This window comes from Pseudorca crassidens, chromosome 5, assembly GCF_039906515.1.
Source record: "Pseudorca crassidens isolate mPseCra1 chromosome 5, mPseCra1.hap1, whole genome shotgun sequence".
NCBI lineage: Eukaryota > Metazoa > Chordata > Mammalia > Artiodactyla > Delphinidae > Pseudorca > Pseudorca crassidens.
Window position 1 is genome coordinate 110,333,557 of NC_090300.1, and position 144,179 is coordinate 110,477,735.

A 144,179-nucleotide genomic window follows, 5' to 3' on the forward strand; every position below is an offset into this window, starting at 1 on the left:
TTTCCCATTAAAAATAATACTTTTTAATCTAAAATTGCATAATGAGTTGAAAATTAGAACTTCGTCTTGGATGTTACTTGTATGCCTACCCCAAACTATAAATTGTCACTGTGTCTGTGTGATTGACTTTCAAGCTAAATAAACTCAGTGAGATTTGTTCTGTTATCATTATTCAGTCTCTTATTGAAATTGTAGTCTATTCATTCTTGCCTAAAGTGACTTTAGATCTTGCTGATTCTTCCATAATCTTCCAAAAATACAATTAAAATTATTATTTATGAATGGTCATTATTTATTGAAAAGTTCTATGTATTTTGTAATTTCTATCTGTGAGTTTGACTGTGAAAATGTAAATAAGTGCAGCAATTCCTAATCCATTCTGCTTTGAATAAAATGCATCAATGTCAATTTTTTAGGTACAGGAACATAATAAAATGAAGTATTTTTATATGAACAAAGTCTGCATTTCTTTACCAGTGTTATAGGAGAAATTAAAGAGGTTTCAAAAGTCATTTATTATTTGACTTTAAGGTTACTGCTAGTCTTATTTTTTTCAAGTAATTATAATCCTCCTCTTCTAGTTAGTTAAATAATGCATTTTTGCTAATATATGAAAAAATAAACAATTGAAGCTTAAAATGTCTCCCACATTGCATCACTTACATTTTATTCTTCAGTATATTACAAAATATGAGCAAACCATTGTTCACTTATCAATTATGAAAGTGAAAATTTGCTTTATTATTATATGATGAAACTAAAATTTCTTCAGATGAATATTTCCTTTCTTTAAATTCTTACAAAGAATGTGAAACATAAACTAACCTGTGTCACAAAGGATTCTGCTACTTAAATATTTTATTAAAGGGATTCTTTCTACTATATAAACAACAATTTGCTTTCTTGTTTCTAATGAGTTTCACCTTGATATAAATGTGAACCCCAAATCTATTTCCTTCCTGATTCTGCCTTCTGGAAGATCTTATTCAGGCATAAGTCTTCATAACTCTGTGCTTGGGTCATTTCTGTGGAAATAAAGTAAAATGAGATAGTTAATCAATTTAAGGTACTCTATAACTTGTGCAATGTGTGCAATATTTACAGAGATGAAGAGAGTTAAAGAAAAGATATTGGTTTCAAATGGTCTTTAGGGAGAAGAAATAGCAATGACATACTTGGCCTTGAGTGTGATTCTGAAAGTTTTATGATAATGTGCTGTCTACCAACTTGCCACACATGTCAGTTAATCAACTAGAAGAATAAAGATGCCAGGGTAGACAGTTCCCATCAAGATGAATTCTTATATGCAGCGACCCACTAGCATCATATTTCATATTTTGAAGCTTCCCTTATTATCATTTCATCTTTTATTTAATATTTGAACTCTATGGTTTCTGCCATGCCCTTGTTTTTACTACACATATTAATAAAAATTCATGCAGCATCACATTTTAAAAAGTATCTTGTCATAAAGAAAATCAAGAAAATATTGTGACTTCTCTGAACTCTGGGCAAGAAAAGAATTTTAAGCATAAGTCTAAAAAGAAAAAAGGATTGAATGATAAATAAGAGAAGTCAGTTTTAGGCAAAATATTAATTTTTATTATGCAAAAAGTTATAATCAAAGCTTGAAAGTCCAATAGAAAAATGCTAACACATATAAACATATAATCTGCCATAAATGACAAAAAATTAGTAATCAATAAGATGCAAAGAAAAATAATTCAAGACTGTCATTTGGCTTCTCAAATTAACAGAGATTCAAATACAGTTAGAGGTCTGGAATGAAGATGGAAGAGAGAGATATAGATATATTCTGGGTTGGAGAGGTACAGAGAAAAATTCAGATTACTAGCCCACATTTAGAAATTTATCAGGAAGTATTCAGCATCAGGAAGGAAGTATTCAGTGATGTACACAGATATTAATCTTCATTATAGCCTTGCTTTTAAAAGCAAACTAAATATTAAAAAAATAAAGGTCCAAGAAACAAATTATTTTGCATATACCTGGAGAAATATTTCATTTAACCTTTTTTTCCTGTGCCTAATATTCTAGGAATTGTGCTCATTATATATTATTAATGAAATAAAAAGCAACTTTTACTTTTTCTATCTCTGTATATGCTATATGATCCTAATGGTTAATTTGGTTAATTCCTGCAAAATAAAATTATTAATGCTTTTTACATTATTTATATATTTCTATATTTTCTAGTCTCCAGAATTTATGTATTACTTTCCTAATGAGAAAGGATTTTAAAGTAATACTATAACTTTATTGACATACCATTAACTGATTATTTTCTTCAGCTACTATGTGAATTTATCCTTTCTATAACTACGTGTACTTTTTAAGAAATGAATTATTTGTCTCTGGAAAGGTATTTTGTGTGAAAGTCCATAAAGATTATCTCATTATTAAGTAATTTGGAAATACTCTCTTATAATTCATAAGCTAATATGCAGGAAATTTATTGAGACTTAACTGGACTGTATCAGCTTTATAAAACTGTTGGCTCATCTACAGAATATGGAGACCAATTAAAATTTTAGATATCTGTTTTTTTAATTCAGTCAAATAAACACTTCTGTTCACCCTACCAAATAGTTAAAGGATAATTTGAATATTTATTTCATTCAAATATAATTATTTATTTATAATTTATTTCATTCAGTTTTCAGATTCATCCCTGTAAGCTATATGCAGCCCCTAGGCAAGACTAATTCTATGTAGTCAGACCCTAGCCATCCTGCCAGCTAGCTGACCAAGATGCTTGAGCAGGCCCAGCTTAAATCAACAGAGGATGTCCTGGATCAATAGAGTTGCCCAGATAACTTGTAGACTCATGAGAAATAATAAAGGATTTTTTTTGTTTTAAGCTATTAAAGTTTTAAGTGAGTTTTTATAGAGCAGTAGCTATCTGATAGCTGTATTAAATAAAGCACATGTTTCTAAATTCTTTAAATTATCATATTTAATTATCTTTCTGATTTTAATTCACTACAGTTATAAGATTTCCTACAAACTTTTGAGAATCTGTTCTCAGATCCAGCCTTTAATAAGCTATTTTAAATATCTTAGTATTAGGTTCTGAGAGTATGATTTGGACCTATATAACACAGTCATTTTTAGTTATAATAACTACATAATCACAAATATAGGAAAAGTAAAAATAAAGAATATTTGCCTTTGAGGAATGTAATAAACTATAGGCAATATTTCATTATTCAGAAACGAGTCAAATAAGGTTTAACCCTGGATTTGTCCATCTCCCTACTAATGTCAACTGGTTATTGGCTAGGTGAGTGTAGGAAAAGCACAGACATTATCTTTCATTTCCCCTTTCCTTCCCTACCCTTAGTGCCTACTCTCACTCTTCCCAGATCAACAGGGTCTTTCAACAAACTCTGAGTCCCCAGTTAATGATTTCAATCTAGGAGATGAATATGTTCCATGTCTTAACTATGATTTTACTCATTTTTCTGACCCTGAAAAACTAGGCTGACATTATAAATATAACAAGTAGAATATTTGGAGAATAAAAGTTTTCTTTTGTTGAGAATAACAACTACAATGAAAAAGCTTAATTTTGTATCCTCAGCACTTTATCCATTGATATTTTAGAACATCCTAATACTATGTTATCTACTTAATCATTAGATAGAAGCCTATTGACTTTATTCATTAAGTGAAAGCAGATGGCCCCAAATTAACTAGTGAATAAGTTCACAAATATTAAAAATTATCAATATATCGAGAAATGCTTCTAATGAACATATGTGGGAACTTCTTATTTCCCAAGGCTGCCTTCTGAAAATGTGAATGTAGAAGCAGTAAACTTTAGAAAGGAGATGAGGTAGGCTACTGCACTAGACAGCAGTGAGACCTATATTGGGTGAGGTACCTGTATTTTTCAGCATGATGATTGCCTACCATAGCATTCAACTCTTGCAGTCTGTCATGTGGCTGATATGGTGAGTATTAGAGCAGTTTATCTGGGTCAGAGTGTTTACTGAAACTCATTAAAATGTAAATATATTACTTGAGAAAGGTAACACTGTAAGTCACAGAATGTATTAATAGTTTAACATGTATTATAGTATTCTAAAGTTCTAATAATTGATCTGTTGACAAAGAACTTAGAAGATACATTCACTTGCATTTTTAATAATAGGCTTCTCAAACTAAAGATTATTTGAAGTCAATTCTTGATCTCCACCATCTGTATAGTCCCCCCACCTGTTATTGACTGAATGTGCCCCCTATCATCATATACTGAAGACTTTATTCCCAATGTGATTGTATTAGGAAGTGAGAGCTCAGGAGGTAATTAGGTTTAGATGAGGTCATGAGGGTGGATCCCCCACCCCACCCCCATGATGGAATTAGTGCCCTTATAAGAAGAAGAAGAGACACCAAATCATCCTCTTTCTACCATGTGAGGACAGAGCCCTCACAGCTATGTGTATACAGAAGGAAGATTCTGTTGGAATTCAGGCAAAGGACACCCACTAGAACCAACCCATGCTGGTACCCTGATCTCAGACTTTCAGCCTCTAGAACCCTGAGAAAATACATTTCTGTTGTTTAAGCCATCCAATCTATGCCATTTCATTATAGCAGTCTGAGCTGATTAGACACCACCCACTCAACCAGCTTCTCAATCTGAGAACCTGAGAATCAACTTTTGTTCATTTATGGTCTCCATATCTCATATCTAAACCAGTAGCAAGTTCTTTGGACTATTTTATTATGTTTTCCTGATGAAAATCTTCCAATGGCTGGTCCTGCAATAATAATGCAATCTAAACTACTCATTTTAACCCATATTTACCTCTCCAACCCTTCCCTTACCACTCTCCTCTTGATTTACACACTTCAGTCACATTAACATTTCTGTTACATGCATCACAAAGTCCATTCCCAACTAAGACTCCGTACTCCCTCTTGCTTTGCCTGGAAGCCTCTTCTTTAATACCTTCTTGTGGCTATCTCATCTTGTCATTCATTTCTCAGTGTATGGTCCTGCTGCCCAAAGAGCCCTTTTCTGACCATGCTTGCTAAAGTAGCTCCCAATACCACACTTGTCATGTTCTATTTCCTTCTGGGAATTTTTCACTGTTTGAGTGATTATTACTTTTTTGTTTCTTTGCATGTCTTATTTCTGTCTCACTTTATAAAATAAATCCAATAAGATATGAATGTTATTTATCTTATGACTTGCTATATCCTCAATGTGTACAACACCACCTAAATATATCAAAAATGACTCAGGAAGGTACTTTAAGCAGCATGTTAAGGTATGTTAATACATTTAATTATATAACACAATCTAAAGAAATTTTGTTTACCAAATATATATATGATATGCAGTACAAAATCATAATTCCAGTCAAATGTTTGAATCAGAAAAGAAACTTTTAAATAAAGCATAACAAGATCGTAGCAGGTTTGCCCTTAAAATATATTTATAACTTGTTCAGTCTCTTTGGTATTTTCTGAACAGAAGCAAAGTAGTAATATTTATAAAATATACCATAAAATAATTTTTCAGTTTGCTATATTTTTCAGTAAAACATGTTTACTAATATAACTGTGACAAATTTAAAAATAGAGGAAATTATATTCATTAATAACTCCTCCTCCCACACACACAGATTAGGAAAATACAATTACCATTCAATATCAGTTAAGTTATCCAATCATGCATTCCTTTCATAAGCATATATAAGTTAATGACTATGTATGAGGGTAAGATTGGCTTTCATATTAGAAAGCAAAGATATTTGTAAATGATACAGTCCTGTCCTCAAGGAAATTCATTTAGGTAAAGAGACAGACATGAAAATAAATGGCTAAAATGTAATGGAGTTATACAGTCAAAAATAGACATGTACCTAGGCTAACATGGAATCATAGTGGAGGAGTTTTGCAATAGTTGAAACACTGTGGAGAGAGGGAGGAGGTGGTTCTGAGCTGAATCTTAAAAGGTGACTAGATGTTATGAAGACAAAGGAAGAGGGAGTGAGTCTATGTAGGGGGCTATGTGAGAGGCAAAAAATAAAAGTATAAGAGATGAAAAAAAAGCAGGTAGGACTCATTAGACAGTGCTTTGTCTTCTCACTTCTTTGTTCATCGATATTCCATTTATTCCCTAAACAAATATTTGAGTAGCTTGTATTAGGTGCCATGCATGTACCATGCAGGACACTTCATAGTAAAGGTTTGAAATTTGTACTATAAGTGAGAACAATAGATTTTATGATGGCTTATATTTTAGGATACATTACTCTGGCATTTCAGTGGAGAGATAAGTTGAAGGGTTTAGGACTGCAGACAGGAAGGCTGTTGTAATAATCCATGCAAAAGTTGATAATAGTCTACATTAGGGCAGTGGTAATAGAGTAGAGAGAATGAGACAGATCGAAGAAATATTTAAGAGAATACATTAGCAGATTTTACAAGTGAGAGAGAGAATTGTCAGCCACATGAAGTGAGCAAGGAGAGTTGATTAACCTTTGTCTTTTATCAGTTCCTTAATAGCTTGAAAGGCAAAGGTTTTGTAAAATGGCATGATCTGTCTAGTCTAGGTGCTCCAGCTAAACTCTCTTAACAAGGAGAAAAGAAGTCGTACCTTTTCCTTCTTTCCATGTTGCCCTTGCACTGGTGTCAGAGCCTTACAGGCTTCTCTCCCTGAAGGAAGAAGTCTGTAAGACACTGCAGGTCAGAGGAGAGACAAGAACTCCCACTCCAATCCTGTCATTGTTCTTTAGTCTGTTCCTCTCTTAGTAGATATACCATGAAACTAAATGAGAAAAGAAGAGATATCTGAGTATTTTGCATGTGCACAGCTTGGATTTCTACATACTGCCCTTACTAAATAAGAACCAGGAAGGGGCTATTTAATTGACCCTCTGCCCTTGCGTTGAATTCCAACTAAAGATTTCAATACAGCCTAGGCTTTTCATTTACAATAACCAAGACAGAAAACAGTATAATCATTGTTTTACAGTATGATTTTTAATTATCAGCCTATTTTTAATATTTATGTAAGCAAACTTGCTTTCTTTATAAAGATGGATACAAATTTCCAAAACACTGAACTTAAAAAAAAACTAGTTCAATTCTTAAACAGAAAATTTCAATAAAATTTTTCTAACAAAAAGTATCTCACCAGACTATTATAAAAATTGGATTAATTTCTGATTAATGAATTATTCTAATTTATCTATAAGTCCAGATAAGATTGTATTTGCAAGTTCAAAAATATCTTGTCTCCTTTATTTATAAATATACTACTACTCATATGTAAAAATATATTTCAATTCTTAATGAATATTTCTAACTATAATTTAAAGAAATGAACAGGTAAAAAATGTAAAATAGATAGCTAGTGGGAAGCAGCTGCATAGCACAGGGAGAGCAGCTCAGTGCTTTGTGACTACCTAGAGGGGTGGGATAGGGAGGGTGGGAGGGAGATGCAAGAGGGAGGGGATATGGGGATATATGTATACGTATAGCTGATTCACTTTGTTACACAGCAAAAACTAATACAACATTGTAAAACAATTATACTCCAATAAAGATATTAAAAAAAGAAAAAGAAATAGACAGGTAGAAAAATGTAAGTTGTGCACAGTGGGTAAATTAAGTATTTTTTCTGTTCTACTCTAATAACATTGAGTGTTACTCATTATTTCGTTTTCATTTAACAACATTCTGGAAAAACTCTTACTTAATCTAATTTAAGTATTTCCTTTCTAAAGGACATTACATTATGCAGTTAGACAATCTTGAGTGTGTCTTTAATAAAAATCTGTGGAGATCTTAAATAATTCCAAAGGTTTTCTGTTGGCTAAAATGAAACTGGAAAACTTTAATATCTGTATATTATACCAAAATCTATGTTTGATATTCCCATCAATTATAAATTAAAGTATTTTATTCTTAAAGTGCATTTAATCACATGATTGAGAGTACAACTTAGGCATTGAAACAACAGAGTGATTGCAATAACTTTTGGTACTTTTTTAACTAGTATATTAAAATTAATTACATTTATTTTATCCTTAAAATGATAAGAAATTGACTAGAATAGCTAGTACAAAAGTGAACTAAAATAGTAATGGCAAAGATTGAGTGAACTCTAGGTCATAAGTGGGCTGCAGGCTCTTTCATTATACTTAAAAATTAAGCAGCATTAAGAATTTTTAGACTACAGTCCAGCAGGATTTAAAATATAGAAATATGTCATTTTACTTTAGGTGCCTCCAGATAGATAGGTAGATAAGTATAGATATAAACCTTTATATCTATATATAGGTATAGATATCCTATCTGTACAGTTTGAGTTTTAATTGATATTTAGTATGCAGAAGTGGATAGGCATCTATGCTTATATGATGCCTCAATTTTTCAACAACGTTCAGTCAACTTGTGTACTTTGCTTTGTGTAAAGGTCATATTTGGGTGCCTGACCTCCTCCGTAGCATGGAGTAGGAAGCTTGGGAATAACAGACCTGCCTGCTTTTACATATACCCACCACCACCAGCAGCCTGACAGAATGTCTGAAATTCCCTGAATGTCTGAAATTATGTAGGATATTATGTGACTATATTAACTGTGATGGATAATGCAAAAAGTTAAGTGTTTTGTAAAGTATACAGAGCTATAAAATGTGTAAGCTATTATCAGCACACAAGTCATACTTTGTCATTATTGTTTTTATCGTGTCCACTAAAAAAAAGAATCTATCATTTATCTAAAAAGGCATTAAAAAAAGGTCTATTTGAACACATAAAAGCCATCTCTAATAATGAAATGTTACAAATATCAAAAAGAATCTATTTAAATAAATATCTTGTTAATAAATATTAATCTATTTAAATATCTTATCAGTAAAGATTGTTACATATATTTTTGTTAGTTTTCCAATAAAATTTCAATATGTCATAATTTAGTAAATTTCAGTGAGTTTGGATACTAAATTATACTAAATTATATTCTTAATTTTCTCTGTGTTTTAAATGTAAATGTAATACCAGTATGCTAAAACTTATTTTACTTAGGCATATTCTTAATAATTAAAGGCATTCAACAACCATAAGCTTGAAGTATTTAACAGATTACTATTCTATGAAGAACAGTATGATCTCTTGGGCAGTCTTTCTGTGTGGAGTTTTATCGATAATACATTTCAGGACACTGTAATACAAAAATTAACAAAGAAAAAATATTTCATCATCTCTTGGGTATTGTTCAATGCAAATTTTACCAGTTCTTTTCTAAGGCAAAACACAAACCTCTCACCTATTAAACATGATAAATTAACATAAAAGATACACTGGAGTCCAAAGACAAAATGAAAGAGATAGTTTTACTCACTGGGAAGTCCAAACACAATGGAAGAACTTGAATTATTTTTACTTTGCGCAACTAAAGAGCCACGAAAGGCATTGTGAATTCACCAAGCATTGTCTTCTTATTTGTACTTTCTATCTGAGAAAAAATATTCTTTAGTAATTAAATAACTATATTCCACCCCAAATAGTAAAATTCTATTTATTGAGCCCATTTTCTATTAACATTTAATACACATTTGAAAGTTATTTCATTCAGAAAAATGTTCCAAAATAACAAACTTGGAAATATAATATCTAAATTAAAAAAGAAGGCAAGAGTGACAATTAGAAGATAAATGGCTTTTTACAATGTCAAGGAAGGGAAAATTAGTTCGGTTTTGGTCCAAAGGGAAGAAAATTGTTTCATTAAGAAGAAATGTATTCCAATAGAGGTCTCAAATTTCTGTAATTGAAAATTTCAACTAAGTTTATGCTCTAATTCAATCATCCATCTCAAAAGATCTCTATACTTGAGACAATCATGTTTCTACTTTAAACAGACTATGCATCATGATAAAACTTTCCAATGTGGGATACAAATTCTGCTGGATAAAATTCAAAAATTTATCCCTAAAAAATGTGCTGCTAAAGAAATAAGCAAATTGTAAGAATCTCTAAAAAGACAAGAAATGCAACCCAAGAGATTAAAAAACAAAAACAATAAAAACACTAAATTGCCTTAGGAACATCTGTTGAACCTTGGTCTAAGGTAGCCTGAAGATTTTGTTTTAACAGGCTGAGCACCATAAATGGGGCAAAGCCTGAATAGTAGGTTAAATCAGAAAACTCTTCATAAAGATGGAACTCTGGAAAAAGTATTATTTTCAGTGGGGTAAAACTCAAAAAATACTAAAATTCAGAAGATGTTTGGGGCACTTTTATTTTGCCTAAAGAATCCAAATCTCTCCTGAGATTTTCTAAACATAGTCTGTTGTCAAATATACTTGACATCAAAATTGACTATCATGTAGTGCTCAAACTATAAGCTGAAGATTTAAAGTTGTCCTAGGCAGGTCCTTGCCCCTACTTACCTAAGAGAAGCAACACAAATAGTCTCAGAAAACAAGAACTTTAAGTAAAGACTTCAAAAAATCTCCAAGATTTATTTTTAAGAATAGAAGATTATCAAAAATGATAAGTAGATAATTGTTATCCTGAGTGAAAGTTAACTGAAACAAAAATTTTATAATCAGGATTTAAAAGTCTATAATTATTGAAATTATCAGAAACATAATATAAAAATTATATATTTAATATGCTTAGAGAAACAAAACATAGAATTCAAAATATGAGAAAACAAAGAGATTATCAAAAAGATCAAGGTAGGGTTGAAAAATAAGCTAACATATAAATAAACATGTTTATATATATATTAAATGCAATGTAAATATATACATATGAATAAAAATTCAATGCAAGATTTCTTGTGTCTGATATTTATAAGCCAAATTAGCACAACCAACTCAAAACTATGACTCATAAGTATAACATTAACAAAATATTTCTTTAAAATAATTGAAGATTTGACAAGATCACAAGATGAAGTCAAACTCAAAACCCAGAGAAATAAATATGTAAGAAAATTTCTTTCTTTAAGAATAACTGCTGAGATTGGCAAATTTGAATATGGTGTTGGGGTAATAAAATAAAACCACACTGCTTACAGAATATGGGAATTCTTTAACGATAACCATCTCCTTCATAGGGTTAGGATCAACTGAGGTTGACCAACATTAATTTGGAACTGACAGCCCAAATGTAACTCAACTGGATCTTCTGAGAAACCTCAAGCCTTAAATTTAGTTTAAGGTTGTCTTACACTAGTAGCAACCACAGTCAACTGGCAAACAAAGACATCTTTTTCTTTAGGCTTCAATTATGCTTTCATGTACTTTTTTTTTTTTTTGTATAATGGCATGCACACAGTCAAAGCAATCAAAGCACTCAAGAAAACAATTCAGTGTAAGTTTAACTACAGAAACAGACAAGGAACAGACACAAAATGATTTTGATATTAAACGGACTCCAAATATAAAATAACTAATATATATATATAGTGCATATACATATAAAGTTTATATATAAAACTATTTTAAAATATATAAGCCAGAGGAAGCTCTAAAAAATGATAGTGAATAAAAAAATCAAATCAAAATAAATCTAGAAGTAAAAAACACATTAACTAAAATTAAAATACTATATATAAATAGTATTTATAGTACCATAAATACTATATGGTTTTATAACTATTTAGACTAAACTAAAAACATAATTGGTAGACTGGAAGAGAGGTCAGAAAAATTACCCAGACTTGAAAACACAGATTTATATCTATGAAAAATACAATGGGAATAGAAGATGAACCCTTAAGGTCTAATATTCATTTAAATATAAACTCAGAAGAAAGGATAGGAAAGACACAAAATGTGAACAGTAATCACTAAGAATTTTTAAAACTGATTAAAATCATCAAGGTATAGAATCAAAGAGCCCAATTTATTTTAAAAAGAATAAATAAAAAGAAATTCACACACAGATACATGATAATAATACTGTAGAAAAATATACAACAAATTCTTGAAAGAGCAGAGGAGGAGGGAAGACAGATCATCAGTAATGAACAGTGAGTGGACCAGCCTCAGACCAGAGAGCACATTTCGAATGGTAGTAGAACTCTATATAAAACACACCACACACACACACAGCCACACACACACACTACAATTTAATTTTCTAAAATTTTGTTTAATAAGATGTTTAGCAAGGTTTCTAGTTGTAAGATCAATGAGCAGAGGTCAACTGCATTTTTTTAAATAAAAAGTTGAACATTTAAAATAATACATTATTTGTAATATTTAAAAAATAAACACTGTCTAGAAATAAATCTAACAAAAGTTACAGAAGAGCTATATTATAATACATTAAATATATAAACCATTGAAAAACTCAGTATTATGAAGATATCTGTATTCCACATATTGACTTGGGGATTCAGTTCAGTGTCAATGAAATCATAACCAGCTATTTTGTGGAAATTTATAGGCTGATTCTAAATTTTAATATTAGAACAAAGAGCCAAGTGTAAGCAAAATTTTCCTATAAAAGAAGTCCATGGAGGGAGAGGATGTATTATATAGTTTTATTAAATAAAGCATTATGGTATTAGTGCTCAAGTATAAATAAATGGGCCAATATATTTATGAAAATATAACAGAAATGGCATTACAGATCATAAAGAAGAAGATGGGCTATTCTAGTATTTCTTGTTCCAATATAAGATTCAGCTGTCAGACTTAGTTTTGCTTTTGTGTTCTGTGGTGGGTTTTAACATTTTCCATCCCTTTACTCTGGTTTTCAACAAAATTACTATGCTTCATCTAGGTGTGGTTTGTTTTGCATTCATCTAAATTTGAGTTCATTGTGATTGGTATCACTCAACAAAATTTTGATAATTCTCAGCCATTATTTTTTATTATTTTGAATTTTTTTCAATGCAGCACATTCTTATTAGTTATCTATTTTATATATATTTTTGTATATGTGTCAATACCAATCTCCCAAATCATCCCACCACCACCACACCCGCCCCCGCTCCACTTCCCCCCTTGGTGTCCATATGTTTGTTATCTACATCTTTGTCTCTATTTCTGCCTTGCAAACCAGTTAATCTGTACCATTTTTCTAGATTCCACATATATGCATTAATATACGACATTTGTTTTTCTCTTTCTGACTTACTTCACTCTGTATGACAGTCTCTAGGTCCATCCACATCTCTACAAATAACCCAGTTTCATTCCTTTTAATGGCTGAGTAATATTCCATTGTATATATGTACCACATCTTCTTTATCCATTCATCTTTTGATGGACATTTAGGTCACTTCCATGATCTGTAAACAGTGCTGCAATGAACATTGGGGTGCATGGGTCTTTTTGAATTATGGTTTTCTCTGGGTATATGCCCAGTAGTGGGGTTGCTGGTCCTATGATAATTCTATTTTTAGTTTTTTAAGAAACCTCCATACTGTTCTCCATAATGACTGTATCAATTTACATTCCCACCAAGAGGGCAAGAGGGTTCCCTTTACTCCATACCCTCTCCAGCATTTGTTGTTTGTAGATTTCCTGATAATGGCCATTCTGACTGGTGTGAGGTTATGCCTCATTGTAGTTTTGATATGCATTTCTCTAGTAATTATTGATGTTGAGAAGCTTTTCACGTGCCTCTTGGCCATCTGTATGTCTTCTTTGGAGAAATGTCTATTTAGGTCTTCTGCCCATTTTTGGATTGGATTGTTTGTTTTTTTTAATATTGACCTGCATGAGCTGTTTATGTTTTTGAAAATTAATCCTTTGTCCAATGATTCATTTGCAAATATTTTCTCCCATTCTGAGGGTTGTCTTTTCATCTTCTTTATAGTTTCCTTTGTTGTGCAAAAGCTTTTAAGTTTCATTAGGTCCCATTTGTTTATTCTTGTTTTTATTTCCATTACTCTAGGAGGTGAGTCAAAAAAGATCTTGCTGTGATTTATGTCAAAGAGTGTTCTTCCTACATTTTCCTCTAAGAGTTTTATAGTGTCCAGTCTTACATTTAGGTCTTTAATCCATTTTGAGCTTATTTTTGTGTATGGTGTTAGGGAGCGTTCATTCTTTTACATGTAGCTATCCAGTTTTCCCAGCACCACTTATTGAAGAGGCTGTCTTTTCTCCATTGTATATCCTTGCCTCCTTTGCCATAGATTAGTTGACCATATGTGTGTGGGTTTATTTCTGGGCTTCCTATCCTGTTCCATTGACCTACATTTCTGTTTTTTGTACCATTACCAGACTCTCTTGATTGCTGCAGCTTTGTAGTATAGGCTGAGGTCAGGGAGTCTGATTCCTCCAGATCCGTATTATTCCCTCAAGATTGATTTGACTATTGGGAGTCTTTTTTGTCTCCATACAAATTTTAAGATTTTTTGTTCAGGTTCTGTAAAAAAATGCATTGGTAATTTGATAGGGATTACATTGAATCTGTAGGTTGCTTTGGGTAGTATGGTCATTTTCACAATATTGATTCTTCCAATCAAAGAACATGGTATATCTCTCTATCTGTTTGTGTCATCTTTGATTTCTTCATCAGTGTCTTATAGTTTTCTGATATATATATATGCACGTAGCCGCATATATTACAACATATATATTTTAATATATATTTTCTAGATTTTCTGTTTGTTCTCATTATATGGATTTGTTCATTACCTAATTCATTGTTACAGGGAAAAGAACTCTGGTAACTTTTTTTTTTTTTGAACCTGAAAACTAGACACTGCTCCTAACATTTCACTACAGTTGAACTCTGTTTTACGTAACTATATTTTAAGACTATAAATGTCTGTAGGCTAAAATTTTCCATATTTTTACTCTAAGTTTATTTTTATTGTTACATGGGCATCCAAACAATATTGTCACTAATATAAATTGATGACTCAGTTGAAACAGGGACAAGTTCTATTAACTTTAACCATTAACATTGCTGCCCAGGTCTACTGAATTGTTTCAACAGAAAAATGTGTGCTCCAACATCTTCTGCTGACTTTTCCATTTTCTTAAAAACCAATTTACTTGCAGATTGGGACAGAAAAGCAGGGTATGCATACTGGTGAGAATTATGAAACAAAGATTAATGAATGGTGCTTGTCAAAGATTTGCTGAAGTTATGTATTTTGCACAGGTTTCCTGATACAGCAGTCATGCATTCATTCAGTCTATAGAGTTTAGGACATAAAAATGGAATCATGTCAGATGAGTGAGCTAAGGAAATGTGAGCACTTGAATGGTAGCAATGCATTCCACATACTTCACCTTAATAAAGCCTGGCAAGTCACCCTTCCTAGACCTCATTTTTCCCTCTGTTATCTGAATATGGGTAACAGTTCTGAGAGATAAAGGATAGGAATGGTATGCAAAATACTTCAATTCTTAATATACTCTCAAAGCTCTGTTTGACTTTTCATCATGCCTGCTATGGTACCAACAGGTAATTTAAGAGAAATTAATCTGCATTTAAAAAACTAACTATAGATACATTTAAAATGATCATATAAGCTGTAGTTATAATTCATAGTACCAGTATAATAGACTTTTAGTGTTTGTTGATATCAGATGAATAATTTTGAAAATATTGGAAGCAAGATTTAAGTTTTCATTGTAGCACGCTGTTCTCTTTACTTACATTTAGTGAACTGTATCATAATTAGCTTCTAACTAAACTATTAGTAGCTTACTTTGGATGTCAAGCCAACTATACATCAATGACAAATTATTACTCCAATATTCAAACCTTGAAAGATTCATAATACATCCTGTAATATCATTTCCTTTCCTTGGTCAAAAGGACTAACAAGAATATTGGGCAGTGACAAAAATCTTTCTTTATAGAGCAAGACACTTGTTTATCTAGAATGGAAATCACAGTTTCAAGATAAATCCAGATCTCCATCTAAATTTTACCTCTATTTTAGGGTTATTTCATTTCAAAATATTTATTCACCATTTGGTTACAGGGGAGGGGAGTTGGAAAGTGGGTAAAATGAGTAAAGGTGGTCAAGAGGTACAAACATCCAGTTATAAAATAAATAAGTCATGGGATGTAATGTACAGCATGGTGACTATAGTCAACAATATTGTATTTCATATTTGAAAGTAGCTAAGAGAGTAAATCTTAAAAGTTCTCATCACACACACAAAAATTGTAACTTTATATGGTGATGGATGGTAACTAGACTTATTGGGGTGATCATTTCACAGGATATACAAATATAGAATTATTATAATGTATACATGAAACTACTCTAATGTTATTGTCAATTATACCTCAGTATAAGAAATAATACTAAAATAAAGAACAAGCAGCAATCTACTAACCAAAAAGAAACAAATATTTTGTATTAATAAAAAAGTATCATGTTCTTAAATAAAACTTTATACCTCATAATTTTTATGATAAATTGACATCTTGTTTTTATCAACATCTTATTAGACAATTAAATATTTAAATTTAAATCAAGTTAGAAGTATTTATGATAAGATGAGAATAAAATTTTAACTCTCTCTGAGACAATTTAAAACCACTATTTACATATTTTTAGAATTAAAAAAAACATTTATGTTAGAGGTTGATGAAGTGATGACAAATTCAGTGAAGTTAGAAAACAAACAATAAAATGTAAAAATAAGAAAAACACATTAGCTGTTAAAGCAATAGGGCCACTGAGCTATTTGTGAGTCATAGCTGCTGAGGGACTAGACATTTGATAGAGCCACACAGGAAGTTTTCTGACAGTTATTTTTCTACATGACAAGAAAAAACTTTTACCTTGGACTCTAAGAAATAGCTATCTCACTAATAATAATAATACAATAATTATAATTTAACTTCCCTCCCTTTTCCCAGCCACGCTTACAGCTTACTTTAGCAAGAAGAAAGTTGACCTGAAGAAGAGAATGTAGCTACCACCACACAGGGTGATAGTGACATGTTAATAGGTGAATGAGATAAAAGGGCTGATGGTTACAATCAAGCTTAAGTGTTTTTTTTTTTGTTGTTTTTTAAATGTTTTTACTGTAGAACTTCTTAAAGCATGTACTAAAGACGTGTGTAGATTATGAATCTCTGGGAGAAAATACAGGATACAAACAATATTTATTAGATTTTTATGACCACATGTGGTTAGAAGATTTCTAAAATGGCCCCCCAAGATTCCAAGGTCCCTAATAACACATGTCCCCTGTCATTAAATCAAACACTAATTTAGGTTCTGCTATGAAAGTCTTCTGAAGCTGTAATTAAGTTTCCAAATCAATTGTCTTTAAGGTAGGGAGATAATCCAAGGGGCCTGATTTGATAGGTGAGGACTTTAAAAAGAGAGAGTTTTCTTTAGTTCATTGCAGGAAAGAAAATCAGAGATTTGAAGTACAAGAAAAATATAATGTTTTATTGCTGACTTGAAGATAGATGTGGCCACATGACAAGGAATGCATGTGACTTCTAGAAGCTGAAGTAGCCCCTGGCTGACAGCCATCAAGTAAACAGGGGTCTCTCAGTCTTTCAACCACAGGGAACTGAATTCTGGCAACAAGAATGACTTGGAAGCAAAATTTTCCCCAGAGTCTGTGGATGAGAATTCAGACTGGCCAATGACTTTATTCCTTTTTGCAGTACCATGAGCAGAGAACCAAGCCACCATGCTGGATTTCTGACTTAGAGAACTGTGAGCTAATAAACGGGTGTTGTTTTAAGCCATTGTGGCAATGGTAGTTTATTTTGCAGCAAAAGAAAACTAACACACACAGAAATCATACCTCACTTTTTTTTTAAATTTAAGGAATGTATTAACTTATGTATTTTATTTCCCCAAAGTCTAATTTATTTATTACCTATAAAGAAAATGTGGACATGCAATATCACAGACCAATACCTAGCAGTTGACATTTTAACCCTCTAAGGTCCTTCATTTCTGGACTCATCTAATTCCTTTCCCTTTGGCCAATTCTTGCCAGAGTTCATTTCTTCTGATTGATGTATTATAAAGACAGAAAATAATCAGGAACACAACTAACACTACTGGTCTTTCCAACTGTTTCCCTTAGAGCCACAATTCAGTAGGCACACGATGTGCCTTCCAATTTATTGTAGAAGATAATTTTATCAAATGTTTTACAAAGTAATAACAGGGTGCCATAGTCTTCCAACTTACTGTGTTTGTTTTTTCTCTGCCCATCAATTGACAGCTAATCCAGAGACAAGTTAGAGACTTTATGACAGTACTCCATTAAAGGTACCAATTACTTTAAAATGAGGCTAATTGCAAAAATAAGAAAATTCTAAAATCTCAATGGTCTAACACAGTAAAAGTTTATTTTGTGCTCATCTAATGATTCAGTGCAGGATCAGATTAACAAAATTAAGTGTGAGGGAGGTTGTTGGAGGTATAAATATGTTCCACACAATGTTTCAGGGACCGAAGCTTCTAGACACTGTGCCATCTCCAGCAGTTATACTCCATGGTTTACTTGAGTGTCAATATCCAGCTGGTGGATGAGGGGAAGCATGTAATGGGATTATACGGGAAACATTTTATGGGGTAGGCCATATAAGTGGTGCAATTCTGTTTGCCAACTTTCTTTTGCCAGACAGTGTAACCAAGCAGTGGGTTCATCAAGAAGAGGAAACAATTTGAGGGATGCAACAGACATTTCCATCTCAGTATAACTTTCCATCTGTTCAAGTTTTTATTGAGTTGTTAATTATCTTTAAGTTGTTAAATACCTTAATTCTCTTCATATCCTTAAGAATTACAGATGTATGTTACCTAAAATTTTTGTATAGAATCTATATGTAATAGCCTGATTGCTTCTAAAATGATTCCCCATGGTTATATATACATTTATGGATAATATGTTGATAATTGAACTGTGGATTTTTAACATAAATTTTTAAAGCCTCCTTAGCAGTACATAAGAATTAATATCTCCACAATGACATCTTTAGTTTACTAATTCATATCTATTATCAAAAGTCTATTTTATAAACTAGACCATAGATAAAAGAATATTTGAAGAAATATGAGTGATATTCCATTCTAACCATATACTTTAGTTTTTAAATTTTTTCATAGCATAAGTTTTTGCATTAATTTTTATTTTATATTGGAGTATAGTTGATTAACAATGTTGTGTTAGTTTCAGGTGTACAACAAAGTGATTCAGTTATATATATATTGAATACATGTATATATTATTTTTCAAATTATTTCCACATTTAGATTATTGTATTGAGCAGACTTCCCTGTGCTATACAGTAGGTTCTTACTGGTTATCTATTTTAAATATAGTAGTTTGTACAATCCCAAACTCCCAATCTATCCCTCCCTCCCACCTTTTCCCCTGGTAACCCTAAGTTCATTCTCTAAGTCTGTGAGTCTGTTTTGTAAATAAGTTCATTTGAATCATGTTTTTTTTTAGGTTCTGCATATAAGTAATATCATATGATATTTGCCTTCCTTTGTCTGACTTACTTCACTTAGTATGATAATCTCCAGGTCCATCCATGCTGCTGCAAATGGCAGTATTTCATTCTTTTCAATCATTGAGTAATATTCCATTGTATATATATCTTTGTACCACATCTTTTTCCTTTCATCTATTGATGGACATTTAGGCTGCTTCCATGTCTTGGCTATTGTAAACAGTGCTGCCATGAATATTGGGGTGCATATATCCTTTCGAACCATCTTTTTCTTGGATATATGCCCAGGGGTGGGATTGCTGGATCACATGGTAGCTCTATTTTAGTTTCTTAAGGAACCTCCATACTGTTCTCCATAGAGGCTGTACCAATTTACATTCCAACCAACAGTGTAGGAGGATTCCCTTTTCTCCACACCCTCTCCAGCATCTATTGTTTGTAGACTTTTTGATGATGGCTATTCGGACTGGTGTGAGGTGATATCTCATTGTAGTTTTGATTTTCATTTCTCTGATAATTAGCTATGCTGAGCATTTTTTCATGTGCCTCTTGACCATCTGTATGTCTTCTTTGGAGAAATATCTATTTAGGTCTCCTGCCCATCCATTTTCTGATTGTTTTTTTTTTTGTTTGTTTGTTTGTTTTATTGAGCCATATGAGTGAGTTGTTTGTAAATTTTTGAGATTAATCCCTTGTCGGTCACATTGTTTGTAAATATTTTCTCCCAATCGGTGGGTTGTCTTTTCATTTTGTTTATGGTTTTCTTTGCTGTGCAAAAGCTTTTGAGTTTAATTAGGTTCCATTTGTTTATTCTTCTTTTGATTTTCATTATTCTAGGAGACAGACCATGAAAGATATTGCTGTGATTTATGTCTAAGTGTGTTCTGCCTATATTTTCCTCTAAGAGTTTTATAATATCTGGTCTTACATTTAGGTCCTTAATCCATTTTGAGTTTATTTTTGTGTATAGTGTTAATGAATGGCCTAATTTCAGTTTTTTTTCAATACAGCTGTCCAGATTTCTTAGCACCATTTATTGAAAAGACTGTCATTCCTCCATTGTATAGTCTTGCCTTCTTTGTTGTAGATTAATTGGCCATAGGTGCATGGGTTTATTTCTGGGTTTTCTATCCTGTACCATAGATCTATATTTCTGTATTTGTGCCAGTTCCACACTGTTTTTATGACTATAGCTTTGTAGCATAGTCTGAAGTCAGAGAGCCTGATTCCTCCAACTCCATTTTTCTTTCTCAAGATGGCTTTGACTATTCAGGGTCTTTTGTGTCTCCATAGAAATTTAAATTTTTTTTGTTATAGTTCTGTGAAAAATGCCATTGGTAATTTGATACAGATTGCATTGGGTCTGTGAATTACCTTGTGTAGTATAGTCATTTTGACAACTTTGATTCTTCCCATCCAAGAGCATGGTATATCTTTCTATCTGTTTTTGTTATCTTCTATTACTTTCATCAGCATCTTATAGTTTTCAGACTGCAGGTTTTTAGTTTCCTGAGGTAGGTTTATTCCTAGATATTCTATTCTTTTTGATGTGATCATAAAAATGATTGTTTCTTGAATTTCTCTTTCTGATATTTCATTGTTAGTGTATAGAATTGCAAAAGATTTTTGTGTATTAATGTTCTATCCTGCAAATTTACCAAATTCATTGATGAGTTCTAGCAGTTTTCTGGTAGCATCTTTAGGATTTTCTGTGTATAGTATCAAGTCATCTGCAAATAGTGACAGTTTTACTTCTTCTTTTCCAATTTGGATTCCCTTTATTTCTTTTTCTTCTCTCATTACTGTGTCTAGGACTTCCACAACTATGTTGATAAAAGTGGTGGGAGTGCACATCCTTGTCTTGTTCCTGATCTTAGAGGAAATGTTTTCATATTTTCACTGTTGAGTATGATGTTAGACGTAGGTTTGTCATATGTGGCCTTTCTTATGTTGAGGTATGTTCCCTCTATGCCCACTTTCTGGAGAGTTTTCATCATAAATGGGTGTTTAATTTTGTCAAAAGATTTTCTGCATCTATTGAGATGATCATATGGGTTTTATTCTTCAATTTGTTAAGGTGGTGTATATCACTGATTGATTTGTGGATATTGAAAAATCCTTGCATCTCTGGGATAAATCCCCAGTTGATTATGGTGTATAATCCTTTTAAGGTATTGTTGGATTCAGTGTGTTAGTATTTTGTTGAGGATTTTTGTGTCTAGTTCATCAGTGATATTGGACTATAATTTTCTTTTCTTGTAGTACCTTTGTCTGGTTTTGGTTTCAGGGTGATGGCCTCATAGAATGAGTTTGGAAGTGTTCCTTCCTTTATAATATTTTTGGGAATAGTTTCAGAAGAATAGGTGTTATCTCCTCTCTAAATGTTTGATAGAATTTACCTGTGAAGCCATCTGGTCCTGGACGTTTGTTTGTTGGGAGTTTTTTCATCACTGTTTCAATTTCAGTACTTGTGATTGGTCTGTTCATATTTTCTATTTCTTCCTGGTTCAGTCTTGGGAGATTGCACCTTTCTAAGAATTTGTCCATTTTTTCTGTTTGTCCATTTTTTTGGCATATAGTTGCTTGTAATAGTCTCTTATGATCCTTTGTACTTCTGTGGTGTCTGTTATATATTCTCCGTTTTCATTTCTAATTTTATTGATTTGAGCCCTCCCCTTCTTCTTCTTGATGAGTCTAGCTAAACATTTATCAAATCTGTTTATCTTTTCAAAGAACAAACTTTTTGTTTCATTGATCTTTGCTATTGTTTTCTTCATTTCTATTTCATTTATTTCTGCTCTGATATTTATGGTTCCTTTCCTTCTACTAATTTTGGATTTTGTTTGTTCTTCTTTCTCTAGTTGCTTTAGGTGTAAGTTTAGTTTGTTTATTTAAGATATTTCTTGTTTCCTGAAGTAAGATTGGATTGCTATAATCTTCCCTCTTAGAACAGCTTTTGCTGCATCCCATAGGTTTTGGATCATCATGCTTTGGTTTTCATTTGTCTCTAGGTATTTTTTGATTTCCTCTCTGATTTCTTCAGTGGTCCATTAGTTGTTCAGTAGTATAGTGTTTAGCCTCCACGTGTTTGTGTTTCTTACAGTTATTTTCTTGTAGTTGATTTCTAATCTCATAGTGTTGTGGTCAGAAAAGATGCTTGATATGATTTCAATTTTCTTAAATTTACTGAGACTCGCTTTGTGACCCAGCCTATGATCAATCCTGGAGAATGTTCCATGTGCATTTGAGAAGAGAGTGTATTCTGCTGCTTTGGGGTGGAATGTTCTCTACATATCAATTAAGGCCATCTAGTCTAATGTGTCATTTTAGGCCTGTGTTTCCTTATTGATCTTCTATCGGGATGATCTGTCCATTGATGAGAGTGGGTTGTTAAAGTCCCCCACTAATATTGTGTTACTGTTGATTTCTCCTTCAATGGCTGTTAGTATTTGCCTTATATATTGAGGTGCTTCTATGATGGGTGCATAAATATTTACAATTGTTATATCTTCTTCTTGGATTGATCCCTTGATCATTATGTAGTGTCATTCTTTGTCTCTTGTAATAGTCTTTATTTTAAAGTCTATTTTGTCTGATATGAGTATTGCTACTCCAGCTTTCTTTTGATTTTCATTTGCATAGAATACCTTTTCTCCATCCCCTCACTTTCAGCCTGTATGTGTCCCTAGATCTGAAGACAGCATATATATGGGTCTTGTTTTTCTATCTAGTCAGCCAGTCTATATCTTTTGGTTGGAACATTTAATCCATTTACGTTTAAGGTAATTACTGATATGTTTGTTCTTATTTCCATTTTGTTAATTGTTTTGGATTTGTTTTTGTAGGTGTTTTTTTCTTCTCTTCCTCTTTTGGTCTCTTCTCTTGTATTTGATGACTAACTTTAGTATGTGCTTGGATTCCTTTTCTTTTGTGTGTGTGTATCTATTGTAGATTTTTGGTTTTCAGTTACCATGAGTTTTGATATAGTAGTCTATATATAAACAAGATTGTTTTAAGTTGCTAGTCTTTTCATTTCAAATGCATTTCCAGTATCCTGCAATTTGTGCTCTCCTCTTCTCACAGTTGCTGGTTTTGATATCATATTTGTGTGCAGATGATTTCCTACTTTTATTTATGTTTGTCTTTACCAATGAGCTTTTCCATTCATAATTTTCTTGGTTCTTGTTGTAACCTTTTATTTTCTGTCTAGAGAAGTTTCTTTAGCAATTGTTGTAATTCTGGTCTAGTGGTGCTGAATTCTCTTAGGTTTTACTTGTCTGTAAAGCTTTTGATTTCTCCATTGAATCTGAATGAGAGACTCTCTGGGTATAGTATTCTTGGTTGTAGGTTCTTCCCTTTCATCACTTTAAATACATTGTCCCACTCTCTTCTGGCCTGCAGAGTTTCTGCTGAGAAATCAGTTGATAATCTTATGGGAGTTCCCTTATATGTTATTTGTTGCTTTCCCTTTGTTGCTTTTAATAATTTCTCTTTGTATTTAATTTTTGTCAGTTTGATTACTGTGTGTCTCAATGTGTTCTTTCTTGGGTTTATCCTGCCTGGGACTTTCTATGATTCCTGAACTTGGGTGACTGTTTCCTTTCCCATGTTAAGGAAGTTTTCAGCTATTATCTCTTCAAATATTTTCTCAGGTCTTTTCTCTCTCTCTTCCCCTTCTGGGACCCCTATAATGTGAATGTTGGTGTTATTTAATGTTGTCCCTGAGGTCTCTTAGACTATCCTTATTTTTTTCATTCTTTTTTCTTTATTCTGTTCTGTGGCAGTAATTTACACCATTCTCTCTTCCAGCTCACTTAACCATTCTTCTGCCTCAGTTATTCTGCTATTGATTCCTTCTAGTGTATTTTTCATTTCAGTTATTGTATTGTTCATTTCCATCTGTTGGTTTTTTATTTCTTCTAGGTCTTTGTTAAACATTTCTTGTCTCTTCTTGATCTGTGCCTCCATTCTTTTTCTGAGATCCTGGATCACCTTTACTATCATTACTCTGAGTTCATTTTCAGGTAGATTGCCTATCTCCATTTCACTTAGTTGTTCTTCTCAGGTTTTATCTTCTTCCTTCATCTGGGACGAATTCCTCTGCCATCTCATTTTGTCTAAATTTCTGTGATTGCATTTTGCATTCCACAGGCTGCATAGTCGTAGTTCTTCTTGCCTCTGCTGTCTGCTCTCTGGTTGATGAGGCTGTCTAAGAGGCTTGTGAAGGCTTCCTGATGGGAGGGACTGGTACCTGCTCACTGGTGTTTGGGGTGGGTTTTGTCCCTCTGGTGGTCAGGGTTGTGTCAGGTGGTGGGGTTTTTTTTGTTTTTTGTTTTGTGTGTGTGGTACACAGGCCTCTCACTGTTGTGGCCTCTCCTGTTGTGAAGCACAGGCTCCAGACGTGCAGGCTCAGCAGCCATGGCTCATGGGCCTAGCCGCTCCATGGCATGTGGGATCTTCCCAGACCGGGGCATGAACCCACGTCCCCTGCATTGGCAGGTGGACTCTCAACCACTGCACCACCAGGGAAGCCCCAGGTGGTATATTTGAGGCAGCTGTTTACTCATCAAGACTTTAAGCAGCCTGTCTGCTGATGAGTGGGTCTGTGTTCCTGCCCTTTTTGTTGTTTGGCCTGAGGCATTTCACCACTGAAGCCTACAGGTTTTGGGGAAGGACCACATCTTGATGAGAAAATGGTGGCCTCCAGGAGGGCTCATGCCAATGAGTACTTGCCAAGAGTGCCAGAGTCACCCCCCTGCCTCTGCTGGAGACCCTCCAATACTAGCATGTAAGTCTGGCACAGTCTCTTATGAGATCACCACTTTTTACCTGGGTCCTCGTGTGCACCCGCCAAGAGTGGAGTTTCCTTTTCCCCCAGTCCTGTGAATTCCTGCAATTAAACCCACTGGTCTTCAAAGCCAGATTCTCTGGGGGCTTCTCCTCTCATTGCCAGACACCTAGGCTGGGTAGCCTGACGTGGAGCTCAGAACTTTCACTGTTGTGGGAAAACATCTATGGTATAATTATTTTCCAGTTTGTGGGTCACCAACCTGGCATGTTTGGGAGTTGATTTTATCACTATTGTGCCCCTCCTACCATCTCCTTGTGGCTTCTTCTTTGTCTTTGGATGAAGGGTATCTTTTTCGGTAGGTTCCATTGTTTTATTGTTAGTGATTGTTCCACAGTTAGTTGTGACTTTGGTGTTTCCATAAGAAGGGGTGTGCTCATGTCCTTCTATATAACATCTTGTCTCCTCCTCCCCTCTCTAAGCATATATTTTAAACAAATAGATTTCCAAAGGTGTTATGTAAAGACTTTTTAGATAAACATTTTAAAATATTTCCTTTCGAAAATAAAGATATACAAAAGTAGAAGGAATAGTACTATGAACCACCACCTACTCATCACTTATTCAGCCATTATTAACTCATGGCCAATATAGAAGTGTATTTTTTTTTTTTTTTTTTTTTTTTGCTGTATGCGGGCCTCTCACTGTTGTGGCCTCTGCCATTGTGGAGCACAGGCTCCAGACGCACAGGCTCAGTGGCCATGGCTCATGGGCCCAGCCACTCTGCGGCATGTGGGATCTTCCCGGACCGGGGCACGAGCCTGCGTCCCCTGCATCGGCAGGTAGACTCTCAACCACTGCGCCACCAGGGAAGTCCAGAAGTGTATTTTGAGTGAATGATAATACTCCATTTTTGTAAGGTATTGCAATTTTGGAATAATATTTTATTTAGTCAAGGGGGGATTATTTAATAATCATAAATGTGTTGTTATTGGATACATGTTTTAAAATTTGATGCTATAATAATTCAATGTGTAAATTATGAGATAAGAGATTACCTACCAATACTGTGCACAAGACATAAAAGTGACTCAACCTTTTATGTAAATTTGTAAGAGATACTTTGAACTATACTATTATTTTCAGTGCTTTTTGGTTTGTCTGGGAGTTTTAGTAATTTTAAAAGCCAAAGTCCACACATCACCTCAAAGGAAGGCATTTTTCTAATATCAACAGAGAAGATACAGTTGAATGTGATGCTGTCTTAACTCTCAAGAACTGTACTAATGAGATAATATAGATATATAAAACATAACGGAAAATATTATAAATTCAGTGGGAGAGGTACCAAGCTTATGGGAATCAGAGGAGTAACAGAATATACACTGAAGTGAGGAATGGCTGTAAAAAGTACCATTTGATATGGGCTTCAAAGATTTGGTAAATATGCAACCATATGAAATGAGAAAATATTATAACAAGAAATATACATACACATAATTTCTGTTGGATTGTCCCTAAGTAAGGTATTGAATGGAAAATTCTTAATAATCAGATTTTCTGGGGATGAACATTGGACTGACAAGTTATTTTAAATTTCATAAATATTTTGGAATATAGGAACCATAAATTTACTAAATCTACTAATGACAGAGTTTGTAATTTAGTGACATGACACAGAGATGGCAGTAAACATCACTACAAAGCTATGTGATGGGACAGAAAATACTGGCAATAAAGTTCAGTATAGACAACACAGCTGATGATGGAGCCTCTATTCTAATCTGACAGGAAGCCAAGATATGTTGCCAAATATTTAATAAAACACCTAGTTAGCAATATTTTAAATAAAGAAGTGTAAATGTACAGAGTATGTTTACATTTATGTTGATTCATTCATTTAGTCAATAGTCAATTGCTAATGCCTACCATCTGAGAAAGAGCCTCATATGGATTAGAAAGAAGCAAATTTCAAATCCCAGGAATGGGATTTGAATGTATTTCAAATCCCAGGAATGAAATTAAAAGTGATTTTTTTTTTTATTTCAAAGAATGTGAAAACAGGGAAGGGAATTGCTTTTATTCCTTATCTCATTTAATGGTAATACTGTTCATCAAGCCTTTCAACTATAATCTTATCAAATGTACCCTAGGTGTGTCTCTAAAAATCTGTTCTCTCCTCTTTCCTTTTCTTGTTGCTGCCTCAGTTCAGGCCCTCATATCTGCCACTTAAACTATTTTAAAACAAACTTCTAGCTGGTTTATATACAACCAGTTTATCTGGTTCCATTTGACTTGTCATGTTGCCACTCCAGTTATGCTTAAAATGCAAATAAATCATCCACTGACCAGTCTTAAAATTGTGTTGGCACCCTGAGTATATAGAATAAAATGTAGGCATAAATTTTTCAGCATAAACCTGATCTACATATTTCAACTTCATTTGCTTCAAATCTCTCCAATCTTCCTACCCCATATCTCACATTGTGGTCTATGAAACTTTTTACCATACCCTAGACACGTTAGGCTCTTTTATAATCTATGGCTTGGCACAATTTGCCCCTCACTGCCTACACTTATTTCCCTTTTTTTTTTTTTTTTTTTTGTATTGAAGTTCTGTTGTAATTGAAGACCCAGCTCAGATATCAGTTCCTCATTATGACATTCTTTGAAATACCCAAGAAAAACTAATTGTTCTATTCTCTGTGCACCCTTTGAACTGTATAAGCATCCAAATAAAACCATTTGTTTTTACCTTGTATTATAATTTGTTGGCTTCTTGGTCTTCTATCTTACTCTAATAAGTGAAATAAGTTCAATGGCGATTTCCATCTGTTTGTTTGTTTGTTTTATTTTCTTAAAATCTTACATAGTGCCTAGCATAAAAGAAGTAGTGGCAAATCTTAAGTAAATGAATAAATCTACTGAAAACAATGGTATAGTGAAACAGTTTTTATTTGTGAATTATAGAATTTATATTTGCTACTTTTTACTAATCAAGTTTATTTCCTTATTCTAGTGTTAAGTACAGTAGCAAGGAGAAAAAGACCAAATTTCGTGAGTAAAATTCATTGACAGTCATATATTTTCTTAACCATGGATGGAATTTTGCCTGTTGAAGTAAATACTCCCTCCTTTCCCACCAATTGTGATTTGTGCCTTCTTAGTATGCCAATATAAGGGCAAGGTTTAAAATATATGTTCTATATTTTTACCCTTGGATACAGTAATTGAAAAAACCTGCAGTGTTCTTATTGAAAAGTCTCCACAGAAGATCAAAATAAACTCAGAAATTGGTGAAGTATGGGGATATTAAATGTATTTTTTTCTAGAGTAGCTTTCAGACTTTAGAAACTTTCATAATTAGAAACTTTTTATAGCTTTTGCCATTCATTTTATATGATACATTTGAAGGCTTAGATTTCTTTGTCTTTTGGACAGTGAAAGAGAGACTTATTCCAGATGGGTGAAAAACTGCACAATTTATTATAATATTTCTGGAATTCATTCTTATTAGTATCAGCATTTCTCAGCAAAGTTCTAGAAATATAATTGGTGCCCCCACCCCTCATCCCCAACAAAAAATTTCCTATAGTTTCTTTACTCTTCAGCTTTAACGATTCACATAAAAAGGCTGAGAGGTCATACTGTAAACATGTAATGTGGTGGTTGATGGAGTGGAGAAGGCCAAGTGTAAGTCTTCCCTACCTGCTGAACTCTTACTTCTAAACCAAATCTGCTAAATTATGGAGCTAGGAAAGAAAAATTAGGAAACACAGAACAGTGGTAAGATGAGATAAATGGTATGAGAATTTATGTAGCCTATTCTAGAGTAGTCGTGTAACCTCAGTATTAGAATAAAAAAAATATATTTCTAAAACTATCCAGAGCCCTCTTGAAAACCATTCCATTATGACTCAAACATCTTATTAGTTGTCTTTTGTTATTGGTTCCAGAAGTGTTTGGGATAGTCATTATAGTTTATTCAATGAATACTCAATTACATATATTATTAACCATTATAAATAATATCATTATAAATATTAACCATTATAAATATCAATTTTTTATCCCCTATATTTCTAAATGATAGTGCATATTTCTTTCCAATGCTGGCATAGTGTACAGAACACAAAAGTGTATCTATAAGACTAAACAGATTTTACATTATACCAATTAGTCTTTCTAAAATTAAATGTTAATGAATAAAACTCTTTAATAACCTTTAAACATTAATCAATTTTTAGAAAATATTACTGAAAAAAATAGCATTAGCTAAAACTTTTAAGAAAATGCTATAATTCAATTTTTTTAATGAAATAATGACTTTCAGGTATACCTACTTCTTTTCAGTTCTTACCCATATATGCATATACATTGTCATAAGTATAACAATACTGTAAATTTTGTTTGTTTAACTTAGCATTATATAGCATGCATTTTCCATTTTGCCATGCATGATGAGTCATTTATTTGATATATTGTGATTTAAATATTCTTCTCAATGAAATTTTATTTCAATTTTCAAATATTATAGATAATTCTTCATAAGTGTAGAATTTTTGCTTGGAAAAATTCACTAATCCCTAAAGTTAAGTTGGAAGAAAAAATAATAAAATACCTATGAATAGAGTATATTTCAAATATATATGTTTGGTTTCAAGAGAATTTTTAAAATATATGAACTAAAAATAAGTTATGAATAATATTCATAGCTCTTGATATATTAAATCAAGGTATATTAATTTATTTTATGTTATATTATTACAATTTGTTTATTATGTTAAGCAACCTATTATATTAGTTTTATAACTAACATCAAAAAGTATATATTTATTATTTTGAAAAAATAATTATATAAAGCCACAAATAACTTTTTCTGATATTTAGTTGAGTTATTTAGGCTCTCTGAAACTTTGTGATTTCCTTTAAACATATGAATGGTGATGTCTACTTTGCAGAGTTTTTGTTTGTTTGCTTGTTTGTTTGTTTTAAGGATTAAGTATTTTTTAAAAAGTATAGAAAGACCGTACTCTACTGCCTAGTATGTAATATAAGATCAAGACACATTAAAAATATGGGCACAATTGAGATACTTTTATATATAGAAATCAATTATACCCTACCTTTTTCCAAATTTCACTTAACTGGTAAACAATTATTACTTTTAATCTCCCTCTGCATTTCTAAAACTTATCCATTTTTATTTGTAGAACAACCCAGTAGTTTAGCTTTTATAAATAAGATATATTGATGTTTCAGTTCAGATATGGGTTAGTTTCCACTCTTGTTGAAGTATGAACTTTAAAAATTTAAGGCAGAAACAGGATGACTTTCTCATCTCTAAAATAATGAGAGTAATTATTATCCATAACTTTTTATCTTTTAATTTTGAAATAATTACAGATTCATAATAATAGTACAGAAATGCAAAGATAGTACAGAGATATCCCATGTAGCCTTCACCTAATTTCCCTTCATTAGTTACATTTTGCATATTATGATACAAAATAAAAATGGGAAATTGACCTAATAGTAAGATGTCATTTTCTCACGTGTAAATTGGTGTAACCACCACCAGTCAAGGTGTAGAACTCTTATATCATCTCAAAGATTTCCTTGTCCTACCTTGTTATGGTCACAGCCATCATTTCCTTGCCCACTATCCATAACTCCTGGCAACCACTAATCTGCTCTACATATCCATACTTTGTCATTTCAAAAATAGTTTATTAATCAAATCATACAGATTGAAGCCTTTTAGGATTCTGGATTATTACTCAGCATAATGCCTTTGAAATCTGTCCAAGTTGTGGCATGCATCAATAATTCATTCTTTTTTATTCCTGAGTGTATTTCATTGTGTATATATACCACAGTTTATTCACCTATTGAAGGCCATCTGGGTTGTTTCCAGCTTTTTTTTTTTTTTTTTTTTGCGGTACACGGGCCTCTCACTGTTGTGGCCTCTCCTGTTGCAGAGCACAGGCTCAGGACACGCAGGCTCAGCGGCCACGGCTCACGGGCCCAGCTGCTCCGCGGGCATGTGGGATCCTCCCGGACTGGGGCACGAACCCATGTCCCCTGCATCGGCAGGCGGACTCTCAACCACTTCGCCACCAGGGAAGCCCTGTTTCCAGCTTTTGACTGTTATATAGTTGCTATGCACAATTGTGTGCATTTTTGTGTGGCCATAAGTTTATACATCTCTGGGATAAATACTCAGAAATACAATTACTGGTCATATGGTAAATGTATGCAGGTTTCCCAGAATGGATGTACCATTTTACATTCTCATCAGCAACTTATGAAAGATATAGTTTCTCCACATCCTTGAAAGAATTTATCACTGTCACTATTTTTTAGCTATTCTAAATAGGTATGTAGTTGTCCAGAATTAATATAGCAGGCCTAAGATGGCTATCATTATAAAGGCCTGCTGGTAAGGTTTGCTCTTGGCTGGCATTTTGGAGCTTGGATTTAGAAAGGGTTCCCATTATTCTCTGATAAGGATGGCTCACGGTACCTTTGTACCAACACTTTGTACAATTTGGTTTACATTGACCACTTGCTCTCCTTCTGGGAGTTTGGAATGTTGATATACATTAGGCAAAGAGTGCCAACATGACCAGCTCCCAATTAAAACCCTGGGCACTGAGTCTCTAATGAACCTCCCTGATAACATTTCACCTGTGTTGTCACACCTCATTGCCAGAGGAAGTGTGTCCTGTGTGGCTACACTGGGGAAGGAGCATTGTAGACTTACACCCGATTTCCACTGGGATTCTCCCCGAGCACATTTTCCCTTTGCTGATTGTGCTTTGTTCAATTTCACTGTAGTAAATCACAGCTCTAAGTATGACTATATGCTGAGTCCCGTGAGTACTCCTAGCGAATCAGCAACCTGGGGTTGTCTTGTGAACCCCAACACAGTAGTATATAGCTCCTTAGTCTCAATTTGTTTCCCTACTGACTAGTAATATTGAACATCTCTCATGTGCTTATTTACCATTTGTATATCACCTTTAGTAAAATGTCTCTTGTTTATTCTTTAACTGTACTGTATTTTTTGTTGCAATTGAGTTATGCAAGTTCTTTACATATTCTACATATGAGTCTCTTATCAGGTATATGGTTTGCAAATATTCCCTATCAATATGGAATTTTTCATTTCATCCTCTTAACGTGGCAAAAGTTTTAATTTTGATGAAACCCAATTTATTACTTTTCTGTTTTTGGATCATGCCTTTGAGGTATATCTAAGAACACCTCACCAAAGCCTATGACCAAGAATGTTCTCATATGTTTTCTTCTAAAAATTTTATAGTTTACCATTTTACATTTAAATCTATGATCTTTTTCAGGTAATTTTTCCATAAAATGTAAGACTTACATAAGTCTTAATATAGGGTAGAGTGATTTATCCCACTTTATTCTCCTTTTTCAAAATTATTTTAGCTATTCTAATTCCTTTGCATTGGAACATAACTTTTAGAATTATCCTGCCAAATCTACAAAAAGTCTTGCTGAAGATTTTGATAAGAATTGTGTTCAACCTGTATAATTGGCATCTTTGCTATATATAGTTTTCCAGTATATGGACAAATATGTCTCTCTATTTATTTATACCTTCTTTGATTTATTTTATTAGGATTTTATAGTTTTCAATGTGTGAGTTCAAGGCATGTTCTTTTGGGTCTATACCTCAGTATTTCTCTCTTTTTTTGAATGATTGTAAATTGTATTATATTTTAAAATTTTGATATCTATATATTCACTGCTAGTATATAGAAATATAATTTATTTTTTATATATTTACCTTATATGCTGAAAACTTTCTGTACCCTCTAATTAGTTCTAGGAATTATTTTTGTAGATTGCTTGGGATTTTCTAAAAGCCATTATGCCATCTGCAAAGAGGGACAGTTTTATTTCTTTTTTCTGATCTGGGTTTCTTATTTTCCTTTACCTCCTGCTTTAAATTTTTTTTTCTGTGTCTTTAATTTTCAGACTTCTGACTATGATGTATCTTGGCATAGATTTCTTTAGTTTTATACTGTTTGGGGTTTGCTCAACTTCTTGAATCTGTTGGTTCATATCTTTTAAAAAAATGTTTTAAATTAAGTTACACTTGACATACAATATTACATAAGTTTCAGGTGTATAATATAGTGATTCAATATTTTTATATTTTTTGAAATACTCACCACATTAGGTCCAATTACCATTATTGCAATACAAAGTTGTTATAAAATTATTGACTATATTTCCTGTGTGTACATTACGTTCCCATAACTTTTCTTTTATCTTTTTTTTTTCTTAATGAGATCTCTTTGTTATTTTTTTTTAATTTTTATTAGGGTATAGTTGATTTACAATGCTGTGTTAGTTTCAGGTGTATGGCAAAGTGAGTCTGTTATACATATACATATACATATATCCACTCTTCTTTAGATTCTTTTCCCATATAGGTCATTACAGATTATTGAGTAGAGTTCCCTGTGTTATACAGTAGGTCCTTATTAGTTATCTATTTTATATATAGTATTGTATATGTGTCAATCCCAATCTTCCATTTGTGCCTTTTAATCCCCTTCACCAATTTCATCTGTTGTTGGTTTATGTCTTTTGACAAATTTGGAATATTTTCAACTACTATTTCTCTGAAAAATTTTTCAGCCTCACCCTCTCTTTCTTATGAACTGTTATCACATGACTGTCATGTCTTTTTCTTTGTTCCACAAGTTCCTGAGGCCCTGTTTGTTATAATTCAAGTCGTTTTTTGTCTAAGGTTAAGATGGAGTGGTTTCTATTGTTCTAATCTTCAAGTTCACTGATTCTTTTCTCTGCCCCCTCTATTCTGTTGTTAAACCCATTATTGTTGGCTCTTTGTTTTTGCTGTTACTACATTGTCTAGTTATAGAATTTATATTTGGTTCTTCGTTATATCTTTTATTTTCTTGCTGGTATTTTCTATTTCTTTGAGGATATATTTTTTATTAGTTTTAAACATATTTATAATTGCTAGTTGAAATATTTTTATGATGGCTTTCCAATTCTTGTCAGATGATTCCACCCTATCTGTCATGCATGCTGTTGTTGATTTCTGTTGATTGATTTTTTTCATTCAAGTTGAAATTTTCTTTGTTCCTTGTATGACAAGTGATTATCAGTTGAAAACTGTACATTTTGAGTATTATATTATGAGACTCTGTATCTTATTTAACTTTGTAATTTGTTTGTTTGTGTTAACTAGTTTTTTGACATCACTCCAGAAGGGGAAGGAGGGTAGGTATTACCTCCTTACTTCCAGGTAGTTGTGGAATTCCAAGTTCCCTTATTGGTCTCCACTGACTGGGGAGAGGGTTCCTCATTATTGGGTGAAGTTTTCAGCTGCTAATGTGCCTCTGGGAGAACGAAGATGGCCTGAAGAGGCAAGAATGCCTTGTTACTCCTCCCCACATGACTTCCACTGTCCTGTTGGAAGAGGGAGGGCTCATTAATGTTGACCGGTGATGAAAACTTGTCTCTTCATAAGGCCTTTTCTTATGCCATCCCAGTAAGGAGGGATGCCTCATTTTCACAGGGCAAGGGTGGAATACAGTCTCCCCATCTGGTCTCCATTCACACTGAGAGACAGGATGAAATTCTGGTTTCTTACTCAGGCTTTTCTGTTGTAACCCTAGTCTTGGCTCCCCACTCAGCCTTTTCTGCTGAGATGGAGAAAGGGCCACAGATTATTCTGTGGTGTTTGCTTGAAACAGACAGTTTTTGACTCAAATATTTCTGTCTTATTAAACTGCCCTTTTTTCCTGGTCTTTGGTTGTGGAGAGCCACATTTTGTTTGTTGTTTTTGGTTTGTTTGTTTGTTTGTTTGGTCTATGGCTATTGACATTTCTGGGTTGCTAGCTTCTCCAGCACCAAGTCTAGGGAAAATGGGACAAAATGAAAAAATTTATTTCTCACCAATGTGTCATTCCTTGAGTCCCAAAGCTCCTAGCTGGTCTGTCTTCTCTCCACATTAAAGAGTTTGTTTTCTATAAAGTATCTAGAGCTTTTAGTTCTTTCTAGTGGGAGGAATAGGATAAAAGTAACTACACTCCATCTTTCCAGAAGTGGAAATACCAAATCTATAGGATTTCAGTAAAGAGTAAACGAGATAAATTTTATCAAGTGTCTAGAACAGTAACTATTATTTAGGAACATTTAATAATTATTAGTATCCAACTCCTATATCTGCATAAATATTCTGAAAATTAATTGAAAGAGTAATTACATAAAATGAGAAATTAACTTTCCTCATTGAGGATATGATATATATTAAATTTACACATTAGTTAATCATCTTCTATCAAAAGTTGCATAGTTTGTCAGAAAGTGAAGATTTTTAGAATATGATCTACTAAATGAAAGTCACATTTCTTCTGTACAGCACTTGTATAAATTTAATTATTTTGAAATCTTTGGTCAAGCTCCCAATTTATATTTCTTAAGCATAATTACTAAAAAGGAATTGCATCAACTGGTCTCACTGCCCTATTGCTTTCCCATCTATCTGTTCTTGACATTTAAATGGATTTTCTGAGGATGAAAGAACATAATAAAAAAGAAAAAGAGAGAAAGTGATCAGAGAGTTAATAGAAAGAGGTCAGACTGCTGAATTCTCTCTTCCATTTAGCAGCTTGAGACCTTAGAGAGTCTACAGTTGTAGATAGTACACTTGCTAGTTAAGCTGTTCCACATTGTTTTATTCATAAATATTTATTCATAAATAAATATTATTTTATTTGTTACAAAATTAAAAAACAAAGATAGTGGATAAAGCACGATCAATTTCATAGAGTCTTTATCCCTTTTTTTCTTTATGTGTAGACTCATGAATTATTACATGTACTATCTTTTTAGGGATTTGGCAGAAACACCCTTTACTGAGAACTTGCAAATTTTCTGTTACCTAGTTTTCTTACTGTTTCATCCCAACCCTCCTGCTTACACAGCACCTTCTCATTTTTTATGTGTATCTTTTCACTTTTATTACATTAAATGTTACTCTTTCCAAAGCCTTTGCATGGAGCTCTGTGTTCTTAGGAGGAAAAGCACAGTATAAACCTAATAAGCAAAGCCAAGTTTGAAATCCAATAAAGAAGAACCTCTAGAAATTATTAAAGACTTCACTGACAGAGAAATTACACCATGATATCCCATTTCCTCATCTTTTCACTGCAGTAGAATCAGTGAAATCAATATATCTGAAATGAACTGCATACAATTCATTCAGAAGAATGGTTCTGGCACAAAAGTGAGCAGCTTCTAAAAATTGTCAAGACTGCTTATTCCTTGAAACAGTATGCACAGAGTTTTAGTAAGGTTGCTTTCTTTTTTAAATTTATCTAAATTGAAAAAAGTGAATGCCAGTGCTTTTGATGGTTCCACAGATAGATGCTAATGGACCCCAATATTAAAAATTGAAAATCCCATAACACAGTCACAATATTATAAAAAGGTCATGCCTGTTTCACATTTGGAACTCAGGAGCATGAGGATTAACAAGTGTTTATAAATACGGCAGGTAAACAAATAGTTTATTTGGAATTTAGTTTGGAAGCATCAGTATCTAATCTCTCAGAGAAAGAGTATAAACAACATCTAGATCAGCTGGGCACAGGAAATATAACCTTCCAAGAGATAACACACAATAGTACACACAGATGGTTTAGAGACCCTTATATTTCTTCTATTCTGTCCACACTATTTGTTTAAGTTTAAGGAATAAATATATGTTAATATATACTTATTCCTAAATGTAAGTGACAAACCAAAGATAAAATCATTAAAGAATAATACACCAAACACATGCCAGGTACTACATCAGGCATTTTTGCATGCATTTCATTTACTACCCCAAATTGCCCTGCAAGTTAGGATGTAATAGCTTATTCTAAACTTGTAAGTCACAGTTCCTGATATACTCCCAAGTTCTTGAGAGATGTTCCATCTACAGGCCTCATTAAAAATATGGCCTTAGTGCAGAGCAACTAAGCCTGTGCACCAAAACTACTGAATCTGTGCTCTAGAGCCCGCGAGCCACAACTACTGAGCCCGTGTGTCACAACTACTGAAGCCCATGCACCTAGAGCCCATGCTCTGCAACAAGAGAAGCCACTGCAATGAGAAACCCACACACCGCAAAGAAGAGTAGCTCCCACTTGCTGCAACTAGAGAAAGCCCGCCCACAGCAATGAAGACCCAATGAAGCCAAAAATAAATAAATAAATAAATAAAATAAATAAAAAATATATGGCCTTAGGTGGTCATGAGTTGTACTGGGTGATTTTCACTGTATTACACTCATTTATATGAGTTTTGTTCAGGTGTAGGCCCTTCATCCAAGATCAGTCAAAATGTGGGCTGCCAGCAGAAAAAGATATTCTAGGCCAAAAAAAATTTCTTCTTATGGGAATTTCAGTGTACAAACGGAAACAATCTATCAGTGGGTAGCTGTATCAGTCAAGGTCCAATCAGAAGAGATAACCACACCAGATATTTGAATAGAGGAAATTTAAATAGAGATTTTGTACATAGGTAACTTAAAGGGCAGGAAGAAACGTTGTTTATCACCCCTAAAGTGAAACACCTACCACCCTAAGACTGGAGAATAAAAGGAAGAGGTTTGAATTATTAAGACAGAAGCTTAGACAAGAGACCCCACAGAGCTGAAACTCTGGCTTCTGAGGAGGAGGTGTTGGCCAACGTTACTGAAGTTCCTGAAACATAATTGTCTGATACCCAGGGCAGACTTTTAAGAAGGGGGCTCTGGCCTCTGGTATTGGTGTCTCAAAGTGGGGCACGGTCAAGCTGAGCCTGCACATGTGGAGAAAACTGCAAACTTGATTCATCTCCCATAGAAAGGAACTGTGTATTTTGAGTTAAGAGTAGCTAGGGTAATGCTCACAGAAACAAGTAGACAGAAAGCAACCAAGAAGGAGCAATTCTTTTCTTCCTCCTCTAGCCTTCCACTCTTCCAACACTCCCTATTGACAGAGGACAACAAAGAGCCAGTGAAACAGATACATGGTTTGCAGAATCCCAGCACCAGCATCACAAAGAAAATCATAAGAGGATGAGTTTGAATCTGAGAAAGAAAGCCTTAACAACTATTATATTCTGTTCCTTTGGCCACTCAGCTTTCACACATGCTTTTTTTATACATATTTTAACTTCCATAAGACAACAAAGCAATTTATGTTTTCACTGAATAAGTTGCAACTATCTTTTATTTAAGTGAAGACATTCTTACACTCTGCTGAAATAAAAAGGTATAAAATTCCAACAGTTATAGTAACTGAGTCTGGGAGACTGTCACATTACCTATCTTTGATCTATGTTAATTTATCCTCAAACTCAATTACAGTCACATCTGCATATTTTGTTCCTTGAATTATAAATCCCCTTACCTGAGTGGTCAATTCTGATACTGAGTTATAAATTTAACCTTCTACAAAGTTTGGATAAAGTAGTGATGGGAAGAAAGAGAGAGAAGAAATTATACACATACACATACACACACATATGTTCAACAAACAAGGAATAAAATATATAAATATAAATACCAATATAAATATATAAAGCAAGGAATTCCTCACTTCTGTAACTGATCTTGAGGGCATAATTGATATCTATAACTTCAGTCTTACATTATTTATTCCATTTTTCTTTTGTCTTTAAGCATAGGCTTTAGGCCACAATTGATATTTATAACTTCCTTTTTCCAGAACTTCTGTTTTCTTTGTCTTAAGCTAATCTGGTCATGTTTCTTTTCTAATGGTGGTTCTTCTAACTTTCATTCTTGAAGGCTCTAAAACCTTCAAGGTTTTTATTTTTTTCATTGCTGTATTTTTCCATTAACTTACATTATCAGACATTAAAGTATTATGAGACGGCCCAAGGCATTCTCTAAGTTCCAAATATAAACTTTCCTGCCCCCATTTTGTAGCAGCAACCAACTTCTCCCTTGGTAATCTGTGTCAGTCACCCCAGTGAGTAGAGTAACCACCTGGTTTTCCTGTTGGTTCAGTGGCATGGAAAGCAGAAAAGGGCCAGGTGAACTCTCAAGTTGCAATTGAATAGAACCAAGGCTGTACCTTTGGTGGAAACCTTCCCTCCTTGGAGGTACCTCCAAAAGAGCAGAGATCAAAGTTGAGAGTATGAAAAATAAAAACTCCGTGATTTAAGCTATTTTAGTAGCAAGAGTCGTTCCCACTTCCTCTCTTTGATTCCCAGGCCTGTGTACTCTGGATATAGGAGAGAGCAAATATGTTGGTCAGTGATTAAAACATATGCTGTGCCCTAAAATATAAAACCCCACTCTTTCAAATGTTTGTGATTTTCCCCCTAAATTGGCACTCTGAGTCTTTAGCAGGCCTTTCCATCAGTGGATTAGGACAGCTGCTGCTAAGACCAATGAATTCCATGAGCAAAAGCCCTTTACTGCTCTTATTTTGCTATGAAATAAGTTTCTTGACCAGTATCAGTGTTGTACAAAATGTCATAATGATGTATAGGCTATAATATAAACCTTTGGATGGTGATGTTGGCAGAAGCACTAAGGGCAGAGAAGGCAAATCCATATCCAGAATACATGTCTATTCTAGTGAGGACAAATCTCTGTCCCCTCCTTGATGTAAGTGGTCCAATGTGATAAACCTGCCATCAAGTGGTTGTTTGGTCACCTCAGAGAATGGTTCCATTCCAGAGTTCATTGTTGGTCTCTGCTGTTGCCAGGTAAGGAACTCAGCAGCAGCTGGGTAGTTTAACATTGGAGAAGGACATACATGTGGATAAGTCCTATAAATAGTCTCCATCCCTGCCATTGTGGCTACCATGGATGCATTGAGCAAGAATTTCATGGCTGAAAAAGAGGCTGACTAAAGTCCATAGAATGTATCATTTTGTCAACCTAACAAGCTCTTCTGCAGTGGATGAATTTTGGGGAACATTCAAATAGGATATAATTATTTTCAGACTCTGTACCCACTCTGACAGATCCATCCATACATCTCTTACCCAGGCTTCACAGTCGCCAGTTTTTCAATCCTGTTCTTTTTGAGTTCCTATCTATCCAGGAGAATCATTAGCATCTACCTGTGAATTAATGTCGACTTGGTCTTTTGGCCATCATTTGGCCTAGACAAAGTAAACAGCCAAATATTACACATGAAGTTCTGAACACTAGAATATTTTCCTTCCAGCTTTTCTTTATGGCCACCTCTGAGTAAAGTTATAATGACTGGTCGGTTAATTAGGCCTGGATGTTTTATTCTTTAGACAATTGTTCATAGGGAATTTCCAAAAGAGCCATAGGTACAAACTGAGAAAAAGAGGCACTATAAAAGAAATTATCATCAAAGAAGTTTGAGCCATATACTCATTCAATTTATGTGTGCTTCCCAGAACTTCTCAAGCTCTAGTTTTTATACATCCTCTTGCTGATTGATTGCTGCTGCAAGTGCCCAAACTTATTGGTCACTCAGATAACATCATTTTGTAATAAGAAGCATAGGTAAATAGTCATTTCTCCCATAGTTAAGTGTTCAGTGTCTTTTAGGGCTCAGTAGCAAGCAAGGAAGTGTGTCTCAAAGGGGTAAATAGCTGTTTGCAAAGGAGAGCAAGGATTTCTCAAAAACACCACAGAACTTCACTGTGATTCTTCTATTAGTCTTGCTAGGTGTCTCATAAAACATCCCTAGTTGCCACAGACAATTTGAAAAATATTGGATCTTTTATTCATAAGGCAAAGTGGAAGAGTAGCTGGGACTTCAACTTAGAATTTCTGCTAAGACATTTCTTGCTCTGGTTCTCACTAAAAGCTGGCAGACTTATAGGTTACCTTAGGTATATGATGCTCCCAAACCCAAAAGGCCCATCAAGTATTGAGGTTTTTTCTGATGGTTCTTTTCCTGAAGCTTGCCTTTCAATGTGAAGGAAATATTACATGTTCCAGATCTTTGTATTCTTAGAAACTTCCTTGAGTTAGCAGGCCCCTGAGTATTCTTGGGGTTTCTATACCATCATCTGTGTCACATAGATCTTTCTAAGGAATCTAAAGTTCTTGTTACTTCCTGTTCACAAAGTCCAATAAGTCATAATATTAGTGGAACGATGTGATGTGACATGGAGTATCCAACTTATTAAGATCTTTTGTGGGCTATGTTATTGCAGTGAACAAAAGAGTTGATATAGTCCTGAGGCAAAATATCCAACACTATACTGTCGGCCCCACTGACTAAGTGCAACAGTTTTTGATTGCCTTTTCCAGTTGATATGTAGCAAACTGCATTATTCAAGTCAATAGCTGCATATAAAGTGCCCAGAAATGTGTCAGTTTGCTCCATAAAATAAACTATGCCTGGAACAGTGGAAGCAACTGTAGTCTCTGCCTGATTCAGATACAATAATTCATATTCTCCAAGATTCACCCACCCTCTGCACAGCTAAAAGAGGCAAGTAAAATAGTGCTACTATAGGAATGATCACACATCTTTCTAGATTTTGACGTTTACCCTAATAGCTACAGTACTCCAAGAATGAGATGCTGTTTCTAGTCTACTATGTTGGAAGAAAAGGAAGTTCTAGGGTCTTTCACTTCATCTATCCTACTATAATAGCTCTATATCATTGGTTAGATGTCAAATGTGGGGTTTCCACCAGTTGCCAATTATAACTATTTCTATTATATATTGAGGAACTGAAGAAATAGGAAGAGACCTCAAACATATTGGACTCAATGTGATATAAACTTAGGTTAAAATCTTATTTATCATCTGAATTAAATAAAATATTATTTTGGCTGGTTGACCATGAACAATTAGAGGATTTTGTACTCTCATGATTTGCTACAATTCAGAGAAAGCATTCAGTAATTTCCCAAAGGTCTAGATATTTATGTTTTCACAGTGTGCAATCGCTCTATTAAATGTAATCCTCTTTGAGGGTATGCTTGAAAGAAGGATATACTTTGAGTAAATACTTGTGGTAGTGTTGCTGGGTCCTTCCTTAAGGGAATCTAGGTTTGCCTTCAATCCACATAATTCAGGCCTATGAACGAGCTTAGTCCTAGAAACTGGATGAACAAAAATGATTTATTATTGTGGTGAATCAATTTAGGTTTCTGGCCACCAGATTTGGAGTCTTGTTGTTGTTGTTATATAGATCAAGTAAATTTTTAGTAACCAGAGTATATATTTATTAGTAGAGATACCATGATCAATTAACCACCAACAACATCTCTGTGAATCAAAACTTTCTAAATGCCACTTTATCCTTTATCCCTGCTGTCGTTTTCCGTGAAAACAGGTTAAGCACTGCCACCTAGCATCTGTATTTCTGGTATTCAGTTATCTCTATTAAAATAGAAGGTTCATTTCTATTGCATCATCTCTATCATCATACCTGTTCTACAAAGAATAACTAACACCGCGTATTTCAAGGATACTGATGTTTCACCTACTAATATATTTCTTGATATCTTAATGGAGAATTCTCTGGGTCCTATGAGGGTATGTACTGAGAGAGTAGAAATGTATATTGCATATGAAAACTCCACAACAATATTCCTTACTCTTTAATTATTTGGATTTCTTTCCCTTAATTATTTCAGGGAAGTTTCAGTGAGTTAGCATCTCAACCTCATTTAAATACAGATCATGGTTAAGTTCACACTTTAGTCAATCAACTAAGTAAACTATCACAGCCATTTCCAGGTGTACAAGTTAATGCATTAATCCAGAATCTCTGGTAAGCTCATTCATATCAATAAATTCAACTTGATTCAGTGTTTTATCCCACCCTAATTCATCTAACATTCTTAGAATATATTTCCACACATATTTCACTTGTTTCTTTGGATATGAATTAACAAAATCTTGAAATTATTTTGCCACATAAATTATTTCCTCCTGGTATAATGTGCAGTAGCTATCTGGTCTGCTGAGACACTTTCTTCAGTAAGCATTTCAAGGCAGACATGTAATAATGAGCTTAACTGATGATAATGCATGTCAGAGGTTGCTAGCATTCTGTTTTCCATTGCCAAAATACATGTCACTGCATTAAAGACCAATAATGTGACCAATACAATTCCCAAATAATATCTGATGGTTTCTTTGCTGTAACAAATTTATTAGTCCGGGTCTAGTCAGGAGACAGAAACCACACCAGTTATTTGAATAGAAGTTAATCTAAGAAAATTTTAACTAGGTATAAATTTTGATTAGTTAACTAAAAAAAAAAAAAATACTAAGTTTTCACAGAGGTTACAATTGTAGGAAGTAACTGCTATCTAAGACTGCAAGAATATAAGGAAGAGGCTGTAATTATTAAAGTTAGAAGCTTAGAGGAGAGGCCTCATGGATCTGAGACCCATGTCCCTAAGAAGGTAATGCCAACTTCTTGGATACTGTTGTCTTTGGTGGGGGAGCAATTAAACTGGTTATGCAAGTATTGGAAAATCTGCACACTGGATTCATTGCTGCTAAAGGAAAGAACTGTAGGCCTGGTGAATAAGAATAGATCGGCTGACACTAACAGGAGCAGAAAGTAGACAGGGAGAAAACAGGAAATAAAAAGGAAGGAGCAAGTCTCTTCCTCTTTGTCCAGCCTTGTTATCTCATTCTAATGTCTTCTACTGACACAGCTTCTTAGGAACTAAGTGGCAAAGAATAAATGTGGTTTACAGAATTTAAGCCTGAGTATCACAAATTAGATAAGTAAGTGGATATTTGGAGTTGAGTTACAATAAATTTAAAAGTTGCACAATAACTAAAGAGAAAGAATCCATTGGGAGAACAGCCAAATTAATGGTATAACATTACAGGGTAGATGTTGGACTCTTTCTACAATTGATCATTTCCCTGGGTCAAATTATACATATTTTATTAATGTTATAAGTGTGTGCATCCTTATACCAATTCCTGTTCCCATATTTAAGATATTTGAGTGAGTCCATTCCTTCTAACCAAATAAAATATACCTAACCAACCCTTCAATTTAAAGATGACAAGACAAAAAAGACTAAGCTCACAGCTAATTCAGTAAAATTAACAGTTTAATCCAGTCTAGATATGTAATTCTAGAAAATGGACATCCACTTATAATTATTATTTTTAAAATTTTGTCAACTACTACAAATAGATTTTCTTTGGTAGTTCTGAAAGTTTGTATGCAATGAATTCAAATGTGGTCAGAATCCACTTTCTGATCAAATTATTCATACATATAGCAATTTCACTGCTTTTTTGTTTTTCAGTTTTATTTCTAATGTATGGAATGGAGATTTTGAGACCAAAGCCTCCTAACTAATCCAAAATAATTGTATTGGATAATTCCTTTTGGGAATTTGGAGAATTACATTTTACCCGAGGCAGGTATAACTGTCATTAGAAATTAATTGACTTTAGCTACAAAACTTTTTATTGTGAATTTGGTTTCTTTAAGTATGTCTGCTAAGAACTGATTATCTTAGGATTTGTTGGCAACTAAGCTTTCTGAATCATAGGATAAGAACCCAAATCTTTGAAAAGAAATGATCAACCTGAGGCAGAATGTCATTCTGAAAAACCCATCACTATTCCTGACAAGCAACTATAGCTTCATTCTATTTACAGCAAAGTATTAGTGTGGTAATAAGGCAGAATTTCAAATGCTTTAGTTTTTAATGTTTAACTATATGTTTTGTTTACTACAGTGAAATTATTATAGATTCTATATACACCATTATGCCTTTAAATTTTTAAAAGCAAGAATTGCATTTAATTGCATGCTGGCATTGCACAATATATTCAATGTTAATATTGCTAAATAAATGATTTTACAAAAACTTATAAAATAATTGTATAGTTTCTCTAGTAATCATCTATAACACTTTATGCTAGTGTCATTATTTTATCCCCAAAAACAACTCTTCCATCATCATTATAATAAAAATTATATCTAAGCAGTGCATTTGCTTTACTTACCTGTCACACATTCTTGATTTATCTAAACCATACCAAGAAATTTTTCAATAAATTAATATACCATAAACTCTATTACTGCCTAGAGGGATCAAACCTTCTTAAAAGATATGGGAATATTATAATGCAGTTATTTCTCCACAATTTCTTAATTTTTAGGCTGACCTACCTAAAAGTAGCATTCTATACAACTGTGAATATTATATATGCATGCATATATATATGTGAAGTTACATGCAATATATCTGTAGCAAAGAGCTAAAAATTATAAAATAATAGTCATTTATATCAACCTCTATATAGAATTTATTAAAAAATAAATAGTATAAAGAAAAGATTTGTAATATAGGTCTAAGGCCACTCTATGTTCTATATAAATAGGGCTAATTTTGACTGCTACTGGTTATCTAATTCACTAACTATGTTTATTCTTACAATGAAATGAAATCCTGTAATCTTAAATTTGTCACTCTAATATGTGTACATTTATAGTGCCAATCCTATATCTGAATATATCAGATGGGAAATATTTTCATTCTTCCAGGAAGTTATTCCTTACCTTACCACATTCTGAGAAAATTACTCTAAAGTTTCCATAAGAGTGACAAGCTAAACCATAGAGCAGCTAGAATTTTAACAGAGAAGTAGGGAAAGAAAATTAGTTCTACTGAGGTTGGAACAAGTCTCAAAGTCTGGCCTCAAAGACTATTCTTGCAAAGAGAGTAAGATTTAATTGGATCAAACTGTGGGACAATTCATGTCCCAGAGCCCCATGGAAAATAACAGATAAATTAGCTGGTAATTAGTAGAGGCTAACAAGGTGTGATGCAAGTGGATGCAAATGATTTAAGAGAGATCAAGGAAACAATCAAAGAGAACCCTGCAAAAACCATTGTCTCCCAGGGCGATTGTGAACATGGTCAAGGCTGTGCCCTATGAAGGGTGACATCAGACGCTGCACACTATGGGGGAAATAAACTTTACTGAAATAGTTCAGCCAGTTCACTAAACAAATAGTCAAGCTAACAGTAACAACAATAAATCCTGGAGAGGGAGACTCTATCAGTATCCAGAATTACCACAATATATTATCTAAAATATCCAGCTTTCAATAACAATAGCAAAAAAATATGATACATGCAAAGAAATAGAAAAGTGTAACCCATACACTGGAGGAAAAATCAGGCAACAGAAACTGCTTTCTGAGAGGGACTGAATGTCAGACTTAGCAGACTAAAACTTCAAAGCAACTATTATAAATAAGCTCAGAAAACTAAAGTAAAGTCATACTTAAAAAATAAAGAGTTAGATGACAAGTTCTCATCAAATTGAGAATATCTGTAAAGAGACAGAAAGTATTAAAATGAGTCAAATGGAAATTCTGGAGGTGAAAAGTACAATAACCAAAGTGAAAAATTCACTAAAGGATCTCAATAGTAGTTTTAAGCTGGGAGGATCAAAAATAAACTAGCTTGGGCTTCCCTGGTGGTGCAGTGGTTGAGAGTCTGCCTGCTCATACAGGGGACACGGGTTCGTGCCCCGATCCGGGAAGATCCCACATGCCACAGAGAGGCTGGGCCCGTGAGCCATGGCTGCTGAGCCTGTGCGTCCAGAGCCTGTGTTCCCCAATGGGAGAGGTCACAACAGTGAGAGGCCCGCGTACCACAAAAAAATAAGTAAATAAATTAATAAACTAGTTTGAAAATAGATTGATATATATATTATGGAACATGAAGAATAATATGAGAGAAAAACATATGAAGAAAAGTGAACAGGATCTTAGAGATCTGTGGGATACCATCAAGAATAGCAAAATATACATAATAAGAGCACCAGAAGAAGAGGAATGAGAGAAAGCAGAAAAAAAAAAAAAAAAAAAGAAGAAAGTAATGACTGAAAAAAATCTTCTCTTTGTCAAATGGTGCCTGGACAACTGATATCTACATGCAAAAGAAAGAAATTGAATCCCTTCTTTATACAAAAAATTAACTCCAAGTGCATCATAGAACATAGAAAACATAACAGTAAATCTTTGTGACTGTGAGTTAGGAAAAGCTTCTTAGATATAGCACTGAAAGCACAAGTGACAAAAGGCAGAAAAAATTGTACCTCATCAAAATTAAAAACACATGTGCTTCAAAGGATACCATCAAGAAAGTGAAGAGATATTTGACAGAACTGGAGAAAATATTTGCACAGCATGTATCTGACAAGGGACTTGGATCCAGAATATATAAAGAATTCTTAACCACTCAGTAATAAAAGGCCACGTAGGGCAATTAAAAAATGGGCAAAAAATCTGAATAAACATTTTCCCCAAAGATATACAAATAATATATAAGCACGTGATTAGGTGCTATTTTCTAATGACATCATTAGTCATTAGAAAAATACAACCAATACAGCAATAAGATATCACTTCACACCCACTAGGGAAACTGTAATACAAAAGACAGATAATACCAAATGTTGACAAGGATATAGAGAAATTGAAATCCTTATACATTGTTGGTTGGACTAAAAAAAAGCTGTAGCTACTTTGGGGATTTTAGCAGTTCCTCAAAATCTGAAACATATGAGTTACCATATGACTCAGTAATTTCACTACTAGGTAGGTGTATATCTCACAGAAATTAAAACATACATCCAGGGCTTTCCTGGTGGCGCAGTGGTTGAGAGTCCGCCTGCCGATGCAGGGGACATGGGTTCGTGCCCCGGTCCAGGAAGATCCCACATGCCCCGGAGCGGCTGGGCCCGTGAGCCATGGCCGCTGGGCCTGCGCGTCCGGAGCCTGTGCTCCGCAACGGGAGAGGCCGCGACAGTGAGAGGCCCACGTACCACAAAAAAACAAAACTAAACTAAACAAAACAAAAAACATACATCCACACAAAAACATGTACACAAATGTTCATAGCAACATAATTCATAATAGTAAAAGAATAGAAACAATCCAAATGTCCATCAACTGATGAATAGATAAACAAAATGTGGTATATCATTCAATGGAGTATTATTTGGCAATGAAAATAAATACAGGAGCATCCTACAACATGAATGAATCTTGAAATTATAGTATGTGAAAGAGACCAGAGGTAAAAGTCCACATATTATGATTTCATATACGTAAAATTTTCAGAATAGACAAATAAAGACTGAAATTAGACTAGTGTTTGCCTAGGACTGGAGAAATTGGTGGAAATGGGGAGAGACTGGTAATGTGTTCAGAGTTTCTTTTCTTGGTGATGGTTGTCCAATTCTGTATTTATAAAAAACACTAAATCATATACATTAAGTAGGTGAAATGTATGGCATATGGATTATATCTTAATTAAGCTGTTAAAAATTATATCTACCCTAATTACAGAATGATAAAAATATCACTTCAGTTCTCCAAATAACATAAGTGTACAAACTTTTTAGACTATGAGATTAATAAATAAAAAGTAACTAGTATTGTATGGTTTCAGTTTTAAGTATTACATTTCTAGGATAGCTGAACTATGTTTCTGCCTAAAACCAGAAATAAAGAGATTCTCTTGTGACCCCTTCAGGCATTAGATTAATTTGCTCTACTCTTAAATATAGTTCTATTAAGAAGATATTTATATTTTGATTCAGTAGCCTTGAATCTCTAATATTTTGAAGTATATTATAATTAAAGTTTAAAGTTTTACAGAGGGTGTTTCAAAACTTAAATTAGCATCATGTCTAAATATTACTAATATTAGAAACAGTTTATTATTAATGTTCTAGATCTGTAAAAATTTAAACTATGACTCGCATTGAATCCACTTCAGAAATCAACATAGTTATATATTAAAATGTTTAAAATTGTATAATGATATTTTGCTTTGAAAGGCATACTTGCAATTTTAAATATCTTCTAATAGTACCATTGATACTGCAAATCTTTTGTAACATCTGGAAGGCAAAATAGATGCTAATGATTAGATGTTTGAAACTATTAAATTAAGAAAATTAATTTTGTCTTAAAAAGAAGAGTGCTTATGATTCTTCCATTCAGCTTAAAAACATAATATTCAGATCTTTTACAAATAGCCAAAATTCATTCACATGGAAAATGCCAAATGATAAGATGATGTTTCTGAAATATAACTTTGTTTCTTATTAAAAAGAAAAATTCATAATATACTGGTTTACAGGTGAGTATGAGTCAATAAGGATAATTATCATCTTCCTTTGAATGCTACATTTAAAATTAAAGTTCATTTAATATTCAAAGTCATTAAAGGAGATACAGAGTAAATATAATTTTATTCTGCAAAAAGGCGATGTTCAGAAATAGAACTCTATAAATCAATTGCCTAACTAGAATTAATTATTTTGAATTATTTCAATTATCCTAAAATGGAATAGGATTTAAATAAAACCAATATATTTTCTACAACCACCAAAAATTTATCTAGTAACAGTGACAGTTTTAGGATTCAATGTAAATTTGGATTAAGTTTTTAAAAGAGGGGGTCTTCCAAATTTGTTTAAATAATCAAACTTTAGAGAATAATTAATTCATTGTTAAAAGTACTGTGTCCTGAAAATTATAAGGGATATACAGTTTATAAAATTTATATAAATTGTCCAAACTGAAAACCACCTTTAAAATGTCTCACTAAAGTCAAAGTTATTCAAAGGCTAAATTTCTGAGTAACTAGAAAGCAATATTCATCACTGAATAATTAATAGAAATGATAATAAATTTAAGTATATGCAAAATATGATACTTATATATATGAAATATAAAATGTACATGTTAAAATGTATTGACATAATGTTGGACAGGATTGTTTAAATCTTTGACTTTCAAATGTTTTACATTAGAATAACATCTGGTTTATATATTATATGTCCACATTCACCTTTTTAAAAGTAAATATGTGTGTATGTATATATATATATATATACACATATATGTATATATATACATATATATACATATATGTGTATATATATATATATGGGACAGATACCCTCAAGCCTGTGAAACAAAAAGAAATACTATGGGAAATAGAGGTGATTTCCTTAAAAACACAATGTAAGGTTTCTTCCATTTTAGCCATGTCAGAGCAATGGATACTACACTCACCTTCTCACTGTGAGCAACTATAACCTGAATAAAATATAGAAAGCATTTCCTTTTATATGCTGGGTGACACAGATCCAGGACTATGATCCTTGAGGCAAGGATATCACAGAATGAGTTCTAAGCTCATGCTAGCTTTATTCTATGGGTCATTTTTTTTTAATTAGTAAAATGATTTTTATTTTTCATTGAAGATTATTTCATGACATCTAAACATGCCTTTGATAATATTTAACAGATGGTTTTACAATGTAAAAATTTTTGTCCAGTGTTATTAAGGAATAAATGATAAATATAATTGTATTTAAGACATATAATATGATGATTTTATATACATTGCGAATGATGATCAAGATCAAGATAATTAACACAGCCATGAACTCACATAGTTAGCTCATTTTTGTGTGTGGTGAGAATGTTTTAGATTTACTCTTAGCATATTTCAAGTATACAATATGGTATTATTAACGTAGTCCTCATGCTACACATTAGATTCTCAGAACTTATTCATATTATAACTGAATGTACCCTTTGACCTACATCTCCCCATTTTCCCCTCTCCACTCCAGGTCCTGGCAACTGCCATTCTAGTCTGTTTCTATGAGATCAGCATTTTTCTTTTTTTTTTTTTTCAGATTTCACATATAAGAGATATCACATAGTATTAGTCTTTCCATAGCAATTATTTTGCTCAGCATAATGCCCTTAAGTTTCATACATGTTGCAACAAATGACCTGCAGAACAAGGGGGTGGAGCTGGGAGAGCTGGGAGTCGAACCATAATTTTGGTTGTCACACGTTACTGGATGATGTTCCAAACAATAGATTGGAGAGACTGCACTGAGCACATGAGACGTTCAATTAAGATGCCAGAAAGGCTGTATTTTAGCAATAGCACCCTGACATCAGGGCTACCATAGACCTACTCTGAAAAAACATTGAAAGAATAAAAAAACAAAGCCACCAAAGGACCCAGATGACCCACCTGCTTACTAAAACAAAAGCCAAATTCTTTAGAGGAAAACATCAATATAGAGACTCTCAACAATTAAACATCCACAATAGCCAGCATAAAGTTATTACACATGTGAAGAAGGAAGAGAATATTACCTAGGGGACAGGTAGTTAGCAACAGTTCTAGAGATGACAAAAATATTGAAATGAACAAACAAGAAGCTTTTATATTTGGGGACAGAAAAGTAATTGTAGTTGATTTATTTTCAAAATAAAAGTCTATCCCTCGGTTGCAAAAACTCCAAAAACTTTAAGAAAGATAAACAAACACAAAGAATCTACACATAAGAACACCACAGTTAAGTTCCTTAAAAGAACAAATAATGTGTGAGAGGGAAGAGAAACAGAGAAAGAGAGAGAGAGAGAGAGAGACTTCAAAGGATCCATAAAAAAGAAATATATTACATAAAGGGAAATAAACACTATTGAATTCTGATCGAAAAAAATGCAATTGGGAAATCAATGCAAAACTATTTTTTAAATGCTGAAAAAAAGAAAAACCTGTCAAACTTGAATTCTATGTTCAGCAAAAGTATACTTTAAAATTAAAGCAAAATAAAAATGATTTATATAAGCAAAGGCTAAGATATCTACCACCAGTAGATGTGTTCTGAGAAATTGTGGAAGTTCTTTGGGCTGAAGGAACATGACTGTAGATAAAACTTGTGATGGTTAATTTTATTAGCAAATTGACTAGGCTATGATGCCCAGCTGGTTATTCACATACTAGTCTGGATGTTACTATGAGTGTATTTTTATATTTTATTAGCAATTATAATCAGTTGACTTTAAGTAGAGTTCATTAACCTCCATAACGTGGGTAAGCCTCATCGAATCACTTGAAAGTCTTAAGAGAAAAAAATGAGGTTTCCCAAAGAATAAAGTTATCTGTGTCAAGACTGTGACATAGGAATCCTGCCTCAGTTTCCAGCCTGCTGGCCTATCCTACAGATTTTAAACTTTGCCAGCCCCATAATCACAGGAGCCAATTCTTTAAAATCTCTGTGTCTCTGTCTTTCTCTCTCTTTATATATATATCTATGTACCTCAATAGATATCTATATCATTGATTCTGTTTCTCTGGAGAACCTCAACTGATACAAAGCTCTTACATATATGAAAAAAATGAATGCCACAAATGGTAAATACTTGGATAAGTGTAAAATGTTTCTCCTCTCTTTTTATATTTAAAATATGTGCACTGTTGGCTAGTTCTATTTCAGTTTTAGCTGAGTAAGCCTCTCGAAGACTGATGCTCATCAGATAATAACTCTAACCAAATAACAAACAGACATAAAAAAAAAGGAAACTTCTTAAAACCTTCAAAAAAGATAAAGAAAGCAGACAGATTATAGAGAGATGACAAAATCTGGAAATAGAAGTTATCCTATAGGGTGAGTTCCCTGTTTTTAACACTTTTAGCTGAAGGATCAAACCTGGGTTTTAAAATCTGTGGTGTTTGTGGTCTGAAAAACCTACAGAGTTCTAGGCAAATACAGCAATTATAGAATGTGGGATAATCATAATAAGATATCACCTCACATATGTAGGGGTGGTTATTCTCAAAAAAAAGTCATATTAATTATGTTAATGACTTTGTAATCAATGGATTCTACTCTTTTAAAAAGATACTAATAGGTCATATTATAGTTTCTAAAATGACTCAATTGAAAGTGGAGGAATTTCTTTGATAATTAGGTCTGGCACTGATGATATAGTTTCTCTGCTGCTGGAAGACTGTTGTAGAATCATGTGCAAACTGTTTATGATATATAAACAGACACCAAACACTTCATTAATTTATTAAACAGATATTTATTAAATAGCCATTAAAAGCTTGACAAAAACCTACGGATCAGAATACAGAGATCCACAAAGCATTGCCCTCTAAGAATTGCTGCCATCAGTGTTAAATAAAATAGGGCACGCAAACTCTCCTTATTATTGCATTTAACATCCTATATGTACTTGATTTAATTACACGTAAAACAAAAGGTTTTTACTTCTTTTGCTCATTTTAAGAATTTGATAAACGCTATAGAAACATATTCAGGAAAAATAGGCATACAATATTTTCCATACAATTTTAGGGAATTTACAGTCTTCTAAAGTTGTTTGACAAGACCAAGACCTGGTCTTAGATGATTCTGATTATGTGGGAGACATGTGAACAAGCAATGTATGTATATGAACTTTCTAAACAATGGTGTATTGGGCCATTTTAAGGAAGCAGCTGATTAAGAGAAATATTTTCAGAAAGAGAAAGGTCCCTGCTACATGGATTAGATGGTCAAAATCAGCTTCAACTTACTTATTGCTAAATCTGGATTGATTGGTATAAGAAGTATTTTGTTTGAATAAAAATATGGAAGTTTTTGTTGTTGCAGTTCTTTTGAGAAGTAGCATAACATATTGGATTCTGAAGTTAGACTCTTTTGGTTTTAAATCCTGGTTTTTAATAATTACTAGCTCTAAGTCCTGAGTTTTATGTTGTTTTGTTTGTGTAAAATGGGGCTAATAATAGCACCTACCTCTTGGTGATTTTTGAGGTTTAAGTTAGCTAGTGTTTGTAAACAGCTAAGAATGACATATGGAAATACTAAAGAGTATATAAATGAATGTTAAATAGCATTTCACTGACTTTTGAACTATATAAAGAAGTCCTGAGATGTAAGGATATCATTAAAAGAGAGTGAAAGGAATTGGGTAAAATTATTGAGAAAGGCAAGAGAGTACATGACAAATTAATTTCCAGATACTATTTTTAGAGCCACAAAAAATTATTTTAACAAACTATCAAAAGTAAAAGGATAATCTTAGAAAATCTTTTTGTATTCAAATCCTTATACTTTTACTTCCACAACTAATATGTGTACTACTAAAAAACACACATATTTTTAGAGTAGCTTTCTAGATGCATTTTATAATGCCTAAGTTATGAAAGATACACAAGTGTAGGGAGAAATTATATGAGTTCATTGTTAGACTATGGTAAGGCTATAAGAGGACAACAGAATGGAGGCTGAAAAAAGAAATAGGAAAAAAAAAAAGAAAAAAATAAAGCAAGCAAACAAAAAACAATAAAAGAAAAAGCCTGGAAGGCAATATCAATATGGTGGTGTAGGAGGACCCTGAACTCACCTCCCTTCAGGAACACATCAAAACAACAACTACGTATAGAGCAACTTTTGCTGAAATCGACCTGAAGACCAGCAGAATGACTCTTCTATAACCAACACTGTAAAGAAAGATCCACATAGAGTTTGGTAGGAAGAGAGGAGAAGCAAGTTAGTCAGGACCTGCGCCCCCTAGCGGGTGACCCAGAAGAGGAGGGAGATATCACAAGTTTGGGGATCCTCCATGAGATCTGAAACTTGGAATATGAGACTCTGAAGCTGGCTTAAAACCCAGTGGGGCTCACTGAAGGGCTGTAAGGAACCGAAACTTCACCCTGAAGAGCACAAGCACAGACTTCCTTTCTCCCAATCACAGCACAGCGGCAGCAGATTGAAAACTGCCTGGTGCTCTGGCTGGCTTTCCAGGATCGCCTTAGTGTTCAGCCTTCACTGGGCTCTTGCTCTCACCCCTCTTGCTCTTGCACTGGTCCCACTAAGGTGGAGACTTCCATTGCCAATGACAATGTGCACACTAAGAAGGAGCAGAGCCAGCTCTGACCCCAGCCCTACTTCTGACTAGGCAGAGGCAGCCATTGGCAGCATGTTCCTCTATGCACATGCTTGGGAGGGAGTAATAACAGCTCTAGGATGGAAACCACCATTTCAGACATGCACGTCCACATGCAGACTTGGGAAGGAGCAGAACCAGCTCAGTAGCACAGCTCCAACACCTTCTGCACAGACCCAGCCTCTAACTAAGGCAGACACACCAGTGAATAGGTATAACCAGCACAGAAGTGCAACACCAAACCGTTAGGCCCTAACCATGCCCCAACCCAAGGCTGAAATAGCCAACACACCTGGGAGAAATGCAACTCCCGAAGGGCTTCTGCTCTAGCTACTTGAGCTCCAGTCCCACCCCTCCCCCCATAGGACAATGACTGCCATTGAGCATAGGAGAAGCCCAGCTCACACCTACCTGGATCTGGCTTTAGCCCCTTCAGTTCCAGCCATACCTCCCAACAAAGCACTGGCTGCCAGTGCACCCTAGGGGATGATGCAGCCCATGATCTCTTCAGATCCAGCTCTCCAACCAAAGCCAATGGGCACATGCAGACTGCATAGGGACACTCCTACATAAGTACACACCTTCAAGACTGGATACATTATGGTTTCATCTAGTTTCATAGAGGCAGAGAAAGTTAAACAAAATGAGGAGACAGATGAACATGTTTCAAATAAAAGAACAAGAAAGAAAACCTGAAAAAAATTCTAATGAAATAGAGATAATTTATTTGATAAAAAAGTTCAAAGCAATAGTAATAAGAATGCTAACTGAACTTAGGCAAAGAATAGACAAACACAGTGAGAATTTTCACAAAGAATTAGAAAATATAAAAAAGAACCAGTCAGAGTTGAAGAATAAAATAGCTGAAATGAAAAATTATCTAGAAGGAATTAACAGCAGATTAGGTGATAGAGAACACATAAGGACAACATCTATAGGACAACACCAAGCACATTAACATTTGCATTAAAGGAGTCCCAGAAGAGAAAGAGAGAATTGTTGAAAATGTATTCAATGAAATTATAGCTGAAACTTCCTGAACCTGAAGGAAGCAGATGTCCAGGTACAGAGAGTCTCTAGATGAACCCGAAGAGACCCACACCAAGACATGTCATAATTAAAATGGCAAAAGTTAAAGATAAAGAGAGAATTTTAAAGGCAGCAAGAGAAAAACAGAGAGTCACATACAAGGGAACCCCCATAATACTATAAGCTGATTTTTCAGCAGAAACTTTGAAGACCAGAAGGGAGAGACTTGATATATTTAAAGTGCTGGAAGAAAAAAAAAAAAAAAGCCTACAACCAAGATATTCTACCTGGCAAAGTTAGAAGGAGAGATAAAGTGTTTCCCAGACTAGCAGAAATTAAGAGTTCATCACCACTAAACTGGCCTTACAAGAAATGTTAAAGGGTCTTCTGTAATCAAAAAGAAAAAGGCCATAATAAGAAATAAAAAATATATGAAGAAAAAAATCCTATTTAGTAAAGGAAAATATATGGTAAAATAAGTGTATCGGCAACCTAAAAAGCTAGTAAGAAGCTTAAAAGACAAATGTTGAAAACTACTCTAACTATAATAAAGAGTTAAGGGATACACGTGAAGATGTAAAATATTACATCAAAAACACAAAATGTGTGTGGGGGAGATAAAAAATGTAGATCTTGGGGCTTCCCTGGTGGTGCAGTGGTTGAGAGTCCGTCTGTTGATGCAGGGGACATGGGTTCATGCCCCGGTCCGGGAAGATCCCACATGCCACAGAGCGGCTAGGCCCGTGAGCAATGGCCGCTGAGCCTGCGTGTCCGGAGCCTGTGCTCCGCAACGGGAGAGGCCACAACAGTGAGAGGCCTGCGTACCACAAAAAAAAAAAAAAAAAATGTAGATCTTTTAGAACATTTTGAATATAAATGACTGTCAGTTTAAAACAGGTAGTTATACGTATTGGTGAACATATATAAACTCCTTGGTCACCACAAATCAAAAATGTACAATAGATACAAAAAAATTAGAAAGGAATACAAGCATAACATGAAAGAAAATCATCAAGCCACAAGGGAAGAGATTAAAAGAAGAAAAAAACAGAGAACTAGAAAAACAACCAGAAAACAAGTAACAAAATAGTGGTAAGTACATACCTATCAATAATCACTTTGAATGTCAATGGATTAAATGTTCTAATCAAAAGACAGGGTGGTTGGTTGGATAAAAAACAAGACCCATCTATATGCTTCCTACAAGAGAATCACTTAGAGCTAAAGATACACACAGACTGAAAGGCAGGGAATGAATAAAGATATTATATGTAAATGGAAACAAAAAGAAAGCTGCGGTAGCAATACTTATGTCAGACAAAATAGACTTAAAAATAAAGTCTGTAATAAAAGACAAAGAAGGGCATTATATAATGATAAAGGGATCAATACATGAAGAGGATATAGCATTTGTAAACATATATATACCTAATATAGGTGCACCTAAATATATAAGGAAAATATTAACAGACATAAAAGGAAGAAATGACAGTAATATAATAGGAGGAGATTTAACACCCCACTTACACAAATGGACAGATAATCCAGACAGAAAATCAATAAGGAAACAATGACCTTAAATGACACATTAGACCAGTTACACTTAATAGATATCTATAGGACATTCCATGTAAAACCAGCAGAATATACATTCGTTTCAAGTGCACATGGAATGTTCTCCAGGATAGATTGCATGCTAGGCCACAAAACAAGTCTCAACAAATTTAAGAAGATAGAAATTATGTCAAGCTTCTTTTTCAACCATAGCAGCATGAAACTAGAAATCAGTTACAGGAAGAAAAGTGAAAAAACCCCCACAAATACGTGGAGACTAAACAACATGCTACTAAAATCCAATGGATCAATGAAGAAATCAAAGAGGAATTAGAAATACCTTTAGACAAATGAAAATAAAAATGAAACTTTCCAAAATATATGGGATGAAGCAAAGGCAGTTCTAAGAGGGAAGTTCATAGCGATACAGGCCTACCTCAAAAAAAAAAAAAAAAAAAGAAAAGAAAAATCTCATTAAAACAACCTAAACTACCATCTCAGGAAATTATAGAAGGAAAAACAAACAAATTCCAAAGTCAGCAGAAGGAAAGAAATGATAAAGATCAAAACAGAAATAAAAAAAATAGAGAACTCCCAAAATAGAAAAGATCAATGAAGCTATTATTTTAAAGATAAACACAACTGATAAGCCTTTAGCCAGGCATATTAAGAATAAAAGAGAGAGGATCTAAATAAACAAAATTAGAAATGAAAGAGGAGAAATGACATCAGATATCACAGAAATACAATCACAAGAGAATACCACAGTTATATGCCAACAAATTGAACAACGAAGAATAAATGAATAAACTCCTAGAAACATATAATCTTCCAACACTGAATCAAGAAGAAATAGAAAATATAAACAGACCAACTACTAATGCTACTGGCAAAAATTTGAATTTCTCAACCATTAGCACTGTGATTAAATGTCTCTCTATGCAGTCATTTTCTACATCGTAATAATTTCCTTTCTCTCTCTCTTTAGTTCAGCAAATATTTATTCAGTATTTATATATACTAGGAGTTGAGAAAGCAGTAAGTATATAAAGATGCCTTGCACTCTGTCCCTGACCAGGGGATGCCGGTAGACTAAAGGCAGAGAGGCTTATAAAAGTATATAAGTTGCAAAGCATAAGTGCTACAGCAAAAGATATGAACAAATTGCCCAGGAGGAGAGAAGGAACAAGTAAGTGATACTCAAAAGCAGAATCAGAAATAGGTTGCTGCCATTTATCATTCTTTGTTGAATTTTTTTTCTAGCTATGCAGAGTCTGCACTTTCATTTTTTATTTCAATGATTTTTCCCTTTATAAAGATATTTCTTATATTTTTATCATCTTCAGGATGCTATTCCAGAAACTTTTTTCATTATCCTCTTTAAAATTACTTATTTGCTAAATGTATCTTTCATTTTTAAATTATAACATGTGAATATTTGATAGCTAAGGATTTTTCCTGAGTTTTACGTTAAATTTTTTTCAGCACTGGAAAAGAAAATGATTTGAAATATTAAAAGAAGCCACTGATCTACCTCCAAATAAAACATTGAATAGGAACACTACAAATCTTAAAGTCACCTGAAGTAAAACGAAATTTTATAAGGTGGGGCTGTAAATAGACCAGATGTCTCAAATGGACTTTTTTAGATTAACACATTTGAATGCATTCCTCTATGCATGAAAAAATTTAGTTTCATTCTTCACTATTGAAACAGCGTTGGATACAAAAAAGATAAGTTCAGGTACTTACTAGCCCATAACAAAGGAAAAGATAATCATCTTTTTACATCTGAATTCTCCTGCTCTATGAAGCTATAAATTATTCTATGCACACACACACACACACACAGACAAAAAAATTTGAAAACTTAAATAGAATAAAGCACAATCCACTTGTCTTTGTTCAGGTACGTTGTCTCTGTGAAGTCATTTTTTAATAGAAAAGACTACTTTCTACAACATGGATTAACTTATCCATGTTGGCTATTTCTTACCTTGCCCATTTCAAAGTATGGATAAGAATTCTTAACTATTTCTTACATATCATGAGGATTAATGATTCTAAGAAGCTTTCAAGATGGAATTTCTTTCAAGTATAAAGCATCATCAATAATAAAGAAAAAGGAAATTAAACCATAATATCCTTGACCATGATGACAAATTGATGTCCTGATGGGCATAATTGGCATTTCATATACCCGGCTGTAAGGCAGATTTTGTAGTGCACCATTATTATTCTACCCAGGTACACAGATGATACTCATAATGAAACTTACACACCCCACACCTAAACGTATGTGTATAGAACACACACACACACACACACTCAAATCTTACATGTTCTCTACAAGTTTACCCAAGAGAGAATTTAATCTCATGAGTGGATTAGAATTAATGTAAAAATGCTTCCACATCTTCAAAATTCAAAAGCAAGGTAAGTTGAGCCCAAATAATATACTTGCATTTTGAAGGCTATATCTCATATTTTATTTTATTTTATTTATTTATTTTTGATGTGGACCATTTTTAAAGTCTTTGTTGAATTTATTACAATATTGCTTCTGTTTTATGTTTTGGTTTTTTGGCTGTGAGGCATGTGGAATCCTAGCTCCCTGACCAGGGATTGAACCTGTACCCCCTGCACTGGAAGGCGAAGTCCCAACCACTGGACTGCCAGGGATGTCCCTATATCTCATATTTTAATGTTTTAGAAATCTTTGAGAGCTAACCTATAGTAAATAACTGTTGTATAAAACCATGAAATGTCATATTTTAAAATTGTGGGATATTAATTAAAATATGAATTAAAACTCAATATCCTCAGAAAAATATGCATAACACTTTTGCTGATAAGAGGAACAGCTATATCTTTCAAGTCAGGCCCGATTCCATGATCAGTTAAGTAGGCAATTTAAGTGTCTTGCCAGCATATAAGTGACTATCTAATATGAAAAGACACACAGGCATTTGTAGGAGAAGCACAGTTAATTTTGATATGTTTAAATAAGATGGTACTTCAATCAAACTATATATTCCAAACAATTCTCTGTGATGCTTTTGATTCAGAAGTTTAGAGATGATAACACTGATGAGAATGTGGATAGTAAAATATCAAAACTGGCAGCACACAACTGCAATTTAGAAAAGAAATTAGATTTCCCTGCAAAATAGATTAGGAGAGGAAGTGGAGACAAAGTGTCGTAGAACACAAAAACAACTCAAGCAACACTTTAGAAACTGGCAGAAGTAATTGCACCTCTGCTTAATGAAGTGAATGATTTAGGGACAAACTCTTCAGGTTTTAAATAGGGCTGGAGGGGAGGAATGTAAACTAGTTACCGAGCAAACTGCTTGGGGACTTTAAAATCTTCATGCTCAGCATCTCATACTTCCCTTGCATTTCTGTAGTTCTAATACTTCTAATATTTGATTACCTCAAAATGGAAAATATTTTAATTAAAAATGTTTAAAGATATAGTTAACAGATAGCTATTCAGGTGCAAAAAAGGTGCAAACAACATGACAGTGGTAACTTAAATTGACCAGTAGAGGCAAAGTTGAACTCACTCTCACATTTATAATCATCTAAAATATTCATCGAATTTCTATTAGCTGCCAAACCTCTTTCTAAGCTGTGGGGATAACCTTCACAGGTCTGGCATTCTAGTGGAAGTAGATAGAAAACAGAGAAAAAAGAAACAGCAAGAAAGTTACAGGGAATATTAGAGGGTGCTACATATTATGGAAAGAATGAAAGAGCGGAGGGAGCTAGGAAGTGCCTGGTTTGGAGATGAGAGTTGAAATACAAAGAGATGGTCAGAGGAGGGTTTACTGAAAAAGTGACCTTAATGAAGGGGACTGGAAAGAGACAAGCGTTCAAACTTCTTAGGTATCTGGAGAAATACTTTCCAGTTGGAGCTTGCTGAGCTGAGCCTGCACATCCGGACCCTGTACTCTGCAACGGGAGAGGCCACAACAGTGAGAGGCCCGCATACCACAAAAAAAAATAAAATAAATTAAAATAAATAAATAAAATAAATAAATTAGGCCCAAAATGTAAATCTTTGAAAATCACAGTCACCAAGTTTCACAATTTCCTTTCTTAAGAAGTGGGGAAGGAGGTTTACCTAAAATAGCCTTTCTATTTGTTTTCAAGGCCACAATACCAAGACATAACTGCTTCTCTGTCAGATTTAACCCAATTTGTACTTTATATCCAGTTCCCAAACAGCTCTTGTTTGCCCTTGTTACCAGCACCAGCATAATGCCAAGCACATAATAGCTGCTCAGTAAGTTTTCATTGAGTATATACTTGAAATTATAGAGAAATCAAAATCTTTAAGACCTCGAGGACTTAAATAGTCTTTAGCTCCTGTCTTTGTTTTCAGACCATTAAATAAAGCTTCTCCAAAGTCAAACCTAGTACAATTTAGAAGCAGCTACTTCTGGAAAGTATTAGTATAAAGAGCCTTTTCCTGATATAAACTTCACAAATGAGTAAGTACAAAGAGAAAAAAACAAAAACAAAAAAAAACAATGTTATTATATCTTTATCCGGGGATTACTTCTAGTATACTATGCTAAGGCTTCTACTGAAACACAGAAAAAGACTTGGAAAAATAAATAAGCAAAAAGCTTTTCTTAATGCTGCTAGAATTTAAGTGTTACTTAATGTGCCAAGGCAACGTTACTGCCAGAATATGGCCAACCTGGTGGAAAAGAACCTAGAGGACTCAGTTTGAATATGTACTTTCCTTTGAGCAAAGTTAGAGGAAGAATGTTTTGGTACCTTGGAGAATATGGTGTCAGTTTATATAAACAGTCCATTTAGACCAAGTCTGTATTCTTTGGAGGTAAAATTAAAGGAAACCTTTTTACAAAGAACAGAGAAACACAAGATACAAGCAATGCTACATCTGGGTTTAAAGGTGTTATGCTGTCCTTTTCATTTGTTGTTATCTCTGTACAGTGGAATTATGGGCAGTTTTCCTCTTTTTTTGAACTTCTCTGTACCTTCCAACTTTTCCATAAGGGGCGTACTTTTTTAATAATCAAAAGCAAACAAATACCAAGTGAGAAAGCAAGCTTGCAGAAACCTAAAACTTTCAACTAGATAGGTAATGTTATCTGAAATTGACATAAATGAGATGATAACTTTCTATATATTTTAAAAATAAGTAAGCATTGGCTGGAGAAAGAAACAGATTGAGTGAGTTAGTAAAATACTGTGCTGATATTGTGGATATTGCAGAAGGAGTAAAAGAACAGAAGATACATGGGATAGTGCCAAGAATTAATAGTGAAGGCTCATCTTCACTGCAAAAAAGTAAAGAAGAAACACTTGAGCCTGTGAAATAGATTAGAGGGTTTCAAATTATGGATTTTTAAATTGTGGAATTTCAAATTGCAGATTAAAGGGATCCCAAAAGACCAAAAGTAACAAGGTATGAACAAGTAGTTTGACTTTGGGCCAGCTACCTAATATCAGTTATCTCATCTTTTTTTTTTTTTCGCGGTACGCGGGCCTCTCACTGCTGTGGCCTCTCCCGTTGCGGAGCACAGGCTCCGGACGCGCAGGCTCAGCGGCCATGGCTCACGGGCTCAGCCGCTCTGCGGCATGTGGGATCTTCCCGGACCGGGGCACGAACCCGTGTCCCCTGCATCGGCAGGCCGACTCTCAACCACTGTGCCACCAGGGAAGCCCAGTTATCTCACCTTTAAAGGGAAATACGATCTACCTCTAAGAATGTTTATGATGATTTAAATAGGTAATATGTGGCAAACAGTCCTCATCAAATTTTTTCCTGAATCTGGTGGTATAGGAAGGGAAGAAGAATAACACGAACAAGTTTTCACCTATCTTAAAGAAAGGAATTCAGAATGATTTGGTTAGCACGAAAAATTAATAGAAGAAATTAAAGTTAGATATTAAAAGCTGCTTGATGTTTTGTTTCAAAAACAAGTATATTATGAATATCTTCTAACTAATTACTAAGTTCTAATAAGCTATATACTATATAAATAAAATGTAAAAGAATAACAATAAAAATAATCTTATAGTGATGTACACCATATTACAATTCAGCTACTATAGCACTAAATATAAACCTGCTAATTTCCTTTAGCATAGATGGCAACAAGAATAAAACTGAAGAATATATAAAATGTCATTGGCATGTTAAACTCTAAAATCAACGCTATGGATTCTGAGATAGCCAACATCTCCTTGACAAGATAGAATGAACATGAACAAAAAGAAATGCAAATTTCCAGGAGCCAGTCCTAACCAGGCCACTCAGTGTGCCAAATGGGAAGTTGGTGTTCTTTGAGAGAAAACATGTATCCAATTTCATGACAATCTGTCAACATATGTGGACATGGGAGTCTGGGGCGAGGAAATCTTTGAATTACTAGGAGGAGAAGAATTGCTATGGTCTCAGGCTCAGCCAACAAGCTACCTTCAGTCAACTTGCTTCCCATGAAGGTTGCCTACAGGGAGAGAATATGCTGGTATGCAAGCTGCAACTCTTTCTTTCACTTAGCTCTTAGATTTATCATTTAAATTTATAAATTAGCATTCTGCTTTTTACCTGTCATCCTTGCCTCATTGGCATTTGTTATTCTAATAAACTGTCACAAAGACAAGGTTAGGTTTAATATCCAGAAGATTGAGGGCTGAGTCCTTTATCACACCAGCCTAACTTCCCCAAGATTCTCCCTCAACCACCCACATTTATTTTTAAAACAAACATAAATATATATAATATGTATATTATATACATAACAAATCTCAATTATTGTACTTTTCAATGTTAATCATCTATTGTTGATATATCTTTATAATCAAAAGACCAGCTACTTGGTTCAAGTCAACTTTGATAGCAAATACAAGAAATAAAAAAGATTATTATTTTGGTGAAGTGATTAAAATAGGTAAACCATGTTATGCTATAATAGTAACAGATATGGTAAATCAGAAAACATAAACATGATATAGTTCATATTTAGAAAATTAGCTGATGTAATATATTGGAGAAGAGGAAGATCATTGAAAGGAGACCAATCAGGAGATGGTTAAGAGTAATAAGGACATAATCGTTAGTAGAGATGGATGGAGAGAAGAATTGTATTTAGGAAACTCTTAGTATGTGTTTTAGATTGCAAGTACAAAAGCATCCTGGTAGATTAAGCAGAAAAGGAGTTTACTGAAAGGATATTGGGTAGCTCAAAAAACTGAGAAAGCTAGATAACTTTTATCAGGTTCCCAGCTGAGCTTTCAGTAACAAGGATACAATCCTAGCTACCAAAGTGACCTGATGAGAAAACATTCCTTTTCCACCAAAACCACTGATGGTGATGATATGCAGCTAGCATCATTGCCATGAACTAGAGTTTAATGCCACTACTACTTCTTTTCCAGGATCTTAATCTTACACGATCATTGTCAGGCACCTCTGGCATCACCCCTAGCCAACACAGTGGATTCTGTATTGAAACTCCTTCCTTAGTTTGCTTATTTTTGAATTAGACCCTCAAACAAATCTATTTGTTACAGATCAGATCCTAGACACTAGCATATGGTAATAGGTTTATCAATATTGGGGTTTTTTTCAAGGCAGCCACAAATATAGTTTTCTTCCTATAAACCTGTAAGGAAAACACACAATATTGATAATAAAAATTATAAGCTAAGAAAACGTAATTTCTTACATAAGAATTAAGTATAGTGTATATAAACTGAATCTAAATGCTTCTGATTGAATAATATTTTTCATACCTAGGAATGCCTAATCCTGAACAAAACAAGGAAAACACTAATATAATATTCAGCAACATCCAGTTATCAAAGTAATATATTCCATAATTATTATTTCATAATGCTTATTTTTAATTCATCTATATTAGTTATAAAACAAAACAAAACCCAACAAAATCACCTTCTTAACTTTCTAAATTTATGAAATCTCTCTTTTTCAATCTCAGAAGTTGTACTTTAAAAAAAATAATTCTTACTCTTTAGTGGAAGTCAGTTCAAGGGTTCAGAAAGTGTCCTGTGGAATTCTTCAGTCTTGTTGCTGCATTTCCCATTACAGTGCTTTTTGAACGTGTTAAAGTGATGTAATAATCTCTCTACTTCACAGCCCTGGCCCTCTACTTTGGCTGGACCCTTCACCTTGGTGATAATGTGCCCATCTCCCCAGACACCTAGCTGACCTCACAGCAGTTTAAAGTTCGTCATAATGCAAGGTCTCTGGTATCTGCCTGAACTTTTCCATAATCATCAAAAATACTTGTGTCAGGCTTCCCTGGTGGTGCAGTGGTTGAGAGTCTGCCTGTCGATGCAGGGGACACGGGTTCATGCCCCGGTCCGGGAAGATCCCACATGCCACGGAGCGGCTAGGCCTGTGAGCCATGGCCTCTGAGCCTGCGTGTCTGGAGCCTGTGCTCCACCGCGGGAGAGGCCACAGCGGTGAGAGGCCCGCGTACTACAAACAAAACAAAACAAAACAAAACAAAACTTATGTAAATTAACCCAGATCTGGACCTTATATTACAAATAAATGAATTAAAAAGCACTCTGCCAAGTAAATTATTTTATGTTATAATTCAAGTATAAGAACTAGTCCTTGAAAAACTTGAAATTTCAATGCTTGGGAATCACCTCTGTCAGTTTTACAGGTTAAAAACGGGCAACCTATATTTCAGTACTGGGACAAATATGCCTTTGTTAGGGCCTGGCATCACCATACGCTGGTGATGTTAGAGATTGAGAAAAGTATCTGCAAAAGATAATGGGAGGAGAAACCCACATGACTGATAGGTGACATTTTTAAAAAGATATCTTGAAAGATTCTTGCATCTTAAATGATAAATTTCTCATGGTGTTAAAGGGAAAAAGAAGTATATCAAGTATATTAAATTTAACTTAAAATGATTAAATAATCAAATTTTTGTAATATTTTGTAATCTGAGATGTTTGCAGCAGCTGTTAGAAAGCAATGAGGTCATTTTTTAAAGTTTAGTCTAAAAGAAACAAAGGAAAAAAAATAAAAACACACAAAATAGAACAGATGTAGACATATTGAAATAGATAAGCTAAGAAGTAGAATGCTCAAAAAACCAAATGCTATCTTTTCCACTAGAAGTGAAGTCTAATTTCTTAGATTACTTTTTAGTATTTCTTTTTATTTAACTTTCAAAATTTCACACACTTAGTATTTAAAAATCAGTCAGTACTATAAGGATAACCCCATTGTTATCTTCAGAGAGTAGGTTGAATTTAACTGCTGAGTTCACTACACTATCCACAAAATAGAGTGGTTTTTCTTCCCATAGATAGCTCACCTAGCTAGGTTCCTTATTCACTTCAAAATGGTTGGCTTCAAAAGGATTGCCTTGAGTTAACCTGCAAATGTGAGTGATAGTTTCAAGGTGCAATTCAAGATTTAATACAATTAATTAATCATTGAAATAATGGAAGTGTCCATAGAATATCAATTAATCACTTTTAAGAAATGTTCTATCTCTCACTCAAAATACCAATTTTAATGGGTGTATTTAAGTTACATTTAACACACAATTTAAAGTGATTATTAAATCAAAGAATAAGGTATATGAGTTCCCTCACAGAGTGAGGGGAAAATAAGTTGATTTGTCAAATAAAGTGCTAGAATTTCTCCCTGAGTTTTGCTCCAGGAAGCAAACGAATTCTCTTAATTTAGTTATTGTTATCAACTTATTAGGAAGCTGACAATCAGATTGAATCACTCTAAGAAGTGAATGGGTGAGATCTCCACCCACTGCCCCAAGGATTTTTGCATTTTCAGTGGATAATTTTTTAAATGGTGAAATGAAAGCAGAAATCAAATCATGACAAGGAGGCATTTTTGAACTAGGATAGATTTTTTTAGACTGTTAAATCTTACTTAACAATCTCAAATTCTAATTAGTCTGTTTGGGCTGCTATGACAGAATACTGTAGACTGGGTGGCTTATGAAATAGAAATTTATTTTCCACAGTTCTAGAGGCTGGGAAGTCCAAGATCAAAGGACCAGTAGATTCTGTGCCTGGGGAAAGCCCACTTCCTGTTTCATCTAAGGCAGTCTTCTTGCTATAACCTCACATGGCAGAAGGTTCAAGGGAGATTGCTAGGGTCTCCTTTAGAAGGACACCAACCTCATTTATGAGAGCTCAGTCTTCATGACTGAATCACCTTTCAAAGCCCTCACATCCTAATACTATCACATTGGGAAAAGGTTTCAACATATGAAGTTGAGGGGTACACAAGTTTCCAATCTGTAGCAATTCTATTTTCAGATTACTCCTGCCCTTGGTAGGACTTCTTTGTTCACATGTTCTTTTTATATGTATATATGGGAAAACTTGGCTTTAGGAAAATTTTCTGAAGCCATAGAGAATTTGGGAGAATGAGGAAAGTCCTTCTATCATAAACAAGTCATAGATTATTATCTGGGTCAATTTCTGCTTTTTAAATAAAAAGAAAAACACAATTTTGTTAAAGGTTTGCATTTTAACCTGTACATTTGGAAATAAATAGTTCATATCTTATTTAATTTGACATTACCCTGATGACTAGGTAAATGGAAATATTTCTTCTCTTTGTCCTACACTCTTTCATTTCATTACATGGTACTGATGACAAGCTTTTCACCTAGATTGCAGCTAGCAGGCTTGAGCATCGCCTGCCAGAAGTGATTAATACCAATCAAACAGAGTTCGTTCAGTGGAAAGACTGGCAGAAAACATTTATCATCTTCTTAAGGCATTAAAGTTCCAGATTGGCTCTGTGCTTGAGATAAACAGGATATAAATGCATTTGCTCCAATGTTCCCCTTGTTATCACATTTATTGAGCCTATTTTCCCAAGCAATGAAAGTAACTGTGCCCACTCTTTCCAATGCTCTTCAAGCTTAAATGGCATACCTTTAAAATCTTTCAGTAATAATTATAATGTCCAAATCTTAAATTAGGGAGAAACTAGTTAACACCCAATAAGACAAAATGTCTCCCTCAAACTCTTTCTGAGATCTCTTCTTAGATAATGAAATATAAATCAGATGTTACCAACCTCACATGTTGAGGCATTTGTTTATGTTTCCCTGGTGTTGCCTTTTAGCATAAAACAAGTGCACTGTACTATTTTGTATCTCTCTGGTGGGGCGGGGGGAGGGGAGATGCAAGAAGGGTACAGGCCAATACTACCAATCCTTTCTGTTTCAAGGGGTGAAAACAAGTAGCTGAGATAGACCCAGAGGGGACAGAATGATAGCAATGAGCAAAGCAAGAATGTAACATTTGCTAATCTCTTACTGCTACCCCGTCTCACCTACACACCTGCCCTGCGTCACTAGCACTGACCTGTCCCAGCTCTAAATTCCTTAAAGTTCACACCCCTTCTCCCCTGATGTGCACCTTCCAAACCCAACCCTGTTTACTTCTATGTGATCATCCCTGGGTCTGGACATAATGTAGATTATCTCTTCCTCTAATCTCTTTCCAGTCTATTGTTTTGTGTAAACTCTGTCAGGCTTTCTTCAAAACATTTCTCTTTTATTTTTAAGGGTCTCTGTTGCAGTTAAAAATAAACATTAAAATAAGACTTTCTGATATATTAACTTAAAATATCCTCAAGACAGTGTGTTCCAGGCTTCTCACTGACTAGGGAAAGAGCATAGACAAGAAAAGAAAAGCACACATGGAGAACACACAACCATCACCTCATTGTTTGTCCTTTTCTTCACTTAGTAAACATTTATCCAGCATTTGCCTCAAGTGGCCAAGCCCTCAAGGGGCTCACTGACTAATGGACTAGACAGAACAAAGAAATCAATCCTCACAATACCTTACATCAAAATAAGTGTATGTACACAGTGTATATCTAAGAGGCCCACAGAGTGTGTTTAGAAGGACACCCAACTGTTAGAGAAGAACAAGAGTCAAGGAAGTTCCATCCAGCCCAGTGGAACTGAACAGTAGGTGCCAAGACAGAGGCATGAAGGAGCAGGATAAACATAGGGAATGAAAATTGGTTCAGTTTTCCCACTGATGACAGATGGTGAGTTGGGAACAGAGAGAAGAGTTTTGATCAGGAAGTGTCTTATTTGTCATGGTAAGACATTTGAACATTATCCAGAGTCAGTGAAATTATTTGTCATGATAAGACATTTGAACATTATCCAGAGTCAGTGAAACTATGATCAAATCTCAGAAAGATTTTAAGCAGGGAGTAATATAATTAGATTTACAAACCACAAGGTTAATCACTGTAACTTTAAAGGATGATTGGAGAGAAAAAAGAAAACAAAACAGGAGACAGGTAACTACAGTTATCTAAGAGAGAAATTATGAGAGCTTTAAGGCAATGGAAGCAGACATTTTCAATTCAGGTTTTCAATACAGAAACCCAATCAACCCATATTTATATGTAATACTGTTGCTTTTCTAATTAGCTACTGCACAGATTTATGCAAGGTAGTCATCAGCAAATGTTATTTCTCTTTTGAAATTCCTACTCTGAAACACACAGTGGTTGTGGTGGTTGCAATTTGGGGAGAATACCCTCTTTCCCATGGCAGAGGTCATGTATTGACTAGTGCCACAGGAGCAAACCTGTCAATTAGTTAATAAATTCAATCTAAATCTTGTTTTATCCTTTGATGACCTTAAAATATGAAAATGCCTAAAAATTAGTTTTACCTAAAAATTCTGCTTTTGACTTGATAAATATAGCTTTAAGAAAACCATACTAAAAGGTAGCCAGAAAGTGCTATGTAACACTGTCCTTCAACCTAGACACATAAAATAATCTTAAAATCCAGTTATCCTCTTCAAATGAGCTTGGGATTCCTACTTGCTACAGAAGCCATAAACAGTTTCTTGCTAATCAGATTTTAGAAGAAGTCACAAGTAGAAAACTGTGAAGGTGGAAGGTCAGAGTTAGTACTTCAAGTACTTACTAAAAAGCATATATTGCCTGAAACTGTTTACTCAAGTCAGAACCTTTATTAACTGCATTCTTTTCTTCTGGAAGATAGGATTCAACTATAAATTATTTGGATAGGGTACCATCTCCACATTAATTTACCAAGACTTTCATCCTCCCACACAGAAGTGTATTTCTTAATACAACTCAAAAGACATCAAGTAACTCATCCAACCTATTCGTCAACTCTAAATGGGATTTGACGTTAAGAGGTCAGCATTGCTTTTCCTCATAGATGACTAACAAATTTACAGAGACATAAGTTCACCGTTCTCACATGGATCACTGTGCAACAGACCGGTGTTTTTTGATTGTAGCAGTTAGGTTTCAGTTATTAAATGAAAGTGGAAACTCAGGCTGTGACAAATTGCTTGACGCCTAAACAATGATCCAGAGAGATACCCAGAAGGAAAGCCAACATATTTCCAGGTTTCAAGAGGAAAACTTGGCCAATAATAATAAAGTCACATAATTTTGGGAAATTTTGTGAAATTCAAATATTAGAATAAATTAAACTATGATTTAGTCTTAGCATTTCATTGATTTACATGAAATTCTTCTTTGAAATTATAATGCATTTCAATTTTTCTTAAAATGTTCACAAAGTTAACATTCATAGCATAAAAGTAAATATTTATACAATTATAGTTTATTTTGTCATTCTCTAACCTCTTAATTAAATTCAACAACTTGGGAGCATGGGAAATTAATTTTCTTTTTACTGGAGAAGCTAAGCAAATAAAGAGAAAAATCCATGTGCATTTCCAGTGAAAAGTTGATTCATAGTTTTATGGCTATATCTGTATTAAGTCATGCTTTCAAATGAAGAAATTACTCATGTATTCCAATGTGCCCAAATTCAGGCAAGTTTTGATTTAAGAAGAGTGATTTAGAAATGGCTTGTTCATAGGAAAAATCAATAGTGGCATATTTTGTCACAAGTCAAAATTTCAGCTTTCGCTTCCTAATTCTGAGCAACTAACAAGTGACTGGTCTGGACAGGTGCCTTGTCTTATTTATGCATCCACCATGGTAATTGCACACCCTTTCTTCACTTAGACAGGTTTTCCATGCTTAAATATAGTAACTTCAGCCCTCACTTCCACTTTATTGCTCTGACTTCATCTCCACAGTTGGAAAATGTGTTTTCATTATCTTTGGTCATACACCTAAAAGCATTTTCACTATTAAAAGCATAGATACTCATAGAATCAATGTTATAATGCTTGTTGAGTAGAGGTAAAAAAGCACTAAAGAATTCCCTTCCCCAATGCATAATTCATACAGCAATTTAACAAAAGTGTATTAAGAACATAGTATATGCCAGGTACTAGGGATAAGAATAGCAAGAAACAAAACAAAACTTCTAGAAATGTCCATTCTATTAGGGGACAAAGACAACTAAATAATTACAATACAGATGGTGGATACTATAGGTTACTTACCCAACATCCATTCTTCCCTTCCTGTTATAAATAGAACTGTAATTTTCTTAAATTATCCATAAATCCTCCATGAAGTCAGGGATGCAGACTAGGTATTCATTAGTCTAAGCCAGTGGTCCTCAATTGGGAGTGGATTTGCCCTCTAAGAGACACTCAGCAATGTCGAAGACACTGTTTGTTATTACAACCTGGGGGATGGCATCTGATGTACAGAGTCTAAGGATGTTACTAATACCTTACAATGCACAGAGCATAGAATTATCTAGTCCAAAATAACAGTACTGCCATCATTGAGAAACACTCGTCTAAACTGAGGTTAGTAACACTCTCCCTTCCTCATTTAGGAATATGGGCATGAGATAATAGTTTTCTTCTAGCAACTGCCATATGTCCAGTTGGTCTAATCAGAATAATAGGGAAAGGCTTTCTCTTTCATCCTTTAGACTTAAATATGGAGACATTTTGCTCTGTTATTTCTTGCAATTACCTTGGATTCCTTGGACGGTCAGAGAGAATGAAGCCAACACAAAGAAGCATGCAAAAACCTATTCTTTTGCTGAGAGAACTGGAACTTTGATAATAGCATACTTTGTGGGGTTTAATGTGAAATAATACATGTCCTCATTATTTGTTAGTGTGTGTCAGATTTTCTGTTACCTGAATGAAAAGTTTCCTAAGCAAAGGTAATATTAATAAACATATGTATTTGTACCTAGAGGAGTACCAAGGAGAGACAGCTAGTAGAGCCTAGAAAAGCCTGAAATGGGCTCTCCAAAGAGGAGGTGTCTAACTTACTCCCAATCAGCCAGATAAGCGTGTAGTACAGGAAAGATATTACAGAGAAAGTGAGCAGCCTGTACAAAAGTCTGAAAATAAGAGAGGACATGACACACTAAGGGAACTAGAACCATGGATGGATGGAATGGAGAATTCATGGGTTATGGGTGAGGGAGTGACAAGAGGATGACCCTCAAGAGTTGGCTGGAGACTGATTCTGTAGAATTGTGTTGCAAGCCAAAGAGCTCAAACATATTATTGAGGCCATAGGGAGCCATGGAAAGATTCTAAGCCTTAGAGAGTGATAGGGTCACATATGCCTTGTTGAGAAATTGCTATAACCATGCAGAGAAGACTAGAATGGAGAGAGAAAAATAAAGGAACCAGCCTTATTAGGAAATGTTATAGTAACCTAATAACAGGTGTTAGAAGCTAAACCTAAAATGATGACGGGGTAGACATAGGGGAAAAAGAATATTAAACTATTAAACAATTGATTAGACAAGATTCACTGATTCAATTGATTAGACAAGATTCATTTCTAGGAGGTAGAAATGAGGGAAAGGAAAAGATTAACAATGATAATGAGAATCATGATCCACGACACTTAATAGAAGTGGTACACTCACTCACTGTGGAGTGCAAGAGTGCCAAGAGGCGAGGAAGGTGATGGCTTAAGCGGTTCATCTATTGAGGCTGAGGCAGAGTTAAACAGCTCTGTGTCAGGACCCTAGAGATTCATAGTGACATTCCTGCAGGAGCTAGAGGATGAGTGATAACCACTGTCATGTCTTATGGTCAGAAAAATGTTGTGGTAGAGAGAATAATGCTCCCCCATAAAAATGTCCATATCCTAACCCCTGGGATCTGTGAATGTTAGAGTTCTCGAGAGAAACAGAACCAATAGAATGTGTGTGTGTGTATGTGTGTGTGTGTGTGTGCGTGTGTGTGTGTGTGTGTGTGTGTGTGTAGATAGAGGGTGAGAGAGAGATAGATTACAAGGAATAGGCTCATGCAATTATGGAGACAGACAAGTCCCAAGATCTGCAGAGTAAGTTGGCAAGCTGGAAACCAGCAGAGCCAGTGGTTTACTTACAGTTTGAGCTGAAGCCCTGAGAGTCAGAAGTGATGGTGTAGTTCCAGGTTCCACTTCAGAGGGTGGCTGACTCAAGAACCAGGAAGAGCTGATGTTTCAGTTTAACCAAACATTTGGGCACCCGGTGGCCCAGTCAAGTTGTTGCATACAATTAACCATCCCAGTAACCTTACATAGCAAAAGAGGCTTTCAGATATAATTAAGTTAGAACCTTGAGATAGCAAGATTATCCTGGATCATGTAGTGAACCCAATATAACTGCAAGAGTTCTTGTAAGAGGGAGGCAAAAGGGTCAAAGTTAGAGAAGAGATGTGACAACAGAAGCAGAGTTTGGAATGATGTGCTTTGAAGGTAGAGGAGGAGGTCAGGAGCCAAGCAAAGCAGACAGGTTGTAACAGTTGAAAAAGGCAAGGAAACTGATTATCCCCTAGAACCTACAGAAGAAAATGGAAGAAAGAACCCTACCGATCCTTAATTTTAGGACTTCTGACCTCTAAAACTGTAAGAAAATGAATTTGTGTTGTTTTCAGTCACTAAGTTTGTTGTAGTTTGTTACATCAGCCATATGAAACTAATGTATGTATTGAGCATTTGGATGGAATAGTCAACAGGAAAAATATGCAACATACATATTTCTACAACTAAAGCTAACTTAATCACATTTGCAAGTACGTTTGCTGAATTTGAGGGAAAGAGAATTTATAAACAACTTGCCTGTATTCTCTCACTTAATACAACAATCTCGTGAGTTAGGACTGTAATTTTCTCTATTCCATAGATGTTAAACTGAAACAGAGAAGTTAAGGAGTTGACACAAAGTCACATGGTTACCAGAAATGGAATCTTCAGGAAAAGAATGGAAAACTATTTTTCTTATGGTTTTTAGAGTATTGAGGCGAGGATACGTTCACATATTCCTTTTAGTTTATGATCTTGGTCTCCTGCTAACATACTGTATTACAACTGTGTGATGAAGGAGAAAGCAGTACCCAAGGGATTTCCGATGCACAGTCTAGGGTTGGCAAGGCTTAAGGGCAAGACATATAGTATTAGACAAGTTGCATTCTTCCAAAGTTGCTGCCTTTCTGCTGTTGTAAGGTTTGATTCAAATGTTCTGTCTTTTTTTGAATTTTCTCCTACTCCTACACATTTTATTGTGAATATAGTGTTAATATGTGACTTTAATTTGCAAATTATAGATAATTAAATTTTAATACCTTTGTGTTGCTTGCTTTTTAAGTGAAATGGCAGTTACTCCTGAATTTATTTACTATATTTAATTACTGATTTCTAAAATAAACAACTTTGCATGAGATCTGAGTGTAATCAGATTACGACTGCATTCAGATTACTTATATTTGTTTGTGTTGTAATACATACAACCATCAGTCACTGATGCATATCCATAAGATTTCTGATTATGAAAGAGCTCTAACCATAAAATAGCATATGAGTTTTTGTTTTATGTAATCTACAGAATGCTTACTTTTTTCCATCTTGTTCGATAAATTCTACAAAGAGATGCCTCCCTCGCCTTTAAAATGCAAAGAATTTTTATACTGTATGCTGCATATTTTTTGAAACCAAATTTGTTTAAATAGTGTAATTTGTATGATTATGTTCAAATGTGACAATCAATGATCTAACAAGGCTGAAAGACTTTTTTTTAAAGTCCAAATAGCAAATGTTTTTGGTTTTGTGGTCCTTCTGATCTCGATCACAACTATTCAATTCTGCATGAAAGCAGCCATTGACAGACAATACATAAACCAAATGGGCACGGTTGTGTTCTAATAAAACTTTATTTCCAAAAATGGATTACAGGACATATTTGTTCTGTTGGCCATAGCCAGCCTATCTCTGTGTTGCAGAACCTCAGATAAAGTTGACAGGGCAGATATTGTGGTTGGTTGTGTGTTGGGGGGAGCAGAGCTGGGTAGGGAGCTGGGGGCAAGGGTGGGGGACGGGGTTAGGTAAGGTTGAGTGGTGGGACTTTTTCACCCTGTTTGTTGTCTAGTTGTCTCCTGAAAGACATTTTTGTTTCTGAGTGTTCCATGTTGTTTCTCTCCCAGTAATCCAGTAAGGGCAATGAAAATCAATCAATCAAAATAATAAAAAATGAATATAATTAAGAATCCTCAATAATTAGGAGACTGCTAAGATTTTAGAAACTCAAAATTTGGAATAAAGAGCCCTCTTTTTCCCCTCCATTTTCATGCAATCTTGCCTAAATCGTTCTGCCCTACATTCCAAATTGCAAATTATATTTTTTATTGCAGTAACTAGGACTTCCAAATGAATTTATGTTTACCTTTCCTCGTAGGGAGAATGACTGACTACAACCGCATAGGCATTGTACACTGACTCTTAAGGAAGAAAGAATGAGAGAACCACATTCCATTTTATGCTAAGGACTAAAGCCCTAACTGTCCTGTTACACAGTCACTCTACAATTGAGCTCTCAACTGGACAGAATTGAGAGAATGCTATTGGGGCTCTCTAGTAAACAATAGAAAGGGTGGAATGTAAAGCAGCAACAAGACCATCTTTGCAGTATATCATTCCTTCAGTCCTCCCAGGCTATCATCTTAATTATGAGGCCCATAGAAACAGTCACTACAAGAAGATGCAACAATATTTAGCCTCAGCACCATCACTTGCAAACGATTTCAGAAAACAGTTTTGTGCTCCATTTGTACATTTCTTTGACTAGAAAGTTGCTGTCTTAGCAATCTTTCTAGCTCTGATCGAAAAATATCATATCAGTTATAAGTGTAAATATAATTGAGACATATTTTTACAAAATAAAACTGTAAAACTTCTAAAAGTAAATCCAGTATAGAATGGACCTACTGTTTAAAAAGAAAGAAGGGGAAAAAAGGAAAGATTAATGGATATGGGCTCCCATGGAATGAGGGCTTTCAAGCATTTAGCGTGAAATTGGTATTCTGCCATTAAAAAAGGGAGACATTTTAGAGACCTTTTCAGTTATAAGAGGAGGTACTGAAAAAAAATTTTTGAGGGAAGTGGAGGAGAGGGTAACTATAACAAAGAGTTATTGGATGTCTTGTTATTCTCACCTGATTTAAAAAACACATTAATATCTGTCAATGAGTGTGTTATAGAAATTTTAACAGAGGCACCTGTCATATACTTACTATTATTACCTCAGAGGACTATCTCCCTACTACTTGCACAACTTGTTACGAATTTTCCATTAAATAAAATATTGGGAGAAAACTTCATTAAATCATATTAAAATTAAAAGCTGCAAAAATATATACCTTTATCTGGTAGAAAATGTTTAATGTGTTGCCTAGTACATGGTAGATACTCCAAAAAACTGAGCTTCTAGGAGAGAGACAGACTATTTATGTGAACATTTGTTTGGGCTGGGAGTCAGGGCACATTCAATCTCTGCCATGGTTGGGACTTCTAAAATCTCTGTGTCTAAGATTTTTATTTTCTCTTCAAAGAATATGGTTTTCATTAGATGATCTTGTTACTAGATATTGTTACATTGCTTTCTATTTCTCCTGTCGTACTGGAACTTCTCTACATTTTGAGGATGCTATGGACTGAATTGTGTCAACCCAAAATTCATATGTTGAATCCCTAACCCCAATGTGATGCTATTTGGAGATGTAAGTTTCAGGAGGTAATTAGGTTTAGATGAGATCCTGAGAGTGGGGTGCTCATGATGAGATTAGTGCCCTTATAAGCAGAGACCAAGGAGCTCTCTCTCTCTCTCTCTCTCTCTCTCTCTCTCTCTCTCTCTCTTCCCCTGCTTTCTGAAGAAGAAGACAGCCTTCTGCAAGCCAAGAAGAGGACCCTCACTCGGAACCTAACCAGCTGTAACCATGATCTTGGACTTCTCAGACTCCAGAACTATGAGAAATAAATGTCTGTTGCTTAAGCCACCCATTTGTGGTATTTTGTTAAAGCAGCGTGAGCTAAGATAGGGGAACCCACTTCTGCCCCACGTTCAGGACAGATTATAAATGTGAGTTTCAGCTTCATCCCTTGTGGTGGGCATAAGACTCAGTCCTAAGCCTGTCAGTAAATATATTCCTCCAGTGTAATCAGAGCTTCTCTCAGGTATTCTCATGCAAATTCAATGACATTTCCTATGCTTTTTAACCTGAAAGAATGTAGTTTCAAGGCTGAAAAAGCTATCTTGAAACCATGATGAGAAAGCTGGTTTAAAAATAGAGTCAACGCTACAGAAGACTTTCAGGAACAGGGGGAGGGGGGAGAGAGAGAAGGGAGAAAGTGTCTTGATGATATTGTTACTTTAGGGTAATTCACCCATTGCCAAGAAATTAATAGGTAGTATATGAAATAGCAGAAAATAGGGAGATAAGTTAGAAAATTACTCAGAATCTGTTAAGATTTTAACCTTATAGCTTTGGCTTTGTGACTTCAGTGTCTGGCATATAGTTAGTATTCAATTCATGTTTTTGGTTTGCAAAAACTAATTATTGAATTATTAATTACTGGGATCCTCAGCTCAGGGAACTAAGAATGATGCTGTATATCCCTAATGAAAGATCTCATTTATCAATTATTGTTTATAAACCAATAATTTAAACCCCAAGATTTAAAACAACCACCATTTTACTGGTTTATTATTCTGTATGTCAGCAATTTGTATTATATTCAGGTAGATATTTTTTTCTGCAATCATTTGGAGTTTGACTTGGAGGCTCTTTGTTCTAAGGGGCCCCTGCTGGAACGGTTCATCTACTCCAGGTGATCATAACTTCCAGCAGGCTAGTTGCATTAGTTTGCTAGGGCTGCCATAACAAAGGACCACAGACTGGGAAGCTTAAACATCAGAACTTCATTTTCTCACAGTTCTGGAGACTAGAAACCCAAGATCAAGGTGTTAGCAGGTTTGGTTTCTCCTGAGGTCTCTCTCATTGGCTTACAGATAGCCGTCTTCTCCCTGTCACCTTACCTGGCCTTTCCTCTGTGCAAGTGCATCCCTGGTGTCTATTTTTATGTGTCCAAATTTCTTCTTCTCATAAAGATACCAGTCAGATTGGATGAAGGCCCACCCACAGGATGTCATTTCACCCTAATTACCTTTCTAAAAACCTTATCTCCAATTGCAGTCACAATCTGAGGTACTGGGAATTAGGACTTTAACATATGAATTGGAGATGTGAGGAGAGACAAAATTCAGCACACTGCACCAGCCAGAGCTCCTTCAGTGACGATACCACTTCCTAAGAGAGCAAGATGTACTGCTTCTTTAGGCTTTGGTTTAGAATCCATGTACTTCCGCTGCACTCTGTTGTTCAGAGCAAAACACACGACACTTCTAGAATCAAGGGTGGAGAAATGCAAGTAACGGCAAAAGGATGTACGTTGGAAAACTTGTTCTAGCCATCTTTGCAAATGATCGCTAATGAAAATACTAATAAAAATACCAATTTTTAAGGAATTCTGAAGGAACTTTGGTGTAACACAGCCATGAAGAAAAATAAATTTTAGTAGATATAACAGTTAAAACTGAGTAATAACAAGGAAAATACTTTCTCAGGAGATCCAAACTTCATATTCCACTTCAGTTAAGTCCTTAACTTGTACCCCTGTAGATAATGCTCAAAACCATGTTTGGAGAAATGTACTATTATTAATTTTATTTTGGAAATAGAGAAATTCAGCTTTGTTGTGATTAAATAACTTGTTAGTCATAGTTTTAGGATTGTTAATTTATAAACTGAACTATTAGGTAATTGATTAAGATCACTATATTTGTGAGCTATTTAGCCTTAATTTCAGGGGTTCCAATAATAAGGAACTTTATTTTTTTGATATCTGTAAAGTTCATCTAAGACAGATCAATACAGATTATACTATGATTAATAACACCTTACTTGTTCTACCTTGCATTTATCATCTATCTCATTTTAAGGAGAGGATTTATCTTCACGTATCTAGGGATTTTTTTTTTAAGAGACAGTCAAATGTTAGGTTCAATTTCCGTAGAGTTTGCAATATCATAGATTGTAGCACAAGTGACCTTGAAATGTAACATTCTGAGCCACTCAGTGATTATTTGTGCAAGAGCAAACTTTTTAAGCATACTTTAAAATTTTTGAACATAGAACTCTTGCTAAAGGAATTACTTTGAAGAAATAATATTGCTATAAAAATTTTATTAGATTAAATTAATATAATTCAAAATTGAAAATTAAGTTATTTAAGGAAATGTGCATAAAGGCCATGAAACTGCAGGATGATATAACTTAGAACAATTTTAAAAGAAAATCACAATTAATTTAACAATGATTTAGTATTTTTCATGTATCAAACCAGCAAAATATTTTAAAAGAATATCACTAAATGCTGATAAGTATGATATTATATTATAAATGCAAATCAACAAGCTGTTTTAGAAAGGAGTTTGACAGTATATACCAGAAAGTATGTGACCCAGTAATGACACAACTATCAAAGGTCCCTAAGGAGATAAAAGTAACCAAAACAAACAAGAAACACAGAAACTCAAACACACACACATGCTCACATGCACACACACACCTTTTTCACAAGGATGTCTATCAATTTATAATTCTTAATAGTAAAACAAAAAAACTTAAAATTTTCAATAATAAGGTATTAAGTGAATTATGTTATATATATATGTATATATGTATACATATATACACACAATGATCAAGGTTAAGGAAAGAAAAAGAAAATATTATCCATGGAAAACAAAGCTGGAAGAAAATCTAGAAAAGTTATGCTAGTGAATGGACTTCAGGTAATGAGTGTATCGTCTATCTACCTTGCTGTATTTTCTATAATAAAATATATTTCTTTCATAATGGGAAAATATATAATAAGCTGTGTACATTATTGGATTTTAAAAAAGAGCATTTAACCTCTTTTTTTGGTTATTACTTCTCCATTGTGAGTTATCAATTCACTACTAAATGCACTATGCTTCTTAAGAAAAAATGTATATATTTTTTAAAAGTTGAGGAAAACATCAGTGATTATAAATATTTGTATTATTACTAATACATTAAAACCTGGAATGTCATTAATTTTTCTCTGACTGTATTTTTCCAGGACAAATGTCAAATTGATTAATGTAGTGAACATCTACTGTAATTTATTGCACAGCTCTGAAGAGCAGACCCAAGTAAGCTGACAAATTAGGAATAAAGTTTCACAAGAAGACCAATGGTATAAATTATGCTATTACCACTCACTGGACATCAATGCTTTAAGAAAAAAAGTTATACTTTTTGGGGTAAAGTCTAAAAAACTGTTTTATATAGTGATGGGTTGAAGACTATTCCTCCTTTGGAACAGAAATAATATAAAATAGCTAACTGGTGTCATCAAAGAACTTACTCCTATAACCCAAACTAAATTGAATATTTTACTCATATAGATCCAGCCAAGATTTGCACCTGATTTCTAAATCCTTAGCCAGGAACTTGCACATACTGGTATAGTTCTTCAGAATTATGCTAACTTTATGAGTTTGCCTAAAATATGAAATCTTATATAGAATACAAAAAGGGAGAAAATTACAAATTTCACCCTGAGAAACTATTCAGATTTTTTTGAGGATTTATAGATTTATAGAATTTTCATTTGGGAAGGGAGATTGGAGGTAATGCAATTCACTGGATTATCAGGGTTTTTTTTCCTGCAGTTTCTTTGTTCAAATGAAACTACAACAGGAAGCCTAAATTTAAGAAACTAAATAAAATTATTATGATAGAAGTAGAGTGGGAGAACTTGTCCTCCCTCCTTCTCTGTCTCTCTCTGTCTCTTTCTGTTTCTCTCTCAGCATGGTTTTTAAAATACAGAAGTTCTAGTTTAACAGAAAAGAGACTTGGTAATGGGGAAATCAACTCCTTTTACTTGTTCAATGACTTAAAATTTTCAAATAATTGTATCATATTCAAAACAACTCAGAGTTTCTTCTCTCTCCTTTTTTTAAAAAAATCATATACCCATATCTCAAGAATGTTAACTTTGGATTCCAAATAGGGTATCCTCATTATGCCAAGTTAAGTCTGGCCTTGGCACTGTGTTAGATTTTATCAGATTTTTATGACCTTATTGTTAGAGATTCTATGTCTTATGTCAGTGTGGAGAATATTGCTGTTTGCGTGCCCATATACATTCTCTCTTCCTTTCTGCTCACAGAAGCCCATTATTATTATTATTTCTATCCTCTGCAAGGCCATGAGCTCAAGAATGGTGACCCTATTTCCAGCCTCAGGAATGAACCATGATTGGTTCAATCTGATCAACTTGGTCTTGTTCCTTTTGGCAGTGGATATTTTATATATTGTCGTGTGACCAAGTCCTGATCAATGAAACCTAAGGAAAACTCCACTGGTAAACTTTTGTGGGAGATTTTTCTCACTATAAGAATGATGCACAGAAATGTATTCTCTCTTCTTCCCTGAATAATATTATGTCTGCATATGATACTGGTTCCACTGCAGCCATTTTGTCACCATGAAGAGAGACATACTGTAAAAGAGAGAAACATTGTCTTTATTTCATGTCATTGTAAATGACAGAAACAGAGGCTTAACCATATTTAAACTTTTACTTTTCCCACTCAACAAAAAATCTGAAAGGTATTGTTCATTGGCCTTGAGACAATAGCTCTAAGGATATCAAGAGCAAGATTTCTTAAATTCCTGTGGCTTTTCTCTATAAGTATAAGATGGCTGTTACAGTCCCAGCCAACAAATCTATGTCAAAAAAACAAATCTATGTCTCGTTCCAATCAGAAGAGGAAGGACGAATGAAGAGGAGATGAAGTGACTGCATAAGACAATACACTTTCCTATAGGGGCACTCTTCATGGGAAAAGATCTGGGAAAGTGAATTTTTTTTCTTCTCAGACTCTGTAGTAGAAGAAAGGAAGGAACTGATGCTTGGCTGCTGAGTGAACTTATCTGTACCTTCCCTATGGAAGACAAAGGGAAAGATAGAAAAACCTAGATTCTTGATGACATTGTTGATCCATTGGATAAAATAATACAGGACAGGGGCTTCCCTGGTGACACAGTGGTTGAGAGTCCGCCTTCCGAAGCAAGGGACATGGGTTCATGCCCCATTCCGGGAAGACCCCACATGCTGCGGAGCGGAGCGGCTGGGCCCGTGAGCCATGGCCACTGAGCCTGTGTGTCCAGAGCCTGTGCTCCGCAACGGGAGAGGCCACAACAGTGAGAGGCCCACATACCACAAAACAAAAAACAACAACAAAAAAAAGTACAGGACAGCAGTTTCCAGACTTTGTGTTATATGAGAAAATGAAGGTCTCTACTATTTAAGATACTTGTAGTTTGGGGTTTTGTTGCTTTCACTTGAAAATATCTTAATTAATAGAGCCACATAAACATCGTACAAAATGAATTCTAAAGTCACATGTCAATAAAGGTCAAACTGATACTGTTTTTTTAAAGTCAGAAGAAATAAATATACCTAAAAGTTTTATGTTTCAATTTATATATATTCTTTCTTATTCTTAACTTTTAAAGAAACAGATTAGTCATCACTGCATAGACATCCCTTACTGACTTTTTATTTACTCTTTGTCTTCTACCATTAGAATATAATCCAAGAGCAGATACTGTTTCTGCTTTGTTCATTACTATGTGCACAATGTATTTCATACAGTACATAATAAACAGCCCCAAAAAAGAATACGTTTATCCATTTAGTAGGATGTTTGGAAAATGTGCTTAAAACACAATTCAAGACTCTTTGCAATTAGTACAGCCTTTAACAATGTGATTTCTAGTACTTCTGAGGTCAGCGATGTGGAAAAAAGGAAAAAAAAACCCACCTTATTTGCAGATGTTGAGTAGTTGAGATGTTTGGGGAAATTAATTTTGTTTAAATAAATATGCTCCAAATAATAATTTAATCTTTGTATGAAGGAAAATGAGTCATTCTCTTTCTTTTAAATTTACCATTGATTATGAGTTAATGAGAGCTTCAGATCAATATTCTCTGTACTCATAAAAGGAGGTCATAGAATCTTAGTATATAGGTCATCTAATCCAATTTCTTTCCCTTAATCAAGTTCTTATTAACACGGGGAGACAATATACAAACAAACAATGGCCAGATCATATATAACAATGTAACTTTGACCCACAACCTGCAGCAACCTGCCCAGGAAACCTACTCCTTATATATAATCTAAAACACAGGAAGCCAGGCTGCTTGGATTGCTGTCTCTAGTGACAATCCAAGAAGCTAAACAATAACTTCTGTAACAATTGGTCCAGAATAGGCAGGACTTGATTAATAACTAACAGCTTCCCCAGTTTTTATCCCTGCTTCCAATTTAGGACCAACCAGAGAAAGCCAAATATGCAGCCCAAGCCAGTCATATAGGACGCCTACTTCTAGTTAGTCCACCTACAGCTTTCCCAGAGAAACAGCCTGCTGTCAGGGCATACCTTCAGTCTTCCTTTTTCTCACTGTAAAACTTTCCCACTCCTGTCTGCCTTTGAGTACCTGCCAAATGCAAGTAATGGTGGCTGACTGCTTTGCCATAGCAAGCTCAGAATAAACAGGCTTTGCTTTTCTCATTTGGTTGGTTTTTGTTTATGTCCACAGCATATATTGTCAAATATACTTCAACAGCTATACTACAAAACCAAATTTGTATTAAAATACTTAGAGTCTGTGTTGGATTTCCTTAAAAGAAATCCATAAAATAATTCAATAAAGAGGATCATTAGAAAGTGATGCCTTGACCAGATGGACTACAGGAGTGTCAGTTTAATTAAAAAGTAAAAGTAATCTTTATAAGATCTCCTGACCTATTTTCAGCATATTTATCAGTTAGAAAATAGAGCACTTTAATGTTTTCCTGAAATAATTCATTAAATATAGATGCAACCAAAATAGATTCAAGGTTAATACCAATTAATCAATCTGAAGCAGTCTGAATCACATTTCAAAATTTATTTACCTCACATTTAAACATATGAAGAAATTTATGAAACATTTTTTGATGAATTTGCTTTCCAAGCACAATGGAAGAAATATAGCTGTTACTCTAGATTTTTTAACTTGGCCTTATTAGATTTGTTGGAATTAAAGTTTTCTAACAAGAAAATATGGACATTCATGTGTCAACTTTGTAAAAATCTCAGATATAATTTCCTTCTAATTGTTCTTCACATGTTTGAATATAAATACATAGAAAATCACAAAATTAAAGTATCATGAAATAGTAAACATACTTTCTAAGTGAAGATTCCTAGATGAACTAAAATTGTTTATTCTTACTGATCTTTCAGTTGTTTTCTTCTTTTTTTTTTGCAGTACGCAGGCCTCTCACTGTTGTAGCCTCTCCCATTGCGGAGCACAGGCTCTGGACGCACAGGCTCAGCGGCCATGGCTCACGGGCCCAGCCGCTCTACGGCATGTGGGATCTTCCCGGACCAGGGCACGAACCCATGTCCCCTGCATCGGCAGGCGGACTCTCAAACACTGCGCCACCAGGGAAGCCCTCAGTTGTTTTCTTTTAACATGTAAATTCGTATAAAAATGTGATATTTATTAAGGCAGCACTGATTTCATTTTTAATCTCAATAGGAACCATAATTATAAATGATAATAATAATTAATTTATCTTGATAATTTTGGAGAGAATATATAATTTTCAAAAACTGAATACAATAATGGGGACTTCGTTTCTCCAAAGATATTCTGATTGATTTTTCCTTCTCCTTCAGATTTGTCTTAGATTGCAAACATTTCTTGTTGCCATCAGAAGAGCTTGGAGACAAACGTGTTGCTAATCCTTGATCCATGAAATAAGAATCCAAGACATAAAAATCAAAGGAGGCTTTTTAAGGGAGGATAATAAATCCAGCGGCCCTCAAGGGGAGAATGCACAGATGAACACCTTGCCCCAACTGGGATTGCATAAAATTGCACTACTTGAAATACTCTCTTCTGACCATGAGGACATTTTAGTCAGATTCCTGAATATCCCAAAGTTAGTTAAGCAATCCTACATTAAAGTGATAGTATTTTTATAGTCCTAAATAATGAGGAGTTTCTGTTCAACATGTATAAAATTTCAGTTATGCAAGATGCATAAGTTTTAGGAATCTGCTGTACAATATTATGTTTATAGTTAGCAAGATTGCACTGTACATTGAAAAAATTGTTAAGATTGTAGATCTCATGTTATCTCTTCTTACCACAATAAAAACAATTGAAATGTTAATAAGAAGATGCAGTCTACAGCAGTCTTTCTGATGCTCTGACTTTCACCATCCCAGCACACATGATATATAAAACCACATAATATTGAGCAGCACAATAACAAAGAAATTTGCAAGGTACTGATTATCAAAACAGGAGTTTTGTTTGTCTCAGTTTCCACACATGGTTCCCAAAGTATACTTTCAACAACTTTGAAAATACCTGGAATAAAATGTTAGGCATTGAGCAGAGGGAGAATGAGTAAAGCTAGGGAAAAAAAAAAAAAAAATGAGGGCTTCCCTGGTGGCGCAGTGGTTGAGAGTCCGCCTGCCGATGCAGGGGACACGAGTTCGTGCCCCGGTCCGGGAAGATCCCACATGCCGCCAAGCGGCTAGGCCCGTGAGCCATGGCTGCTGAGCCTGCACATCCGGAGCCTGTGCTCCACAACGAGAGAGGCCACAACAGTGAGAGGCCCATGTACCGCAAAAAAAAAAAAAAAAAAAGAGAGAACCATTTGACTCTTACATAATTTGGCTGGAGTTAGCTTTCACTTTTCCTGTGACACCTTTACATCCATAAGATATGTAACATATAACAGGACATTATCAGTTTCATGCCTTAGAAATATAACATTGTTCTATAGGAAAGATCACATTGCAGTGAATAATAAATACCCAGTATCTCTTTAAAACTTACACAAAAATTCAGTGGAAAAGTTCAGATCAATGAAATAAACATGCACTTAAATAATACAACAGACAGTAGTTAGAATATCATTTTTTACCCAGATCCTAGATGTTCTGATCCAGTGGTATCTTCAAAACAAAGAAAATTCAAATATAAAATTGGAAATAAATTGCTGCTATTTTTAAAGTGTAAATTAATGGGACTGTCTATAGATGAAATTTAGATTAGAAATATATATCTGGAAGTACTAAAAATAAGATCGTGTTAAATATATTGTCAGACACTGGCATTTTATCATAAAACTACACTCATGCTATTTGTCTTTTTGGAAATGCTCATATTCAAATCTTTTTATTTAAATGCCTAGTTCAGGGCTTCCTTGGTGGCACAGTGGTTAAGAATCTACCTGCCAATGCAGGGGACACAGATTTGAGCCCTGGTCCGGGAGCATCCCACATACCATGGAGCAACAAAGCCCATGCGCCACAACTACTGAGCCTGTGCTCTAGAGCCCGTGAGCCACAACTGCTGAGCCCGCATGCTGCAACTACTGAAGCCCATGTGCCTGGAGCCTGTGCTCCGCAACAAGAGAAGCCACCACAATGAGAGTAGCCCCTGTTCGCCACAACTAGAGAAGGCCCGGGCACAGCAACAAAAACCCAATACAGCAAAAATAAATAGATTAATTAATTAATTAATTAAAAAAAAAATAAATGCCTAGTTCATTCCTCTGTAGAAACTCAGAGGATTATCACTTACATAAATTGTTTTAATTACAAATAATAACAAACCCACATACATGATTATAATCCTTCAATTTTATTTCAATAAATAAATGTAATCAATTGATTCCTCTGCAAAAGCAAACTTTCCTTCTTGCTATATATACTGTTCCTTTTCCATCTAAAATATTAATATATTATCATACACGGTATAAATATAGGCATTTAGGTAGAAAATTTCCAAAAAGCATAAGTTTTCATTCAGTAATCTAGTATAGGTTAGTAAAATTAGGAGTGCCAGAGACACAGAGAGTAAGAGAGTGAGAGAGAGAGAGAGACAAAGAGAGAGGAGGAAAGGAAGGGAGGGAAGGAGGAAAGAAAGAAGGAAGAAAAAGAGGGAGGGAGGGAAGAAGGGAGGGAGGGAGGAAAGAAAGGAAGAGAGGGAGAGAGTGAACAAGGGAGCTGAGGTATTTCTCCAGAGGTGCTGGAGAAGATGCCTAAGGAATTGGAAATGGTAATATAATGGTCTGTGCAACCTCATGAGCTGTCAAATCCTAGACTGCACAAGACTAATAGCTCTTTTATTTAGCACTGCTCCCCAAACTCAAAGGCACAGAACACTGGCTATTTAAGGGCAAAGTGATAAAGACTCACTTACTTAGGTTGATAAGTTTTCTCAGGAGTAGCATTTTGATTCTGAAACAAGTCACAGAACTCATTAGCAGAACCAATGCAATGATAATAGACTATGACTAACTTTAATTGTCCTTCTGTTGTGTTATGCATTTAAAGGCTGCATTTGAAATGAAAGCTTTGTTGGTGATTTATTGTTGGTGATTTAATGTTGGTGATTTGGGTTTTAAAATAAGATAATCTCACTCCTATAACAAGATCAGTTCTGCATTAGACACATGTCCTGGATCACCTTCAGAAATCTTTGTTGATGACATAAAATGCAAGTGTTTTAAGCTACTGATTTTGCAAAATAATAGTTAAGTTCTACCTATCATTTAATATTCAAAGATATTAACTTTATGTTTCATGAAATGTGAAACAAAATGCTAGCTACAAACCTGGCACATACTTCAAATGGCATTCTAGAGTTTAAAGCATCAAAATGTTTTAAACAGGCAGTACCATTGTACACAGAAGAGATTTATTAGGCTGTCAGTATGATAGAGAGAAATACTGCAGCATCCTTGGAAGGGTGTATAAAGTTTAAATAAGCATATTCAATATGACAATATAATTTTATATTTAGAAATGTTTTTTAAAGTTACTATTGTTTTTTAATACGAATTCAAGAAAGTAAGTTCATAAAGAAAGCTCTACTACTTTGAGCATTATTGATTCTCAAGGCAGGAAAGGTTATCTTGGACACGGGATATGCCTGAGATGTTTGTTTGTAATGGAACAGAGTTTACATGTTATAAGTGTGAGAACTTCCAGTAGAATGAAAACATGCAGTAGAGACTAAACTGGGGCCCAGAGACCTGGATTCTAGCTAGGGTCATGTATATGGCCCCAGGGGGCTTTAGACTGCTCAAATTAAATTTGCATAGCTTAGCAGCCCTGTGAGTCTATCCCTTACTTGCAGAATACTATAGATCATATTATAGATCCCATTTTGGTTTTAGTGTCTTCTATTGTCAACTAAGGGGTTTAGATTAATTACCAAATTATTTCAGATATGCACTTATCTAAAATATTTTTTGAGAATGTAGTGAATTAAATGTTCCTAAATTTTATCTGTGTAGGTATTCTTAACACTAACTTATGCATAATAGAATACTAAAATAACTAGAAAAATCAATGAAAAGGTATTTATGGTTCATCAAGTCAATGTAAAGCAATGTGATTCAGGACACTTACAATCCAGCCTTCTGTTATTCTTTCCCCTATGTTCTTATATACCAAAAGGAGAAATCAAATAAACCAGAATAAAACTTGGTTATAGGAAATTAGATAAAGGGTCAGGCCATTAGGACGTTTGTTGCTTTTATTTTCTATCATTGCTTTTTTCCAACCAACTGATTGACATACAAAAAGCTGCACATGTTTAATATATACAACTTGATGAATCTGGAGATAAGTACATTTGTGAAACCATCACCATAATCTATGTCATAAACATATTCATCACCTTCAAATATTACATGATATAAAGAGGAATCTAAAATTGTCCTTTTGAAATTTTTAACAGCACTTCCATACTTTTCCCTTGAAGAATTTTAATGAAGTAGTTTTTCTTTGCATTTTTCATTTGGAATGATCTCTCTAGTGTCAAATAGGAGACTAACTTGGACTGCTGCAATATGCTTAGAGAGGAATAATGAAGGCTTGGACCCAGGTAAAGACAGTGACCAGTTATTGTAAAAAAGACTTGAGTAGGTTCAAAAGATATTAATCAGTTTAATAAGAGGATTGATTAGAAGTAGGATGCAAAAATAGGAAAAGTTAGTTACTCTCAGATTTCTTCTTGGAGCAGCTAGAAAAATGGTGAATCTATGAAGATAATATATTGCGTTCAGCTCACCATGTTCTTTTTTGGGCACATAAATACATTTCCCAGCCTCCCTTTCAGTTAGGTAGTATGACTTCTAGCTGATCATATAGGTGGTAGTAATAACAGCTGTTTTCATCCCTAGCCCTACAAAACTTTCTACACAGTCCACAAGCCATTCTATCTCTCCCATGGCAAGGTTGGAATCCATCTATTCAAACTGGTTCAGCCACAAGATTGGTAACAATCTGGTTCCCTTAGTCCCTATGACAAAACATCTGAGGAAACATGCCTGATCCTCATTATATGGTGAGAAGAGTGAACAATGAAACTTTTTGTATTAATTCACTGGAATATCAATGATTATTTCTTATAATAGCATATCTAATCCTAACCTGATTAAGCAAGAAATCATTGAATTAATAAAAAACATTAGAAAAAAGCAGACTTTTTTCTAATAGGAATTCTAATAGGAATAGATGGGGAAAACAGAGTTCAGTTTCAACATGCTGAATTTGTTGTCCTCCTTTTTTTTTTTTTTTGCGGTACGCGGGCCTTTCACTGTTGTGGCCTCTCCCGTTGCGGAGCACAGGCTCCGGACGTGCAGGCTCAGCGGCCATGGCTCACGGGCCCAGCTGCTCCGCGGCATGTGGGATCTTCCCGGACCAGGGCACGAACCCGTGTCCCCTGCATAGGCAGGCGGACTCTCAACCACTGCGCCACCAGGGAAGCCCTGTTGTCCTCTTTAACATCCAAGTAAAGATGACAGGAAACATTTGGGGATACAAATCTGGACCCAAGGAGAGAGAATCAGGCAGGAAATGCAGATTTAAAAGTCTTTAAGTTATAAATTGTAATTGATGTCACAAAAATGGGTAATATGAATCTATTCCATCATCTCATCCTCTGCATACAATGTTCATATGAGGAATAATTTTTTAAATGTCTCTGTATCATCTCTAAATATTTAAGTCCGTTTCAGGTTAAACAAATTCTGTATAATTTTTCAATGTGTATTATACCTTAATTAACTGAGATAAAACAGAGTAGTTGGTAATCTCTATTTTAGTAAATTAGGTGATGAAATTTAAATTCATATTTTAAGGTACGGCAAGAAAAATTTAAACATAAAATATTTTCTCTGCCCTTTGCCCTCCTCCCTTGCCTCTAGTGTGCATTGTGCATCTGCATTATGTGTTAACCAGACCTCACCAATGTCAGAAATACCTGCTCAACCATAAAGGTCAATTTTTCTTCTTCTGGTGCCAGCTATGTATGTAACTACTTAGAAGATAACATTCTTTTTTCAATCCTGGAAGGGGTCAGGTTGACTCACCACTCTCCTTGTATGTGCAGACATCTCAGGTGAACTTTATGTACAATACAAATATATCATTTCCCTTAAAGAGAGTGATTGATGCAGAACAGATTTGTCAGACGACCTGGGGAGTTACTGGACCACACCTAACAGAATTTCTTAGCTTAAATACTTACTTATAACCTTATTAATGTTACTAGTTATATTACTTGTATTCTTCCCATTTTACAAGATTACTGTTTATCGCATCACCAAATGCATACTGAGCCTCTGATAAAAATAATGATGACTAGGTGACTTGAAACGATTAACCAAATATAAGATCAATGATTCTATAAGATCAATGATTGTAAAACTGTAACTCTAAATATGGGAAGAAATAACAAGTGGGAAACACTTCCTGGACCTTAATAGACTAGTAAGACAGGTGGTCCGGAGACCTTTTGCTCCCATTAACAGGTCCTAGTTCAGCAATAGCACATTGTGTGACCTATGAATGAAAACCTCACTTGACCTGGGACTGAGCATTCCTACCACCGTGGAACAAACTGGTCACGAAATGCCTCCCCAATTTAGTCAATGTTAATTAAGACCGAAAGGGAAGGGCTTGTACAATAAAGAATGTTGCCCACCATCCAATTCTACAAGAATCAAGTCATTAGCCACTGTAGTTGCTGACCTACAGTATACCTTGAAAGGAATTCAGGGCAAGGATCAGGATGAAGCACTTTGTGCTCTGGGAAAACTGACAGAACTAGACTTCAGATACATATTTTAAGGAGAAAATTTTAGTAACCCATGTCCTTGCATCTTTCCATACTTAGAAAACACTAACACCATTAACTAAGATATCTGTTCCTTGCAAATATCAGTAACTTTCTACCAATGATGCGTGTACCCCTGGATTGCATGTGCCCCTTCACCAAAATCACATATATACTGGCCTCAGAACAGCCCTCACGGCTTTCTGAAAGACTGTCTTCCAAGTTATAATCCTCAGATTTGCTGAAATAAAATTTTACATTTCTTTCTTAGATTGACTATTGATTAATTTTTTTCATCCACATAGGAAAATATATTAAGCTCAAACATTTTTTCTAAAGTTAACTTCTGTCATAGACACTGGTTTTTTTTGATCATCAGGATTAATTTATCCAACGTCTGGTACCAATTGCTGTCATATTTGTCTTTGGTAGCAAATAATCTCTGTAGATGGTAAATGAATGTTTCCTGCTCTTTCTTAACCAGAGAGTGGGCTCATGATCTATGATAAGGCAATTCCACTTTTCTAGATCAAGACAGATGAGTGGAATGATGCAGTGGTAGAAGAATGTTTAAAGCTCATTCATTTCAGTAGTGCTTTCTGATGCAGAGCTCCAGTAGCTAATGATGTCCAGACACCTGGAGATTCCTTAGTTTCTGTTTCTTTTTATCGCAGTTTTTTCATCTTCCAGATGATTCTCTGAGCTAATCATTAGCATTTCAGTAAATCCCCATTAGGTACCAAAGAGCTTCCTGCAACCAAAGAACACTTAGCTGCTGAACATACCAATCGAATAAACAAATGGAACTAAAAGTAAAAATAATCCTCATAATTTAGTAGAGGGTCATTTGTCAAAACAAAAATCCTGGCTGTAAAGTGAAATATGAATATGCTAGGTATTCAGTTAAGTTTTATAGTAAATGTAATTAATTGCTTCAATTTTTTCTAAGTTTAGAAATAACAGAAAAAATTAAACAAATTCTTCTAAAAGAAAACATGATAGCAAGATATCATACAGAATTTATCTGGAAAAATCCTTTGGCATTTTGTTACCTATTTCAGACCTTTACCACATAATTTAATGGCAAAATTGTCTTTTAATGAATCATCAAATATGGAGAAACTAAACAAAATGAGTGATGTAGAACACAACAGTAAAGTGGTCCTTAAATGAAGCTTAAACGCAAAATAAAAATTGCTGGTTCCAAATAGTAAAGCTGTCTTTGAGAGAGTAAAGAAGCAAAATTTGAATAAAGTAACCACGTGAAATGGAAAATTTTACATGAAAGAGATGGACACAAAGACATCTTCTCTGAAGGCACCACCACCACCAGAACAACAAAATTCAGAGTTAGATGAGTACTATAGTTTAAGTGTAAATAAGATACATCTAAAAAGAAAGATGTTGTGATTTTAAATGAAAATAAAACTTATCAATTAAGAAGAAATATACTATCCTACTAGACTTGAAGCTCCATGAGAGCCAGGGCTATACTCTCATTAAGTCAGTTAATAGATCCTGAGTAGGCAGCAGGTAGCACTGTGCTACACACTTTGAAGCTTTGGGGAAGTCAGAGTAACAGGTACAAAATAAAGAAGAACTAGTCATAGAACAACTTATCACACTAAATGTGATCAGACGAAAGAGAACAGCCCTCTGCATGGATAGTAAAGGGAGACTTTATGGAGTAGATACCTTTTAAGGTATGACTTCAGAATTTATAGAATATGTGTGTTTTTCTGTGTGTTTGGTAGGAGAGTAAGATGAGTGGCAAAAACTGAGCATCAGTAAAATGGAGTAAGTGGAGTAGATGGAGGTAGAAGTGGAAAATTTGGGGAACAGTTTGTAGATCTTTCATAATGTGCTAAGTAATCTGAATTATTATTGACAACATGAAGTTACTAAAGATCTTTAAGCAAGAGAGTGACATGATTGACTGTGTTTAAATGATAATGCAGAAGACAATTTGTGGGAAGAGAAGCCAAGGGACTTACCAGGAGGCTAGTGTAACAGGCTTGAAAAGAAATAATACAAGTAATACAGTGTTTATAGAGAGAAAGAGATATAATTTTTAAAATGCAGTAATCAACTATATTTGAAGATTAAGGGATTTGAAAATGACTCCAAGTTTTCTAGCAATAGTAACTCTTTATATGAGTAAACAATTGAGAACTGAAGGAAAAAGAAAACTTGAAGAAAAGACAAGTCATATTTGTGTATGTTGGCATTAAATTTCATGGTGGATATACTAGTGGAGATATCTGGCCAATAGATAAAATGTTAAAAGATAAATCCATACGTATTTGATACTATTTATATAAATCTTATAGCTACTAGTGTATAGGAGATAATCAAAATTATTGAAGTAGATTTGTGCTCCGGGAGGTTGTGTTCAGAATGAGATAAGAGGTATACTAAGGACAGAATATGTGATCTAAAGGCCAGGGAACAGAAGAACAGTCAGATTACGTGGATGAAAAAAGAGTGGAATCTCAAAGTCTAAGGGAGAAGAAAGCATTAATGGCAAGAAGATGGCTGGTAGTAGACAAATATTATGTTTTATTTTCTCTTCATATTCCATTTTATACATTTAACTAATACCTAGTTGACTTATATTTCATATAACCAAATTATTGTTGTTTTTTTCTCCATCTGGGTACAGTTGCCTTAATGAGAATATAAAAATTATCTTATTTGATTTAACATTTTGAAAATAAGAATCTTTTGTTATTATATGTTTATCTTCCTTTTTCTTTTTAAGTCTGAGTTTCATAAGTAAGGCCGATAGCACTTTAACTGATTTAGGGATGATCTAATTTGTTGAGAATAAAATTCCATTTTTTATACATTTTTGAGTGTACCAAATGAAACAATTTAATGAATAGATTATCCTCAAATTTTATTTTAAAGTTAAGAACTGACCAAGATGGCCTTAGCAGTTCTCTCTCTTGACCAAACTTTAGACAGGCTTTTTAGTGTCCCTCAGGACGTGGGAGCCATCCCTTTGAAATATGATCAAGGAAGATAGTGCCCTATCACCCAGTCTCTGTGAGAGGGTAGTAGCCAAACTTTGTGGGCACTTTGCTCCAAGCTGTAAAACTACCTTCCTTCAAGAAGATTGAGAACGTTAGCTTTTTCTTTGGCTAAGGCCAGTGAGCAAACACAGATGATCTACAATCCCCCTACCTCCAACCCAGCTCTTAAAAGCTCTCTAGCCTGCTGTTCAATAGAGGAGTTGAGCTCAGACTGATTTCTGGCTTCTGTCCCCTATTGAAACAGACTTGAATAAATTCTTCCTTCTCTGTTTAACCTTGTCTGGTGCAATGTTTGCTTTGACAATACTTAATATATAAAATCTCCAACAGTGAATAGTCCAAAACATGGGATTACAGTTTCAATGGATTTTTCTTTACATTTCCCCTTGCTCAATGCTGAAATGTATGTTTTGAAGAACCAAGTTAGAATTATGTCCTTGCATTTCCAGTATGTGAAAAAAAAAAAAATCAGGGTTTTAAGTACTGCTAGTTGTTCTTCAGCTCTTGTACAAATGCGTGTTATATGCAAAATATCTGTTTGATCTGCTCTTCCATTGGCCAGGTGAAAATTAAACAAAAATTTCAGTAATTTCTTGTCTATTATTCATTAAAAGCATGCACTGATGATATCAGTGAAGTGTACTGAAACACAATGAAATACACCTCCCACAGGTTTAATTTGAAAACAATATAAATCAAACAAAATAAAATTGTAGTTGAGGAAGATTTTAGTATGAGCTCCAGATAATTTCTGTCATTTCAGTGAGCTAGATTGATTTAGAAAGGCAAATTTAATATCACATGTTAAAATCCATGAATCTACAAATTTGCTTTCAAACAGTTAAGGGAGAAAATTTTCCCCACACCTGGAGGGTATACATATAGTTATATGTAGTATAACAAAAGACTCGTTTTTAGAGTGGTGAGAACAGTAATGCTGGAAACTAGCAAGAGTCTAGAAGTTTAGAGTTTGTGTGAAAGTGTTACTAGTTTTCTCTGATGATCTCTTACATTCAGTATCATTCCCAAAACTGCATTTACTAAATTATGACCACTACTTGAGGAAAAATTAGGAGGGTCACACAATCATTGGGCTATAAGCATTTTTGTTATGTGATTTAATAAAACACTTTATTTATAGAAATGGCTGTTAGGGCTAAGCCATCTCAGATAAATGCTTATGACATGTCTGAATGTCTTCAAAAAATGGTCCTAAATAAGCTGCATATTAAGATGAAGACAAAGTTTTAATATCTTTCAAATCAAAACATTCCAAATACTTATAACTCAAGTGTGGCAAAGGTCCTTCCACGGCCTCTGGTTTCACCCCAAGCACATTTTGAAGTCAAGGTCAGAACATTTAACCATCCCCCAATAGACTGAACCCACAATTTATTGATAGCATTTTCATTATGTGGTTAGATTTATTAACTTCCTGTTCAACATCAACCCCCATCTGCTTTCTAAGCTTAAGAGAAAAACAGTTTTGATGGGAGGCAAAATCACGTAACCTCTTGGCACTCTACGCTACATATTTAGGTTGCTTCCCGTAAGCACCTCAGACTGTGGGCCTTTACCTGTCCTGGGGAGCACATTAGATTCCACAATGCAGAGAAATTCTTCCCATATTTAGCTCTCAATCAGTGGTGAATACATTCCCCAGTTTCCTTGTCATCTTTGGAATGACCTTGATATGTGTTCTACACTGTCTTGGCAGGATTGAGCTTTCGTAGCCCACAGTGATAACGTGCTTAATATCTCCCTTCTCTGATTTCTTTCTCTTGTCTCACCTCCTTGGTCCCCAACCAATGTTTACAGCAATCAGCTCAGAAGTATACTACCTGCACTCAGATCCCTTTCGGAGGATCTCTTGTTGGTTTGCCCAGCCTCTTTTGTATCTAGGAATGGCCAGAAAGTTCTAATCTTAGCCAATGAGGCCTGAGGGGGGAAATAAATAGCCTGATCATTAACAAGGGAGTAAAGAAGTGAGAAAGGGTGTGTTCTCCTAATAAAGGGGAGATGCAGGGGGCATATCCACTTACTCCCCTCCCTTCTCCACCTCTGTCAAGCACTTCTTGCTTTACATGTAGCTATGCTTAAAGCGGCAGCCATCATCTTATAATCAAACATGAGGATAATATGAAACATACTTAGAATGGTGAAGGGGACAGAGGGAATAATCTGGGATTTTGAGTAGCTGACTAAAGTCAGTTGAACATTTTGTTTGGCGAGAAAATATATATATACCATACTTATTTAAGATCAAATATATTGATTATTTAGCAACTGTATGTACTAAGACATACATATTTTTATAGAAATTTTTACAGCAAAAAGGAGAAGGCTCACATTATACAATATGAAGAAAAACATCATAGAAATCTTCATTGCATCATTTTTTAGTCTCTAATATTATTCTCCTTAGTTGTTTCACAACCTTCTCTTCCTTCACATAATATTTTTAAATATTTTATATTACTGTGAGGATTTCAGTTTCTATACTAGGCTTGCATACTTGACACAAAAACAAAAACAGGTAATTAGCCCTAACCAAATCTCTTATTTTTTAAGTGTACCCCAAATGGGGCCTCTTGTTTCATTTTCCATGGAAGCACACAGTCCTAGAAAAATAAATTAAAAGGTTTACCTAGCTTAATTCAGAAATTCAAACCAAAACAACAATAGGCAAATTGTTTTTCTGGCTTAAAAATTAAAAGTCTCACCTTAACACATTTAGTAATTCACATATATAAAGAAAGAAACAAAAAAAGATTACTGTACCTGAAAGTATGGGGGAAAATTGAATAAGTAAGAGAAAAACAATTGGTCATAGAATATCTAGCAATGTCTTAGAGATAGAAGAGCCTGGATGTGAGCAACACAGAAAGCCAGTCCAAATAGTCACATGTGTAAATGCATTGTGTGCATTATTTACTTTGACCTTCATTGCAATACTGTGTGCAAGGTACAATTAATATATCTATTTTATACATGAAGCAAAGGCAAAGAAAAGTCGGGGAAAAAGAAAAAAACTCTCTCCAGATTCTTGCAAGTACCTAGTTTCCAATTTGAGCCAGTACTCTCTGGTTCCAGAGCTAGTATTCTTGACCACCATGTGAGTCTGCCTCTTGTCTAACTGATATTCCCTTTCACTAAAAACGGAGATCTCTATTGAGAGAATGAAATAGTTCATGGCCTTCCCTAGGACTTAAGTATCTCCTCAAAGTCATCCAATTACTTTTGAATTAATCAAAACTCAACTAATTACATTCTAAATATTTAATTTCCCAGGTATTTTGTCAAAGGGAAGAGGGCTTGCCATAAAAAGCAAAATCTTATATCCTCCAGTATAAAGTAGGTAAGCATGTGGCGTTCGTTCAGCTTATTGATCTCTGATAGAATAATCAACTTCAGGACACTAGAGAAAACAATTTCTGAATATATAAAACTAAAGATTGGAAACACTGGAAAATGTTAACCCTAAAGGTCACACGTAAACTACTAGGTGACATGCTCAGACAACCACCTCTTTCTTGGGCTCTTAATGATGCCATGTGGAAAGATTATTTTGTTTTCAACGAACGGCACTACAAAAAAAAAAAAAAAAACCATATTTGAGTGAGATGAACATGCAGCTTGCAATCTGCAGAATCCAGCTCTACAACCCCACTACTCACCTGGGTAATGACAATTAACTTGAGATTAAAGTTTACGTCTGTAAAATAATATCTAAATATTTAAAAATAGTATTTAAACACGTGTGATTTTGAGGATTCAAAACAATGCATGTTGTCTCTTTTAGAAATATATGGTGCTGAACCAAAGAGTCAATTCTCAGTCTTCAGTTTACCAACATTATTATAGCTAATCACTCTACTCTGGATTCACTTTTTTATTTGGCTTACAGGATACTACATTAAAAATAAAATCTAACTGGTGGCTACACTACTTAGTGGCTCCTCATTTCTGACCTATCTCTTAGCCTTGATATTTCTCAGGTTTAAGTTCCTGGTCCTCTTCTAAATTTGCATTCACACCCTTGGTGACCTTATTCAGTCTCTTGACATTAAATACTATTTATATATTGATGACTCGTAGATTCGAATCTACATCACAACTTTCACAAACTACTGTATACCTAGCTACCTACTCTTAAGTTCAATGTTTATTAGAAATCCAAAACTGACATATTCAACATGTAATATGTGATCTGCCCCCCAAATCCTGATCCTGCCTACAGGCTTTTCCATATAAATTGATAGAAATTTTGTCCTTCCCGTTACTCAGATCTCAACCCCTCTAATTTTCTCACACCACATATCCAATCTTTCAAGAAATTCTGTAGCCCTAGAATCTGACCACAGCTGCAATCACCCTGGTCCTACTAAACATGTACTTAAATAGCACTCTGATTTAGTCTCTTAATAGGTCTCATTGTTTTCACTGTTGCCCGCCCCAGGGTGTTCTCTGCAAGAAAAGGTGTTATCACTAGCAATCCATTTGTGTTACCATCTGCTTAAAACCCTGCAATAACATCCAGTTTCCCTCAAAGTCAAAGAAAAGACCTCACAATGGCTACAAGACCGCACATCATGTGGCTCCCTCACATTTTTGATGTATTCTTCTACTCCCCCAATTTTTCATTCCATTTCAGCTGCACTGGGCTTCTCGCTCTTCCTTTAACGTGAGATGCATATTCCTGCCATAGGGCCTTTTCATAAGCCATTTTTTCTGCCTGAGATTCTCTTCCCCAAGATAAGTTCATGACTAATTCCAGTACCTTCAAATTTTTTGCTTAAATGTTATCTTTTCATTGATCCCTACCATCACCACCTATTTAAAATTACAATCTGCCTTACTCATTTCTACTCACTCTTATCTTTAATTTTTTTCAATTACAATCACCTTTTAATGGATTATATGATTTACTTTTTTGTATTACATCATATGTTTATTAACTAATGGTTGCACAGTAATTGAACCCCAGGCAGGCAAGGATCTATTAGGTTCATTGATACAATACAAATGTCTAGAACAATGCCTGACATATAGTAGATATTCAATAGATTACTCTGCTTGGCCATGAGCAGTAGTTATTATCATCTATCCAATCCACAGTGTATCATCAATTATTGGATATTGCCCAAAGGCCAGCATATTCCTATTCATCATATTTAATTCAATACGTAATGAAATTTCACACAATCCTTGAATAAAATGTAGCATAAAATTTTAATACTATATCAAATAGAAACTCAGAAGTGTTACTGGAAAAGGAACCTTAGGACTAGATAGTGGTCAATTATGAAGCTACAGGTATTCATGAGTAGGAGAGAAAAATTAATGATAGTGAAGGCTGTGGTGAAGCAACCAGATCCTCTCTTTAGACCTGGGCATTTATTCTCCAGGCTGCAACAAATGTTGGCCACTGATAACTCACAGCTGTGTTCTCCAGGCCTTTGCCCTCAGCTGGAGAACAATATTCTGCTCAAGGAGATGCCGCCTTCCTAGGGCAGCTGAAATCCATTGACTGATCAATGCAAGGTATAAAAACCCAGCCCCCTTGTTTGGTTTGGAGTTGTTGTTGAGAGACATCTTAGCTCTGGAGAGTACAGAAAAAAAATGGGATTTTGTATTACATTACCTCCTGCACAGCCAAAAATGAACACCATGTCACTGGAGGTAAGTAGAGTACTGATGCCTGGCATGCTGTCTCAGTGAAATTTTAAAATTTTCACTAGTGTTAAACTGGGATGGAATCATGTTAAAAGGGAATGCACTGGTGGTTGTATTATCTCAGGCACCCTGAGAGCCCAAAGAAAGTAGTATTATAAGGACTCTGAAATTAGTTTTTGTTGCATACTACTGATGTATTGGGGAAGAAAAAAATGAAGAAAAAAATGAAGGCATGATTAATCATCAATTTAGGTGAAATGTGAAAGCCAGATGACCTCCTAACTAGCATAAAGTTATTTTCATTTCTCAAGGGCAAAAACAACTATGCGTGAGGTCATAATTTAATTACAAAAATAGAGGAGTTACAGAAAAATTCAACTTCTTAACTCTGCAAGTGTGTTTGTCTTAAGATTAAGACCCTAGTTGGAAAAGCATGGAACCCTATGAAGGTAACAACTGGATTGATGTCCTTAAAAATCTTGAATTTCCAGATCCCTTAAACATAGTGGGCCTTTAGGAGTGGCCCACTACTCTCTTAAAAGGCTAAAGTTCCATCCTTATGTGAAATTGATGCAGAAATTCTCTGCATCTATCCCCACTTCCACCCTGGGTCACCAAACCAGTAACCTGGGTCAAGTCACATTGTAACCCAACTGGAGCCGTGCTGCTGAGCCTATAAAGGGACAAAAAAGAATATGCACCCAAAAAAGCTGTAGGGGAGTAGCCAGAAGTTGCTTGTAGGAGTCGGAAGGGTATATATGGATCCTGAGGGGGCTAGGTTAAGAAGGGTCGAAGGGAGAGGTTCTGTTTGTTTTAATATATGTTAGCAGTTGTGTTAGGCAGAAGAGCACCTCCACCCCACCTCAACAGATGTCTGCTTCCTAATCTCTGGAAGCATCTTGAACCAGCAGGGTGAAAACTATGTATATGTGTGTGTGTGTGTGTGTGTGTGTGTGTGTGTGTGTGTGTGTATGTATGTGTATATAATACATATACATAATACATATAATATATATCATAGGAAATTATTGCCTTACATGGCAAAGAAGAATTAAAAGTAGACAGTAGAGTTAAAGTTGCTAATAAGCTCACCTTAAACGAGAGAGGGTATTCTGGAATAGCCAGGTTGTTCCAATATAATTACAAGGGTTCTTAACATTGGAAGAGGGAAGTAGAAAATGAGAGTCCGAAAAAGGAGATGTGACTATGAAATCAGTCAGGGTGGAGCCAGGTGAGCAGGACTGAACTTGCCATATGCTCATTTCACAGATGGGAGAAAGAGGCCAGAAGCCAAGGAATCTGGGCAGACTCTAGAAGGCGGGAAAGGCAAAAAAATAGGTTTTAATCTGGAGATTCCAGAAGTAACTTAGCTTTGGTGAGACCTTGATTTTTAGCCCAATGACACCAATTTCAGGCTTCTGCTCTTCATAACTATAAGATAGCAAATTCATACTCTTTAAACCACTTAGGTTTTGGAAATTTGTTATTGCAGCAAAAAAGAATTAATGCAGTGCTCCTTCATGATATAAAATTTAACACCTTGGCAAGGACCCCAAGAGATGCTAACATGGTCCTAGAGGCATAAATAAAATTATGTTAAGTTCATAATTTAACATAAATATTTATGTGTGCATTACTGTTGCTTTCAGCACCTGGAAAAATGAGTGCCTCAGCCTTGAAAGAAGGAAGTGGGCAGTCACCCCAGTATCTGCTACAGTCTAACCATGCCTTTCAGGTAAACTTATTTCATGTAACATGTTTGCTCCATCTGGAAACATTTCCAGCAGGATGCTGAGAATGTTAGCTGCTGATGGCACATTGTTAATTTTTGTTCCAGAATTGCCCTTAATGCTGTTTTCCCTAAGTTACCATCTTACTCAGGGGAAGTCCAAAAGCAAGGCTGCTTGATGAGGGGGTGCAGAGATCTAGACTCTGCCCCTCAACTTGAGACAGTTAGGAAGAATCATCCCAGCTCCAGAGCTCCCTGTGGAGATGAGCTGAGATGTCTGAAACTATATCACATTTCAACCTCTCCCTCTGCCTGATAGTTTCTCTTTATTCTCTAAAGCACTCCCCAATAAACTTTCTGCCTGCAACTCTCCATCTTGGAGTCTGTTTCCCAGAGAATTCATCTAACACAATAACTTTTTAAGGAAAGATATTAACTTTTCTCCCCTTATTGATATAAGCAGTGACTTTTTAAGTGATGGGCTAAGGGAAAATTATGCATTTACTACAATAGGGCTTCAGATTTCTAGAAGGTCAAAGGTGAAGTTTTCAAGGTATAGAGCTTTTTATAGTGACATACAAAAGAGCAGCTTTATTGTGATGGATTGGGGAAGAATTCGTAATCCACCTTTACTATTTGATGTGATCCAGATGTGATGACTTATTTGAGAAATGAAGTAATGTACTCATTTCAAAACGTGGCCAGCATGAGTTTGGAGGTGGACGGATAGGGATGCAATCAATTCTGGAAAGGCTGAGAGGGCCTGGGAACCATGCAGAGGAGGCAATCACTTCATTAATTCATTCATATATTGATTCATTCATTAAACAAGTGTTTGTCGAGAACTTTCTAAATGTTTGCCACTGTGCTAGCATAACTGAGAAGAAAATATGCTGTCCTTGTCTTCTCAGATGGGGTCCAGACTTGTAAACAGGAACTTTTAATATTAGATGACAAATGTTGTCATATAGAAATAGAACCTAGGTAAGGATAGAGGTGAAATAATACAGGTGAAACTGATATCCAGGGCAAAGGCCCAAACTTCAGAAAGAGGATAACATGGTATTGCTCAATGACTTAAAACCACCACTGTAAGATAGAATGAAGAAGAAGATAAGAGAAGGGGTGAGGAGGCGCCAAACTGTGAAATGTCTTATGGGTAGGTCATGTTTAAGAGTTTAGATGTGATCTTGAAGGCTATAAGGGAGAATTGGAAGATTTTAAGTAGAGAGTGATATCATCAGATTTGCCTTTCAGAAATATCAGTGTGAAACTCCTACAGAGCATGGCTCAGAGGGCACAATCTGTGACACTTTCTGTTGCTTTGTAAACTTGATAACATCAATGCTCCGTAAACGTTGATCTCTCAGTGCCATGTAGAGATTTAGGATACAGTCTGGCTCTGACATCTCTTACTTATAGGATGCAAATAGATAAAAAACATCAAGAAATTACAACCAAGAAAACACATAGAACACCATGGAAATTATTAAGGAGGTCACCAAAGTTTATAAATATACCAATGAAAGAATTTGTGGCATGATTAAATATGACATCTCAAATCATGGAACTATACTTTGACTATTTTCAAAAGGTAGTTCTGCTCAGGGTATGGGCTATAAACTAGTGACCAATGAATCTTACCCTCATTTCCATCAGTATGTTCAAATAATTTTGTCCTAAGACTCCAAAGATGAATAAACTTGAGTAATATTAACACAACATAGTAAAGGTGTTTTTTAAAAATGTTTTAGAAGATGCCATTTCCCTTAGACATCAGAGGGAAAACCTATATATTTGTCTGGAGTTTCATTTCCATAAGTTTCAGTAAAAATCTTAGAATCTTATATGGTTTTAAGGAAAAAGTGTTATTAACCCTGATGAAGGTACATTTAACCCTAGGCAATAGAAAATCTTAAGTTCTGATACCTGAAATAATCAGAAATGTTGTCTTACCTACAGCTGAATGTTACAAGACTCAGTTCAGACTTATCTTGTTAAGATCAGGTAGTAATAGTCTATTCCAAACATTTAGTTTTTAGATCTCTGATCTCCTTGAGTTTTATCCTGATTGGTTGCTTTAATAAAAAGCCTTTTCAGGCTCTATCTGCCCTGATAATGTCAGCTGGTGAAGACTGGACAAGAGAAAGATATGAGAAATATTTGCTCTATAAATCTAAAATATAAATCAAATGATGAAGGCTTCCCAAGAGCAATTGCTCAAAAAATTATTATTGAACTAGATATATAAAACTCAGTGAAAACCCTGAAAAAATAGGTTTTCTTGATATGAGTAATACAATGCCTGATTATCTCTATATTAATACATATAATAATTTATATAATATATATTAGGTACTCATGGAGGATTAAAAATGGACTGATAAAATAATGCAAAATAATAAAAATCTGTACTGGGAGAATACAGTAGGCTGGTCAGATTTTGAGCCATTTAATTTAATGTTGAACAACCACCTAAGTTTTGTTAAATTTCCTAGTTTTGAAACAAACTACTAACATAGAGTATAAATTGCCATTACAGCCCATGAGTTTATTATTTCTGATTAAATGTTTACTAAATAATTGAGATTTACTAAAAATTGGAATCTCTTTATAATACCACCGTGGTACAACATTAGTTTTATAAAATCATTATTTCCATGTTCCATTAGAGATGCATTTGGATTTTATTACAGGCCTTCTTTATTAATTGTATACACCTCTCTGGGGTAAAACCACAGTTTGGGTTCTTCTGTTATCTTTGACATTTATTCTGTATGTCATGTATCTTAAATCTGTACCTCTGACCTAATTTATTATCATGTACTTTAGACTTGCCCATTCAACTCCTGCCCAGATATTTGCATTCTAATATTGCTTGGACATCTCAAAATGAATATTCAAAACTTAAATAATAATTTCCCCTAAATCTACATCTACTTCTGTATCATTCTTTTACTCAGGGAAGCATATCCCCTGAAATATCTGATAATAAAAGGAATATTTTGACAAAGAAATATCTATACTTTTTATTACCAAGTAATGCGTGTAACAAATATTATCTGACTTCATCCCATCCTTAAAACCACACTTGAATTTTTAGACTTTCATATTTTACTTTCTATATTGTGAGAATTTTACTAGAATGTTTTACTACATATTATTTTAAAGGTCTGTTGGAAAAATGTACCACATTATAACAGTAATGTCTGTATGCATAGGACTGATATCACTAACATTGCTGTTCATTAATGCAATTCATTATTTCCTGGGAAGTCTGAGATGGAGATGAAATAATCACATGGGGACTAAAATATGGTCCCCTATATCTCTCCCTTCCCCTGGTTTAAGACATACGTGAAGTGTCAGAGAATGAGCAAGTATTGAACAGGCTTATTGTCCTCTGCTGAAAGGAGGAAGGTTGGTAAACAGCAAAGCTAACAAAATCAGCCTCAGTATAATAATTACCATTTACTTCAGGTGTGCTATATGCCAAGCACTGATCTAAGGCCTTTACATATACTTAACACTCAAACAGCTAAAGTGGTAGTTAAACTGATTATCCTCATTCTATAGATAAGAAAAAGGAAACATATATGGGAGAGAAAAACTTACCAGAGATAAAAAATGAAGTAGGTAGAGGAACCATGCTTGGAGCTTTGTTTAGCTATAGGGCCAAGACTTTAAACTAAAATTATTCCTACCCATATTACGCTCTCTAATATGTTGCTTATAACACTGTTAATCAAACCTCAGCTTTCTACCTTAGAAACAAGGCTTAGCTTTGAGAAAGAGAGGGATATTAATAGAGAGAATAAATATTTCATCTCAAGACGGAAAGGGGATATATGATTTTGGTTACTTTGCAATTTTTAAAGAGTTGACCATTAAAGAATTATTTTAAGCTCACACCAAAATGCCTAGTGCTTCTAGAGCATGAATGTTAGTCTTGTCTTCTGCTTTCCTCTCTCTTAACCACCAAGTATTTTTTTATTGTACCCCCAGGATTGTTCTAAAATCCATCCTGTTATCTCCATCCTGACACATCCTCCCCCTTCTGCATGTGACATTTCTTCCTAACTGGTTTAGTATCATCATGTTTAGTGCTTTCTAAATTATTCTCTAAATTTCAACGAGTGTGCACTTTTCAAAATGCAAATCTGATCACATTAATTCCCTGAAAAAAAAAAACCTGAATACTTCTCATTTCTGAATGGATAGCATATTTTTGTATAATCTAGTCTCTTAGCCCTCCAGCTTCCTACTTTCCAGGTCACACTTCATAATCCAACTATATCTTACATCCTAAGCCTTTCAATGCACCTCGTGCTCTCCTGCCTATGGGCTTTTGATTATTCATGTTAAAATAATTTTCGATTTACAGAATAGTTGCATCAGTAGTCCAGGGTTCCTTAGTATTGTTCACTCAGCTTCCTCTAATACTAACAACTTGCGCATTCATTAAAACTATGAAATTAACATTAGCACAGTACTGTTAAGGAAACTGCAGTCTTTTTGCTGTTTTCACCAGTTTTTACACTGTGCTTTTTCTAATCCAATACCTGATGCAAGTTTTCATGTTGCATTTAGTTGTTGTGTTTCCTTAGTCTTCTTCTATTTGTGACAGTTCCTTAGTCTTTTAATATCTTTCAACATACTAATGCTTTTAAGAGTACTGGTCAATCATTTTGTGGAATGTAGTTTCAATTTGAATTTCTCTGGTGTGTCCTCATGGTAAGGTTAAGGTTATATAGTTTAGGGTTTTTTTTGCAAAAATACCGCAGAAGTGGTGTGGCTTTCTCAGTGTATCATGTGAGGGAGTACATGATGTGATATGTCTTATTACTGGTGCTGTTCTTCTTGACCATTTGACAATTTGTCCATGGTAAAGTTACTATTTTTGATTTGTAACTGAAGTGTCTTGAAAGATGTTTTGAAACTATGCAAATATGCTGTTGCTCCTCAAACTTTTGCCACTAATTTTGGCATCCATTTGATAGAACTTGCCTGAAGAAAAAATATTGTGTTGTTCTGATGGTGATTTTCTGTCTTCCTCAATCCTACATTAATTTTTTTTTAGTGAGAAGGTTCTGTCTCTTTTCTTCCATTTATTCATTCATTTATATCACTATGAATTCATGAGTGTTTATTTTATTCTGGGGGTTATAATCAGTACTGTTTTATATGTTACTCAAATTGTTGAACAATTATTGAGCTTTAGCCATTAGGAATTCTTGCAGATTGGCTTCTGTGCATTTTCCACATCCTCATCACAATTTGAACCCTTTCTTTTCTAACATTCATAGAATGATATAGATTCATCTTGTATTTTCTCTGCCCTACAATCAACCACTTTTCTGAGTTGGCTTTGTTTAGTTCTTTGAGAATGGCACTTAGAAACCAAGATCTAGGTGCTAGGTATGCTCAAGTTTACAGTGATAGTATTGTTTCTAGTCCCTCTGATTAGACAGAGATAAGAAATGCGTATGTTGAAACCTACTACACACATAAAGTAATTCCAGAATTGCTAACCCATACTTTGTGAGCAAAACAGAACTAGAGCACTAGTTACTAACTAGAGCACAACGTTTGCGAACAGTTCTTTTTGTCATTAATCTTAGAGTATCAGGTCAAATTACTGTTTTCCAAAGATAGTCTAGTTATTTTCTTCCCTACTTGTTTTGTTGTTATTCAGATAATAGGTTCGTCTGTTTAATTGATATCTCCACATCTTGTTTTTGTTTTTATTTACATACAGTAAAACATACCCTTTGTGGTACATAGTTCTGTGGATTTTGACAAATGCTTTGAGTTGTATATCTACAACACAACTGTGAACGAGAATAATTTCATCATTCCCAAAATTGTCCTGAATTGCCCCTGTTTAGTTAATTTATTCCCCATCCTCAAAGCTAGAAAGCACTAGTCTATTTTCAATCCTACACTTTTGTCCTTCCCAGAATATCATATACATGGAATCATACAGCATATGACTCTTTGGGTCTGGCCAAAGCTTTCAAATGCATTTAAGGTTCATTCATATCATTCCATGAAAAGATAGTGTGTTCTATATTATCACTATGTAGTATTCATTTGTTGGCTGTACAACAGTTTATCCATTCATCTGCTGAATGACATCTGAGTTGTTTCCAGTTTTGGTGACTATGAATAAAGCTGTTATAAATATTCATGTACAGATTTTTATGTGAACATAAGTTTTCATTTCTTTTGAATAAATAGCTAGGAGTGGGACTGTGTGGTAATATAGTAAGTGTCTATTTAACTTTATGAGAAATAGCCAACCTGTTGTCTATAGTGGCTGGACATTTAGCATTTTCACCAGCACTGGTTGACAGTTCCTGTTACTCCACATCCTTGCCATGCCTTTGTAGCGCCAATATATGTTTATGTTAACTACTGATTATGTGAATAGTCATATATCAATATGGTTTTGATTTGCATTATGTAGTGACTAATGCTGTTGAGCATCTTTTCCTATGCTTATTTACCATCCATATATCTTTGGTGAAGTATCTATTTAGATCTTTTGCCTATTTTTTCAATTGGTTTTAGTGCTTGTTGTCATTGTTAAGCTTTCAGCATTCTTTATATATTCTAGAAACAGGTACTTTTGTCAAAAATGTGACTTGAAAATGTTTCTTCCAAGTCTTTGACGTCTTTTCATTACCTTATCTTTTTCTTTTTTTGCGGTACGTGGGCCTCTCACTGTTGTGGCCTCTCCCGTTGCGGAGCACAGGCTCCGGACGCGCAGGCTCAGCGGCCATGGCTCACGGGCCCAGCCGCTCCGCGGCATGTGGGATCTTCCCGGACCGGGGCACGAACCTGTGTCCCCTGCATCGGCAGGCGGACTCTCAACCACTGCGCCACCAGGGAAGCCCTACCTTGTCTTTCTTAAAGCTAGATATTTTAATTTTAATAAAATTCAGTTTTTATCTTTATTGCATGGATTGTGTTTTGATATACATATGTTAAGGAAGAAAAAAATATTTGCCTAAGTGATTATCACAAATGTATTTTCCTGTTTTCTTCTAGACTATAGTTTTATATCTTATATTTAAGTCTGTTTTATTTTGAGCTAATTTTTGGTATAAGATGTGAGATACAAGTTAAGTATTATTATTTTTTGCATATTTATAAATGTTCCAGTACCACTGGTTAAAAATGTATAAATGTTCTATTGTCACTTGGTGAAAAGACTACTCTTTTGCAATGAGCTAGCTGCCTTTGCATTCTTGTCAAAAAAAAGTAGACAGCATTTGTGTGGGTCTTTTACTTGATTTTCTATTCTGTTCTCTTTTTTCCACATGTTTATCCACTTGCCTTGATTAATGCAGAATTATAGTAAGTCTTGAAATCTTACTATGAGTCCTTAAACTTTTCTTTCAAGTTGTTTTGGCTCTTCTAGTCCCTTTGCCTTTATGTGAAAATTCTTCATGAGCTTGTCAATATCTACAAATAGAATGCTGGAAACTTGATTGGGATTCTGTTGAATCTACAGATCAGTTTGGGTAAAACTGCCATTTTTAACTATTTAGTCTTCTGAGTCACAGACATAGCATATCTCTACATCTATTTAGGTCTTTGATTTCTTTCATCAATGTTTTGTATTTTGCATCATACAGATCCTGAACCTTCTTCGTTAGATTTGTACCTAAATGCTTAATGTTGTGATGCTACTGTCAATGATGCTTTAAAAAACTTTTCCAATTGTTAGTTAAGAGATACAATTGATTTCCTTTTATTTTGTATGTTGACCTTATATCCCAAGACCCTTCTAAACTTACTTACTAATTTTAGGAGTTTTTGTGTAGGTCCTTCGAGATTTTCTAAATAGGTAATTCTGTCTGTGAATAGATGCAGTTTTATTTCTTCCCTTCCAATCTAAATACCCTTTCTTTTTTTCTTCTTGCCTTATTACACTAAAATTACTAGTACAGTGTTTAATACGACTTGTAAGAACAGACTTGTTCCCAATTAAGGGGAAAACTTTCATCATTGAATATTAAATACCTCATAACTTGGAGATTTTTATAGATGTCTTTTATCAGGTTAAGAAAACAAATTATCCCTAGTTTGCTAAAACTTTGATAATGAATGGACATTGAATTTTAAGTGCTTTTTGTTTATCTATTGAGGTGATTATATGATTTTTTTAAAAAATTCCATTTAAATGATGAAATAACAGAGTGGAAAAGGGGCGTTCTCTGACATTCTGATTAAGCTTCAGCCTTAGGTAGACACAATGTTCCTGAGTATGGAGCATGTGACCTTCTCATTGTTCTTGACTCCCCCTAAGCTTTTAGTTTTGGCTTCAGCATGTATTCCTGTCCCTCTTCCAAAAGTAGAGGAGTTGTTTGTTTTTTTTGCTTGTTCATTTTCACTAACTAAATTTCACTAATATTGGATTTTCACCAGTGCCCAAGGATGTCTATTTCTGACCCCTTCCAACCAGAGAATAATGCAATTTTCCATATAGGAGATAAAGAAGATCCAGGCAGATTTTTTATGTTCTCACACAGCAACTACTCTTCCCTTTCACCTAGGTGTGCACTAATTCAGAAACTTTCTTAGTATTCTCAAATTTTGGGGGGGTTGATAGAGGGAAAATATCTACAGAAATGTGCCAGTCCCCTTATATCTGTGGCCTCCAGCAGCTCCACACTGTCTTCTCACACTTATCTTTTGCCAATTTGTTCACTGTTCTCGTTGAATTATTCTAATAGTCTCCACCTGCATCTGCTCTAGATAAGCAAGTGCTTGAGTCCTGTCTCTCCCTGCAGGTGTCATTCCTTAGATTTTATGCTAGATGATTACCTTGTAACCTCAGATCCCTGATGGATACAAGAAATGTGATGGATTTTCATTTTGTCCAAATTTTTGTTGTAAGAGTATATGTGATGCTCCTTCTAGCTCTCTATATTAATGAGTGAAATCTGGAAGTCCTACTCTCTTTTGAAAACCTCTTCCCTCCTGTGAAACATTTTCATGTCTTCCACCTTATACCCTTCCATCAATCTCTTCAGAGACTTGCCAAATTATACACTCTCTCTTATCCTTGTGATTAAGTGTTCTTTCAGATAACTTCCTCCAAAAAGCCATCTCTCATTTCAAAAAGTAAAGAGTCCCTCCTATGTGATTCCTCATGTACTTCTCTATTATTACACTTATTTAATTCCTTGTAATTTCATATTCACTAGTCCACTATTTATTCATTTAAGATTCCTGAAGGCAGGAGCCTGTTGCATTGCCAGTTCCTGTCACGCTTGGTAGGCATCTGATGATCATTTCTATATGGAAGGCTTCCTATTATGGATACCAGAAACAGTGTAAACAAGAAGTATGGTATTATATAAAAGTCCTCAACATAAACCTAGAGTCCAAAATATCACAAATGTTAAATATGTGTTTTAACTGTGCAAGAGATCCACGCTCCAAGAAAATGGAAAAACTCTTGGATATTAGACAATAGAATACAAAAATCAATGGAGACAGGAATGTATCCTTTTATTAATACCCCTCTCCCAGTAGCACTTATTGTAGAGTAAATTGAAAATTTTTAGAGGCAGAAAACAGAGGGGGAAAAAAGTGAAGAATAATCCAGATATCTACTCTTGTTTCGGGAAAGCAAGTAACACTATTAGGAAGTTTTTAAAGTTTTAATTATCATCAATATCCATAGGGAGCCCTTTGCTAAATCCTAATGTAAATCCTAAATAAACTTTGTATTTTGTGTGTTCCCTGGCTTTTTCAAAATATTATGCAATTTTAAAGTAACAGAAAATATGTTTAGGGAAAATATAGATGAACTTCACAGAGAAAAGGAAGACCAGATCCTCATCTGTAGGTAATAATGGTAGGGACAGTGAATAATCCCAGGGCTAACAACCAGGAAACAGCTTACCTGGCCCAAGATACACAGACAATAGGCAGCTTCCCAACACGCTAAAGTATATTTCCTTAGGGAATAAATTTAATTACTGTACTAGTAAAATCAATGGATATTCAAGTTATTTCCCCAAAGAATTCAACATTTACACAAGAAGAACTGAAAAATCCTTCACTGCCTTATGCTCTGAGCCATAGTTAATTGCAGTTTAAACTTTTAAATTTTTTAATATATATTATTAATTATAATCATGAAAATAGACCTAAACATTTTAACATAACAATGCTAGACTCATAAAGGTGCAGCCTCTTTCCAGCCTTTAAGTGGTGATAAATTCTCATTTGGCTAGAGAGGAATTTCATTAAATCTACAAATATCCCATAAATGCAAAACTTAAACTTAACCTTGTCCTCTTTTTGCAGTATATCACATTCTAAAGAAATTATCAACAGGATTGCTACCTTATAAAATAGAGGGGGGCAAAAGGAGAGAAAATGTTGCTAGTGTATATCTAAGAACTTGGCAGTTTCCAGTAACATCCAAATGTCTAAAATTATTTTCACAGTATACACTTACAATCGTTGGTTATCTGGCAAAGTGAAACTAGATTTTTAGAATCAAAATTGTCAAAGAGTAAAAACCTTTTAACACTGGACAATAGCTCTTAAGTGGATTTGTAAACATAAACAGCTTTTATAACTGTTAGCACTCATCCCTCTCTCTCTCTCTTTGTACAGTTTTTTTCCTTGCATCTATATACACAGCTGCAGGTGTGAGGTAGTGCATTGTAGTGGTTCAGAGCAAGGGCTTTGGAGTCAGACCACCTGTGATTAGAGACCCTTTTGTATGTCTCAGTAGGTGTGTGGCTTTGAATATCTTCTAACACCTCATGAAGACTCAGTTTGTTCATTCATAGATGAGAGGGTAATACTGGCATGTACTGTGAAGGGTTGTTCTCAAAATTAAATGAGATAATTTCTGTAAAGCAATAGCCATGGTGGCTGATACATAGTGAATATGCAATAAATGTTAGCTGCAACAATAATGATCAGTGTATCACTGAGAGTCAGAATTGCATTATCTGGAACATCTCAGTAAATGGTAAACAAGTCATCCTTTTCTTCCTATAAGGGAAGACTTATGTTTCTACCAATTATACTAGGATGTAAATATGTCCCTTCTTTCGTAATGAGATCACTGTCACTAGAAAATCCAAATAGAGCTTCTTTTTACTGTTTATTATTTTTGTTTCTCACTCCAAAATGCCCCATGCTTATGAGTAACCATAGAGCAGGATCAATGGCCCCTGGTGTCCAGTGGTAACTCATAGAGAAAAACTTTGTTACTTAATTCTTGGTCTTATCAGTGGCCACTTGATTTATGAAGGAAGAGCAAAAATTTTGGAACATGACAGATCTTTATTTGTACTCTGGATCTGTCACTTATTGTTTAAAGCTGAAAAATACAATCATTCTCTGCCTGTTTTTCCTTTTGTAAAGGTAGGTTAATAACATCTAACTCACAGAGTTATTATAAGAATAATTGATTAATAAGAACTAAGCCTGGTTCATAATCAGACCTTAATAAATGACACCTATTATCATTTTCATTTAGTGCAAGTCACTCTGCCTTACTAATAAATAAACATAAACACAGAAAAAGTAGCAAAGATTAATTTTACTATCTTGTTTATAATGCAAATTACTGTCCTTATTAAAAAAGAAGCATTAGAATATCCTTTAAAAATATAATTACAGAGGTTAAGTAATTTTTGAAGTGGTTTATTAAGGGAGAAATAAAAATAAGTAGACTGTCTTCAGTTATAACTGTTGAAGATGCTTCTGTTCAGTTGTTTTTAAGAACCACAATTCCGAGCCTAAATCTTCTAATTGACAGAGTAAACGGTCAATTAAAAATGCTTTCTTAAATTATGAAACACTTCAGGCATACAAATAGATAATAAAATTAATACCTCTATATCCAGCAGCCCAGCTTAGAAAATAAAGTCTTACGTATACAACTGAGGGCTCAGGATGCTTCTCGCATGTGCCACTGTCTTCTTTTTCTCCTACCACTAATACATGCCCTTAAAATCACTACCATTCTGAATTTGATAAATCATTCCTAGAGTTTAACCCAAAACTATAGTGACTTTAATGACTCATAATAAATGCTCACTATTATTTCTGCAATTAAGTTTTAGAACAAAGATAAAATAATTATAAACTTAAGGGAATTTTCTGCATGATTTCTGTGTTTTTAATTTCTCAATTTAAAGTAAATAATAGCATAAATTCCTACCATTGCTAAAAGTACATTTGTACCAGAAGCCATCAAGTTTATCTCTGAATCATTAAGATAAATTAATAGACCTGTCCTTTTACTTAAAATAATGGGTATAGCATGATAAAAATCTATTCAAATAAAATGAAACATTACATGCAAGTTACCATGCTAAGAATACAGACATAAATAAGATTTGATCCTTGTGTTATGTTTTGGGATAGATTGCAAAATAACTGTCCCTCTCTTTTCCTTTTGTTAAATATCTTACATAAAGGTCTTGGTTTGTATTCGTCTATAGCTGTTTTAAATGTTTACCACTCTGAGCAAATTAATAGTGACCTTGCATAGATCTATACTGACTCTTGAGAGTAACGTCTTTTCTAACCTTCAAAGAATATTCTCAGGGTGTTTAAAAAGCATATTAAAAATCTTTTTTGAGTGGAAAGGCTTTTAAATATCCTCTACTGAAAATAGTGTTAAAATGGACTTTCTTAAAAAAATGTGGGTTTTTTTCTATTTAGAAAACAGAATTCTCTGCCATAGTCAAATAGGCAAAATTAATATAGCTAAGCTTCTATAGTGTTTGTTTTAATGCTTTGGGTTCCTTCATATGGTGTCATGTTAAGATAATGCAGGTAAAAAGGAAAATGGTGAAACATATACACAGAATGCAGTTGGTCCTCTCTGAGTGGCCAGAAACCTCTGTAACCAACTCCATGACAATTGAGAAAGAACAAGAACATTTCTAAGACAAAACTGAGCAATGCAGTTTAGAAATTCCTCATGAATCCAAACAGACTATTTCCATTTTATTTCTGTACACACACATACACACACACAACACAGAGAAAACAATGTCAAGGAAACCAATATTGGAGAAGTCTGCATTTCAGTGTCAAAAGAGCCTTTTTTAGTTTCTTAACTTATAACATACTTTTCTATGGGTACTAGTACAGTATTGTATCCCCTCTTTCTCATTCCATCTTGCTACTAATCCAAGCACAGACACAAGTCTAAGATTCATATACACTAAATAATCATCCTAGAATCAGATTTTCACCAGTGTTCCCTGACAGATACGGTCCACTTTACATGTGACACCCCAAGTGCTTGAGATAAGTAGAATCAATTCTAGATCTATTCTATTTTACTAATTTACAAACATATTTGATTAATGACTTTTAATAAGAGGTAAAGGTACTTATCATAATCACATGGGGAAGTTCTTTCTTTCTTCAATATCCCAATTCTGAGAATACACACTAGAGATTCTGGCTTAATGTTGAGAATAGGGCATGAATATACATATTCTGGTAAAGAACTATGTCCAGGTATAACTGATACTTATTTGGAACATCTTCTAGGATCCTAATTAACTACTTAACAACCCATCCCCTGACTTCAGTTATAATCCAAAATCCTCAAATACTGTTGACACTGACCCTATGGCCAAGATTTACTGGACTGGACCCAAGAGGCTCAGTCAGAGTTTTCTCCTCAGGGAATTGTTTGGGGATTATAAAAAGGAAGGTAAATCAAGCATTTGAAATGGCGTAGTGGCTTTTATTTGCTCCCTACATAGACTAGACAAGCACAGAAAGCCAGTGTGTAGATATAGAGTGAAACAAGCACATGGGGGAACTAAAGATGAAAGACAACAGCAATTTTCAACTTTCTGGTTTGACTACTGTTCTAATGTCCAGCAGACTTTCTGTCATTGACTTTGATGACTTGTCTCTGTTACATTACAATTCCCCTTCATGCCTAAGATATCTTAAGTTGATTTATTTTATTTCCAAACAAAAGCCCTAATTTAAATATGTAAATTATCCTAACCTTTGGAATAACAGGTATGTAACAAAATAATAACCAACTTATGGTTAGGACTATTCTTTGGTGATAGAAAATTGCCATCCGAGAAAATTGCCATCCCTCACAGCATCTGAGAAGGAACCACTTGCCTAGTCCTTCTCATTCACATTTGAATTAATAACCTTAAGCTAGTAATCCATTTTGAGACTTAGATGAGCATCACTTTCCTTTATGGAATTGACAATCACAGAATATGCATCAGGTTTTATTCCCTGGCCAATACAGGAATTTCCTCTATGATGTTTTGACAGGTGTCCAGCTTCATAATGCTTTTAGCAGTTAGGATCTCTTTAATCTATGAAGCAATCAGTTGTATTATTATTAGAGAGTTGTGATGTTAGAATTTTTTCTCATATTAAAATATTTCAAAAGTGATTGAAAGTTCAGGGAAGGTTTGCCAATGACTTTTCAAAATGAAAAGTTTATACTATTGATATTATCAAGGTACTGTTTTCAGAAATGTAGATTAAAAATCCCAAGGGTTAGAGAATAATTAATATGAGCCATGTGACATGAATAGTTTGACGGAGGTTGAAATAGAAAACTAAACTATGAAATGCTATAAGTAAAAGGAAAGTAAAAACAGTGGGGAGACCATGACATTGAGAACTGTGCTTCAAGTGTTCTGCTCATTGTCTTGGCCTTGACTTGGCATTAATATTGCATAAGAAATTTAAATTTCTGCATATGAGTTTCTTCATGTTTAAACAAATTTCTGAATAAAGTCTCTAAGAGCCCCTTCAGACTCTGACATCCTATGGATAAATAAAAGAATATATCACAAATACCTAATGCAGGCACTATACTAATCAATGAAGCTAGCAGTGCTCAGGGAACAAGGAGTAGAGCTGAACACTTCAGCACAGTACTTCATCAAATGCTGAGTCTTGACCTCTCTGTTTTTACTCTGACCCAGGATGCATGGCTAACAGAGAGTTTCAGCGTGCCATCTGTCACATCGGGCATCTGTAGTTTGAGGACTGGATTATAGCCAAAATTCCATCAATTGATGTATCAGTCTTTCCTTTCTTAAAGTCATACGGCTTTAAAAGTGGTGTCTTTGCCTTTATCTACATTTTACTTTTGATAAATCATAACTCAGTGGTTGGCAATGAACTAGAAAAGCAAGTGAATAGTAAATCACTGATCCTGACTGTGCCTTTTATCATTCAAGTGAAGATGGCCACTCAGTTGGGTCTGAGAGATTGTGAAGTAGAAAAGGCACATTGAGTGTTTCATTAGCACCACTCCATCCTTCTCTGTGTGATTCCCTTCCTATTCTTCTGTATCCTCTGTCCCTTATTCCTGTCTATTGTACTGAGCTCTGAATACCAGAACCCTTCACTGCTCTACTTTTCTTCCATTCTAGCCTACTCTTCCACATTCAAGACCTTTACTCCTTTATTCAAAATATTCCGCACTGCATCTCATATCCTTTTATCCCTGCTAAGTAACTTGCTAGTTACTAAAATAGCTATATGGGGCTAGACTATTAATGGCTAGTAAAGAATGCAGTGTGCTATCGCTTACTTTAAAATTACAAAGTATTTATTTAGTGCTTAACATGTGCCAGTCTTCATGGAGTATTCAGAAATGTATACCTATATTATCCTTGATCTCTTGGAGATCACAGCCTAAAGAGAGAACCTAAGTAAATATCTAAGATAATGTGTGGTGAGTACTATAAGAAATATTAAACAACATACATTAAAAGCATAGAGAAAAAAAACTTGACTCAATGTGGATGTAAGGGATAGGAGGAAATAACTGGGAAGTCTATAAATGAGACTGTTCTACTCTCTCTGAGACAGTAGTAGTCACTCGAGGACAAGGTGGAGTGTTCTTCAGGAAGAAGAAAGAATACATGCAAAGTACTGTGGTGAGGAAGATAATGATGGATTACCTAGGCATAGGAATAAAAAGAGAAAAGGCCAAGAGAGAAAATCTTTACAAATGATCTTTTACAACATATTAAGGCATTTGGACACTATCATAATATGAGTAATGGGAAACCACTAGAATGGTTTACATGTTTGAAAGATCAGTCTGAGGATAGTGCAGATAATGAGTTGGAAGCATGGAGAAGGGAGAAAACTGGAAGCAAATAAAATATTTAAAAATCCACTGGAACACTAGTCAGAACTCAACAATTGAAATAGGAATAGAAAAAGATGAATCCCTCAGATATTTATTACTACAAGAATTGGCAGGGTGCAGTGATCCACTGAATGTTTGTATGGGAGAGAAAAAAGGGCATAGGCAAGTATTCTGAGGGAAATAGCCGCTCATAATTGCATCTTTAGTCTTAATGTACAGTTTAGTACAAAAAATGGACTTAAATATTATTCAGTTAATAAAGAAATTTACAAATGTAAACAATTAAGATCATTTGGTAATAACTTGGTTTTAAAAAAAAAATCATTTGCCTGCTGTATGGAGGATAGACCATGAGAAGGAAAATGTCCATGAGAGGAGACTAAGTGTATTAATTATCTATTGTTATTTAATAATATTACTACAAAATTAGTAGATTAAAACAATTCATTTCAGTTTATGTAGGTCAAGAGCCAGGGCATAGCGAAGCTGAATTCTCTGCTTCAGGGTCTCATAAAGCTGCTATCAAGGTTTTACCCTAGGTTGTGGTCTCACCTGAGGCTTGACTGGGAAGGACCTGCTTTCAAGCCCATGTAATTGCCTGCACTTAATTCCTTGTAAGATTTTGGATTGAGGGCCTCAGTTTCTCACTGCCTCTTAGCTGGAGTCTATCTTCAATACATTTCCATATGCGTTTTCCCAACATGGCTGCTTCCTTCCTCAGAGCCAAAAAAATGGAAAGTTTCCTTGAGAGATGAACATTACAATCTTATGTATTATAATTATGAAAATGACATCCCATTACCTTTGCACATTCTGTTAATTGAAAGTAAGTCGGATTTCCTGTCCACACTCAAGGGCAGGATATTAACAAAGGCAGAAACACCAGGAAGGAGGAATCATGACATTACCTTTACAGTCTATCATCCACAACAGTTAAAATAGTGCTTCTATCCAGGTGAAAGAGCTCAGAGGTTTGGACGTGGGTCATAGCTGTGGATTTGGTTAAGATATGGTAAAATTTGGAACACAATTTGAAATATGAAGTTAAGGGTAATATTAATAGATTGGATCTAGTGCAAAGTAAGAAAGAAAGAATCAAATATGAGGGCTGAATATTCAGAATGAGCATCCAGGTGAATATTAGTACCATTTACTCTGATAGGTTAGATTGGAGGAAGTATAGGATTTGGCCATATTGGTTTTTTTTTAGATATGGTAAGTTAGAGATTACTATTGTGTCCAAGCAAAGATGTCTATTAGGCAGTCCAGTATGTGTCTAGTATACAGAAAGAAAATAGGTGAAGATGGAAATTCAAGTTATCAGAATACATGTAAGGCCATGTAATTAGAAGAGACCACGCAGTGAATGAGAGTAAACAGGGAACAGAAGAAGGCCAGTATCTATCTGTGGGAAGGGAAGGAAGAGGCAGCAAAGAAAACTGAATAGTGACCACCAATAAAGTAGGAGAAAAATCAGAGTAGTGAGGTATCCCAAAAGGCTAGAAAAAGATGGTGTTCCAAGAAGAGTAATCAACTGCATTCAATGTTATTCAGTATCTTACTTAACCTTCTAATAAGAATTGACTATAGGGGTCACGCTCAGCAGCCTCCATCTTGCAAGCTCAGCTTGCTTTCTCCATTTGAGAAAATCTTGGAGCTGGATTCTTTTCAACTCCATCTCCAAAAGTATCTGGCTGTCCACAACTGTGGCTGACAGGGTATTGGTGCTCTGGCTGGATGTCAGGCCTGTGCCTCTGAGGTGGGGGAGCCAAGTTCAGGATATTGGTCCACGAGAGACCTCCCAGCTCCACATAATATCAAATGGTGAAAGGTCCTCCAGAGATCTCCATCTCAACACTATGACCCAGCTTCACTCAACAACCAGCAAGGTACAGTGCTAGACACCCTATGCCAAACAACTAGCAAGACAGGAACACAACCCGACCTTAGCAGAGAGGCTGCCTAAAATCATAATAAGGTCACTGACACCCCGAAACACACCACCACATGCAGTCCTGTCCACCAGAAAGACAAGATCCAGCCTCATCCAACAGAACACAGACACTAGTCCCCTGTACAAGGAAGCCTACACAACCCACTGAAACAACCTTAGCCACTGGGGCCAGGCACCAAAACAATGGGAACTACAAACCTGCAGGCTGCAAAAAGGGGACCCCAAACACAGTAAGTTAAGCAAAATGAGAAGACAGAGAAACAGCAGATGAGAGAGCAAGGTAAAAACCCACCAGACCAAACAAATGAAGAGGAAATAGGCAGTCTACCTGAAAAAGAATTCACATGATGATAATAAAGATGATCCAGAATCTTGGAAATAGAATGGAGAAAATATAGGAAATGTTTACAAGGTCATAGAAGAACTAAAGAGAAAACAAACAATGATGAACACAATAAATGAAATTTAAAATTCTCTAGAAGGAATCAATAGCAGAATAACTGAGGCAGAAGAATGGATAAGTAACATGGAAGATTAAAATAGTGGAAATAACTAAAGCAGAGCAGATTAAGAAAAAAGAATGAAAAGAATTGAGGACAGTCTCAGAGACCTCTGGGACAACATTAAACACACCAACATTTGAATTACAGGGGTCCCAGAAGAAGAAGAGAAACAGAAAAAGACTGAGAAAATATTTGAACAGATTATAGTTACAAACTTCCCTAATATGGGAAAGGAAATAGTCAATCAAGTCCAGGAAGTGCAGAGAGTCCCATACAGGATAAATCCAGGGAGAAACATGCCAAGACACATATTAATCAAACTATCAAAAATTAAGTACAAAGAAAAACTATTAAAAGCAGCAAGGGAAAGCAACCAATAACATACAAGGGAATCCCCATAAGGTTAACAGCTGATCTTTCAGCAGAAACTCTGCAAGCCAGGAAGGAGTGGAAAGCAATATTTAAAGTGATGAAAGGGAAAAACCTACAACCAAGATTACTCTACCCAGCAAGGATCTCATCCAGATTTCATGGAGAAATCAAAACATTTACAGACAAGCAAAAGCTAAGAGAATTCAGCATCACCAAACCAGCTTTAAAATAAATGCTAAAGGAACTTCTCTAGGCAGGAAACACAAGCGAAGAAAAAGACATACAATAACAAACCCAAAACAATTAAGAAAATGTTAATAGGAACATACATATTGATAATTACCTTAAATGTGAATGGTTTAAATGCTCCCACCAAAAGACACAGACTGGCTGAATGGATACAAAAACAAGACCCATATATATGCTGTCTACAAGAGACCCACTTCAGACTTAGAGACACATAGTGACTGAAAGTGAAGGGATGGAAAAAGATATTCCATGCAAGTGGAAATCAAAAAAAAGCTGGAGTAGCAAATTTCATATCAGACAAAAGAGACTTTAAAATAAAGACTATCACAAGAGACAAAGAAGGACACTACATAATGGTCAAGGGATCAATCCAAGAAGAAGATGTAACAATTGTAAATATTTATGCACCCAACATAGGAGCACCTCAATACGTAAAGCAAATGCTAACGGCCATAAAAGGGAGACTCAACAGTAACAAAATCATAGTAAGGGACTTTAACACCCCACTTTCACCAATGGACAGATCATCCAAAATGAAAATAAATAAGGAAACACAAGCTTTAAATGATACATTAAACAAGATGGACTTAATTGATATTTATAAGACATTCCATCCAAAAACAACAGAATACACTTTCTTCTCAAGTGCTCATGGAACACCCTCCAGACTGATCATATCCTGGGTCACAAATCAAGCCTTGGTAAATTTAAGAAAACTGAAATTGTATCAAGTATCTTTTCCGACCACAATGCTATGAGACTAGATATCAGTTACCGGAAAAAATCGGTAAAAAATACAAACACATGGAGGCTAAACAATACACTACTTAATAACCAAGAGATCACTGAAGAAATCAAAGGGGAAATCAAAAAAATACCTAGAAACAAATGACAATGAAAACACGATGACCCAAAACGTATGGGATGCAGAAAAAGCAGTTCTGAGAGGGAAGTTTATAGAAATAAAATCGTACCTCAAGAAACAAAAAACATCTCAAACAACCTAACCTTACACCTAAAGCAATTAGAGAAAGAAAAAGAAAAAAAAAAAGAGTTAGCAGAAGGGAAGAAATCATAAAGATCAGATCAGAAATAAAGGAAAAAGAAATGAAGGAAATTATAGCAAAGATCAGTAAAACTAAAAGCTGATTCTTTGAGAAGATAAACAAAATTGATAAACCATTAGCCAGACTCATCAAGAAAAAAAGGGAGAAGACTCAATTCAGTAGAGTTAGAAATGAAAAAGGAGAAGTAACAACTGACACTTCAGAAATACAAAGAGTCATGAGAGATTACTACAAGCAACTATATGCCAATAAAATGGACAACCTGGAAGGAATGGACAAATTCTTAGAAAAGCACGACCTTATGAGACTGAACCAGGAAGAAATAGAAAATATAAACAGACCAATCAGAAGCACTGAAATTGATACTGTGATTAAAAATCTTCCAACACACAAAAGTGCAGGACCAATGGTTTCACAAACAACTTCTATCAAACCTTTACAGAAGAGCTAACACCTATCCTTCTCAAACTACACAAAATATAGCAGAGGGAGGAAAACTCCCAAAATCATTCTATGAGGCCACAATCACCCTGATACCAAAACCAGATAAAGATGTGACAAAGAAAGAAAACTACACGTCAATATCACTGATGAATATAGATGCAAAAATCCTCAACAAAATAGTGGCAAACAAAATCCAACAGCACATTAAAATGATCATACACCATGATCAAGTGGGGTTTATCCCAGGACTGCAAGGATTCTTTCATATACGAAAATCAATCAATATGATAAACCATATTAACAAATTTAAGGAGAAAAACCATACAATCATCTCAATAGATGCAGAAAAAGGTTTTGACAAAATTCAACATCAATTTATGATAAAAACCCTCCAGAAATAGGCATAGATGGTACTTACCTCAACATAATAAAGGCCATATATGACAAACGCACAGCCAACATCATTCTCAATGGTTAAAAAATGAAAGCATTTCCACTAAGATCAGGAACAAGACAAGGTTGCCCACTCCCACCACTATTATTCAACATATTTTTTGAAGTTTTAGCCACAGCAATCAGAGAAGAAAAAGAAATAAAAAGAATCCAAGTCGGAAAAGAAGTAAAGCTGTCACTGTTTGCAGATGACATGATGCTATACATAGAGACTCCTAAAGAAGCTACCAGAAAACTACTAGACCTAATCAATGAATTTGGTAAAGTAGTAGTATACAAAATTAATGCACAGAAAACTCTTGTATTCCTATAAACTAATGATGAAAATTCTGAAAAAGAAATTAAGGAAACACTCCCATTTACCATTGCAACAAAAAGAATAAAATATCTAGGAATAAACCTACCTAAGGAGACAAAAGTCCTGTATGCAGAGAACTGTAAGACCCTGATGAAAGAAATGAAAGATGATACAAATAGATAGAGAGATATACCATGTTCTTGGATTGGAGGAATCAACATTGTGAAAATGACTCTACTACCCAAAGCAATACTGATTCAATGCAATCCCCATCAAATTACCAATGGCATTTTCCACAGAACTAGAACAAAAAATTACACATTTTATATGGAAACAAAAAAGACCCCGAATAGCCAAAGCAATCTTGATAAAGAAAAATGGAGATGGAGGAATCAGAATACCTGACTTCTGACTATACTACAAAGCTACAGTAATCAAGATAGTATGGTCCTGACAGAAAAACAGAAATATAGATCAATGGAACAGGATAGAAAGCCCAGAGATAAACCCACACACATATGTTCTCCTTACTTTTGATAAAGGAGGCAAGAATATACAATGGAGAAAAGACAGCCTCTTCAATAAGTGGTGCTGGGAAAACAGGATGGCTACATGTAAAAGAATGAAATTAGAGCACTCCCTAACACCATACACAAAAATAAACTCAAAATGCATTAAAGACCTAAATATAAGGCCAGACACTAGAAAACTCTTAGACTAAAACATAGGCAGAACATTCTATGACATAAATCACAGCAATATCCTTTTTGACCCACCCCCTAGAGAAATGGAAATAAAAAGAAAAATAAGCAAATAGTACCTAATTAAACTTAAAAGCTTTTGCACAGCAAAGGAAACCATAAATAAGACAAAAAGACAACACTCAAAATGGGAGAAAATATTTGTAAATGAAGCAACTGACAAAGGATTAATCTCCAAAATTTACAAGCAGCCCATGCAACTCAATATCTAAAAAACAAAGAACCCAATCAAAAAATGGGCAGGAAACCTAAACAGACATTTCTCCAAAGAAGATATACAGATTGCCAGAAAACACATGCAAGGATGCTCAACATCACTAATCATTAGAGAACTGCAAATCAAAACTACAATGTGGTATCACCTCACACCAGATAGAATGGCCATCATCAAAAAATCTAGAAACAATAAATGCTGGAGAGGGTGTGGAGAAAAGGGGACCCTATTGCACTGTTGGTGGGAATGTAAATTGATACGTCCACTATGGAGGTTCCTTAAAATCTAAAAATAGAACTATGATATGACCCAGCAATCCCACTACTGGGCATATACCCTGAGAAAGCCATAATTCAAAATGAGTCATGTACCACATTGTTCATTGCATACATCAGCCGGGACATGGAAGCAACCTAAGTGTCCGTCGACAGATGAATGGATAAAGAAGATGTGGCATATATATATATAATGGAATATTACTCAGCCATAAAAAGAAATTGAGTTATTTGTAGTGAGGTGGGTGGACCTAGAGACTGTCATACAGAGTGAAGTAAGTCAGAAAGAGAAAAACAAATACTGTAAGCTAGCACGTATATGTGGAATCTAAAAAATATAAAGGTACTGAAGGACGTAGGGGCAGGACAAGAATAATGACACAGATGTGGAGAATGGACATGAGGACATGGGAAGCGGGGAGGGTAAGCTGGGATGAAGTGAGAGAGTGGCATGGACTTATATACACTACCAAATGTAAAATAGGTAGCTAGTGGGAAGCTGCCACATAGCACAGGGAGATCAGCTTGATGCTTTGTGACCACCTACAGGGGTGTGATAGGGAGGGTGAGAGGGAGATGCAGGAGGGAGGAGATATGAGGATATATGTATATGTATAGCTGATTCACTGTGTTATAAAGCAGAAACTAACACATCATTGTAAAGCAATTATACTCCAATAAAGATGTTAAAAGAAAAAGAATTGACTATAGGATTTGATAAAATTGATTTTACTGGCAGCTTTATAAGAGCAATTTTATTTGAGTTGTGGGACAAACATTTAATTGTTTGAGTTACTGAGTGAATAGGAAGAAGAGAAATGGAATAAATCTTCAGTGTGATCAGGATAAGTGCATATATTTATCCTGGGGGATAGGGGATGGGAAGTTGCAGGAGTTCTCATGTGCTCTGAATTTTCTCTGTTATGTGATACTGATGACACGGTATAGAGACTTCATGAAATACAGTGAATGTTTAGAATAATTCCTGTGGGGAAAGGAAGACATAACTTTTTTTTTTTTTTTTTTTTTTTGCTGTACGCGGGCCTCTCACTGTGGTGACCTCTCCCGTTGTGGAGCACAGGCTCCGGACACGCAGGCTCAGCGGCCATGGCTCACGTGCCCAGCCGCTCCGCGGCTTGTGGGATCTTCCTGGACCGGGGCATGAACCCATGTCCCCTGCATCGGCAGGTGGACTCTCAACCAGTGCGCCACCAGGGAAGCCCCAGACATAGCTTTTTAAAGACACACACACAATTGCTTTTAACTAGAAAACTCCTCCTTTGGAAGTTTGAATATCTCTTATTGACATACCATCATCACCTTCAATATGTTAACTCATGATGGTGTAACATGACAGCAGGTCCTGTGGAGAAGAAAATATGGAGCAGGAATTTTGCCCAAAGTATCTTAACTCACACCAAATACGTGATTGCCAAATTTATTTACACTTAAGGTTAATCTGGGTCACAAAATCTAGGTAAAATCACTAAAATAGAATAGCGAATAGCAAATATGTAGAAATAGAAGCATTGTCTGAATGTAAATCATACATTCTACTTATTAACAGAGAAATCATACCTGAATATTTTAACTGATACTACAAAACAGGAAAAAACTGGGGAAAAGTTTCTCAAATTCATACTCTGAATGTGAGCTTATCATTATGTGTCACAAATATTTATTTTGAAATAAATGTATCAAAATATATAGCAAAATAATTTATGAGCATAAATACAAGGCTTGAAACATGATTCATACTGTATTACTTGAATAGTTAATTCAGTTTTTATTCTGTATAATATATACAGCTCCTCCAAGAGTATGTTTACTGTCATGTATCTATGAGAAAAGTGTCTGTGATAGCTCCAAAGTTAAAATATCCCTCTAAGGGATCAAGTATGGTATTCATCAAGAACTCCAATTTCAAATTGTCAGCGTTCATCATTTCTTATATTTTCTATGTACTCTTGACATTGATTCAATAGCTTGCATTTCTTCAGCTTCCCATATCTATATAAGCATATTTTTTTTCAGCTTTGGGGTATAATTGACAAATAAAAGTGTAAGATATTTAAAGTGTACAATGTGTTAATTTGACATCTGTATACATTGTGAGGATTTCCCCCATCGAGTTAATTAACACATCCAACACTTGATATATTTACTTTTTTTTCTTTTTGCTGAGAAAATTTAAGTTCTAGTCTCTGGGCAAATTTCAATTACACAGTACAGTATTATCAGCAATAGTCACCAAGTTTATGCGTTAGATCCTTCAACCTTACTCATCTTAGAACTAATTGACAATTTTAGTATATTCTTTAACCAACCTCTCCCTGTTTTCCTCAATCTCCAGCACCTGATATCCACTTTTCTACTTGGTTTCTATGAATTGAACTTTTTTTTAGATTCCACCTATAAGTGATATTATGCAGTATTTGTCTTTCTCTACTTGACTTTTTTTTTTAACGTCTTTATTGGGGTATAATTGCTTTACAATGGTCTGTTAGTTTCTGCTTTATAACAAAGTGAATCAGTTATACATATACGTATGTTCCCATATCTCTTCCCTCTTGCATCTTCCTCCCTCCCACCCTCCCTATCCCACCCCTCCAGGCGGTCACAAAGCACCGAGCTGATATCCCTGTGCTATGCGGCTGCTTCCCACTAGCTATATACCTTATGTTTTGGAGTGTATATATGTCCATGCCTCTCTCTCGCTGTGTAACAGCTCACCCTTCCCCCTCCCCATATCCTCAAGTCCGTTCTCCAGTAGGTCTGTGTCTTTATTCCTGTCTTACCCCTAGGTTCTTCATGACATTTTTTTTCTTAAACTCTTTCTGACTTACTTCACTCTGTATGACAGACTCTAGGTCTATCCATCTCATTACAATAACTCAATTTCATTTCTTTTTATGGCTCAGTAATAATCCATTGTATATATGTGCCACATCTTCTTTATCCATTCATCCGATGATGGGCACTTAGGTTGTTTCCATCTCCTGGCTATTGTAAATAGAGCTGCAATGAACATTTTGGTACATGACTGTTTTTGAATTTTGGTTTTCTCAGGGTATATGCCCAGTAGTGGGATTGCTGGGTCATATGGTAGTTCTATTTGTAGTTTTTTAAGGAACCTCCATACTGTTCTCCATAGTGGCTGTACCAATTCACATTCCCATCAGCAGTGCAGGAGTGTTCCCTTTTCTCCACACCCTCTCCAGCATTTACTGTTTCTAGATTTTTTGATGATGGCCATTCTGACTGGTGTGAGATGATATCTCATTGTAGTTTTGATTTGCATTTCCCTAATGATTAATGATGTTGAGCATTCTTTCATGTGTTTGTTGGCAGTCTGTATATCTTCTTTGGAGAAATGTCTATTTAGGTCTTCTGCCCATTTTTGGATTGGGTTGTTTGTTTTTTTGTTATTGAGCTGCATGAGCTGCTTGTAAATTTTAGAAATTAATCCTTTGTCAGTTGCTTCATTTGCAAATATTTTCTCCTATTCTGAGGGTTGTCTTTTGGTCTTGTTTATGGTTTCCTTTGCTGTGCAAAAGCTTTGAAGTTTCATTAGGTCCCATTTGTTTATTTTTGGGTTTTTTTTTTTCCATTTCTGTAGGAGGTGGGTCAAAAAGGATCTTGCTGTGATTTATGTTATAGAGTGTTCTGCCTATGTTTTCCTCTAAGAGTTTGATAGTTTCTGGCCTTACATTTAGGTCTTTAATCCATTTTGAGCTTATTTTTGTGTATGGTGTTAGGTAGTGATCTAATCTCATACTTTTACATGTACCTGTCCAGTTTTCCCAGCACCACTTATTGAAGAGGCTGTCCTTTCTCCACTGTACATTCCTGCCTCCTTTATCAAAGATAAGGTGGTCATATGTGCGTGGGTTTATCTCTGGGCTTTCTATCCTGTCCCATTGATCTATCTTTCTGTTTCTGTGCTAATACCATACTGTCTTGATTACTATAGCTTTGTAGTATAGTCTGAAGTCAGGGATCCTGATTCCTCCATCTCCGCTTTTCGTTCTCAAGATTGCTTTGGCTATTCTGGGTCTTTTGTGTTTCCATACAAATTGTGAAATTTTTTGTTCTGGTTCTGTGAAAAATGCCAGTGGTAGTTTGATAGGGATTGCGTTGAATCTGTAGATTGCTTTGGGTAGTAGAGTCATTTTCACAATGTTGATTCTTCTAATCCAAGAACATGGTATATTTCTCCATCTATTTGTATCATCTTTAATTTCTTTCATCAGTGTCTTATAATTTTCTGCATACAGGTCTTTTGTCTCCTTAGGTAGGTTTATTCCTAGATATATTATTCTTTTTGTTGCACTGGTAAATGGGAGTGTTTCCTTGATTTCACTTTCAGATTTTTCATCATTAGTGTATAGGAATGCAAGAGATTTCTGCGCATTAATTTTGTATCCTGCCACTTTACCAAATTCATTGATTAGCTCTAGTAGTTTTCTGGTAGCATCTTTAGGATTCTCTATGTATAGTATCATGTCATCTACAAACAGTGACAGTTTTACTTCTTCTTTTCCGATTTGGATTCCTTTTATTTCCTTTTCTTACCTGATTGTTGTGGCTAAAAATTCCAAAACCATATTGAATAAGAGTGGTGAGAGTGGGCAACCTTGTCTTGTTCCTGATCTTAGTGGAAATGCTTTCATTTTTTAACCATTGAGAATGATGTTGGCTGTGCATTTGTCATATATAGCCTTTATCATGTTGAGGAAAGTTCCCTCTATGCCTACTTTCTGCAGGCTTTTTATCATAAATTGATGCTGAATTTTGTCAAAAGCTTTCTCTGCATCTATTGAGATGATCATATGGTTTTTCACCTTCAATTTGTTAATATGGTTTATCACATTGATTGATTTGCATATATTGAAGAATCCTTGCAGTCCTGGGATAAACCCCACTTGATCATGGTGTATGATCCTTTTAATGTGTTGTTGGATTCTGTCTGCTAGTATTTTGTTGAGGATTTTTGCATCTATGTTCATCAGTGATATTGCTCTGTAGTTTTCTTTCTTTGTGACATCCTTGTCTGGTTTTGGAATCAAGGTGATGGTGACCTCGTAGAATGAGTTTGGGAGTGTTCCTCTCTCTGCTGTATTTTGGAAGAATTTGAGAAGGATAAGTGTTAGCTCTTCTCTAAATGTTTGATAGAATTCGCCTGTGAAGCCATCTGGTCCTGGGCTTTTGTTTGTTGGTAGATTTTTAATCACAGTTTCAATTTCAGTGCTTCTGATTGGTCTGTTCATATTTTCTATTTCTTCCTGATTCAGTCTTGGTAGGTTGTGCATTTCTAAGAATTTGTCCATGTCTTCCAGGTTGTCCAATTTTTTGGCATAGAGTTGCTTGTAGTAATCTCTCATGATCCTTTGTATTTCTGCAGTCAGTTGTTACTTCTCCTTTTTCATTTCTAATTCTATTGATTTGAGTCTTCTCCCTTTTTTTCTTGATGAGTCTGGCTAATGGTTAATCAATTTGGTTTATCTTCTCAAAGAACCATCTTTTAGTTTTATTGATCTTTGCTATTGTTTCCTTCATTTCTTTTTCATTTATTTCTGATCTGACTTTTATGATTTCTTTCCTTCTGCTAACTTTGGGGTATTTTTGTTCTTCTTTCTCTAATTGCTTTAGGTGCAAGGTTAGGTTGTTTATTTGAGATGTTTCCTGTTTCTTAAGGTGGGCTTGTATTGCTATAAACTTCCCTCTTAGAACTTCCTTTGCTGCATCCCATAGGTTTTGGGTTGTCGTGTCTCCATTGTCATTTGTTTCTAGGTATTTTTTATTTCCTCTTTGATTTCTTCAGTGATCACTTCGTTATTAAGTAGTGTATTGTTTAACCTCCATGTGTTTGTATTTTTTACAGATCTTTTCCTGTATTTGATATCTAGTTTCATGGCGTTGTGGTTGGAAAAGGTACTTGATACAATTTCTATTTTCTTAAATTTACCAAGGTTTGATTTGTGACCTAAGATATGATCTATCCTGGAGAATGTTCCATGAGCACTTGAGAAAAATGTATATTCTGTTGTTTTTGGATGGAGTGTCCTATAAATATTAATTAAGTCCATCTTGTTTAATGTATCATTTAAAGCTTTCTACTTGACTTTTAAAAGAAGTTGTGAATGGATTAGCAGCAGTTAAGTTAGGCTTATCTTTAGGATCATTAGAGGAAGAAATAGAGGTGAAGCAAGAGAAAATGAGCTGCTGTGGAAAGTATTTTTGTTGAAAGAAATACTCAAGGACTTTGTAGAACATATTCCTTGTGTATAGAGGGAGCTGCCTGCATATTTAGGTGAGAAATGAAAGGGAAATATTCTCTTAAACACACCTTCTGCCTCTAAAAGCATGGAAAATATGCAAGTAACTTGGGGAGGAGAAGAACGTTTTTCTCCTTGTGGACACACAGCATCATTAAACACCTTTAATGACTAAAATAGATCAAGAGTTGCGGAAGACATTCACCCCTACTGAGCAAAATTTCAGTACCCAACATTTCTCTAGAAACTTTTTAGCCTGAAGTAAATGGGAAGAATGAAAATTAACATTAAATCTGAAAATATTTCAGCAATGCATATATTATCTGGGACTTGGTTTTCTAATATTAAGAAAAAAGATTTTCAAGTGCCCTAGCATTTGGCCAGGGTACTTGAAAATCTCTTTTTATCACCTCAGAACTACTACTGAATTGAGTAAATTTTGTTTTAACAGGAAAATGAGGTGTCAAAGCAACAGAGCCCATATTATCATTCATACTATTATAGGAAAAAATATGTGTAGTCAAAGAAGTTGCCATCATGTTTTTCAGTTTATTTGACCACCCTCCAAAACCATAGGACTTCGTGACAATAAAAGCAGAAAAATAACAAAACATTTGAACACTGACCACAAACTATTACACCATACTTGTCAGCCTCTCTCACATAGACACACACCCACACTCACACATATATGTGTATATATGTACACATGTTCTCTTATGAAAATAACTATATTCATTATTCAAACCAAAATAATCTGAAAATGTATATTTGCATACCCAACCTACATACATACCCATATATGGGTGAGGCTTTGGTATCAATAGCTTATCTGTGTCTTCATATCTATCTACAAATATATAAACTATGGGTTATAAACATCAAACTTATAAACAATCAAGAAAAAGGGACATGCTACAAAATATCATGGCTAGTTTTATTCTTATTATCCCTATTAGGACAAAAGAAGGAGCTGCTTATTCCATTGTTGTCATATCAGAAGAGAAATTATAAGAATCTGATTAGTCACATATATAGCTAGTTTGCAGTTCTTCAAAATTAAATAGTTTAAAAAATTGTTGGACTCAGAAATCAAAGTGCTCCTATAGTTTCCTAAATAGTGTGGACTGAATCACCCTCCTGAAAGAATTTCACTGGATTTTAATCTTCGGCTGCATATAAACCATTAAAGTTTATTTGCATCTGGAGAGCCCACACAACTAATTTTAGGCACTAAATAATCTTGTGGTGAGTAAAAATAACTAAACATAATACAGGTATTTATTAAAAAGGGAATGGACTTGTTAAACCATCAAACTGACAGTCACTTTGTAAAGGACTCAAATTGATAAACCTAATGTGGTATATCAAAGAGAAGAAATAAATACTATTTCTTATGTCAACTCACTCTCTCAATCTACTTCCCCTGACACCTTGATAAAAGACAAATTTAACTATTACATTTTTGTTCTACATTCCACATAAAAAAAAAAAGCTAGTTTGAGAGGAAATAGCCACAGACTTTATAATAAAAGTTGAAACATTACCAAATGTCATTATTAATACCCTTAGGTATAATCCCTAAAAATGCTATTATATCAAAATAAAATATTAAGCTTGGTTAAGGATTAAAAAATCTCTGGTAACACCAAAAACAAAACATTTATATACACTAAATAAATATCACTCATGAAGAAAAAAAGTATGTCCTTTATTAACAATGTTTTTCTGGCCACCCCTAACCTATCAATTGCTAGTTTCAACATACATCAATGAATGGCCTTTGAAGGTAAAAACTCTTTCTAATGTAAGGGGCATTTGATCCACATTAATGTTTGATCTTGGCAGAAATGGTAAATTGAATGAAATCAAATAAAACAAGGTATAAAAGTAGGGTAACTATACAGATTGAAAATTGAGTACAGCTAGGAAACAGAAAAAGATAAATTACTCATTTCAAACTATTATAGCTCATTTCTTAGATGGCATAAAAACCTAATTTTAGTAAACACATCCTTTATGTACAAATAGTATTGTATATAAAAGAGAAGAGCTCTGAAAAATGTTAAAACTCTAAACATCTCGAGGATAGGTGCAATGCATTTCTTTTCATTCATCAAGCATTTCAAAAGAGGCATTTGCCACATTGTCATCAATGTGTGTGTCAGATATTGTCACCTTTTCATGACGTGACAGACTCTTAACGTTCAGGTGGCCAGAGAAAAACAGCAAAGAAGCTCTGCTAAATGTGTCCTTAGAGGGAAACGTGGAAGTAGAAGAGACATTTTCCCAGTTTGCCCGAGACACCCCCTCCCCTACATTCACTTGGTCATGTGTTCCTTACTCAAGGAGGAAGTAGAGGAGCTCTACCCCAAGGCACAAGGCTTTTTACTGCTCTTTTCTCCCTATACGAAAAGGAAATGAGCACAGTTAAGAACAGCAATATAATCAATGTCTTTACATGTTGGTTAGTCTGGCATTAATGTCTTATCATCCAGCCAGGGCACAAAAGTTAGCAATAGAAAGATGACAAATATTGAAGTTAATGTATTAGTTTTCTAAATTATTACCAAACTTCATTCTAACTATGATTCTTAAGTGCATTTAAAGATTGATCATCACCTCTCAGTATTGCTAGTGCTTTTCTTCACTTCTTAGAATAGCAGCAGTCACTAAGACATAGATGGTTTGGGTTGTGATAACACTACTCCCTGTCTAAAGAAAGTCAAGTTTTCTGAAGACAAGTCAGGGTAAAGAACTTGTTATTATAAAGCAACTTACCTCTTACATTAAATTATCTTCATCTTGCTCAATTCTTAAAAATAGTAGTGGAGCTCTGTGCCCAGAAGTTCAATTGAATTTTTCATAAGCCAGACCTAAATATCAGTTTCTCAAATCTTTTTCAATATTTTATTTCTATAAATTACATTACTTTGCTGTAGCCATACTTTAAATATGTGTCATCAAATTAAAGAAAATCAACTTTAAAAAGAAAAATATCAAGTACTTAAGAATTTGACATCAATTTTTTTCAATGTACAATTTCTACTCCTGAAATAAAGCTCTATTTTAATATTAGGTATTTAACACTGGAAAAAATATATGGAAAATAGTGCCGCCATAAAAATATTGATTTGTCTTTTCAATGTGTTTTTATTCTAAAAAAGCAAAACAAAACAAGATACATAATACTTGAATGCTTTCCACCCAGTCTAGAAATGTATATTGAGGTCAACACTGGTAGTTGTTTATGGTCAAATCTGAAACAAATTGGAAATAGCCACTAAGTTTTTGTTCATTCCTACAATTACTACGTTTTGTCCAGTGTCTTAAAACACTCAGGTCCTATCTTCTCCTACATATTCCAAAACTTATTTTTAAATATTTTAATACATCCATATTATAAAGGACTTAAAGAATTAACAGAATGAATTTTCCATATTTCCATCAAAGTGACTATTTTAAGAAAAATATTACTTGTAAGATTAAAGATCTTAAAGATATTCTGAGGTCTTGGAACACCATGTGGGGGAATACCTGAAATTGTATCATCACCACCTACTTAAGCCTTGAACTCTGTCTTCCAGGGGTTAGTTACAGTGGCATCAAAGCAAAAAAACCTAGATTTGAAACAACTGAGATAAAAACAATTAAAACAAAAATATATGCTAATATTAATTATGCTTATTTTAAAATGAAATGTGCTCACTCTAAGGAATTCAGAGAAGGAAGTTTCAGAGAAAGAAAAATTTACCTTATAGCTAAAGACTGTATAGGGCATGGGAAAGCAAAGTAAAGCAGGGGTGAGTTTAGGATTGGGGATAACTTAAAATAAAGTAATTATGTACTTTAAAAAAAAAAAGCACATGTTGTCATTTCAAGTAAGGTGGTTTCATTACTTCCTTTTAATAAACTAGAAAACTTCAGTACCAAGAGGATTGAAAATCTCCCAATTTTTTTCTCCTTCAGCAAGGATATATGTGTTTATTACCAGAGAAATTTACAAGAATTTTCAAGAAATCAAGCTTTCAGAGACTTTAACATTAATTGATTCATTTTCTCATTGGATTATCTTTTTGCTTCATTCACACTTTTTACTCTTAGGAATCCAGAAGCTGGAACAGTGCAAATATAAGAACTGTCATCCACAAATAGAAGTTTACCAGGTTAGGGGAAAAATGATAGGCCTTCTACTTTTTGGACATAACACATTTTTTTTCCATCAAATGACTCCTGAGAGAATGGTTTTTCTTGTTGACCTAGAAAATATAAAATAGGATATAATGGAATAACTTTGTAGACCTCGAAACAAATCTTTATAGGAAACAACAACAAAAGCAAAAACCAAAAATAAAACAAAATAGGCTCTCTTCTCCTTGCCCTATCCTTTTGCACTCAACAGTTCATTCTTTACAACACAAATGGATTTCCCTGGACCTTCTTCCCTAATTAACCTTAGCATTAAAATTATTTAACTGAAATGTCCTTTAACAAGGCTAGAGATAAGAATATTCATGCTACTTCTCTCAAAATTTAACTCCTAAAACAGTTTGCAAGACATGAAGAGCAAAATCCGTAAAGGCCATTTAATCTTTTAGCAGTAGCATTTTCTCACTGAGACTTCTGAATTCTCAGACCTTTCTTCCATTTTAGTTTTCTGCCTCTTTAAACAGGTCACAACTACAGGCCTGACAGGAAAAGAAATGTGGTGCCTCTAATTCGCTGTGCGTCTACTTGTATTTCTCTTTCTTCACATTTGGCCTTTTGTCAGACTCCATCTAAAATCAAATCACTATTGACGAAGGCCATGTCCACACAAAAATGGCAGAGTTAGATGTGTACAAATAAGATCATAATTCTGCTTAGCTATAGGAGTTTACACGGCGATGTGAAATATCAGCACCGTTGCTAGAAGAAAAGTCTGCCATGAGCTTACAGAAATCAAACCCACCAAATCTATTTTCCTTCATTCTGCCATTGATATCTGAAGCCAGATCAATTATTATCCATAAAGAAACAAAAAAATGGTAAACATTTACGATATTTTTAGAATTTTCTAAGTAACTATGAAACACTTGTAGAGGAAGACACATATAAAACTAACAACATGTATTATTAATCATTTAGATTAATTTAGTTGCTCATATAAATAAGTCTAACCATCATATAATTCTGGAGAAGATTCTATATATTGTATATTATTGATGTTCATTTCCACAAAAGAGTTAGTTAGCATATGAGTTTCCCAAAATGTAGCCAAAGAACTCCTCAGAGGTATACGTAATAATTTCAAAGTTCTCTTCAGTCTACCAAGACACACTGCGTATATGTATAAGTAAACCATTCCACAAGTAGAACACCATAAATCTTCTCTGCCTTTAGTCACATTTACAAATTTTTACTGAAGCTGTCTCTGTAACCAGAGACAAAGATGTGTATTTTAACAAAATCCTACAAATGTGAACCCAATATGAACAGAAGATTGATTCTACAGATGTGACCCAAACATGAAATTATAGGAAATAAAAATAACTTTTATAAAAAACATTTAGAATGATGTATATCTATTAAATTTTTCCTTTAACTCCTTCTCCACCTTCTACCCTTTGTTGTCAAGTAGAGCATGTTCTTTTTTTGTATTTTCTCTACGGCATATACATTGATTTGCAGTGAGGTTGTGTGCTAAAATTTCAGTTCTGCTGTGTATGAAAGCCTCTTGATGGCCAAAAGAATACATCTATACTACTTTCAGTATAAAGATAAGACATGAAAAATCCAGCTACTGGATAGGTCTTCTGCCTACTTCTGGGTGCCCTCTGGAAGCAAGTTGGTCCATAGCTGTATAGCAGGTTTTTCATACTACTCATCTGCACCACAGTTATATCCCTCCCAATGGGCTAGACTTAAACATTATCCTATCTTCCTGTGCTGATTATTTCTGCAGTTGATCCTGATCAACCCCAACCATTAGCTTATCCTACTCCTGTTTTTATATTCTCCAGGAGGTTAAATGATAATAAACCTCTCTCCCTTCTAAGCAAACAGGAAAACTGCCACAGTGAAGTTACAAGGAACAAGTCAGCCAAAGGCAGAGATAGAGTCAAAAAACATGTTGAGCCTTTTAAAAACTTGTTCTGACAGCAGCTTCCACCAGAGTTACTGAATTAATGAATTTGGTTTAGGTTTGTAACATATACCATTATCAGAGATACCATTTACCTAACCAGAAACAGGCTCAGGCCCTAGGAGTAATTATGTGGCAGAGTGTTTATCATTTACACAGTAAAGGAACCTCAGGCTAGAACCAGAACTGCAGCTCAGCTGAAAACTAAGACTTGATTTCTGCCACTCAAACTGCCCTTTGATGCACTCTTGCATGCTGTTCGTGAAAAGATGAGTTCGAGTTGGAGGCTCATCTGGTTTGCAGAAAGGACACAATTCAGCCAAGGGTAGAACGTAGTTTCCTGGTAACCACAATCTATAGAAAGAGAGCCAGTGACTCTTCTAGTCTCTATACCTTTCATAAAGCGGGCCAGAATTAAGTAAATTCTTCTGAAGATAAAATGAGGCAAGTTCTTCCATACTGCTAGTTGAGGAGAAGATATAAAATAGACTAAACATAAATCAAAGACTTTCTGACTTTGAAGATTTTTTGAGATATAATTGACATATAACATTACGCCAATTTCAGGTGTACAACTTAATGATTCAATATTTCTCTATACTGTGAAATGATCACTACAATAAGCCTAGTTAATTTCCATCCCCACACATAGTTACAAGTTTGTTTTTGTGATGAGAACTTTTAAGATGTACTCTTAACAATTTTCAAATATACAATTCGATATTATTAACTATAGTCACATTGCTATATATTACATCCTCAGGACTTATTTATTTTATAACTGGAAGTTTGTAACTTTGACAAGCTTCATTACCCCCTACCCACCGCTTCTGGCAAATACTAATCTGTCTCTATACCTATGAGTTCGGTTTTGTATTTTGTTGTTTTATATTCCACATATAAGTGAGATCATACAGTATTTGTCTTCCTCTGTCTGACTTATATCATTGAAGATGGATGGAGTATGAAGGCATTGTGCTGTTACAAATGGCAATATTTCCTTTGTTTTTCTGGGTGCATAAAAAGCAGTGGTACTTATATACCACATTTTCTTTACTCATTCAACCATTGGTAGACAGTTAAGTTGTTCTCTATGTTTTGGCTATGCATTTGGCAATGATGCAATGTACATGAAGGTGCATATATCTTTTTGAATTAATGTTTTTATTTCCTTCAAATAAATATCCATAGAGCAATTGCTAGATTATATGGTAGTTCTATTTTCAATTTCTGGAGGAACTGTTTTCCATAGTGGCTGTATGAATTTACATTCCTATCAGCAGATCACAAGTGTTCCCTTTTCTCCACATCCTTGCCAACACTTATTATTTCTTGTATTTTTGATCATAGTTATACCAAAAACTGTGAGGTAATGTTTCATTGTGGTTTTTCTTGTTGTTTTTTTTTTTTTTTTTTTTTTTTTTTTTGCGGTACGCGGGCCTCTCACTGCTGTGGCCTCTCCCGTTGCAGAGCACAGGGTCCGGACGCGCAGGCTCAGCGGCCATGGCTCACGGGTCCAGCCGCTCTGCGGCATGTGGGATCCTCCCGGACTGGGGCACGAACCCGTGTGCCCTGCATTGGCAGGTGGACTCTCAACCACTGCGCCACCAGGGAAGCCCTTCATTGTAGTTTTGATTTTCATTTCCCTGATGGTTAGTGATGCTGACACTTTTCATGTACTTCTTGGCTATCTGTATGTAAAAAATGTCTATTGAGATCCTCTGCCCATTTTTAAATGGTATTATTTGGTTTTTGGTATTGAGTTGTATGTGTTCTTTATATATTTTATTTTATTTTTATTTTTTAAATTTTATTTATGTTTGTCTGTGTTGGGTCTTCATTGCTGCGTGTGGGCTTTCTTTAGTTGCAAGTGGAGGCTACTCTTGTAGTGGGTGGGCTTCTCATTGCGGTGGCTTCTCTTGTTGTAGAGCACGGACTCTAGGCACGTAGGCTTCAGTAGTTGCAGCACATGGGCTCAGTAGTTGTGGTACATGGGCCCTAGAGCTCACGGGCTTCAGTAGTTGTGGCACATGGGCTCAATAGTTGTGGTGTGCAGGCTCTAGGGCACACAGGCTCAGTAGTTGTGGCTTGCAGGATCTAGAGCTCAGACTCAGTATTTATGGTGCATGGGCTTAGTTGTTCCATGGCATGTGAGATCTTTCCAGACCAGGGATTGAACCCGTGTCTTGAATTGGCAGGCAGATTCTTAACCACTACTCCACCAGGGAAGTCCAATATGTTTTAGATATTAACCTCTTATCAGATATGATTTGCAAATATTTTTCCCATTAATTAGGTTGCCTTTTCATTTTATTGATCTTTTCATTTCCTGGACAAAACTTAAGTTTGATGTAGTCCCACTTATTTATTTTTGCTTTTGTTGTCTTTCTTTTGCTGTTAAAGCCAAAAAATCATCACCAAGACCACTGTCAAAGAGCTTACTGCCTATGTTTTGTTCTAGTTTACTAGTTTCAAGTTTTACCTTCAAGTCTTTAATCCATTTTGAGTTAATTTTTCTTTGTATTATAAGATAACGGTTCAGTTTCATTCTTTTGCATGTGGCTGGACAGTTTTTCCAACACCATTTAGTGAAGAGACTATCCATTCCCCATTGCATTTTCTTGGCTTCTTTCTCATCAATTAATTGACCACATACATATGGGTTTACTCTATTCCATTGATATATGTGTCTGTTTTATGCCAGTACCACACTGTTTTGATTATTATGTTTATAATACAGTTTGAAATCAGAAAGCGTGATGCCTCCAGTTTTGCTCCTCTTTCTAAGGATTGCTTTGGCTATTCGGGCGGGGATTTTGGGGGTTCCATACACATTTTAGTTTTGTTTTATTTCTCTAAGTTTTTTTTTAATTGAAGTATAGTCACTATACAATATTATATAAGTTAAAGATATACAATATAGTGATTCATAATTTTAAGGTTATACTCCATTTATAGTTATTATAAAATGCTGGCTATATTCCTCATGTTGTACAATATATCCTTGTAGCTTATTTTATACCTAATAGTTTGTACCTCTTAATTCCCCACCCCTATATTGTCCCTCCCCTGTTCCCTCTCCCCACTGGTAACCACTAGTTTGTTTTGTATATTCATGAGTCTGCTTCATTTTTGTCCTATTCACTAGTTTGTTGTATTTTTTAGATTTTACATATAAACGATATCATACAGTATTTGTCTTTCTCTGTCTGATTTATTTCACTTAGCATAATGCCCTCCAAGTCCATCCATGTTGCTACAAATGGCAAAATTACATTCCTTTTTGTGGCTGAATAGTATTTCTTTGTATATATATACCACATCTTCTTTATCGACTCATCTGTTGATGGACATTTAAGTTGCTTCCATATCTTGGCAACTGTAAATAATGCTGCTATGAACATTGGTGTGCATGTATCAAATGCATTAGTTTGTTGTGTCTAAGCTCTGTATTACCCTGCCTCATGTTCTGGTGTCAGAGTAACCTCTTGGTTTTAATCAGTAAGAAAACCCATATGACTTCTTTATAGGAACATATTACACATCTCAGCACACAGGTTCATTGTATTTCGTCAGTATGGGTCCAGGTAACCACTTCATGTTTCTCCTACTCCTTCAACCTTGCCTTATAATCTTTGCTGTACCACATTAGGGATAAATTATTAGTTGACACTGGTTTAAGTATTATTCAATTTTAGTAAGACATATTAAACCTAAAGGGGGTTTCAAGATTCAGGTAAAAAATCCCTAAGATGTTGAAAAACATGGTGACCACTATTTATTACCTTTTTAGACTTTCTTAGTAGTTATTTCTTACTAGTCTTGGCTAGTAGTTTCCTCCAGTTATACCTCAACAAATTTTCTTGGTCAGAGGGCCTTTGAAGGAGAAGATGCAAAGATATTCAAGGAATTTCTAAGATTATTTTAAATTTCATATATTGTAGTATATGCAGAAGGAAATAAGTTTTTTCTCATACATATGCACATTTTATAAAATGTTATATATTCAGTATTTTCATTACCCTACTGCATTTATGTGACACAAATGCACTTACTATATACTTACTATGATTATAAATATTCTACACTAATGATGTAAAAATTATAATGTACAATTAACATCACAGTTTCTAATCAATTTCGTAAGTCATATTGCTGAATTATTGCTGAATTTTTATCTTAAAAATTTTTTGCAAAGCATTTATTTTGTTGAATAGTAAAAGGAATGTACAAATTTCAGTATAGAGTTCTAGTTCTTTAATTAATGCGGAGCTAAAAATAAAAGTCTTTCTAGGATCCTTGTGACTCTCCAATCTACAATAGTATAAGAATATTATTTATAAATTTAGCTAAGGTAAATAAACTCTCAGTGTTAATGAGGAAATTGTCATAATTCCATAAATTAGGTTAAACTATTATCTTCTGATAGATTAAAAGTAGATGAGAAGAAACTAAACTTTAGCATTGTTTAGGGCTCTTAAATGAAAGTAATTAAAATGCATCTGTGACTAGCTTTAGGGCAAAGAAAAATTGAACATTTATTGGCCTTAACAAGCCAAGGAAATAAGATCTCAGTAAAGCATTTGATAGATTTTTTTTTCTTGCTAGATACCCTTATCTGTCTATCTCTCTGGCTCTCTGTCTCTGTTTCTCTCTCTTTAACTCAATTGCTTCTTTCTACATAAATCCATTTGCTCTTACTGCCCCTTCTTTTTTCCACTTGACAGAAAACATGGTCACCAACATTTCCTGAATATCACACATGCCTCTATTACAGAAGGACTCTATTTCTAATTTTAGTTTGAAAAAAATTGTGGGGAATTACTGTGATTGTTTCAGCTTGATTTAGGTGTCCACTCCCGACAAATCAATAGTAGCCAGAAAAAAAAATAAAGCTTCAAATGGATCCCAAAATGATAGTCATGGAGGAATAGAGGTTCTTAAACCCATAATGGGGTGCTATATTCTAATGAAGGGGAGGAGTGACTGACTGGCACATAAACCTGTTCAACAACCTACAAAAACCATAACTTAAAACACTCCTGACTTAAGTTGTTTATTTTACTCCTTTAACCAAACTCCCAACAAATTTTGAGTTATGTGGCAGGAAAAAAAGAAAAACTTTAAACCTACAGACAAAAAAATTTTCTGTATCTGGATTTGAAAATGTTCACTATTTTCCTGTAGGTTTCATCTACTATATGTTTCATGCGAAGTCCTGTCCTTTAAGTATTTGCATGACAAGTTCAATATATTTTATTTATTCATATATTTTGCAAGATATATTAAGATAGTGTAAATTAAAATCAAGTAAAAATGAAGCAACACAACTTCTAAAAATCAGGAAATTTAAAACAAATTTAGAAATTATAAATAAATAAAAATACATAGATAATTATGACAATGTATACAACTTTGACCTAAATTTAACATTTGAACACCATATAAAATACCTATGGAGAGTCTTTATTACAGTCAAATATTGCAGTTTTCAGTGTTTGGGGAAAGGGAGAATAAATATGCAAATTTAGACATTTTAATAAGCATCTGCTAATTGCTTTTAAGAAGGAATTTGTGGCTAAGATCATGTTTTTTCACAGTTGTATGAATAACTCAAAATACAGAGTGGGAGAAAAATAATGATTCCAAAGGAAAATGTTTTACTTTCCAGAATGTGAATCGGGAAATTTATTGTTTAAAACTTTCCATTACTTAGGCTATTTACTACAGGGAGTATTAGATAACATGAGATGAAACTGACAAAACAGATTTTTTGATAAGCCCACTATTTTTGAGAGGTAGCTTCTGATAAACGATGTAAATCTAAAACATCTTGATAAAGAACTACACTATTTCAAGTAGCTAAGGGCAAAAATGAGACATCTGCCAGAGAGTCAAAAAAAGAGTGACAAGATCAACAGAAGTTGAGTGCCTGCAAGTTGCAAAACATTTTATGACATGATCTAGATGTTATTCTTTTTCTTTTTTTAAGTGAAAGATTGAAAGTGATTCTAGCACACCATATTTCAGGCATGAAGGAAATTTCTTGATAGTCTCAACTATGAAAGCCACCAAAGTGAGAGATTGCATATCTATAGTGGTATCTTCAAAAAGGGAATGAGACATTTTTTTAAATCAAAGTCAACATTATTTGAGAATGTACAATAACAGATATAGAACAGAGAAGGTAGTCTTGCAGATAATACCCGATGTGGAGGTACAGAGGATAAAAGTCAGAGTTTTAGAACTTCCTATTCTATTCAAGATCCCTTGACCTATTCTGTTTAATACAAACTGTATGTTTCAAAAGTTCTTGGATATCTCACTGAAGTCAGCTATTAGATCCCAAAGAAGTAACCACAGTCAAATTACTCGGAACAAATGTGAAGTAGATATTATAGGCTCCCTAGATTCCCCAGGCCCTAAAAGTATTCTAGA